At 40.3% G+C, this 144,179-nt stretch overlaps 4 protein-coding genes across 6 annotated transcripts; 3 read left to right on the forward strand and 1 right to left on the reverse strand.

The window, feature by feature from the left end:
- Positions 1 to 3,690: 3,690 nt before the first annotated feature.
- Positions 3,691 to 6,046, reverse strand: si:dkey-11p23.7 (V-set and Ig domain-containing protein). The gene is made up of 3 exons (XM_042489202.1): positions 5,970 to 6,046; positions 4,733 to 5,125; positions 3,691 to 4,182 (listed from the first exon to the last, which is right to left on the reverse strand). The coding sequence occupies exons 1-3, from the start codon at positions 6,022 to 6,024 to the stop codon at positions 3,758 to 3,760; spliced, it is 873 nt and encodes a 290-aa protein (XP_042345136.1). The 5' UTR covers positions 6,025 to 6,046; the 3' UTR covers positions 3,691 to 3,757.
- Positions 6,047 to 7,613: 1,567 nt separating this feature from the next.
- LOC121945935 (sialic acid-binding Ig-like lectin 15) lies at positions 7,614 to 14,872 on the forward strand. 3 transcript variants are annotated; one of them, XM_042490309.1, is made up of 8 exons: positions 7,614 to 7,705; positions 8,244 to 8,615; positions 8,722 to 9,081; positions 10,963 to 11,004; positions 11,147 to 11,245; positions 13,121 to 13,168; positions 13,685 to 13,725; positions 14,116 to 14,872. In XM_042490309.1, the coding sequence occupies exons 1-7, from the start codon at positions 7,657 to 7,659 to the stop codon at positions 13,714 to 13,716; spliced, it is 1,002 nt and encodes a 333-aa protein (XP_042346243.1). In that variant the 5' UTR covers positions 7,614 to 7,656; the 3' UTR covers positions 13,717 to 13,725; positions 14,116 to 14,872. The 3 variants fall into 3 exon arrangements, with proteins under 3 accessions (XP_042346243.1, XP_042346244.1, XP_042346242.1); XM_042490310.1 differs by lacking the exons at positions 10,963 to 11,004; positions 14,116 to 14,872 and adding an exon at positions 10,361 to 10,402 and having other exon boundaries at positions 13,685 to 13,730; XM_042490308.1 differs by lacking the exon at positions 14,116 to 14,872 and having other exon boundaries at positions 13,685 to 13,730.
- Positions 14,873 to 18,999: 4,127 nt separating this feature from the next.
- Positions 19,000 to 28,505, forward strand: cmtm7 (CKLF-like MARVEL transmembrane domain containing 7). Its single transcript, XM_042490125.1, has 5 exons — positions 19,000 to 19,210; positions 21,676 to 21,852; positions 22,877 to 22,975; positions 25,800 to 25,881; positions 27,257 to 28,505. The coding sequence occupies exons 1-5, from the start codon at positions 19,100 to 19,102 to the stop codon at positions 27,268 to 27,270; spliced, it is 483 nt and encodes a 160-aa protein (XP_042346059.1). The 5' UTR covers positions 19,000 to 19,099; the 3' UTR covers positions 27,271 to 28,505.
- Positions 28,506 to 39,779: 11,274 nt separating this feature from the next.
- On the forward strand, positions 39,780 to 109,669 carry nek11 (NIMA-related kinase 11). Its single transcript, XM_042490678.1, is given in 17 exon segments — positions 39,780 to 39,857; positions 45,371 to 45,541; positions 59,599 to 59,764; positions 64,435 to 64,553; positions 64,870 to 64,934; positions 65,580 to 65,706; positions 73,101 to 73,250; positions 74,572 to 74,650; positions 78,256 to 78,326; positions 80,377 to 80,496; positions 84,724 to 84,817; positions 85,009 to 85,132; positions 91,315 to 91,433; positions 96,891 to 96,951; positions 100,749 to 100,791; positions 100,793 to 100,840; positions 109,379 to 109,669. Coding segments are annotated over 16 exon segments (1,773 nt in total). The 5' UTR covers positions 39,780 to 39,857; positions 45,371 to 45,380; the 3' UTR covers positions 109,605 to 109,669.
- The last annotated feature ends 34,510 nt before the right edge of the window (positions 109,670 to 144,179 follow it).

Here is a 144,179-nt window from a genome sequence, read left to right on the forward strand (position 1 = left end):
CGTCCACGCCATCAACCATAAAAAGAACAGCATGCAGACTGCTGTGGTTATTCCCACCGACAGACTGGGCACAGAGTACCTCATCCCGCCGGTGCCCAAGATCGAGGGAACTTCATTCCCCGCTCACGTCGTCACAACAGAGGTCGCTGAAAGACGCCCTTTCAAACTCATCATCGTCAACGCGGACGAACAAAACACGGTAACTGTTAAAGGAAAACAGGACGATGTGGTTACGCTTCAGCCCCACCAGCTCGCTCAGTTCTGGGTAACAGAAGACAACGAATTTCAAAGTGTGAAAGCCACGCAGCCCGTGGCGGTCCTCTTCGGTCACACTTGCGCCATGCGGAACAACTGCACCTGCGGGCAGCTGTACGCCCTGCTGCCGCCGGCCCAGGAGGAAAATCTCAAGTTCTACATCCCTCCCGCTCTGGCCGAGGACGCTGAAAGCGAAACATTTGTTCTTCTGTCGGAGAAACAATCCACAAAAATAGAGGCGTACCACCCGAACTCGCCACTGGTCGAGACTGCTGGCACAGCCATCCTCTTCCGTCCGGGTTTACTCCTCACTCTGATCCCAGAGAAGGACTTCGCCGCCTGTTATGTTGTCAACTCCATCCCTGATACGACAAACTATGCCGTCATCATGGTGCACAAGGATCTCACAGATGGGATTCACGTCAGAGACGTTCCTCTGCAGGGCGCAGACTGGCAGGAGGTGAAGGGAACGGACTACGTCTCGACAGCAACCAAACTGGCGGCGGGCAAAAGCATCATCTGGCATGATTCTTCCAACATGGCGGTCTACTTTGTGGGAACAAAGGAAGGTGCTTTGTTTGGGAACCCGGCGTCCATCATCAGTAGAACCCCAGGTATGGAGCTGAACACCTGCGGGAGGCCGAAACGAGACTTTTAACCCTTTGAAACACGAGCAAACGGCCTTAATTTCTTTGAAAAACATGGGAAGAAAGCACTAAACAGACTTAACAAGAATTGAACCAAAACTTCGTAAGAAATAAGTAAAAAAAAAAAGCCCCAAAAAATGAAGAGACAAGACAATCGCCTGAAAATTAGCAACAACAAAAAAAGGGAAAAAAAAGAAAATAAAACACAAACACACTGGAAAATGATCTGGGGAAAAATTATTAAAAAATATGTAATATGTGATTACAAATGAATTTAAAGCTTAGTTATAATAACCTCCCAAACTCATTTCTATTGACATTTTTCCCTAACTAGTCTTTTTTTCACTATTTCTCAAAATCCACGAATATCTTGCAATTTGTGGAAAATTTCTTGCCAAGTTGCTGATTGCCTCGTCCCTGATGTTTTTGAAAGAAATGCACCAAATAGCACAAGATTTTTTGGTGTGTGTCTTGCATCCTCAAGCTCTGACCAATCATCAGAATGACCTAAAAAAAAATCTAATTATTATTATTGCAAATAACATTTTCCCCTAGCTTTTTAAAAAATAACATTCTAAATCTCCTAATTTCTTGAAATTTACGAAACATTTCTGTTAAAGTTGCATGTTGACCTTTTTCTCCATATTTTTGAAAAAAATGCACGAATTTGCTTTGAAAAGTTTCAATACTCGTGAAAGATGTCTGTAAGAAAAGTGATGCCGCTCAAAGGTTTAACAAGTAAAGGTTTCTCATCAAAAGTGCAAAAGTGCTCTTTAATATCAGTTTTTCTCTGCTGTGTTTCATTCGAACTCCCCCACAGATTTCAGGGGTTGCGTCTTGACTCCAGAGGTCCTGAAAATCGGAGAGGTGGCAGGCGGCTGGCGAGAATCCCTACAGTACTGCGAAGACAACGACCTGGAACTGATCAGCTTCGCCGAGGCCCGACTCCAGACACAAATCTACAAAAAAATTGTCGCGGCGAAGATCGGCAGCCTGCAGCTGGTGTGGATCGGCCTGCGTAGGAGCTCCCAGTCTGGAGAGTGGTACTGGCTGAACGGGGATCCGGTCAGTGACACCAACTGGGACGAGGGGGAGCCCGGCGCGGTGCACGACGGCCAGTGTGCTATCATGAGCGTGGAGGAAGGCGAAGGCTTCAGCTGGAGAGACGAGGTCTGCTGTAAGGCCGCCCATCCCGTCTGCTACAAAGAACCTGTCCTCTTACCGGTAACTTGACGACGGTTACCGAGGAGGAAAACTGGAAACCGTATCCACAACCAAACTGTAATGGCTGTGCTCTGATATTAAAATTAATATTATTAGAATTGCCAGTTAACCCTTTGAAACCTGAACAAACTGGCTCCATTTCTCTCAAAAACATGGGAAGAAGGCGATGAGCAACGAAACAAGAAATTAGCCAAAAATGAGTCAAAAATGAGTTCAAGAAAATTAAATGAAAATTTGTAAAAACAAACCAAACAAACAAACAAAAAAAACTATAATAATTTTGTAACATATTTTTAATTTTTTGTAATTATGATAGATAAATATTATTTCCCCTGGCTCTTTTCCCGAGACATTTTTTCTGGAGCTGTTTAGAAGATAATTTCCCAAATCTATGAACTTCTTACAGTTTATTAGCCCCTTGCTCATAACCTTTTTCCTTGTTTTTAAAGAAATCACACAAACTGCTCACTTTTTCAGGATTTACACAGAAGAACGACAAATTATTTTGGAAATGTCTGGCGATGCTCAGACACCTCGATGCCATGTCACGCCTCAGGAAGTTTCCACAAATAGCTTGCTTGTAACAGTTTTTGTCTGTTTTGTAGCTTTATGACACAATACGGTTACACACAGATATGATGTGATAATATTTAATATGCTAAAATGAACGTCGAATTCTGGTTTGCTTTCTGTTTTTTAGCTCTGAATCTCCATCATTTATGTGTCTTAACCTTTTGAAACCTTGAAGAATTGGCTTGATTTCTTTGAAAAATAAAAAAAAAATTCTACAAAAATAATTTTGAATCTAAAACTATAATAACTTAAAATGCAGATTCTGGAGTGGTTCCCTAGTTTTTTGTTTTTTTTTTTTTTGAATAATAATTTAGAATAAAATAACAGTAATGATTTATTTTTTTTGTTACTTTACTAATCTCTTTTTTTGTTGTTGAAAGAAATCAATTTGCTCAATGTTCAAAGCTTTAAATGCTTATGAAAGGCGTCTGAATGTAGGCCAAGAAAAGTGATGATCCAGGTTTTAAAGGGTTAATAAACTCAATGTAATCTGTTACAGTTTCATTAAATCTATTATAATGTGTTAAGTTGGACTTCTGTTGATTTTTATTTCCCCACAGGATCAACAAATATTTAAATGCTACATTATTAGCAAAAATAAAATAAATAAGTATTCATTTAATTCAATAGAGAATTAATTCAAGACTGTATAATGTCTTAAAGAAACTGTAATATATTCTAATGACATAATTGTTTTTTAATACACAATACATGGGTCGCTCTAAAAGATAACGATTGTTCTCAGTAAACATACCAATAAAAAATTAATCAATTAAAAAATGAAATGTTTTCATCAGAAAGTGTCGTTAGGACGTGTAATAAACACACTGTAGGACGCTGTAAGCAGGTTTTAAGTGTTTATTAATGTACAGTATTTTTCAGTATTTATAACACTTATGAGGACATATTATATAATAACAGCTGTGTTTTATTATATTGTTGGTTATTTGTTCATACAATATTTAACAGTATATTATATTTTATTGAGTGCTCATAAATGCTAAATAAGTTTCTGAAATGTTGTTTAAAGTATATACATTAGTTTATGTGAGAGCAGATTATTTCCACCAGCAGCTGACTCCCTGCAGAGCTCCTCCCTGCACCATCCAGACCCCCATCCCCACCAGCAGGAGGACCTTTGCCCCCAGAGACACCGACAGAACCAGCAGGAGAGGAGGCGAGGCCCCGCTCATGTACAGCGGGGCCCGGGGGACCAGGACGTACAGGGTGGCCTGTTCTTTGCCCAGCGGGTTGGAGGCGCTGCAGGTGTACTGCTGGCCCGGCTCCACGTCCCTCAGCTGGCTGACGGTGTGAAAGTGAGTCTCCGAGCCCTGAGCCAGCGGGCCGACCTGGGAGCCCTCCAGCAGGTCGTCCGGGCCGAGCCACTGGACGTCCGGCAACGGGGATCCCTGGACCCGACACAGGGCCCTGTACCCGGACTGCTCACTGCCCTCCACCGACAGAGCCAGGATCTTTGGAGGCGCTGCAGAGAGGAGGAGGGGAGAGCGCAGGTACACTTTTAATATCAGACAGAGTTTGAGTTCCCAACATGCATGTGGTGCAGGGACACTCGCTTACATGTTTCTAGGATTTTAGGACGTTTACAGGATTTTAGGACGTTTACAGGATTTTAGGACGTTTATAGGATTTTAGGACGTTTACAGGATTTTAGGACATTTCTCAGATTTTAGAACATTCCTTAAGATTTTCTGAGATTTGTAGAATTTCAGCAGATTTCTAGGATTTTAGGAGGTTTCCAGGATTTTAGGACATTAGGGTCTTAGCTAGGACCTCTGTCAGGGGGTGTAGGGGATCCTCCACTGGCACTTTTTGATAAAAAAGCTCTATTTTGATGCTCTTTTATGCACTGTGGTACATTATGTGTACTACAAGTACAAAAACAATTCCCAGTGTGAATGACGGTTGAGGGGCCGCCCGGCACCCTATCAGGGGCCAGATTTGGCCCGTGGGCTTAAGTTGAGTACCACTGATGTAGTGTCTGCAGTACTGCAGTTTTAGGTCTAGAAATGTACCCTCCACTCTCAGTCTGGTCCCCATCTTGTCCTCGAAGCTGATGTGTTCCCGTCCCTGAACCTCCACCCTGCAGAAGTAGCGCCCGCTGTCCTGCAGGTTGGCGCTGCTGATCCGCAGCGACAGGTCGTGCTCCCTCGGGTTGCCCTCCAGCCGGTAGCGCTGGTCCTGCTGGGGCCCCGGCTCACAGGTGGGGGCCCCGGGTCGGCTGGTGCAGCGGTACAGGACGGTGGCGCCCTGACCGTGGCCGAGACGCCACACCACCTGCAGGGAGGAATGCTGGGAGTGCTGCGGGTGGCTGAAGGTGCAGGGCAGGACCACCGGGTAGCCCTCGATGGCTCGGACCTCCGACTGCACGTTCGTGGACCAGCCGTCATCTCCGTTGCCGAGGGCAACTGGAGGATTTCAGGGGAGGAAGAGAATCTATGGTTTAATGTCAAAACTACAATGATAGAAACAGACTGAGAACTCCGGTCCTCACTTTATTAAAACTTCCATCATCCTTTTCACTAAAGTCTAACGTGGAAAAACAGGTCGTGCAGTTATTAGCTGTGCTGATGTGTGATGTGTATGTGTCTGCTTCATTTATGTTGACTATAACTACTTGTTTGATATATTTTCATGGTAAGGCGTAAATCACCATCAGTATTTGAATAGATTGTAAACTCTTGAGGAGAGGTTTTTACTCTTCGCCCCGTCAGGTTTCTTTACCTCTCTTGCACAATTCTAGTCATGCATGCTTGTTATTATCTACTTGCTTTTGTGTAATCTTGTGTGCCAATAAATAAACAAAAAAATAATAAAAAAGAACCTACTAATGATCCCTACCCACACATAAGCTGCATACAGATCATATCAACATTTCTGAAGTGACAGTTTATCGGTACACTTACGACTCATCACATTTTCCACAGATTTTACACCTCTGACCTCTTAACTGGACATTGTCTTTCATTCAGGTTTTCAGGCCTGTACACAGAGACGTAAACACCAGCGGACACCGAAAATATAACACAGACAAAAGAATGATGACCTATTTTCATTATTTCAACAATTTCTTTTACACTATTTTGATATTTTGCAGAGTAGAATACGAATCTGACTTTCTGTATCATTATATGTTTTTTCTATAATTACAGAAAGAACAAAAACATCACAACCTTAAAGATACAGCACTGTGTGTGTGTGTGTGTGTGTGTGTGTGTGTGTGTGTGTGTGTGTGTGTGTGTATCAGCTCACCTCCAACAACAGGTAACAGCAGACTCAAAGTCCTAAAGACCCGTCGGATGTCCATGATGAGACGATGTAGACACGACTCGGAGAGGTATAACACGAACGTGTGTGTGTGTGTGTGTGTCATCCACGTGACTCAGTACCTCCCAGACACAGTGTGTGTGTGTGTTTTTTCCATTCTTGTTTCTACTTCCTTCATTTCTATTTTTTATCAGTTTGTCTTCGTCCAGTTAAAATCAGATGAAACTGAGCCGGACTCCAGTTTCAGTAATTTCATGTGTGATTTTAATTAAGGTGAAAATGGTGAGGTGACTTTAATACTACTTGGTTTAATACATTGTACAAATAAGAAGAAACTAAAGGCATAAACTTTAAATATGAACGGTTAAAGACTTCTTATGTCCATAAATCTATTATTCTTTTGAATAATTCACCTGAAATGTGCATATTAACAAAAACGTTCAGGTCCTTTGAGGTCCTTTCACTTCTTGTCACTCCTTTTCGAATATGTCTTTTGCTTTATGTTTTTTTCATTGTTTGCAATTATTACTATTTAACTAATTATTATTGTTTTTTGTTGTTGCAATTTTCTTTAGTTTCTTTTATTTCCTCTTTATTTATTTGTTTGAAATAAATAAAAATCAAATCAAATAAAGGTGTAGACAAGTTACTTGTGATGTTATTTAGTACAATTACATAACTTAAAAATAAAATTACTTTAAAAATGAATCCATTTTAAGATGTGTGGATTTGCTGTTAAGGGATTTTTATGTGTGGTACGGAGGTGAAGGTCACATGATCGGCTCATTTGTCACCTGCAAAGTCAGCTTCAGTGACCGACTGTGAAATCACTCTATGCAGCTGACGCCCCGACCCCAGCAACAGTCCGGAAAACAATCACAGAAACAAATCGTGGTTTTGACAGAAAATCAATTTGATATGAACTAATATGAACTTTTCCTAATATAACCAAGCAGTTTTTGTGCTTAAACATAATTTTACCACATAAAACATAAATAACAAAGAACGTATATATGTTGTTTGCAGAAACATAGAGATGAGAGGCAGATGAGCAGCACTGGTCGGAGATTCAGATGTATATTGTTTTGGAGGTAAAAACAACTTTCTTTCTTTCTTTCTTTCTTTCTTTCTTTCTTTTTTCTTTCTTTCTTTATTCATTGTTTCTTTTATAAATTGTCGTTTCTGTTTTATTTGTTTTGTATGTTTTTTAAATACTTGTAAAGCGCCTGGTGTCTCCTTTGTGTCTGAATTGTGCGACAAATAAACTTGCTTTTTTTCTCTCTCTCTCACACACACACACACACACACACACGTGTGTTAATGTGTGTGTGTGCGTGTGTGTGTGTGTGTCAGCTAAATTATCATATGCTCTGTCATTCTGCGTGAATCATCATATTTTTTGTACTTTTTTGTACTTTGTACTGAACTTTGTGTTGCAGCAGTGAGACATAAACACACATTCAAACATCAGAGAAGACACAATGAAATGCAGGAAATATCCAGTAAAAGTAAAAAATTGTAAAATGAATGATAAAACCTTATTTAATGTCCTCTGAGTCACCTCTGACTGACAGGAAGTGTTTAGTTTCAGATGTCACAAGACTTCCTGAACAGACCCCTTTTCAGTTTTGAGAGTTTGCGTTCTCTTTTTGTTGAGGTTTTGTGCGGCCTGATGATGTGGCGGCAGACTTTCTGTCTCATTCTGTCGGTGATCTTTACAGGTAAGTTTATTTCTTCTTTGTTCAGGTGGGACGGGGTCGTCCATTTAGAGCTGGACTGTTACGTTTATGAAACAAGAGAGAAAAAGACGCTTCTTTAAAATTAAACAGCAGGTCAGTAAAACAAAAGAGTCACTCCACTTCTTAGACTCACAAGGATCAGAAATAAAACATATATAATTTAGAGATGCAGATAAACTGACTAGTAGGGCTCATTATACTCAGTTTAGGTATAAATAAATGTCCTCTTTCGTACATTAGCGATTTGTCACTTGAGAATTCGGCCAGACGGAAGAGGTCGAAAAATGCCACTTTAACAAATCTACATAAAATCTGACCAGTTTAAGCTTGACTGACAAAACTGGAAATCAACCCGACTCGACTAATCATCAGTCCAACTGATCTTGATGTGTATATTTGGTTTAAAAGTCCTTTTTTAGTAGTTTGGTCCGAGACGTTACGTTCTGGTCCAGATCTGTGAAATGGATCCAGGACATTGTTCCTACAGAACAGTCCATCCTGATGTGGTCCTCCTCTTCAGGGTCTCTTTCAGTCTCTTGGGACATGACGGTTTCTCCGGTGGTCTATGTCCCCAGAGGAGAGGACGCTGTCCTCAGCTGCTCCTTCACTCACCCCAGACAACAGTCCTACTCGGGGAAGATAACAGTTAAATGGCTCGCGAGAGAATCAAACGCTCCCCCGTTCCTCATCTGCTCGATTAAAAATGAGTCCACGGCTGAGCTCTGCTCCATTTCTGAGTTAAAACATTCTGTGGTGGGAGATCCTCGACGGGGGGAGCTGTCCCTCCTCATCAGGAGCGTCCATCTGGGGGACAACGGGACGTACTTCTGCAGGGTGGAGCTGGACAGTTGGATAGCTAAAATTCAAAAAGAGACACAGCTTTATGTGACAGGTGAGGTCGTATGTGGATCACCTCTGCTGCCTGATGCTGTTTTCTCAAAAGTCCAACTGTAACAATTATGTCTTCTTAGCTGATATTTATGACGTTTTGCTCACAGTTGAACCAAAGATCCTGAGCCTCTCCGTGGTCGAGGCGAGCCCCGGCTCGGACAGCGCCCCCCGCAGGCTGCGCTGTGAGGCGGAGGGTCACCCGCTGCCCACCATCACCTGGCTGTCAGCCTCCAGGAGCTTTATGAAAGACCAGATCCAGACCTCCAAGGTGGGCCTGATGCGGCTGGTCAGCTGGGTGCCGTACCTGGAGGAGGATGTGTTCACCTGCAGGGTGGAGAGCAGGGTGGGCGGAGCCGAGCGGCGGTATCCAGCCGTTAATACTCTGATGATCGCAGCTCTGACTGTGTGCGGCCTCATCGTGCTGCTGCTGCTGTCCGCTGGATTCATCCTCCGCAGGAGAAACACAGGTGAGCTCTTCAGGTTATAATCTTAAAAATCTCATTTCATTTTCTTTGGCTCCACCGGTGTCGATTAGCGGTAACTGCAGAGGGAGTCCTTTTGCATGAACATGCTGGCTTGGCTCGACTCGGTTGACTTGGCACATAAACCTAGTGTGGGAGAGTTTTACCTCATTTTTCAGAACATGTCATATTGACACATGCCAGTTTAGCAAATTTAGACAAATTCTGACCAGTTTAGGCTCGTACATCAGGCCGACGAAACTCTAAATCAACCCAACTCTAGTAATCATCAATCAAACTGATCTCGATGTGTAAAACTGGTGGAAAGATCCTTTAAAGTTTGATCCTTGAGGGATACTCTCTCACGTTTTTCTGTTTGCTCTGCAAGTCTGTCTCTCCCGAGGTCAAGTACCAGGGCCGGCTCTACCCAATTTGGTGCCCTAGACGCCCTAACCCTAACCCGCACCTCCGCACCCAATAACGACACATCACGTGCTCACACATAATTTAGGAACATGTTACTGTTTATTTATTTGTAATGTTAATATATATATTTTTTTCTAGACAGAAAACACTAAGTGAGGGCGCCAGTGGGCATAGAAAATTATTATTTTATTATTATTTTCCCTCGAGGCCAAGGGGGACTGGCGGCATGGCTGCACCCCTCCAGCAGGTGCCGCCCTAGACGACCGGCTTTATCGCCTATGCTGCTTTGTCAGTGTTTTCGGCTTGAGATCCCGAAGCTAAAAGTTAACTTTTGTATCTGCTTTATACGCCGCCGGACAATGTCAGGTTGAAAAACTGCCCGTACTGATGTGATATAAGGAGCACAAAGGTCCCTAAAGAGTGGGACGAAGGGAGGGGCGGTGGAAGAGTCCAACAAACGTGGACTTTCATGATGGAGTCCGGTGTTCATGTCTGATGTGATGTTTTTTTCTACACCTTTCCCTAATCCTAACCATCCGTGCCAGCATGAGCATTTGTACTCACTCTGGTGCTGGTTGTCACGTGCTTTCGTCGCCCAAACATCACCGCGTGCAGCGTCATCCCACCATGTGCTTTTGTTAACGTCATGGTAGCGCCATCCCACAACGTCAACAGCAGACGCATAAAGATATCTAAAGCGTAATATGTAGACGCAGAAAAAGCGGCAATATGTGATGAGCTGGGATGAGAAAGAGTTGGAAAAACTCTGAGAAATCTCAATATAACAAACAATGATGACGCAAAAGCATCTCTAATACATTTCATTCATATATCCTTTTTTTCCTTTCACCGTCTGCAGCTCGAGTCCAGTCGCCTCCTCTTAATGAAAACACTGATGCAGGTCAGTGAGGCCAACATGCTTCAGATATTTGAAACAACAACTCTGGTGCCATGTCGGGAGAGTGAAAACAAGAGGAAGTCTGTGATATTTCCACCTGTTGCTGCTGATCTGATTCCTCTTTTACAGTCTAAAACCTTTAAAAAAAAGGAACAGGTGCTTTTGTTTTTCCCTTCGCTGACACAATGAGGAGGATCTGACCACAGTACACATCCCACAATCAGTCAGAATCGGTAGTCACATTGAAAAAATTGATTTGAAATGCTACTTTTCTGCAGAGGAAGGGAGTAACCGTACCGTACTGATGTCTTTAATGCCGTTATCTCAAGGGGAATGTGTCATTATCCAGAGAAAACAAGCTGTATCTCATGATAATGAGATAATCAACCAGATATAATGAGACAAAGGTTGTTTTATCTTGTTATCTCGGGAAAACTCTCCACAGGATTCGGCCGTGTTCGGGTTCTGTACTTTCTGTACTTTTCTCTATAACCTCATTCAAACTTCAAAAACTGTCACACAAAGATCAGATTCATCATGTCTTCTTTCTTCCTCCTCTTCAGCTCGAGCCGACATGTCTCCAGTTTATGAAAATGCTGATGCAGGTACGTGCTTCAACATGGTGGTTTTACAGTTTTCATTTTTCAGATATTTAGATGAATGAACAAATAAACAAACAAACAAACAAACAAACCCCCCGCCCGAATTGTGACCATTTGTATCTGTTGTCATGTGTTTTAACTGAAGTGGAGAATCATCGCCTGCAGGACTCGGACCCTCCTGCTGAGGGCGATGGCGAGCTTCAGCTGGTTTATTCTGCCGTCAGTCTGACCCACTCCACTTCCTGTGAGTCCTGCTTGCTCATAAAATATCAGCACGTTCTCATCTCATCGTCACATGTTGCCGCTTTGCAGTGAACATCTGCGTCTACATATTACGGTCTCTGCATCCTTCTGCTTCCTCTGGGATGCTGCTACCGTGATGTCAACACAAGCACGTGGTGAGATGACGCTGCACGTGGTTATGTTTAGGCAACACAAGCAATGGCAACCAACGCCGGGACGTTAACAAACGCACATGCACAAGATTATGCACAAGATTAGGCGAAAGCGGCACATGGTAAGGTGTCGGAAAAAAAATTACATTCAGATGTTCAGATGGTAAGCGAACACCAGACTGTTGCATGAAAGTCCGGGGTTTGTTGGACCCATCCACCACCCTCCTGCCCTCCTGCCCTCCTGCCCTCCTGCCCTACAGACACCCTCGCTTTCCTAAATATGACGTTACTGGAAGTGTTTCAGTTTGACGCCATCCGGCAGCGTATCTTGTGGATGCGACAAATTAGATTAGATTAACTTTATTGTTTTCGAAGGAAATTGAAGCGCCAATCAGCTCACAGTAAAAAAAAAATACACAAGACAAAAAAGTTAAAAACAATAGAAAAACACAACAAACAGATTTTAAAAAACCCAACAAAACCCACAAGTCAAGAAAACACTAAAAATAAAAATAGTAGAAAAACTCAACAGTAAAAAAAGAGGATAAAGTGCATTATAAGTGAATAATTTCTGTGCAAATTAGCCTAGTTACGTTCAAAAAGTGAGCTTTAAAACTGATTAAACCAAAACACAAAGTACAAATAAAACATGAATCAAAAACTAAACTGGCACCAACCACGGCGAGAAGGAAGTCAGACAACAGAGAGAATCACAGACAAACTGACAAGAAACAAAGAAAACACACATGTATTCATACACACATGTATTTATACGCTCAAGTATTTTTACACTCATGTATTTATACACAAGGGGACGTGGACTGGTGAAAGGAGGGAAACAGGGATTGGTTGGCAGCGAACACAAAAGTGGAGCAAACAAGACTAAAACACAACAGGTGTGCAGGGAAGACAGAACAGGGGAGGACAAACGAGACTGGTAAAGGACAGGTGTGATAGAAAAGAGGAGGGAAACAGACAAAGGGAGGGACAACTGAGGACACAGGACAACCATAAGGGACAGTGAGAACACGTGTGGACTGGACAACTATTGAGGGACAGGTGAAGCTAATCTTAGTTACACTAAGGTGAGAAAACACACAAAAAACAGGATATTAAACCAGACATGACACATGAGGAGTGATCCTACAAAATAAAACAGGAAACCAAAGTAAGAAGACAGAATATAACACAAAACCTAGAATTATGACACTTGCTTATACTTAGAAAAACATCATATTTCATGTTTGGCTGAAATATCCCTAAAATACATTCCCTCTGAAAAAAGAAAAGCTGCTGGAAAAACAGCAAAGACTCATTTTAAAACAATCAGTTTTACTGTTTTTTCGTGTGGTGCATAAGTGTTGCACCATCCTCCACCCCCCCTCCTCCTGATGACTCAGGCCTCTCATATCACTTTAGAAACGCTGATATGAAACGTATGAAACATGCAAATGTAACATATTGGTGGTTTCATGCAAATAAGCTGGACAGATCAAACAAATTCTGACAGCAAATGTGATTAAACTATTTTTTTTGCGAGTCGACATGATGATTCACTGTGGTGAGACGTTCAGTTTTCTGTGAGCTGACTGTAAAGGAAGCAGCAGGTTTTGTCCTCCATCCCTCCTGTAAAACAGATGACGCTCATTTGAATTGCAAAATAAAATAAATAATCTAAACAAAGCAGCTGCCTTCTTCTAATGCCTGCTTTTTTTTCTTCACAGCTCAACATGAGAGTTGCCAGAGCTCCTCGCGACAGCAGGAGCCGTCAGGTGAGTTTGAGCTGAACAGGTGTTCGTCCAGAGTCTCTTCATGTATCCGTGCTTTAGCTTTTTAGCGTGTGATTGCAGGAAGCGTCATCATTTTGTTTTGGGAGGTAAAAATTATCTTCACATATACACCCACGTGAAACAGAGCTCGACACCTGAAGGATTTACTGATCAAAATGAACAAAAATGATCCAAACTAGTTGCAATTTCTCCAGGATCTCAGATTTTCTGCCTTTCTCACGTTACAGTAACGTTCATCTTAAAGTTTCTCCAGATAAATAAAAACTAAAGCTAAATAAGCTGCTCTGTTTTTATAGTTAGCTGAATTTTATACCACCAGTTTGTAGTTTAAAATCTGTGAATCAAAATAATAACCTGATGGCTAATGTGACCCATCTGCTTTTAAATTATTATTTGCTGCTTTATTTTAAATCACTTTTAGTATTTTACTCATACATGTCTCACACAATGCTGCTATTTACTGTGCTTTTCTTTTTCTTTTTCTGTTTTTAATTCCAGGTGTCCTCTACTCTCCCGTGAACATTCAGTAGTGAGTGAGGGTGAGGAAAAATCTCATCTTCTGAACATATTTATTCTTTCTTTTCCGCAGCCAGAAGGTAAATGTGGGGCATAAAGCTTAGGCGAATCTTTTATATTTTACAGATCAAAAAATGGTCACACATTTCATTTTTGTTTCTTTATGGAGTCAGTCTTATTTGTGCCGTATTTCTGGACCTTCACCAAATTATTATTATTCTTTAATCATAAAATATTATTAATCAATTTCAATTAAGTTTATTTTAATAATTATTATTAATTAACAATGCCATTGAAAAAGTTGGTAAAAAAAATAAATAAATAAAATAATATAATAATAAAGTGATGTTATAAAGAGACAGCTGCTTCATGTTTAACTTGTTTTTTATTTTTATTTTTTATTTCAAATTCAGGAACAACAAAAAAAGTTCCTGATTTTAGAGCAGCATCAATAAGACGGCGTTTCATGGGGACACACAAGTCGGCTTTCTGAGTCACACTCGTACGCCGAAAGCACCGACAGAGCCCTGCCATTACTCGAGTTGGGAGTGAGAGCGGGTTGTAACTTTGGTCTTGTTCTTATGTGCATCTCTTATAATTGGCCTTAAATGAATCGATCAGTTGTTGGATTTCCACGACATTTGTGCAGACATTTATTTACCCCGCAGCATGAATCCTGCAGTTTGGGAACAACACGACTCTTTCTGTGGCGCCACAACAGGCTCTTCCTAAAAAATCTGCACAGATATCAGATGGATTGTGATGAAATGTGGTTCATCGTTGATGCATCAGGAGTTTATCTGCTGTGTGTGTTGACGTCCTCCAGCAGGAGGAGCCGCAGGTCGACTCTGGTGTTCACACACTCTCCTTTTGTTCTCGCTCTGTTGTTACTGGTTCAGGACTATTTGCTCAACAAAGGGACATTTTAAAGTAAACAATGATATTTTCATGGATGGATTACTGACCGGGCCAATCGGGCTCAGGCTGTGGGGCCCCGGGGGTCAGGGGGCCCCACAGCTTGAGCCTATCATCAACATTTGTCATTACAAGTTAAAAAAGGGCCACTGACTGAGAGTCGAGTGACATGTTGCTCGTTATTATTTATGTGAATAAAGGGGCCACGACTTTATGTTTCAGAGAGGCTTAAATAAGTTAAATAAATATTTTTGTCACTGAATGCATATTTAATTATTATGGAGTGTATTATATTATATTATTTGACAGAAAATTTATTAAATTTAAAAACTAAACACAAAAACTATATATATATATATATATATATATATATATATATATATATATAACATACATGTGAGGAGGACATGACAGAACTAATTAACTAACTAAATAGATAAAAAGATAAGTGACACTCTTTTATATATTTTTCAAATATATTGAGTATTTTTTTAATTATTACAGAGTGCATTGTTTTTATTAAATGACGGGAAAAAGGACAAAACAAGGTAACAAGGCTGATATTTAAATAGAAGTCAGTACTGAATTGAATTTGTATATCATTTTAAAAAATAGTGATACACTAACAGCATATATTTTTTTGGAAAAATATTTTTTTGTTTTAAAAATCCAATATATGGATACATTTTATGTGTTTAAATACATGACATTAATCTATAATAATATGAATAAAAATAATATAGTATGTAACATGGAGAGAAAGACCAGGTGTCTACATACTTTAGCCCTCCAGTTTGTATTTACCACAGTGGGGGATGTTTATGGACACACTATGTTAAATATTTCTATACATATTTTGGGTCAAGGTCAAAGATCAAGGTCAAATAAGTATGGCAGGGTTTGAGTCTGTGCCTGACAGGCTGAACTCAGGGCTAAAAATTGCTGCCTCAAGCGCGGCGCTGTGAAAGCCCAGAAAGCCTCAGCGGTTTGGTGCGAGCGGCCGCCTGCGGTGCAGCTGAGGCTTTCGCTGCGGCTCGCTCACCTACATCTGACACTGATCAAAAGGATAAACATGTGCTCGGATCATTTACTGCAGTAAAAGTACACAAAATACTCCACCTCAAGCAAAAGTCCTGCATTCAAAACCTTGCTCAGGAAAGAGGGTTTTTACCAGAGAGTTATAGCTAAAGCGCTGAAAGTAAAAGCATGTTGTGCAGTTGGTGTTTTTTGATAATATTAATATTTAATATTCCTGCTGTGTTAATGTGTATGCTGCATTTTACTGCTGTAGATGTTTTAACCCTTTGAAACCTGAGCATAGTGGCTTGATTTCATTTAAAAACAGGATAAAAAAAGGCAATGAGCAATGACAGAAAACAATAAGCAAGAAATAAGAAAGAAAGCACAAAAAATAACCTGAAAATTAGCATCCCCCAACAAACAAACAAGAAAACATAAACTAAAAAAAATTTAATTTAAAATTTAATTTTTTTAAAAATATATTATTATGTTAAGTATAAATACAGTTTAGTTTTAGAATTTTTCAGTAGTTTAAAAATAAATTAATAAAAGTTGTGGGCCATTTCCTGCCAAGTTTTTTTCCTACACGGTTCAAAGGTTTGAATACTTTGGAAAGTAAAAAGTAGTAGTCAAAAGTACAACATTTCCCTTTGAGATGTAGTGGAGGAGGAGAGTATAAAATACTCAGCAAAATACAAATGCTTTGACTTAAATAAACGTAAACGTGCTGCAGAAAAACACGGTTGATTTGAACTCTTCCGATCAGTTTCAGCTCATCTTCAAGTTTTAATTCAGAAGCTGCTGCAGGTTTCAGTTTCACTTCCTGCTGCTGAGTGTGTCGCAGTGTGTGAGTGTGAGTGTGTTTGTCTGCTCGTGTGTGTTTAACCACTTTGTGGCCATAGGATGTGGTTGATGCTGGGAAGCCCCTGTCGATATGTCTCCATGGCGACAAATAAAGCTGCCAAAAAAATCACCTGCGTTGGTAGAAAACAGCCGCTCATTACATCTCTGCTGCTCCATGACGGTTTGGAACTTTTAAAGAAACAGTGTGTAAGATTTCGGGGGGTAAAATCAAGCTTATAGGAGGTGCACCATGCTCTGATGCAAATTTTACCAAAAAAAAACACCAATATGGCGACGGCCACAATATCGAACTCGAGGCCTAAAATGTCCACAAACCAATGTCACAATGGCCTCGTCCATTACTTATACAGACTAATAGTGGGAGGCAAATGGAAATTTATGCTAAATATGAGTATTTTTTATTCATTTTTGTCAGAACTGACAAAACAAAAACATGGCTATCATCCAATAACTACATTTCCCATGAGGCCCTGACTGTGTATCAGCCTCTGAATGGACGGGACGAGGTCGTAACAGTTCGGGTATTTATGCTGCAGTTGCTCATTTTGTCCTCTTCCTCCTCTTCTGTTACGGAGGCTGCACCTTAAATTATTCATGACTCTGAGAGCATTTTAGTCAAAAATTCAGCAGCTCTTCAGCCGCTCGGCTCTGTGACTCACTGTGTTTCTGTGTGATCCCAACAGATCAGCGCTCAGATTTAATCACTCCGTTTGAGCGTAAACACAAAATGCATCCTGTCAAAACTCTTTATAATAACCTAACTTTTTACTAATTTCTTTAAAGTTTTTGGCTATTCCTTGTGAAGTTGTTCATTGCCCTCTTCCCATGCTTTCTAAAGAAATCGAGCCAGGTTTCAAAGGTTAACCTCTTTCAGTCAGTGCACAGTGCTGCCAGATACACGTGCAGCCTCTGTGAGGCTCAACTGAGCTAAATGCTCTATAATTTAATATAACATGTAAGCAGTGAGGAAAGATGTTGGCATTTCACAAATATTTTCATTTCTAAAATAAAATAAAATAAAGAAAGTAATAATAAAATCAAATAAAAAAATAAGGATTTACTCCAACAAAATAATAGTACACTTAAAATAAAACAAATAAATAATAATAATAATAATAATAATAATAATAATAATAATAATAATAATAATAACATTTTAACAATCTGAAACTTCTCTAAAAAAAAAAAAAAAAACCTCCTAAAAATCTCCATGAGAGCTCCATCCCATAATGAAGCCAACAGGACAAGGCTGAAATGTTCAGTTGAACTGTGCTGGAACAGTCCAGCCTCCGTTTACTGTGCTCAGTGTGTGTGTGTGTGTATAGGTGTGTGTGTTCAGTGTGTTCCCTGTTGTGCTCAGTGTGTGTGTGTGTGTGTGTGTGTGTGTGTGTGTGCTCAGTGTGTGTGTGTGTGTGTGTGTTTGTGCAGAGAAAGGTCCTGAAGGCAGCTCTGTGTTTCAGAACAATCGTGTGTTTGGCTGAAGCTCTGGAAGCTTTCAGACTCAGCACTGCTGCAGTGTTTCCAGACAGAGACCCCACCTCTGCCTCCACACCGACCGTCAACACACACACACACACACACACCACACACACACACACACACACACACACACACACACACACACTCCACCACTATCACACAGGATGTTCACTTCAAAATAAAGGCGCGGAGATGCTGAGAAGAGTTTGTCTCTGTGCAGCTGTGGTTTTACTCCTGAATACATTATGTGAAACGACAGATTAATATTCTATGTTAACAATTTACCTTCACCTCTAACTGATAATAGAGGATATTATGCATTATTTTATTTTATGTTTTATATACACATCAAATACTGTCTTTTAAATGATATTGGTTTTGGGCTTCCACAGACCTACCTCAAAATCTGTTTTAAATATAAGATGCCATAATAAAGTGAATCTATCTATCTATCTCTATTATCTATCTATCTATCTATCTATCTTCACTTTATTCACTATATTAAATATATAAGATGCAACAATAATGTTAATCTAAATCTATAATAACATTAACTTTATTGTTGCATCTTATAGTCTATATAAAACATATTTTGAGTTAATATTATTCAATATTGATAGAAAATATTAAGAATAATATTTATGAGTTAATATTATTTAACAATGATAGAAAATAATAATAACAACAACAACAACAATAATAATAATGATAATAATTTCTATCAATATTAAATAATATTACTTAATAATATGTTTCAAATAAGCTATAAGATGCAACAATACAGTTAATCTGAATATATAATAACAACAACAATATTATTACTATTAATATTATTTTATATCAATATTAATAACTTTCTACATATTTTTTTAAATGATACATTTATCTAAATATTTTTGTTGTGAGTCACCTCAGCCGACCCATGTCTTTTATTGTGAAATGTGCGTCCGGAAGTCGTCATGTTTCTCCGGTCTGCCTTGACGGGGTGTATCGTCCCGACAGTCGGTCCGCCCGTTAACGGCTGCAGTCGACGCTGTCTCCCTGCGGCAGTTTAACTTGTGTAAAGATTCACATTTACCGTGTTGTTGTTGTCGTTTACCGGCGCGGTTTACCGTCAACATGTCGCACACCGTCATCACCACGACAACAACGACCAGGACGTCCAGCGACGGCGGACTGAACATGGGCTACACCCGGACCATCCCGGGACTGATGAAGATAGGACAGATCGTAAGAATCCGCGAACCCGGACTTTACCGGGTTATCCCGCACACCTGTGTTAACCACCGTTAGCTGTTAGCTGTTAGCTCGACGGCCAAAATGCAGTTTATATGGAGACATTAGGAAACTACAGTATATACATATATTTGAATATTATATAATACTTCAATTTTTAATTATATTATATATTGAATATATTGAATTCTGATGGACTCTTTTAGTGAATGCTTGTTAGGATTATAACTATTTTTTAAAAAATGTAACACCACCTTGTTTTAGTGTTACTCTGAGCACGTGACACTGACATAAATAATGCTGTGCAGTGTTTTAGGAGCATTCAGGGTCAAACTAACATCAGGACTTCAGCTAAACGGACTAATAAGGTCGATTTATATCTTTTTTAGGGCTGTTATTAGTAGTTAATGAGACTGATAACCGATATTTGGAACTGATACGCATTTACAATAAAAATTAAAATTTTGCTGACTTTAATATAACAAACTCCAACACAAACTTTGTTTAAATGTCTTTAGAAAATCAAAAGTGAAAGTGTTTCAACATCATATACAGCACGTTCCCAGCAACTTTTTCATTTTTTTGTAAAGTCAAGTTAAAATTTAAAAAAAAGAATAAATAAAAACAGCTGCCCGAAGTTGTGCAAAGGAGAAGTTCCTCCCATGCTGACACTTTCTTTGCACTTTTCAACTAATTAATTTTATCGGTGATCATTAAAACACTGATACAGATCATTTGCAAAATTCTAAATATTGGTCTATGATAATCGGTAATAATCTGCCGACCCCTAATAAATAATGCTGTGCAGTGTTTGAAAGTACAATCAGAGTCACACCAGGTAATTACTGAATTAAAAGTTTATTGCAAACTGCGACTCAAAAGAAAATATTGTACTTTTTATTGCACTGCATTCATTGATTACTTTAGTCACTTAAAAAATACAGAACATAATTAACAAATAAATTCTGAGAGTTTAATATGAGTATCAGTGTCCTCCCAGCAGCATGTATGTACTTCAGTGGTTCACAGTGTGAAGAATAAGTGAAATGCATCAGAGATTTGCTGAAATGTGCATTAATGTAACATGCTGAGTTAGCTCTGGAGACAAAAAGGGGACGTAAAATTCATTCATCCATGTGCAACAAAAGCACAGATACCCATTTATGATACTTCCCTGTGAAATCAACACCAGACTGGGACGGACTGAGCGGTGTGACTCACCTTTGAATTATTTGAATTTGTAAAAACTTGGAACAAAATAGTGCAGAAGTTAAAAATAAAGTAATAAAATGCAATATGTATATATATTACAAATTAACAAAATGACCACATGCTGCTTTAAACAATCACCTCGTTCACTATTTTTTCTGTGTTATTGAGCGCCTCTGCTCGTTCTCACTGAATCTTAACAGGATAATATCATACTTAATAAAAATGTCAAAAATTCTTGGGTCGATTCCTGCCCACATTGTGTCGACGGTAAAAACCTGACAAGACAATGCATGATGGTAGTTAGATCATGGTTATTGACCGTCGATGGTTCAGCAGGATTTCCTGCTGCGTTTTGCTTCAGGCGACCCACCGCGGCCTTAAAACTCTGCAGGAAATCCTGCTGTCGATGGTGTGATGGAGCGAAATTATTCAGCCACCCGCTCAGTAAGACGTGAGCGATGTCAGACGCAGCTCTCCTCATCAGTCGGCTGCGCGCTAAACTGTTTCCTGACAGCGAGAACAGTGTGGACCATCAGCAGACTTACAGGCTTCAGAGTACTAAAGCGATGTTTAGCTTTGATGACCAATTTGAATATTAAGCAGCCCTTTAAAACCGGAAACAACATCATTTTTCTTGTGCTGGGTTCAGTTTTAAGTCTTTGAACTCTGAGCAGTGGGTTGGTTTCTTTCGAAAACATCGGAAAAAAGTTGTCAACTAGAAATGAGTAGGTTTGGAATAAAAAAATCTATGCAAAAATGTTCATTCAACTATATTTATAATTATAAGACTTTATTTGAAATTATGTCACATAGTTTTTCTTAAGCACCTTTTTTCTACTTTCCTTTTTTGGGGGCTATTATTTAGGGGTTTTTTTTTTGCCTTTTTTAAGCTCTTTTTTGCCTTTTTTAGGCTACTGTACATTTTTGACTTTTTTTTAGTCACTTGTTAAATCATTTTTCTTAAGTTGCTCATTGCTTTCTTTCCATGTTTTTGAAAGAAATCAAACCATTTTCCCCAGTTTTCAAGGTTAATTTCTCACACTCACCCTAACTTTTATTTTTTTGTTTTAAAACCTGTCTCAGTATTTTAGCTTGTTTTTTTCTATTCTCCAGCTCTTAAAGTTTTTAATCAGTTAATTTTAATTGATTTTTTTGCACTTTGCATCGTTGTTTATGGCGTTTTATGTAAACACTTTAAAATTTCATTGTTGATGAAACGGCTATACGCTGTGATTTGTTTCCTCCAGCTCGCCCTGCTCGTCGCCTTCGTGTGCGTGCGTTGTGTTCGTGGTTGGCCCAACTGGGCGGCCATCCAGTACTTTGAGGTGGTGGCGCTGTGGTTCCTCATCGCCTTCCTCATCTTCTTCCTCATGCACCTGTTCAGGCTGCAGCAGAAGATGCCCTGCATCAACTGGCCGCTGACGGTGAGCAGGAAGAATTTCTCCAGCTGTCTGTGAAATATGAAAACTTTTTCAGGCTGCAGAGATGAAATCCTCCTTCAGCAGGTTTATCAAACACGTCTATCTGCACGTTAGTCTGTTTCACTGTTGCATTTTATTGAGCTTGTGTAACTTATGACCGTCTGATCCCCAGTGTCTCTGACAGGATGTGCTATTATTGAAATAATGCAAAATGCGTCTTTTGGCTTAAAAAAGGAAGGAAGGAAGCTTCTGCAATGACACTGCATGTTTGCTTCATCTCATTTGTTTATGATAAAGATGCACTTTCTGAATTTTATCAGTTTTTTGTAGCACTGAAAGTTTCCTCTCTGCTCACTGTCCACTCAACTGTACACTGAGCTAAGTTTCACATTTTAGTCAGATTGATACCACGGCTAATCTATGAGAGTTTAAAATCAGATAATGCTAGTTTTCTTTGCACAAAGCAGTAGTATGCTGATAATCCACCGTTAGAAGACAGAATAACCTCAGTGAAAGTCAGCCTCACGCACAGATTAGGTCAGCCAGCAGACAGACGGATAATTAAGAGTTTAGAGGCCTGAAAGAAGAGAACTATTGTGTGGTGGGTAATGAAGCAATGAGGAGGAGCAATTAGGACGTTTCCCTCTCAGTGTCCCAGTGTCCCAGTGTCTCAGTCCCAGTGTCTCAGTGTCCCAGTGTCCCAGTGTCTCAGTGTCCCAGTGTCCCAGTGTCCCAGTGTCCCAGTGTCTCAGTGTCCCAGCGTCCCAGCGTCCCAGCGTCTCAGCGTCTCAGCGTCCCAGTGTCCCCAGTGTCAGCTCCCAGTGTCCCAGTGTCCCAGTGTCTCAGTGTCCCAGTGTCCCAGTGTCTCAGTGTCCCAGTGTCCCAGTGTCTCAGTGTCCCAGTGTCTCAGTGTCCCAGTGTCTCAGTGTCTCCGTGTCTCAGTGTCCCAGTGTCTCAGTGTCCCAGTGTCTCCGTGTCTGGGATTAAACCCTCTGTCACACACATTATCTCATTTCTGCTGTTTCAGGAGTTCTTTCATTACTCCGTCGGGACCGTCCTAATCTTCATCGCCTCCATCGCTGCTGCTGTGACGAGTGGAGGAGTTTCAGCGCTGGTGGTCGCATCGGTACGTAACCACACAGACCCCGGGATACCTGGGTAAATCTGCAGAGGACATGGTCACACCTTCCACCTCTGAGGCCACGTTTAGATGAGAATGGCCCGACTAAAAACGTAAAGTCTTTCCTTTAAATAAAAAAACAACAACCTGCATTCATACGAGAAAAACGATCCTTGTGTGCACGAATCTGCAAAAACACTGCAAACGCTGCAGTATGCCTGCCAGGCCAGTAACTGGCGGTCTAACTTTGTGATGACACACCACAGAAGAAGAGCAGGGGCCTGAGCAAAAAGGCGTTCTTACTCAGAGCGTTGAGTATAAACAAACGATGGCGAACGTCTTCGCTGATCACAGCGGTGGTCCGTAGAGTCCGCAGCAAAAACACAGCTCAGTAATTCGCCATTTGTTATTGTTGTCCTCCTACTGCGCGTGGCTTTTTGTCTGACGCGTATGCGTGAAGCGCGGCTATGACGTCACCTTTCACACAGGGTCCGCACATCGCCTGCTAACACGGCGACAGAAGGGGTGGTGTTTTCAAAAATAACATGCTGGAACCCCGTTTCAAAAGTTTGTGTTTTCAGGCTCCCAAAATGCCGTTGTCATGTGAACGAAAGGCCAAACCGCAACAAAAGTGAAGCGTTTCATGCAAGAACGGTTGTTGCGTAAACAGCCCGAGTCTGATAATAAAGGTAACGTCAAGCAGAGCGCCAGTTCATCAGCGGGGAGCGACACGTGTTTTCATAACAACAGAGGTGTTATGAACTCAAACCACTGAAGTGAATTCAAGGAACAGTAGCCTCCTTAAATAACTACATTTTCAAAAAATAAAATAGATAAAACTGAGGCAATAAAAAGATTTCCAAGCAATAATGATTATTCCTTTACTGTAGGCTGATTAGGAGACGGTGATATCGAGGAGTCGTGTTACAGTTTGATGCAGCGTGTTGTGTTTCATGTTCACAGAGTGAAGGACAGACTCAGTGTCAGCCGGCTGCTCTGATCCTCTCACCTCAGACCACTTCTCAGTCCCTCTGGAGTCTGAGCCGGGGTCTGTGAGCACGAGCGCCAAGGCATGTTTGAAAATACTGCACCAGTGGAAAAGATAAAACTGAAGCCAGGGATTATTTTTCTTAAAAGTGCAAATTTGACGCCTTTTATGTGGATATCCAACCAGTGGTGACGGCAAATATAGTCATTTGAAGCAGTTACTTCCTTATTGCAGTATTCATTTATTTGTTGCTGCCCTCTACAATAAAAACATCTGCCACCTATTGATTTTATATTTTTGGACCAGGACTGTTCAGTAGGAGCACTGTTGGAATAATTATAAAGTTTGTTTATACATTGTCTACAGTCTCGGATCGCAGTGTGTACTCTGGGCACAAATGGAGCAGCAGAACGTCATTATTTAGGCCGCGTTTAGACGAGAACGGCCCTACTGAAAATGAAAAAATCGTTCCTTTGCATTTGACAAAAAAAATCCACGTTTACATGACAACATTATGAGTCGATCCTCATGTGCAAGGATCAGCATAAACAACCTAAAGTGCTGTAGTGTGCATGCCAGGCCAGTAGTTGGGGATGTATCTTTGTAATGACACACCGTAGGAGAACAGGACGGGCGTGCATGAAGCGGTGCTGCGACGTCACCGTGCACAGAGGTTGTCATATGATACCGTGTGAACGTGCACTCAGTATGGGCTGAGTTGGTAAAGGTGCTCTCTGAAGCATGCCCTGCCGCGTCCTGCTAAACCATGTCCATCTGGGTAAAATGCTGTGCTTTTAGGGAGTCCCATCAATCCAGAGGCAGCCTTTGGTTCTTCCTGCCTCTAACTGCGGCACCAGCACCTCCAGTGAGAGCAATGCATGCAGAAACTTATTTCGCACCTGCAAACTCTCGTTTTTGGTCAAAAATGAGGAGTTAAGAATTTCCTGCTTCAGTGGACTACATTTACTACTAACTCTGATTGGACTGAATTTCCCCTTTAAGTGGATGGAGTTTGCTCATGATGATGCAGTTGTAAGCATTTGAAATCTTTTAGAAGAGGATCCATGTATGTAGAGTATAAAAGTATGTAGAGTAAATAAAATGTTAAAGGAAAGCAGCTGCACGTAAAGAACGTTTTTTAAGTGTAATTTCCATCCGGAAACTTTGTGCTCTGCACAAAGGATTGTTTTCATTCTTTTATCGAATTATCTGGTTTATGGTTGGGAGAGCAGAGTCAGAGTGAGAGCTCTGTGTGACCGCCCTCCACGCTGAGGCAAAAATATTAAAATTCCTCCGGGACTTCCTCTGTCCTTCCTGCTTCTGTCCGTCTGTCCCCCCTCTCATTTCACAGGAAGTCACATTGACTTCTGCGCTGATAACATCGTTTGTCTGACTAATCACTTTCTTCAAAACCTCATATCGCCCTGAAAAATGTGTTTTATATTTTGTTTTTCGTTATGCCTTTGCGCTGGTGAACATAATATCTCAGGAACTCCTTGAAGGAATTTCCTCAAATTTTGGACTCATGATGGAATTGATTAGATTTTTGTGGTCATAGGTCAAAGGTTAAAGTCAAAGTAACCTCTTCTGTCTCATTCTTGTGAGTGCAATATCTCAAGAACACCTTGGGGGAATTACGTCAAATTTGGCATGAATGTTCAAGTTGACTTAAGGATGAACTGATTAGATTTTGGTGATCAAAGGTCAAGGCCAGAATGACCTTGCATTTGTCTTATTCGTTGCAAATGCAATACCCCAAGAACACCTTGACTGAATTAATTTAAATTTGACACAAATGTTCACTCGGATTCATCGATGAGCTGATTGTGTGTGTGTTTGCAGGTGTTTGGGTTCATAGCGACGTTCCTGATGGCCGTTAGTTTGTGGACGTCTTACAGTGTGACCTGCGGCTCTCATCAGACCGGTAAGTCCGATCTTGCCGATCTTGAATTTCCTAAAATTTGGCACAAACATCCACTTGAACTTAACATTGAACTGATAAGATTTTGATGGCCAAAGGTCAGAGGTCAAGGTCAATGTGACATTGCATCCGTCTCATTCTTGTTCATGTGTTATTTAAAGAAAATGTTGAGAGAATTTCTTCATATTTGGCACAAACGTTCACTTGGTGAAATCCCAGTTAAAATTGTCAGGAAAAGAGCTTAGCTAAATAAACGAGGCTGCAAAAGGTTTCATTGTGATGTGTTTAAGGTCGGCTCAGTAAAATGACTATTAGGCAAAGCTAAGTAAACCTTCATTGTGATGTGTTCAAATGTAACATTAAGAAAAAGAAAATTGTTTTCTCAGCTAAATTAAATGGATAGTAAGAGATGGAATTACAACCTTTTTACATCCTATCATGAGCAACAATCATTTGTTTTGTAATCACTAAAAACATGACTGAAAGTGACAATTAACCCACTTCTGTGAAAAATGTATTGTCGCCCAGTCTTTTCACCAAATTAAGAAAAGTATTGATAACGCCTTTGATCGTTAAGGGGTCTCGATGATGGTATCGGTATCATTAAAAATGAAGGATCCTCATAGTTACATGTGTAAATAAACAGGAGACCGTGTGACACTGACTCACTGTGTCTGCTGGTTTTGGTGAGGAATGCCGTCGATGCTAATGGTGCTAATGAGCCGTTGAAGGGGAACTGAAAGGCAGAATATCAGATTTCTAACAACACTGAACCAACTGTGTGTTTCATGAGAGAAACTTCTGCTGATAATCGGACATGTGAGAGCGATTCACATGATGAGATTATTTTTACTGCAGTCACAGCCTCATCTTTCTGTCTCCTTTCAATCGTTTCATGTCACTTTTATTTGTTAATTGTGGGGATTCCCATTAGTCTTAAAACATAACATCACATTATAACACAGGAAACAGTAGTAAAAATGATTATTATTAATAATAATAATGAATCAAATCAAACAACCAATTCAAATGAAATAAAAAATCCCTTTTTTCCACCTTCTGTCCCTCCTTCCTCCCTTCCATCCGTCCTCCTTGCCATCCTTCCCTCCTTCTCTTCTTCTTTCCTCCTATCCTTCCATCCACCCTTCATTCCTTTTGTCCTTACTTCATTCTGCTTTCCTTCCTTGCATCCATCTTTCCATCATGCTCCCTTCGTTTCCTCCATCCATCCGTTTCTCCTTCTTTCCTTCTGTCCTGTCTTTCATTCTTCCTCCTGTCTTTTCTTCCATCTCTCCATCTTTCTGTTCGTCCTTGCTTCTTGTCTTCCTTCATGGTCCCTTCCTTTCCTCCCTCCTTTCATCCCTCCTCGCTCCCTCAGGTGCAGCGGTGTAAGGAGCGCTCTGTCATGAGTTACCCAGACGGCTGTGACGGCAGTTTGCTGTGTCCTGGTCATTTTTCTGCCTAGCAACCGCCTGGATAATGAACCTGACTGGATTATAATTCACACTGCGGAGGTAACGGAGCAGCTGTTCCAGGACCAGCCGTCGTTTTGAAACGTAAATATCCCCGACCGTCGACTCTGATGGGACCGTAGATACAGTATTACTCAGATATACAGAATACATTTACTTAAGGACACATTTTCATGTTAAAGGTGCTCAGTCACATTTTAACCATCAGTGTATTAGTAAAATCAACGAATGACACTGCAGTGCGAACACTCCCTCAACTACATTTCCCATCATCCCCTGCTGTTTCCCGCCCCGACTTTCCCTCCTGGAAATGGTAGACATGTTTGTTTTTTAGTTTTCCCTCCTTCCACCGTCTGCTACTGAAGATTTAGAGAAGCTTTTTAGAAAAGTTGAAGCTGCTTCAGCTCTTGAAGAACAGCGCCCTCTGCCTGTTGTGCCATAAAACAATCCAGACATTTTCCCGCCAAAATCTCACACGTGTCAGAGTGCAGCCGCAGTCACAAGTCGCCTCTTTGTTTCACTTCCTCGGTGGTTTACAGCTTGATTTGCTCGATTCGTCATCAGATATCTCATCCATTCCAGCTTTTTACATTCTTTCCTCTAGCTCAGAAAAAAACACACTGGACCACGGATGTATTGCGCTCTTTTTTAAAAATCACCTTTCTTAAATGCCCAGCACTGACAATGCACAGTATAGCCCTGTTAGCCAGCGAAGCTAATTTTTGTTAGCACACTTCTATCATGCTACAGTGTGCTAACAAACATTAACACGCTGACATTTTACAGAAAACAACATGCATGCTAATGACTTTGTTAGCATGCTAAAACATAACTCAGGGGCTAATGTGTGCTAAAAAAAAAACAATGGCATGCTCGAATTTATGTGAATTGAAACAAAAGGAAACATTAGCATGCTAACAATGCAAAAACAAACACAAAACTAGGAAAAAGTGCTGCTTTTCTCTGTTATTAAAGATAAATCTGGTGGTAATCAATATTTTTGTTATTGTCAACAAACCAAATCAAAACTGATCTACGAAGAGGTCTGTCAGAAACACTCACTCAGCACCAAAATGTGCATTAATCCGCTGCTGAAAATAGTCCCCACACTGTGAAATCTGACATTTTGATCTTCCCTAAAATAATCTTGGAAACCGATTAAAAAGGAAAGTGAACATGAATATAAACATTAATTTGAAGTTTTTTGTAAGTGTTAGCAGCTTCAGTAAACCAAGTTAGTCTGACTTAACTTTATCATGACAAAGAGGATTTCGGCAATTATGACCTTAAAAGATGTGCAAGTTCGATTTTATTTACATGTTAAAGAAAATACAAATATGACTGACTAGTTTGCAACCAGCGGAATACAAATATATATCGCACGGTAAACTTGGTTTACTGAAACTGCTAAAACCTTAGAAAGATTGATTTAATTAAAGCTTTCAAGCTATTTTTTAATTTCATTATTTATTTTGTAGGCTTGTGTGGCCTTTATTTTATAGAACAGCAAGAAAAATGACAGGAAAGAAAAATTAAAATTACAATTTGTCCTTGATCCTGCAAGATGAGTTGATTAAAAACAACACATAGCCTCTGCATATTAGGCGTGCACTCTACAAGTAAATATAACAACATTTTAAGTAAACTTAACAATTAGATATAAAGTAAACATAAATTAACTGTTATATTTACTTACATTTTTGTTGTTTCCTCAATTTTTTTAAAGTAAAATCAACATGTGAGACTTTATAGTGCGAAGAAAAGCAGGATTTTTGTCATTTGTTGACAAGAACAAAAATATGAAATGACACCAGCTGAATCCTTCAAACAGTAATTTCACTGCTGTGCTGAAAAAAGTGTGCCGTTGATTTGAGATATTAATGGTACCATCACTATCATCTAAATCTCCTTTATGTGGGTGCGGCAGTAACTCCCATGAAGCATCACATTAACATCCCACAGTCAGACTCGCAGTCTGCGGTGGAAATCAATTTGCTGTCAGAAGCCATGAGTTCAGTATCAAAGGACAGCAGTTATTACAGTCCCACCGTGCTGTCCAGTTTTTTCCTCACAGACGGGACCTATACGACTGTCCTCGGTGCTTTTTAAGAAAACAAACTGTTAATCATTGCAATTTAAATCCAATCAGAGTTATCAGAAAGCACATCAGTAACAGTTTAAAATGATGCCAGAAAAAGAGAGAAACATTCACATTAAATGAAAAAGTGATTATGATTTGTATGGAGCCTGTCACGGGGTCATATGGTAGAAAAAATTACTGGAAATCTGCCGCACAGATTAGTAAAGGTTACGCACATATTTTTCAAACACGATCTGCTTTTTAATAAAGCGCTAAAAAAACATAATAAAGAAAATGTACAGATGAATTTGTACACATTAATTTAAAAATGTAACATCAGATTAGAGACATTATGCATACATTAGAAAATGTGCAGATTAATCAAACATAGACATGGATTCAAATAAATTAATACGCAAAGACACTGATAGAAATCACACGGATTAATCAAAGGTACATACAGCTTAATGAACAGATGCACAGATTAAAAAATATTAGAATAGAATTTATGTATTAATGAATGTAACGTTTACACAGATTAATACACATAGGAATTTATTAAAATCACACAGATTAATAAAATTTAAGTGTGCATTAAAAATTGTTCACGCAGATAAAAAAAAGTGCGTATAGATTCATAAAAAGTTGCCACAGATTAATAGTTCGTAAATGCAATAAAAAAACTAATGCATATTAATAAAACATGGATTGACAGAATGTATGCACGAGCAAAAGCATTAACAATTATACAAACTGACTGATACATCAAAAGTGTGGATAAAGATAAAAAAATGCATGGGTCAATACATTTCTGCACATCATAAAACTGACTTGTAGAATTCAGTAGGCATTCAGATTAAAAAGAGGCAAACATAATTGTTTTAAAAAGGCTTTAAAGTGATGCAGCATTTAATTGTCACTCCAGCTGAATTAAAGCACAACACCTGGTGTCAGAAAAATAGTGGAAAAACTACAAATGTGCGGCATGATGCACTCAATAGAAAACAATCAGAGGTCAAAATGCATTTGTACGATTCTCCTTGACTGTTGAAGCACAAAATATCTCAAAATACCTCTCCTGGGCTGAACTTTTTCTTGCATGTTGTAGTATTTTTACTATTCAGCTGATTATTAATATGTGCTTTAATTTAGTGATTGTAAACACTTTATTAGTCTTTGCACGCAGATTTCCATGTCATGTGGCCCCCAGCTCCGTAGTTTTCCGACCAATCAGAGTTTCTGTGCCATTAAACTGAAGTCCACCCAATAGTGCACTAATGGCAAACAGTCTGGGATTAAAATTCATTTTGTTTTTTAGTTCTACAAACATTTCTGATGGTATCGTGCACAAACTGGAGAAGGACATCCTAACCATGAAAAGTTACCCTGTTTGGTAGCCTGAGAAAATGGTTAAAAAGTTTAGATACAAGTCTAGATACGACACAAAGCAACACGATCTCATCCCAACTCGTCACATGATAATTAAGTCTTATTGTAGTTATTAACATAGATGCATTGAGAGAACTGGATACAGCGTTGGAGCGGAGCTCAGCTAATTCTGTGAAAGTTGCTCAGTGGTACATGAAGCCAAAAACGCCTCCGATATAAAATAATCCAGATCTCCTGCATTATGGGGCCCATAAACAAGTGCAGAAGAGACTTAAGTTGCTCATAAAGGCTAAATAAGGATATTTTTTCCTTATCAAAGTTTTTGGATTACGATTTTAAATGCCTAAAAAAGACAAGGAAAAAGATACTAAGAAAAAAAGCGTGAGATGTGATAAGAAACACCAAAGATATAAAACAAAGTACGTAATGGTAAAAATATTCACCAGATTTGTTTCCATGACATTCAAGTCAGAGTCAAGACAGTGAGGTAACTAATGGAAAATTCTGGAAAACTGGAAAGTTTAACTCAACAAATCAAATGATTTCTGAAGCGGCAGCAGTGCTGTTCTTCGAGAAATGTTTGTAGAATTAAAACTCAGTTAAATCAGGTGCTGAAGACAGAGGCTGTGGTCTGTGATTTAGTGGGAAACTTTCCTGCCATTTCTTGTTACAAAACTCTTGATGATGTGAAACTGAACTCCGCTTTCAGTCAGAGACGTCAATCCTCAGATTACTGCCTTACTGTTAATCAGATGCCAAAAATCTTAGTGTGATGCTTCGGATTTTGCACTTGATGTGTCCTTACATTTTTCCTCCGAAGCAGCTCCGAGAACAGAATGAAGGATTTAATCTGATTAAAATCGAATGTTTCACTTTGACTAGAACCATGTGGAAGTTTAGGTTTACTGGACAAATATATAATATAATGGACTTGAATACAGATTACTGTCTTACTTCTGGTGCATCCCTTAAAGCCCCATCACGCTGTGTTACGACAGCGAGCGAGCGGACAGCTTCACCGTAAGTCACACTGTGAGATACATGTGATAAAATGTTGGTTGTAGCAGTTTAGATTGGGCAATGAATGTTAACGCAAATGACAGTTCATACTTAATTCACTGATCAAGAATTGATCAGTTGGTTGTATCAGAGCTGAGAGAAACAGCTGCTAGAAAGGCGAGTGAAAACAAACTTTTCAACACAGTGCAATACACAGTCAGGTTTTGCTTTTCTGCGCCTGGTGTTCTGCTGCTCCGTCTGTCCCAGAGTATGCTCTGCACTCCGAGAGTGTGATGCAGTGTAACAACCACATAACCAAATGGTGTATATGTATCGCCGATTCTGTTCAAAACTTTTATGGACAGAATTTCTAGGCGCAGCCAGGGTGTTGAGGGGGTGTTGAGGGGGTCCGGTTTGGTGACCTCAGGATTAGGTCTCTGCTCTTTGCAGATGATGTGGTCCTGTTGGCTTCATCGGCTGCGAACCGATCCAGTGAGAGGATCGGTTCGCAGCCGAGTGTGAAGCGGCTGGAATGAGAATCAGCACCTCCAAATCCGAGACCATGGTTCTCAGCCGGAAAAGGGTGGCGTGCCCCCTCCGGATCGGGGATGAAGTCCTGCCCCAAGTGGAGGAGTTTAAGTACCTCGGGGTCTTGTTCACGAGTGAGGGAAGGATGGAGCGGGAGATCGACAGACGGATCAGTGCAGCGTCTGCAGTAATGCGGACTCTGCACCGGTCTGTCTTGGTGAAGAGGGAGCTGAGCCGAAAGGCAAAGCTCTCGATTTACCGGTCGATCTTCGTTCCTACCCTCACCTATGGTCATGAGCTTTGGGTAGTGACCGAAAGAACAAGATCGCGGGTTCAAGCGGCCGAAATGAGTTTCCTCCGTAGGGTGGCTGGGCTCTCCCTTAGAGATAGGGTGAGAAGCTCGGTCATCCAGGAGGAGCTCGGAGTAGAGCCGCTGCTCCTCCGCATTGAGAAGAGCCAGATGAGGTGGCTCGGGCATCTAATTAGGATGCCTCCAGGACGCCCCGGGGAAGACCCAGGACACGCTGGAGAGACTATGTCTCACAGCTGGCCTGGGAACGCCTCGGGGTCCCCCGGAAGAGCTGGACAAAGTGGCCGGGGAGAGGGAAGTCTGGGCTTCCCTGCTAAGGCTGCTGCCCCCGCGACCCGACCCCGGATAAGCGGAAGAAAATGGATGGATGGATGGATGGTGTATATGTATATATATATATCCAATAATGCTCCTAATCAATGGTCCAGCTCCAAAAATATAAAACCAAAATTTGGCAACGGATGTTGTTGTCGTGGTGGGCCACCACAAATAAATCAGGTTATTTCTGGACCTCTTGGTCATATCTTCAGTCCTAAACTTCTTAACCAGCGGCTTAAGTTGATAGATGTGTCTCACAGCGTTGATCTACAACCAACATTTTGGATCAATAGCCAAAAAGATTGACCACGTCTCTCTCAGCTGAGTCACACAGCGTGTCGGGGTCTTTCCACTGTAGCTCCCTGTTATAGTCACAACTACTCAAAAGCTTTTTTCTACAAACTTAAACATTGCTGCATTTCACTTTCAGATATTGTTTTTGACTTTCTGTGAAGGTCCAAGATGTTCACATATGCTGTGTATTTGCTGCTTCATCGTACTGTATTTTCTTTTTGGTCTGGTTTTTTTGACATATGAAAGCTTTATTTCATTATAGATGCACTGATAAAACTTCTTAAAATGCTGATACCAATTTAAGCTGACCATAATTAAATGATCAAATCTGATGTAAATGTACACCAGAACCTGAAGCATTTGATTAATTTCACTGTACAAAAATAATTGCGATTTTGCGTGCTTTTGATTTGTTTCAAGATTTTTCTATTTCTATTGTTGAACTTTTGATATACCAAGTTTTTCCATCAGTATCTGCCCAGTATCCAGTTTTGGTATCAATTCGGATATTTTTTATTGGTGCATCCTTTATTTTTTGACCCTAACGCGGGTTTTATATATTGCTGCCTGGACGTTTTGTGTGGAACCAGAATGAATCTGTCCGTCAAACATTTCAACTCTTCTGATGATGCAAACTTTAAGATGTAACTGTTAACATCTTGTCAAGATTTGAAAAACTGGAGATTCTTAAAACACAAACTTTCACACGAGATTCATTCTGGCCCCAGGCTGGACAGAACCAGACTGTTTACATTATTTATTTTGGCACGTATGTATTTTCTGATGCTTAATGATGCTATCTATTCTCACTGATGCAAAGTGACCTGATGTTGGGCTGAACGTCCACTGGGTGACACCGAAGGTTGGTGAATGATCTGTAGTTTGGTGGCTCATAAGCGCTGATCCAGGACCATAATAAGAAATGTTATGATCCTGGATGGACATTTCATGGCAATCTGCTTAGAGACTTTCAGATGGGTCTAAAGTAACAAAAAAAGGGTGAATTACCCTGATAGAAAAAGGTCTCTGTCATTAAAGTTAGTGAAAACCTTATGAAATTGAAGATGGGGTGGGCTTTCTTCCTTAATTTGTGTATAATAGTTATTTTGAAGGGACCTTTTTTGTTTAGGGTAACTTGACGTTTTTTTTGACCTTGGTATCAGCAGTTGTAAAAAAAAAAAAAAAAAAATCTCAAATTAAATATTTGTTGTTTTGGACCTTTTGATTACATTGAATGGTCTTGTGGTGTTGTTATGGTGTTTGGAGGCGAACAATCAAGAGGCATAAATCCAGTCTTGGCACTTTTGGCACTCTTGAATTTCTTGTCCATTATATCATATGGTAGGTGGTATGGAGCAAATAAAGATTGATTTTGTTAAAATCAATTATAATAATCAGTTAAATCAGTCTTTTCTATTGGACACATTTATATTGATTGTATTGACTTAAATGGAAGGGACCTTTCTTGGTCAGAGTGAGTTTTTGTTAGTTTACACTCAGATAGGCCTCATTTTTATCACTAACAGTTCAGAAGATTGTGTAACACCAGGTGTGTAGGCGATGGTGCAGAGAATCGCCAATAACGTGGTGATTTTCAGTATTGTTCCTGTGAGGAATTTTGTGATGGATATGTAAGTGATTCATGAGTTGTCAGTTCTCGGTTCTGGATCAGCACCACCAGCTTATGAGCTAAAACATTAAAAAAAACACCATTGTGGTCGTTAAAAAAACGAACAGACCCCAGTGGACTCAGACGCCCTGATAGTTCAGATTGTCTAGATTTTTCTCCAAAGTGCCTTAATGTTCTGTTGTTGTTGAGATCGATCCATTAACCTGCTATTTGCAAGCTAATGGGCCGCCTTGGTTTCAATGAGGAAAAAAATAATGAAGATAATGGAACCACATTTAAAAAGGATAGGTCTGTGCTGGTGGGGTGGAGAAATGACGTGATTTAATTATGTTTTAGAAGAAAAGATGTCCACAGTATTATAAGTCACATCACAAAGAGCTCACATGACTTGTGTTGTTTTTCTACATTTTTTAAAAGTGTGTTTAAACTACAAGTTGTGATTTGTTGCATGTTGTAAATTAAAGGCTCATTGCACCGTTTTTGTCTCACGGTAGTTTTAAGTTTGTTAAAATTCCAACCACTGCCAACTCAGATTTAAAAAGCACACCTAATCAGGTTAAAATTGAACTAAAATAGATCCAGAGAAGAACTTTGATCAAATAAATTCATTATTTTTTTTAATTTAAATTTTTACAACGACAAATAACCAGATGCAATGTTATGTATAATCCTAATGTGTGTTATATAATGTGTAATGATTAAATAAGCCACCCTAATTTGGTTACTGTGGTTTGGCCTTTTGCCGTAGCTTCACTGCAGATGACATAAAAAAAACCTGGGTCGAACAGTTTTTTCTATTTTCAGCCCTTAAAATCGATTCAGTGCCTACTAAATGTAGTGCATCTAAATGCCAAAGACACATTTTGAACTCACAAACAAATCTTAATCATCAGCATAGAGTAAAAATTTTAAAATTTGTATAACTTACATATTAGAAAGAGCAGAGGTCCTAAGATTGATCCCTGTGGAATGCCATGTGACCGCTCCTGGATCTGATCAGGTAACATTTCTATCTTCACATTAAATAAGAGGTCTTAAAAAAGGAATAAGGAATTTAATTTTTTTTAGAGAGAAGAAAAAGCTTAAAGCTCCACGTTTTTTGTTTGAAATCCAGTTAAACAATGTCTTAAATGTGTAAAATGTAATGACTGTTGGATTTAATGTGATTGCAGAAAGATGAAAGATTATCACTTTTTACATTTTATTTAAGATCACAACAGAGTTTTTAGTGGTTCATCTTTAACACTTTGAAACCTGGATCGAAATGTATTTTCTTGTGCTGTGTTCAGACACCTTTCACAAGCATGTAAACCTTTGACGCCTGAGCAAATTTATTACTTTGATTTCTTTACAAAACATGGCAAAAAGGCAATCAGCATGAACCATCCCACAAAATGGCAAAAAGTTAGTGGAAAAAAAGGAAAGAGAGAGAATCATTAGAAAAAACAAACCAAATCAAATAAGAAGAAAAATATAAAGAAAATTTGTAATATTTTTATGTTAATATATTTAAAGTTAGGTTACTTTAGTGTTCCACTTAATGAACTTAAACAGAAGACCTCTGTGTTATTTTCCGTCTCAGTCATGAGAACGAACCTTGCGGCAGCACGTTCAGGCATCCAGCAGCCGATGGAGGCATGTTATAGGCGTGTTATGGAGCCATGATGGAAAGGCGAGCCCCTCATACGTGGCCGCTCCCACGTAGGAGGGATTTCTGGGAGCTGATAGTTCACGATAACGGCTCTTGTAGCTGCTGCTGCATCATGAGGGAGCCAGTTCATAGGTCATAGTTCATAGCATCATGTGACCAAGAAAAGCTTCTTTGAATCGCCTAAAATATCACCTCATGCGAGCATAAAAACTTTTATGCGATAATTTTTTTAATTGCCCTGTGTTTTTGGACTAAAACGGTTTGAAAAAACACTTTAAACTCTGTTTGTTGTTATCACAGATGTCTTATAGACTGACTGATAACGTAGAAGTATTAAATTAATCAAGTATTAAATGATCATAGCAGGTGAGGCTAAAAAGAAAAAAAGTCCAGTACTGAGGCTCTACACTCTGAACACAGTGGCTCTACACACTGCAGAGAGAAAATGTGTGTTTGTTTGGCTTAGGGAGTGGAGGGCATGATGGGGAGGTATGAGTCACGGCTGCCTCGCGTCCCCCTGGAGGCCGCTGCATTTCCTGGATGCAGCAGCTGCTGCTGATGGATGGCTGCAGCACGGTTTATTATAATGTTGATACAATGTGAATGTGCAGGAGGGAACTCAGCGTGTTCACAGATACAAGACCTTGTGACTAAATAAGGTAAAATTTAGTCCTAAAAACAACTCACATGAATTTCAATGACAGCTGATAAGAGTTTATTTTGAAGTCTGTTCATGAAGGATAATTCTGCTTTATTACAGACTCTTCATTGTGTCGAAGCACAGACTCTTTGAGCTGCTGGCGCGAGTGTAGACGCTCAGAATTAAGCAACTTAAATTAAATTAGTATTACTGAAGAGTCAAATTGTACATCTTCAACCCCTAAGGCCTGCTGTAATATTACCCACACAGGTTTAAAACATTTTAGACATTAATATGATTTTTTTTTTTTACTTTCATTAGGTTATTTTTTTCAACAAACATCAATCCTAATCATTAATTTTCAAAATTTTACTTTGTTAAATGCCAGGTATTTATCATGATTTCTCTATGTTTTTAAGTGAAAAAACACAATAAAAGAATTACTGTGAATATACTGCATGCCAGGTAGATTTTTCTCCTTCTTCTTTTGCTGCTGACAGTCTGGGACAGTGTGTGAGTGTAGCTGCTGACAGTCTGGGATATGTCAGTGTGTGAGTGTAGCTGCTGACAGTCTGGGATATGTCAGTGATCAGCAGCTACATTGACTGTGACAGGTCACCTAGTGGAAATAGCATGTATTTCCTCCATATGCCAAATATGGTCAAAATGACCTCATCAGGTGGAAAATAGTCAAAATGACAAATTCAGAGTCAAAAGCCCAGAATGACACCCAGAAATAATACAAGTCCTGTTTTTCTGCTCTGATGGCTGTGGGATCAAAAATGTCAGTTTGAATGGGTTTCAATGGAGCATTTTTGGACCTGAACAGTCTGAATGTAACTATTTAGTTTCCACAGTGTATTTTAGACTTATTGTAGGAGCTGAGCTGCAAATTCACAGAGTAAAATGAAAAGTGTGTAAAAAGTGCTTTTAAGGGTTTCACTGCTGTTGCTGGTGTTTGGATGTCTGCAGGTTTGCAGGCAGAAGAATCAGAAGAGAGGAAACATCACCGCCTGGTGGAAGAAACCTGAGTGACAACGGCAACAAATGAGACATACATTAAAAACAGAACAATGATAGAAACAAATGCGCCTAAAATAATAACAAAATAAACTATTCAAATATGTAAAAATATGTTAATCTGAAAAAAAAAAAACAGGAAAGTAAATAAAGATGTGATACTCGGTATCCATGGAAACGGGGTCAAACACGGAAGTGGTCCCTGCAGTCTGCTGCAGGTAAACAAACTTCTGATCTCACCTGTTTATTTTACACAAACTGGCTCGTTTAAAACCTTATTATCGCGAGACGACGCGGCGTCTTTCTTCTTTTATTCTTTGTCGCACGCAAACACTTTAATCATTTAAATCAGCGGACACGAGCAGCTGATACATGAGCAGTTAACGGTAAGTTTCCGTGATTTTTTCTCTTCTTTCTGTTTAATGAACGACTGAATTCATTAAAATCATCACTTAGAAAACATAATTGAGCAATATTACAGCTTAGGATCCGGTCACCTCTTCAAAATAAGAGTAATTTTTGCTGAACATGAACATTTTCAAATTAAATCCAGTAGAGTTAACTAGCTATAGAGATGGGATTAACTGTATTAACCCATTTTTATATATGTAATCGCTCATATCTTTGTTTTATCTCATTTGATTATTTTTTATTTGACATGTGGATGCTGTCACTGACTGGTGGAACGTAAATTACTCAATACTGCATAAAGTCCAACTTTGAGGTACTTTTGAGGACTTTCTTCCCTGCTTTATTTATATGACAGTTGAGAGGTCAAGATTTGAATGATGAAACAAATAATAAGCTCATAAGACTCATGTCCTACATAACTTTACTTTTTTTTTTCTTTTCTACACTTAACATTTATTTACAATACCTATATTTACACTGAAAACACATGCAATTACAATACTTTAGCTTTTCTCCCAAAGGTTTAAAGGTCTAGTGTGTAAGATTTAGATTTTGGGGGATTTAGTGGCCGTGAGTTGCAGATTTGTACTGGGAGCTGAATTATCTGCACAAGTATCCGTAAAAAAAAACAGGAATAAAGCAGTTTTACGTTAAAAAAAAAAAAAATCTGTGTTTTTACGACACAGTTTCTAACTACAGTGGCCGATGTGAAAATCTAGAGCCAGTGTTTGGTTTGTCCTTTCTGGGCTTCTGCAGAAACACGATGACCAAACATTGACTTTTGCCCGCCATGTTTATGCATGTATGACGTCAAATCAGCAGCTCCTGTTCTAAAATAAGGTTTTTAATGTTAGTTTTGGTAAAAGTTTGCTTGCTCCAGCTATGAGATGCATTTACTGAAAAAGTAAAAAGCTAAAAGTAAATGAGAGCGACTAAGAGAAAAAATCTTTTAAACTGTCAACTGTTGACATTGTTTCCATGATTTGTGCCATTTCTGCTGCCCTGAAACGTCACACAAACAGCACAACTCAGCAGCGCAGGCGTCATCGCAATCCCCATTTTCCCACTCGTAACTTTGGAGGCCCGTTCGTGCTCGTAACTCGTAAATACGATGACTCTGAGGAGCATGTGAAGGCAGCAAGTCAGTGTCATGTGCAAGGACACTTCAACATGAGGAGTCAGGGATCGACCCGCTGACTCTGACCGATGATGACCTGCCTGCAGTGACGTACCGCGGGTAAGCGTGTTACATCACTTCCGGTGTCTCTCGTCTGTGCCTCTGGTAGCGTCTCTGAGCTGCTCCTACGAGCGATCCTCAGCTGATCTTCTAACTTGTTCCTGACTGCGGCTGCTTTTATCTGTCTGTGACTGAAAACTCACTCAAGTTTTACTGAATCTCTCACAGCTGTCTCCTCTCAGCGGCTTTTCCTGCGTATTCACAGCCGCTCACTGTTAGCCCGTTAGCTTCGTTAGCATTAGCTCTGGTTAGCGAGGGCTCCTCCCTGCTCCTCTCCCTCTGCTCCTCTCCTCCCTGCTCCTCTCCCCCTGCTCCTCTCCCTCTGCTCCTCTCCTCCCTGCTCCTCTCCCTCTGCTGCCTCTCCCTCTGCTCCTCTCCTCCCTGCTCCTCTCCCTCTGCTCCTCTCCTCCCTGCTCCTCTCCTCCCTGCTCCTCTCCCTCTGCTCCTCCCTCTGCTCCTGCTCCTCTCCTCCCTGCTCTCTCCCTCTGCTCCTCTCCTCCCTGCTCCTCTCCTCCCTGCTCCTCTCCCTCCCTCCCTGCTCCTCTCCTCCCTGCTCCTCTCCTCTGCTCCTCTCTCCTCTGCTCCTCTCCTCTCTCTCCTCTCCTCCTCTCCCTCTGCTCCTCTCCTCCCTGCTCCTCTCCTCCCTGCTCCTCTCCCTCTGCTCCTCTCCCTCTGCTCCTCTCCTCCCTGCTCCTCTCCCTCTGCTCCTCTCTCTCTCTCCTCCTCCCTCCTCTCCCTCTGCTCCTCTCCTCCCTGCTCCTCCCCTCTGCTCCTCTCCCTCTGCTCCTCTCCTCCCTGCTCCTCTCCCTCTGCTCCTCTCCCTCTGCTCCTCTCCTCCCTGCTCCTCTCCTCCCTGCTCTCTCCCTCTGCTCCTCTCCCTCTGCTCCTCTCCTCCCTGCTCTCTCCTCCCTGCTCCTCTCCCTCCCTGCTCCCGACTGAGCACACTACTACTAACTTAAATCATTCTCAAACTGACTGTCTCATCGATAATGCTACTGGCTCACTGCGATCAGCTCTCGACACTGTTGCACCCTTCAAGAAGAAAATAATGAAACAAAGAAAATTAGCTCCGTGGTTTAACCTCCAGATTCGCAAATTGAAACAAACATCGCGAAAATTTGAAAGACATTAGCGTTCGACCAAACTGGAAGAGTCCCGTTTAGTCTGGCTGGACAGTGTTAAAGTGTATAAGAAGGCTCTCCGCCATGCCAGAGCGAACTATTATTCATCATTAATCGAGGAAAACAAAAACAATCCCAGGTTTCTTTTCAACACTGTAGCCAGGTTGACTCAGAGTCTCAGCTCCATAGAGCCTGTATTCCTTCGGCCCTCAGCAGTGACGACTTTATGAATTTCTTTAATAATAAAATCATAACTATTCGAGATAAAATCCATCACCTCTTGCCCTCAACTGACCTGACCCCGGACTCAGATAGCCTGGATATGGCAGCAAGGCCTGAAATTTATCTGGACCATTTCTCCCCCATTGACCTTCATCAACTCTATACTTTGATTTCTGCATCTAAGCCATCAACATGCCTGCTAGACCCCATCCCAACTAAGCTCCTTAAGGAAGTTTTGCCTTTATTAGACAACTTTTTATTAGATATAATCAACGCGTCTTTATTAACAGGTTATGTACCCCAGTCTTTTAAAGTAGCTGTCATTAAACCTCTTCTAAAGAAGCCCACTCTCCATCCTGAGATTTTAGCTAACTATAGACCGATATCTAATCTCCCCTTTATTTCTAAAATCCTTGAGAGAGTGGTTGCTCATCAGCTCTGTGACTTTCTCCAAGACAACAGTTTATTCGAGGACTTTCAGTCAGGCTTCAGAGTTCATCATAGCACAGAGACGGCACCAGTAAAAATTAATAACGACTTATTTATCGCTTCTGACACGGGTCTGGTCTCTGTTTTAATCCTATTAGATCTCAGTGCTGCATTTGACACCATTGACCATCAAATCTTACTGCACAGACTTGAAACCTCAATTGGCCTTAAAGGAACGTCACTAGCCTGGTTTAAGTCATACTTATCAGATCGTTCCCAATTTGTTCACATCAATGATCAACCCTCCACACATACAAAGGTCTGCTTTGGAGTGCCACAAGGTTCGGTGCTTGGACCAATCCTTTTCACTTTATATATGCTTCCTCTAGGCAACATAATTAGAAAACATTCCTTAAATTTCCATTGTTATGCTGATGATACGCAATTATATCTATCTATGAAACCAGATGAAACTGATCAGCTATCTAGACTTCAAACATGTCTTAAGGATGTAAAAGCCTGGATGAGCCGTAATTTCCTGATGTTGAATTCAGACAAAACTGAAGTTATTGTTCTTGGCCCAAAACACCTCAGAAGCTCCTTTTCCAACAATGTAATTTCTCTAGATGGCATTACCTTGGCCTCTAGCACAACTGTAAGGAACCTCGGAGTTTTATTTGACCAGGATTTATCCTTTGCCTCCCATATAAAACAAACTTCAAGGACGGCTTTCTTTCACCTGCGTAACATCGCAAAAATTAGACATATCCTATCCCAAACAGATGCTGAAAAATTAGTACATGCATTTGTCACCTCTAGACTGGACTATAATTACTGTAATTCCCTATTATTTGGTTGCCCCAACAAATCTCTTAGGTCTCTCCAGCTGGTGCAGAACGCTGCTGCTCATGTTTTAACGGGAAGCAAGAAAAGGGATCATATTTCTCCTGTTTTAGCTTCTCTGCACTGGCTCCCTGTGAAATCCAGGATTGAATTTAAAATCCTCCTCCTGACTTACAAAGCTCTAAATGTTCAGGCTCCGTCCTATCTGTCACAGCTCATAGTTCCTTACCAACCCTCAAGATCACTGCGCTCTGAAAACGCAGGGTTACTTGTGGTTCCCAAAATTTCCAAAAGTAGGTTAGGAACCAGAGCCTTCAGCTACCACGCTCCTCTCCTATGGACCATCTTCCATTTTCGGTCAGGGAGGCAGACACCGTTTCAACTTTTAAGGGTAGACTTAAGACCTTCCTCTTTGATAAAGCTCATAATTAGGGCTGGCTCAGGCTGCCTGGACCAGCCCATAGTTAGGCTGACATAGGTTTAACCTGCCGGGGGACTTCCCCTGATACGCTGAGCTCCTTTCCTTCTCTCAATGCTGCCATCAGAAATCATGCATGTCTGTTTAACTGCATTGCCATGTGCAAGCTTAGCTTAGCTCTGTGATAGCCATGTGGTACTCTCACTGCCTGGGGCTCGCGATTACAGAGCCTGGGTCTGTTGAACTGCACTACGCTAATCCTGCTGCCTCTCGGGAGCGTTCCTGCTCCTTGTTTCCTAGTTTCCCTGGATCCTGGCCGTAACCTTGACTGTGCCTGACCGTGGTGATAACTGTGCTGATGCTGTGATCCTGCCTTTGGTTGTGCTCGTGCTGTGGCTGTACTGATACTGTGTCCCCCGCTCGCCCTGATCGTGGTCTGGTCCTGGTTGCGCCGATGCTGTGATCTTGCCTTGCTGTTTTCATCATCTGTTATCATCTCTCTCAACATCATCATAGAGAGCAATTACTAATTTCACACCTACCATTATTGTAATATGACATGCATCTGTTTCTATTATTGCTGTGCCCTCTCTCCCCTCTCTCCCCTCTCTCTCTTTTCTCTTTCCTTTTTTGCCATGATTTGTATTTCATTTGTTATTTACGACATCTATTGCTCGTCTGTCCGTCCTGGAAGAGGGATCCCTCATCATCCTCTACCGCTCTTCCTGAGGTTTCTTCCTTTTTTTTCCCCGTTACAGTGGTTCTTTTTCAGGAGTTTTTCCTCAGTGATGTGAGGGTCTAAGGGCAGAGGGATGTCGTACACTGTAAAGCCCTCTGAGGCAAACCATGTTTTGTGATAATGGGCTCTATAGATAAAACTGACTTGACTTGACTCCGCCTCCTGTTGCGTCCCTGAGCCACAGCAGCCTCCCCTCAGCTGCCAGGTGGAGCACATCAGGATACTGATTACACCGCATGATTAGCACACAGGTGTGTCCCGGGATGATCACAGGAATATTCTACTCTAAAAAATGCAGCTTGATGTGGAAGAAACAGACATTTATCAGATTTTAACCGGACGAGTGCTACAGAAATGCATTTTTAGGTCACGAATACTCCAAATCAGGATCTGCTGTGACACCGTTCTCCTTATGCTCCTTCACTTAGAGTTGATCAGGTAGTTGATTGTCGGCTCTTCAGTGGCTGTGTGAAGTTGCTGGATGTTTGCAGAAATGGATCATGATGATCCAGAACAAACAGGCTCAACTGGTGACATGACGGGTGAGTCTGCATGCAGGAACTGGGATGTGTGCACACACCTTTGCGACATGGGGCCGTGCAGCATCACGAGGTCGTGAGGTCATGGTGGCGGATAGTGTTTCTGTGCATGTAAACTGCCATCAGTAAATGTACCTGTGATTGTTTTCTGCAGCTCATGCCAGCGTGTACCCTAACCCCACCACCACCATGGGACTCATTATGTTCATAATGTTGGCATTAGCTCTTGATGGTACAGGGTTCCTCTGGGATTTGAGCAGCTGTCAGCTCGAGTCTGTTACAATGACAAACTTGAGATCCTGCTGAGGACGATGAGCAGATGAGCTTTCTCGAGAGTGTTTCTGACAGTTTTTGCAGAATTTCTTCAGTTGCACAATCTGTTGGATGAGCTGTTAAGTTGCTGCTCTGAGATGATGTTGCAGGTGATGCTTGATGTGGATCCTCTGAGCCGGTTGGGTGTGGTAGTAAAGTTACAGAAACAACATTGAGAGAGACGTCCTTTGGTCGTGAAATGACCGTTAAATTCACGAACAGCTTTGGTGGGCTTTCTTGCAGCCAGTATGACAACGGCACGCTCCCTCAAAGTCTCTGTGGCAAAGTGTCAGGAGCAAAATCTGCACATTTGAGGGTATGTGCAGAAATACTCAGAGTGCTGGAGCGCGCTCTGATCAGACTGGATTGTTTGTAAAATTTATTCAGAAACACAGATCACACTCTCACACCAGAGTGAGAATGACCAAAATATGAGAGATATATATTTATTGAGTTCATGAAAAAGTCTTTAATCTTTAACTTCAACATGTGAAATATGAGAGCAAAAACAAGTGTTGCATTTAAATATATATACTTTTTGTTTTGTGTATATTTACACTACTATACTACATTTTTTGTAAGTTATTGCACCATTTGTTTATACCTTGCCTTTTATTTTATTGTTTGTATCTTATGTTGATCTGTTCTTTCTTTTGCTTTGAATCTGGACCGCAGAAAAACACCTTTGTTCCTCTTTTTTATCTTCTCACTTAAAAATAAAACACATTTTTCTATTCATGCCAACATTTGCCACTGTTTTCAGTCAAACCTGAAGCATTATCATTATTGTTGTTGTTGTTGGTATTATTAGTAGTAGTTGTAGTGTCAGCGTGTCTCTCAGATGATCCACGATGAGTCTGAGCTCACAGTGCACCTGTCCTCGTCCACAGGTGAGCGGACATGATGCCCAGGTTTCAGGAAGTGGACTCAGCCCAGGCCCCGCCCCCTGGCAGCAGTGGCCTGGTTGCTAAGCGATACGGCATCCTGAAGAGTCTGGGCCGGGGAAGTTTTGGTTCAGTTTACCTGGTTCAGGACACCAAAGCTACAGACGGAGAAGAGCTGTGAGTAATATTAAAAAATGTCCGTATATGAGTCGCCATGACGTTGTGGGAGTGAAGATTGTCTGTGAACGCTGAATGTCTGTAGGGACTCCGGTTCTCTTTCTGAAGCTTCAGGGACCAACAGACAGTTCAGCTCAGAGTCACTAGATGGCAGCATCGACCCGTGAAGTCAATTTTACACACACACACACACACACACACACACACACACACACACACACACACACACACAGCTACACTGACCAATCCTCGGTCAGATGATCGAGTTTAGTGAGTCACACTGAGCAGAGAAACCTGCAGCTCTGAAACATTCAGCTTCAGTGACACGCCTGCTGACAGCAGTGCTTCAATGTAACTAAGTACATTTAATGAAGTACTTTTCCTGAGTAAATCAATTTTATGCTACTTTTTACTCATACTCCATTCAACCTCAGAAGTAAACCTTGTCTGACAGCATTTTCCAACGTCAGTTTTCCTAAAACTCCAGATGTGTTGATGTTGAATGTTTGTGATAAAGTGAAGGATAAAGTGTTTTTTATGTGCTGAGAAAATTCTCCTCCTCCATCAGCAAAATAAACTCTTTAAAAACCTACACAGTATAATAATATACATTGGAGTTTCACATTCTTCAATGCTGAAAATGCTTTTGGCCTCTTGCATAAATGTTGAGCCAAACCATGAAGTTTTTCTCTTAAACCAAACGACGTGCTTTTGCTGCACAAGGAAACAAACATAAACACGAGTTGTTTTACCACTTTAAGTTTATTTTGGAACAGATTAACAAGAACAAACTGTAGATTTCTTGCAAAAACAAAAGTGTTACTGCTTAGTCAGTGAACGTCCGCATCTACATTTTATGCTCGGTGCGTCCTCCTGCGTCTGCTGTTGACGTTCCAGGATGCTGCTGCCGTGACGTCAACACAAGCACGTGGTGCGATTACACTGCATGTCATTATGTTGCAGGGGAAAGAGGACATGGTAAGGTGTAGAAAAAACATCACATTCAGGCAGGGAGTGAGAATTGGACCCCTGCATGACAGTCTGAGGGTTGTTGGACCCACACACCACCTGACATGTCATATGTAGACGTGAACGGCATCGACCAAGCGGCCATATTTGACTAATTGGATGAGAACGGATGTCACAAAAGTTTTATTGCGCCCAGTGACGAGCTTGTTGTTGTCAACTGTCCCACTGTTTTGTATTTTCTCATGAATCTTTATCAGCTGAGAATCAACAGCTGCAGGAGGGGGAGATGTTGTGGAATTTAACTTTGCACAGATTGGAGAGTTTAGCAGTTTAGCAGTTTGTTGGTTTTGCAATAAGCAACATGTTGGCTCGGACATGGGGACTGGCTCTGCAGTTTAAACCCAGGGAGACACTGTGATTGGTTGGTGAGGCTGGTTATGTTAATGCAGGTGGTACGTTGGTCAGTGATTGGCTCCCTGTGGGGAAGGGATTGTTTCTAAATCCACCTGTCTGGGTATGAAGGTTTGATCCTGATGGTTTGTTTTTCTGTCTGAAAATGTGTCAACAGCATCAGGTGACTGTAAAACACACACACACACACCCTTTCTCTGTCACGCTCTGTTTCTCACACACACACACACACACACACACACACACACAGACACACACACACACACACACACACACACACACACACACAGACTCGGTGTGTTTTGGCTGTTTGACTCTAAATGAAAGTCGACAGGATTTAAGCTTCAGTTAGAGACAGACAGACTGCTCCCTGTCTCTTTTGTGTGTGTGTGTGTGTGTGTGTGTGTGTGTGTGTGTGTGTGTGTGTGTGTGTGTGTGTGTGTGTGTGTGTGTGTGTGTGTGTGTGTGTGTGTGTGTGTGTGTGTGTGTGTGTGTGTGTGTGTGTCCCTCATGTGTTCACTCGTCCTCTCAGGTGAGAAGTCAGAGACATGATGAACATGGAGGAGGTGAAGACTTCCTCCTGTAAACCTGCAGAAACATGATGTCATCCTCTCTGTCTGGACTGAAGTGTGTGTGTGTGTGTGCGTGTGTGTGCGTGTGTGTGCGTGTGTGTGCGCGTGTTTGTGTGTGTGTTGCAGATACGAGGACATATAAGTGTAATATCGCAGACAGTGTTGGTGTGCACAGAGGAAACTGATCTGCTGTGGGTCGTCTTCAGTTGTTGTCATTATTACTTTTGAAATAAAAAAGGTTACAGATAATTTTTCCTTTTAAAGACTTAATAAGTAATGTAGCTACTTTATTTACCACATTAGCGTAATGTAACTTATGATGACTGATTGCTTTTTGATCAGTTTTCTGATATGACTGATTGGTTACACTAACTCTGGAGAAAGTTGATTGTTGAGTCATCAGTAGATTTATTGGTAATTTTTAAAACAAATTACGATTTGCACTATTTCTTCATGTTGACTTCGGACTCGTTGAGACTTCAGCGAGTTTCCTGTGAACGAGGGTTAGGAGACGAACTTTAACTGAGCAGTTGGAGCTGCAGTTTGTTGCTCAAGGGCACTGAGGCAGGGGAGTGTTCTGTCTCTCTGCAGGACGGCGCACAGAAAGAGTCTTTGTGTTGTCAGAAAACAGATGGCGAGTCGGTGTTCAGAGTCATCGTCTCTGCCCTTTCACCATCTGACAGGTCTCACCCTCCTCCTCCTCCTCTTCCCTCCGTCTCTCCTCCTCCTCCCTCCGTCTCTCCTCCTCTGCCAGATTTAGACACAATGCCCCACTCAATGTGTCAGCGTGTGCTCGTACATCTTTGCGTTTTTGTTCGTGAAAAAGGTTCTTCTGAGACGTGAAGAAAAGATCTTTTACCCTCCAGGTTCTGAAACTCATCATGAAAACAAAAAGTGAAGCTTGAAGGAGCAGAGAGGAAACAATGAGATCCAGATCTGAATTTAGGAGCTTTCTGACCCCGGCTGTCCATCGAGATGCGGTATCCATGACGACAGAGGAGCAGCGTCTGTTATATTTTATCACAACTCGATGAAAGAGGTCCCTTCATCAACCTTTCAACCTGTGAAAGTCCACCAGAGGAAGTTTTATTATGAAAACAGCTGAGATCAGATCAGCTGTTTCCTGTTTGGAAGTTTGTTTGATTTTAATTCAGCTCCGTCAAATCAATCAATCAATCAATCAATCAATCAGTCAATCAGACATTTTTTGTAACACTCTTCACACGTGCCTGGTGCCATCTGGCGGTCGGCTGGCGTATAACTGTTTTTTTCCGAGCGTGTTTTCTCATCTGAAGCCGGTCAGGTGCGTTCCGGTTGGACCCAAAAGGTGACTTTTGGTGTCACGCGTGTACGAAAGCACTGACAGAGCGGACGTATTTGGAATGAGAACAGGCTACATAATCTGTGTATCTGTTTAAAAATTGCCGATCCGGCGGGAGATCAGGGCTGTCCGGTGCCCAGGTACCGAGCTGGATTCATGCTGCAGTGGCAGCTGATTTGGGGTCAGTCGCTGGAGCCCTTCTCCTCCTGGTGAGGCGGTCGGTAGCAGCGAGGGGTGAGGCGGAGGAAACACTGTGAATCGAGGCTCTAATTAATATTAATTACATAAACATGAACTTGAAGCTGCAGCTGTGTTTTTGGCTCCAGTTAGCAGAGGGCTGAACTATTTGCAACATTTTCTCTCCATTTCTGAAACTTCGCTGATACGGACACACGTTTTTTTACGTTTGCCAATGCTGGAGCTTTCTCTGCAGGATTCTCCACCACCGAATCAGACTTTGACCATCTGAAGGGACGTGCACGCTCATCTGTAGAACAGCCAATAGGAACGCCCTCTCTCTGAAATGACCTGTGGTCTAAAGATTTTCTAAAGACTGAAAACAGATCCACGAGGAGGTGCAGAAGTCTAAAGTTTTCTCTCAAACCACTCGATTTACAATATGCCCAAAGTGTATTGTGGGATTTTTGCCCAATAAAGCCAAAATTAAGCTGGCTGCTCCAGCTGTAGGATGAGACTTTATTGATTCTCAGGGAGAAATTTACTCCCCAACAGTATGTGAAGTAATTAAAATCTAAATCAAGTTTCGAGAGCTTCGAACTTCGTGCTGACCATGATGGATATTGCTCATAAAGCTGTGTTTAATCAAATTACCACAAAGTTTCACAGTTGAAGCAGTTTTTCAGTAGAAAAGCACTGGATGCACTGGACTTAATGGGAACTTGGAGGCAACACGATGAACACGTATTAACCCTTTAAAACCTGAGGGACCTATAAAACCTGTTGACTTCTTTCAAAAACATGGGTAGAGTGCAATCAGTAACTTAACTACTAAAGACATGACCCAAAAATTAACAGGAAATATGTTTTAAAAAACCCCAACAACCTGAAAATGAGCGATAAATACATAAATAAAAAAAAATGAAAAAAACAAAAAACAAACGTGCGGTGTTGGAGAATGTGCGCTCAAAAAAAAAAATTGGAAAAAAAATCTTTACATTTTTTTTCTACATAATTTCAAATATTTGGTTATAACAATTATAGATATAGTTTTCTGCACATTTTACCCTAGAATTTATACATTTACCTCTTTAAAAAAAACAACTAATTCTCAGGTCTTTTTCTTTTCAGCTTTTTCTAATTTCATGTAATTTGCGGGACATCTCTTGCTGAGTTTCTCATTGCCTTTCTCTTTGTGCGTTTGAAAGAAATTAAGTCAGTTTTGCTCAGGTTTCAAAGCTTAGATAGCTTGTGAAAGGCAGCTAAACATAGCACAAGGAAACTGCTACGGGTCGATACAGGTTTCAGGGGTTAAGCACCGATCCAGGTGGTCCAACAACAAACAGCCGATGATCTCGATCATGTGTTGATCAGCATTAAAAAGTCTGTTTTTTCTTCTTCTTTTGGTTAAACTTCTGTTCTCTCACTGAGCTTTAATTAATCCTTTTTGCTCATGAATAACGTCGCTGCTTCATTTGTCTGTTAAAGCATTTACAGACTGAGTTAAAATGTTGTGACAGCGAGGAAGAAGAAGTCCTCTCAGCGTCTCTGACGGAGTTGAAACTTATTTTGCTGTTGAAGGTTAATTATTGAGGATCGCTGTGACTCAGACTCCATTATCAAAGAGCTTTGCAGGTGTTAAAAACAGACTCAGTGTGACGGAAAGAACGACGCAGAGAGAAAACCTTTTAGTCGGGTCAGTGACACAGCAGGGAGGATTTCATTCACAGTATGAAGGAAGTCTTGTGTGCTTGTTTTCTGCTCTCGATTATAAAACATTTTGTCCTGTAAAGACACAAATATCTCGCTGTGCGTGAAGACACACGGAGGTGTCTGTGCGAGGTGAGTCCTCCGAGGTCGGAGCAGCTGTGTGACGCAGCTGATGAATCTTCAGGCTGATGGATGACGTCTCTGTCGGCCTGTTTGCACCTGGACTTTCTGTTTTTAGCTGCTGAGTGAACACAGGAGAGCCGGCCGAGGCCGCTGCAAAGCACCCTGGGAACAAGACTGTTGATTGGCTTGAAGTTTTTGCTGCAGTCGATGAAAATGGTCGAGCCTGGATCAACGTCACTTTTCCTGTGCCACGTTCAGACCTCTTGAAAATATGTTTGGAAAATTACAAGAAATTGGTAGGTTTGAAAAATCCTTATTTTTTAAGATGCTATGGAAACTGTCGAAAAAACTAAAAACTTCGGAAACTTCGGATGTGTGTGCCCTCCAAAAAAAAAGCCAATTTGCTCAGGTTTCAAAGGGTTAATGCGATGTTTGTGGGGAAAACTCTTTTTTGTCTCTTGTTAGGAAGGCGAGCTGTGCTGTAGCTGAGTGTGTTCCAGCACCGAATGTGTGAATGTGACCTAAAAATCAGCTGCGGTATCTTTTCCTGACATTCATCGCCCCCCTCTGGCACATTCATCACAAACTAACGTGCGTGATATTGGGATTTTTGCCGATATCTGATATGCTGGTAAAAAACAACCCGTTTGGCCGATTACTGACATCAATATCGATATATCCACTTTTTTCCCACCTAATGGGCTTTGAGCTGCGTTATAAAACCCTCCACAGACGGGTGTTTTCAGCTCTGGTGTCCTGTGAATTCATCATAAACAGTCCGTCGGCGAGCTGCTGTGATCTGCTGCTGAGTGATCGATCGCTGCGCTCAAAGCTCTGAAACTTTGCGGCGTCTCTTCGCCCACCTGCCCCCCGCTGACACCCTCACATCCCTCTTTATGCTGTGTCAAAAGTGTGTGTTTGTGGGGGTGCTGATTTATTCCACTTCCTGTTTGTAATCTTCTGCTCAGCGTGTGGGCGGAGCTTCAAGGCAGATCTCCCCCACCAGTAAACAACAAAAGTTGTACAGAGCCACCGGCACACACAGATCCATCTCCGTCACTGTTTAACACCTGCTAAGACAGAAAACAGACTCCCGCCGGGCCGCCATCGACTCCCAGAGACACACGGGGCCCCGAGGACACACTGAGCCAAACGTCTGCATCTCCCCCTCCATCATCAGCCCCGCCTCCCCGTTATCGTCTAATTGTGATGTTAAAGCCGGAGAGTCAGAGGGAGGAGTGACGCCTCCCGCTGCTGCTGTGATAAAGCAGAGTGACAGCCCACTGAGAGAGGTGCAAACTGTTTCCTCCTTGTGGTTTTATCTGATTTATTTCACTCAGACGTTCACTTTGTGCAGCAGCTTCTGTGCGCTGAACTCTGCAGACTCAAGTTCATCTGAGCAGCAGGTGAGAACGAGTCAAAAGAGTCTGCTGCAAAATGTTCAGCGGTGGAGAAAGAAACATTTAGATCTGTTACTGAAGTGCCAAAACCAAACTGTAAAAACACTCTGTTAGCAGCAAAAGTCCTGCATTCGGCTTAATATTCTCGCTGCATTCATGTGTCTGCATCCTTTTCCTGTTGTAGATGTTTAATTTTGTGCTCATTTTAACTCCTTTATATCCTGCTGGTTGTTTAATATGCAGTTGTGATATTCAGTTTACAGCCAGTTGAGCCAAATCTGACCCCTAACCATTTTCTCATTTGCAATAAAAATAAAATGCATTCACAATGGGAAATGTTTTTGTACTTTCAGTGCTGCATGAATGCATAAACGGCATCAAAACAGAACTTTTTTTTTATCAAAATAAGTGATGGATCCCCAGCATCCTCAACAGAGGTCATAGCTGAGCCCCTGATGTCCTAAAAACTGGAAATGTCCAAAAATCCTAGATTTGTCCTAAAATCTGAGAAATGTCCTGAAATCCTAGAAAAGTCCTGAATTCGTAAAGATTCCCAAAATCTGAGTTACATCCTGTCATTTTTCAAAAGTGGCCCCCAAGCAAAGCAAGCTGAGTTTCCCTGATCTACCGCAGTTTTCAGCTTTGTGACGCTGCATTTTCCAGCTGATCCAAGAGGGATTTTAAAGAGTTTATTTAGTTAAAGAAGGAGGAGAATTTTCTCAACACATAAAGAAACTCTTCAGTTTATCTCGAACATTCAGCATCAACACATCTGGAGTCACACGTGTTTCACTGGACAGGAAGAGCAGGAAAACTGTAGTGCAGTAAAAAAACAATATTTACCTCTAAGATGTAGTGGAGTGGAGTTACATGACATAATAACACTAATGATGACGGAATCAGGGGACGCTGGACATGTCAGGGTTTCTGCAGGTCTTAAAAAGTCAAAAAAGGTCTTAGACAAGATTAAAAACATTTCAAATGTGATAAACAAAAGTGTTGACTCCCCTGGCTGCTGCAGGCTGTTATAATAATAATAATAATAGTAATAGTAATAATAATAGTAATAAATGTTCCTGTCAGGAGACCTTCTTCACCTCTAAACTAACAGAGGTTTTGCAGCAGCGGGCTGCGCTGCAGGATGCTGTTTACGGCTTTTTTTGTGGACTTTCAGTCGGCATCATCAGACCTGCAGAAAACCTCCAAATCATTTCACTGTTTGACAACAACAAGAATTTTCCCATCAACCCCTCTGACGTCTCCAAATTCTTCACTTTGTGTTTCGACACCTTGAGGGAGCAGAAGGTCACAAATCGACACGAGAGAAACTGTCATCTCAACGAGTAGAAACAGGAAGTGTCAGGACCGGAGCGCCCGCTAACAGCTTTGACTCTCGGTGTCGAGTCCAAAATGAATTTCTAATTGTTTCATTCAGTCGCCACTACGATCTGCACCAAGAGGGTTTCTCCTGCTTTCTGGTGTGAAGCTTTTTACGGAGCCGCGAGCACAGACTCTCTGTTGCTATGCAACTAAAGTGAAAGCCCGTTTGAAGTGTGACACTCTGATTAAAGCTGAGATGTTCCTGAGTTTCTCTGAGAAGAAAAACACGAGCCGAGCTGTGAGCGGCTCCGACTCTGAGCCACGAAGAGCCTGAAGAGTTTCAGCCTGCAACCACAGAGAAGCTGCTGCAGGGTTATCAGTCGATATATGAACGAATACATGAACGAATACTTGAGTTCAGTTTGTTTCACACAGTTTTTTCATTCAGTGACCAAAAGGAAAGAAAAACCCAGAATAACAGCAACATTAAAGACATACAATGATTATAAACAGAACCTGTAATACTCTAAACCTTCATGTTTTATTTAACGCACAAATCATTCTTGAATTATTTTACATTATAATTTGTGATAATTTTCCTTTTTAAGGCTTTTTTAAAACTCAAGAGAGCGACAAAATTTCAACTCATCACTGAGTCCGTTCCATGATTTGATCCCCAAACTGAAATATATCTGTACTTTACATTCATTCTTACTTTGTGTCTTTCACAAAAAACATGCAAACAACAAACAAAACAAATCAAAAGACTCTGTGAGGAAACACCAAAGGAAGGATAAAACCTAGAAAAAGAAGGATATAAATAGATAAATAAATACAATTATAATAGCAATAATGAAAGTAAATGAATAAAAGGTAAAATACTCAAACTGTAAATAAATAAAACAAAGTAAAAAAATAAATAAATATGTTAAAAATAATGATGTAGAGAGGAGTAAAACCGTGAAATAGCCAATAGATAAAGTTCAATTGAAAGACAAACTTAAGTTGAATTATTATGTCGTGATTGCGTTACTTTTCGTTGGTGTATAAACGAACAGCCTTGTGTTGCAGAGCCTAAAATGTCAGACTCGATGAGCATTTGTGTGACACATTTATTGCGTCTGAACTTTATACCTGGTGTTTATCTCACTTCTGCCCAAAATGCCTCAGTCGTTCACATTCTGGCCAAAAAGTTAAGAGTCGGGATCCAACTGACTAATGAGCGACCTGCTCCCTCTGATGAGTGTCAGAGTTTACAGCTTTACTCCATGCTAATAACTCACATTTTAATTATGTTAAATTAATGCTGAAGAAAAGCCAATATGCTCTCGCCGTTTCTAATGAGACTAAGATATCTCCGACACGCTCCGCATTAAAGCTGGTCGGCTGTGATCTGAACGGATGTGCTTTGACTGGCTTTGAATATGCTTTTATCTTGAAAGACTTCATTGTTAAAGAGAATAAAACAGCAAAAGTGCTCAATATTGTTCTTGTGAAGGAGCAGCCCACTTTGCTGCTGAATTATCTGCTGGCTGTTATCAGGAGAACAGATTATCTAAAGAGTGACGGCGTTGGAGCTGAAATCTCTTTGATATGATCTGTTTGTTTTGCTCACTTTATCAATCAGAGCTACAATAAGCAATATTTATGGACGCTGTGTGTGTGTGTGTGTGTGTGTGTGTGTGTCTGTCAGTCGTATCTGCGTCAGCTGGACTTATCGGGGTCGACGAGGCCTCCAGCAGCTCCGGGACTGATGACTGATATTTCGTCAGCATCAACCTGCCAGCATCAAACTCCCTAAAAACATCCAAACATGAAAGGAAACACCAAAAAAGCAGCCGTGACTGAGCGGATTTATCAATAAATAATGTTAACCTGAAATAAATCCGTATTAAGATGCTGATAAGCTGCTAGACTGACAGTTTTTTTCACAGCAGCGATGCTGCACACAGCAAACATCATTCTGGTAAATAATACTGCAGTTTCACAAAAGCTTTCACAGCCGACCCGACCACGACAAACAGGGGCGTCTAACGCTGAGCTCATTGTCAAAAGACGCACAAAGTTCGTTAAATATAAACGAAATCCACTCCAAACCTAAAAATACCAAAAGGCATTAACCCTTTAACACCTGGATCAGTTTTCTTGTGTGGTCTTTCTCAAGCATTTAAAACATTTTGCATACTGTTTTTTTTTTTTTTTTTTCAGAAAAATGGGAAGTGGCGAACAGCAACTTGGTATGAAAAATTCAGCAAAATGCAAAGAAAAAAAATTGTGAAAATGAATGAAAAATTAGCTAAAAATAAACTTTCAGAAAATGATCAAATAACTAATGAAAAATACCAAGAAAACTAGATTTATAATTATTGTAATTATCAGAAATGATTATTTATTTTTTTATTTTATTTGAGTTTTTTTCTTCTTTTTTTGAGGTTATTTTCTTTTTTGTTGTTTTACTTTTCTTTTCTGACTTTTTTTGTTTGGCGAATTTCAGGGGATTTTATTTTTGCTCATTTATTTCTGGGTCACTTCTATGTTTTTTTAAGTTGCTCATTGCCTTCTTTCCATATTTTTGAAAAAAAAAAAAATTTGCAATTTGCAAACATCAACTTAGCATGAAATGTCCAGCAAATTGCAAAAAAAAGTGACAAGAAAATGAACTGAAAATTAGCTAAAAAAATGGAGTTGTCAGTAAATTATTGAATAACTAGGAAAAAATAGCAAAAAATATATTTTTATAATTATTGTTATTATCCTAAATTATTATTTATTTTTTTAAATTTCATTTTAGCACTTTTTTTCAGGTTATTTCCTTTTTTGCTCTTTTGGAGGGGCTAATTTCACTTTATTTTATTTCTAGCTCATAGCCTACTTTCCAAGTTTTGTTTTTACTTGTAAAAGGCATCTGAACACAACACAAGAAACTGATGTTGATCAGGTTTCAAAGGATTAACGTGTATTTCACACTTTGGGTTAAAACAGAATGACTTAAGCTCGATGCACTCGCCTCTGCACGCTGAAATAAACGTGATTTAAACGAGTCTCCAGAGCGATGTGGCCGTTTAAAGTGTTTCACCACACTGAAGGTTTGGCTGCTTGTGTTAGCACGATGCTAAACAAAGAGCGATGGAGCCGCGTGGGTATCAAACGTCTGTCCTCTCCACCTCCTCCTGAGGAGGTTAATTGGCTGCTCCTCGGCGAGCGCTGCGTCTCAGTGTTAAACTGGCGAGCGGGTCAGCAGGTGAAGTGGAGGCTCTGCTTTATTAGCACAGAGCTGCTCACAACTGTCGCCCTAACTTCCTGAACAAAGCAGCAGAGTCAAACTGTGTATGCTTCCTGCTGAAATATGACCCGTTTACTGCGCTCACATAATCAAATCATTCGCAGTCCTCTCTGCATCCAACATCCTGCGCCGGCTCCGACTTTCTGCTCAACAAATGATTGAAAGGAGCACAAGCTTTATGCACCTTTCTGTAATTTCTAAATCTTATTAAGGCTCAACACAAAGTTGTTCGGCAAACCTCTGGCGGCTTTAGTTTGGCAGAAAAACCACTTTGGTTCCGGTTAACTAACAGAGCAAATGAGCAGCTCAGAGAAGCATTTTACATTTTATACTAACATGAAACCGAATGCCACATATTTATTCTTTGCTCGTCCAATTAAGCTGTTAGCAAACCTCCATGAAGGTTCAGTTCAGCAGCAATCTTAGCAGATAAACCTCTTTTTATGTTAGTTAACAATTACGTTTAGTGGTTAAACCTCTTTAAGTGCTCGTGTCCACCAAAGTGATTTTGTTTTTGTTTTTTTCCTGCTGAAACACCAGGTGCTCCTCAGGAAACGCCGAGCTGCAGAATTTCAGAGCACTGTGGAGGCATGGCGTTTTTCAGGACAGTAACCGTGTGTGTGTGTGTGTGTGTGTGTGTATATATATATATATATATATATATATATATATATATATATACGGACACACACACACACACACACGCTTACTGTCCTGAAAAACGCCATGCCTCCACAGTGCTCTGAAATTCTGCAGCTCGGCGTTTCCTGAGGAGCACCTGGTGTTTCAGCAGGAAAAAAACAAAAACAAAATCACTTTGGTGGACACGAGCACTTAATGATGATGACAAGTGTGACGTTTTTACCCAAAGCTGAACATTTTTCAGTCAGAAAAAAACACCCAACTGGTGGTGCTCGCTGCAAAATCCATGCAAAGTGCCTCGTCACGCTGCAGGTATGTGCAGCGCAGCGTAAATACACGGCACCAACACTGCAAAGCATTAAATGGGCCTAATTCAGGTAAACTGACAGATTTATGAGCTAAACCTCTTTAACTTTTAGCAAATTGATTTAATTTCTTTTAAATACAGAGAAAAAGGCAATGAGCAACCTGCAATTACAAGAAAAATTAGCAGATTTCGAAAGTATTTAAATAATAAACTAAGTAAAAATGTTTAGAAAACTGTATTATAATAATCATAATCATATATTGAAAATATTGTCATACATTTATTATTTTTTTAAAAAACTTTTCAAGTCATTTCCTGCTTTGCTTTGTTTTTTTTTTACTTTAATGGCTCAGTTTCTTGGTTTTGAACACTTAATTAAGTTTCATTAGGCTTAAAATTGTTTTAATTTACGTTAACTAATAGTTTAGCAGCTGAATCACTCAGTCTCTGTTAGTTAACAGCTCAATTAAGACTTTAGTTTGGCCAGTTTTGTGTCTGCAAAATGCTGTTTTTATTGTTTAATAATTTACTTCATGCTTGCAGGAGATTTCTTGCCGTGTTGCTCTTTTGCTTTTTTCTCAGCTGATGTTGATCCAGGTTTCACTCCGTCAGTATAATTAAGTTTTTAAGCAGTTGTTAGTTTCCAGAATTTCTGCTCCATAAAAACCCACTTCAGTTAGTTTTCTTCTATTACTGAAACTATTTTGTTCTTGAATTAAACGCCTGCCTGTAGATAAATTTCACATTTTTGCATGTTAAGCAGACTGCACTAAGACTCTTAGGCCTAATTGGAATTTTTGCAAATGCACCAGCTGAACTCAGCCGTCCTTTTTCAACTGTTAGCAAATTACAAATTCCTTTCTAGGATCCCTCTTTTGAATTTAGAGTCACAAAACTGCTCGGCACTCTTAAAAAGCACCATTATTGTGTGTCTGTTAGTGTGTCGGCGTGTCAACTTCAAAACAAAAACATCCGAGCTAAAGTACTCTGACTACTTCTTATTGCATGATGAATTATGATTGTAACTTGTTTGTTTTTGTTGACTTTGTTAGAATTATGAGTCAGTATTTTATTTGTTTCTCAGGATCTCGATTATGTCCACTGTGTTTTTATATATAAAGGTTTTGTTATGACAGTCTTATATTAGGAGTTCTTCTTTTACTGTTCTTATACTTTTATACTACTGTTTTAATACTAGATGATACTTGCTTTTATGTATTTTGCTTTAATGTCTTCTAAATCGGTATTGTTTTGGTTTGCTGAATTTACCAAATTTACCCGTGGGTACGCATAAAGAAACCTCGAACCTTGAAAAGGAAAGTTAACCTGCTGGTAGCCGTTCGAGCAAAAGCGGCAGCAACCGTCAGGGTTCAAGTTTATGATGGCAAATTATCCAGTTTCATTTTCAGTGTATCTCTGCCAAAATTGGTGCTTTTATCGAACTGAAGCTGTTATCATACAGTGGGCTATGCTGCTCCGCTGTGCTTACTAACCGTCCCGGAAGAGGGACGTGTCCTCTGTTATTAGTGTTTTTCTTGATCCAGTTTAAGCCTCCGGAGACGCAGGCTGTCGTATGCTGTGAAGATCATAAAGTCTCATGAGGCGACTTTTTTATTGGGTTATATAGATTAACTTCATTTGACTTTTCGGGCGTGTTGACCTTCTCGGTAGGCAGAGCAACAACAGAACAGCACGAATATTTCTACGCTCAGTACTGACAAGACTCGGATATTAATTTGAGTTTACGATATCAAGAATATGAATGCAGCTTAGTTTGAAGTGAATGTAGAAAACTCTGACCTCTGACCTCTGTCTCCTCCAGAAAGGTGTTGAAGCAGATTCCTCTGGGTGACCTTCGACCTGACGAGACGGTCCGAGCGACGCAGGAAGCCCAGCTGCTGTCTCAGCTGCACCACCCGGCCATCCTCACCTTCTACCACAGCTTCCTGGAGAGAGACGCCTTCTGCATCGTCACCGAGTTCTGTCAGGTAACATCGACTCTGCAGCCTGTTCTCACTCCGAAATCATCAAAAACGTGCGCTCGGTGCTTTCGATGTACGAGCGTGACGCCAAAAACCACCTTCTGCATCTAACTGGGGTGTGTCCGATGGCGTTGTTATTATACATGGGTGGATGGCCGGATGGCAGCTCGCATGGGCGGCTTCACTTGAGAATGCGTCAGGTGATCCCGGACTCGGCATGCCTGACTGACGTGTTTAAAGGCATGTTTTCTTTTTTTAAAAAAAAGAATGTGGGTAATTTTTAAAAGCTTTCTGTGTTTTTTTTTATTTAAAAGAAGGTTTTGGTCATTAAAAAAAAATATTTGGTGATTTCTTTTTTGCCATTTTTTTCTCAAAAATGTATTTGTGATTTCTCAAGAAAACATGCTTTCCAAAGCCCAGGCCTGCTGAAGTAAAATAATGATAAAATTATACCATTTATCACAGCCAGAAACTATAAAAAACAGAAATTATCATTGGATTTTTAAAATTTCTGAAGGTCCTTGAGCACAGTTAGTGGGATGAACACGTCATGGGGGGGGGGGTCAAAAAAACAAACACACAAAAAAACAGACATTTTTTCAACTCACCAGTTGGGAACCAGTGGTGTATAGTCGTACATGTTAAAGACACTCCATGGAAAATCAGCACCCTGAATTCACACTGAGTGAATGCAGGGTGCTGAGTGATACTAAGGTAAGGTGAGTGAGATCAAGTCCAGACACTCAGCCAAGTTTGAGATTAAAATAAAAAAAAAGCCAGACCCACCTCATAGAGTGAGCTTCGTTTATGAACTTCACTTACATCCCTCCGTCTATTATCTGCCTCTTATCTGAGCGACCGCAGTGACAGCAGAGTATTCCAGCTCTCAGCTCACCTGAAACATCCTGCAGCTCCTCAGCCAGAGGAGACATATCATCTCTCCAGCGTCCTCTGAGTTGACCCCGGGGGTCTCCTAACAGTCGGACGTGCCCAGAAAACCTCAATTGAAAGGCTCGGCCTTCAGCTCGGCTCCCTCCTCCCCTCAGCGCTGCAGATTACTGCTGACGCCGCACCGATGCACCTGCAGATCTCACGCTCCGTGTTACCCTCGGCCCTCAACAAGCCCCCGGGATACTTGAACTCCTTCACTCTGGGCAGCACCGCCTACGTGCAGATGCACAGACTTGCAAACCTTGCAAGGCTTTTGCACAAGTTAATGACGATGTGATATTAACACAGGAGGAAATTATTTTATGTTACAAATCGCAGCTTGAAAGATGCACGTTTTGTTATACAGAACTTTTTCTCCACCTGCTGTCACTGGGAGGGATTTTATCACAGATTTGTGAAAACTTGAGCGATATTTTCAAAATGTCGATAAAACACAATGTAAAGATGACTGTGTTTCCACTGAGTGATGTTGTGTGACTTCTCCTCTGGTGATAACATCCCAGTAACCATGACGATGGATGTTCAAAACATTAGCAGCTTTATTTCTATTGCAGCCACCAAACTAGCCGTCATTATTTCCAATCCAAGGCCACGTAGGCGTGTTACGGAGCCATGATGGAAAGGCGAGCTCCTTATATGTGGGAAGCCACGTATGAGGGATTTCTGGGAGATGTAGTCCACGATTTCACAGACGAATTTTGGATTTAAGTTATGTGATGCAATAACAGCTATTGTAGCTCCTGCTGCATCATGAGGGAGCCAGTTCCTACTGACAAGCACACAGACACAGCATCATGTGACCTTGTAGCATCATGTGGCCTAGAAAAGACTAAAAAATAAATAAAAAGTCCATTATGGCTTTTTCAGATCACCTGATATACCACCTCATGCAAGCGTAAACACTTGTAAACTCGTGTTAACTGAAGTGTTACCATAAGTAGTATTTTATTTTCGCAGTTTCAATGCATGCAAAAGAAAATCCCACATTTCTGGTTTTAACGTGGTCGGACTGAAACAAATTTTGCCACAAAAGCAAAACTAGGAGCTAAAAGAGGCTAAAAAGCCGCAGAAAATAACAGTCTTTCTGCGTCTCTCTGCTCAGTTTTTCTGCTCATTTTTCCAAAAATCCATCGTCTGTGAGCATGAAAAAAAAGAGAATGAAGCAATGATGTGAAATTGAGCCTCGCCCCTCCCCCTCCATCTTTCTCTCTGTTTTCATCTTTTCATTACATTTCTTTTCATCTGCTTTCTTGATTACAGCAGGTACCCCCCCCCCCCCCCTCTCTCTATCCACCCCTCCCCCCCCCCCCCCCCACCCCTTCCGCCCCCCTTCTCTCCCCCCTTTCTCCCCCCACTAATGAATCTTACACTGCCTTCATCTCCACGCTCTCGTGTTTCTCTCTCCCTCACACAGGCGGTGTTTTCTCCTCGTATACGTCACTCTGTGGTGATCCCCCCCTCGTTATCAGCTGTCCTCTCCCTGCAGCTCAGTGACACTCTGCAGCTCCAGCGTCGCCCGGGGCTGATATTCTCCTCCCGGCTTCACTCGTTTCTCTGCTGCAAACTTGTTTTTATTTTTTTATTGCATGTGTATCTCAGTGCCAATATAAACACAGAAAGGAAGCTGCATCAGCTCTTTGGGTTCATTTGTCCACAAAAACTGACATTTTTTCATAGTTTGATTCTAAAAGAGGATAAAAACAGTACACACACACACACACACACACACACACACACACACACACACACTGAAACATGAACTCTGTCCAATCAAAGCGCTCATGCACTCAGAGACCCTCAGAGCTATTGTTTCTCATCAGACCATTACCCACAATCCCCTGCAGAGCTGTGGAGGACTCAGGGGTTTCACTGAAGCCTATTAGAGAAAAAAGGGATTGAAGAAATGGAGCCCGGTTATGAAACAGAAAACGCAGGCATCACTTTTATCATGTGAAAGATTTTTAATCACGCTTTTCATTCTTCATTTTTTGATAATTTTGGCTGTGCTCATGCATATGGCATACAATTTGGCAAAATTGTGTATTTGAGTGTAATCAGTGAATTTGCAGCTCAGCTCCTACAATAAGTCTAAAATACACTGTGGAAACTAAATAGTTACATTCAGACTGTTCAGGTCCAAAAATGCTCCATTGAAACCCATTCAAACTGACATTTTTGATCCCACAGCCATCAGAGCAGAAAAACAGGACTTGTATTATTTCTGGGTGTCATTCTGGGCTTTTGACTCTGAATTTGTCATTTTGACTATTTTCCACCTGATGAGGTCATTTTGACCATATTTGGCATATGGAGAAAATTTGCTATTTCCACCTGGTGCACTTTCACATTATATGTTGCTGCTCAACACTGACATATCCCAGACTGTCATCATCAGAAAATTTCTACTTTGCATGCAGTATTTCCAAAACAATTCATTTTTTTGTGTTTTTTCCTCATCTAAAAACATAACGGCAAAAAAACATTTAAACGGTTAAAATTCAGAAAATGAATAAATGTTCGATATTTATGATTGGAAATGATGTTGGTTAAAAACAAACTCAATAAAGTAGAAAATAATATTATAAATCTTGAGTTTGAAAAGTGCTCAGAGCGATACGAGTGTGTGTAATATTAAAGCGGGCCCTCGGGGTGAATAGTATTTACAGTAAATTAAAGAACACACTGTATCTGATCCGTCCTCCTGACATTTGGAACAACACAAATAAGTTAAAATGCAGTTTCTCAGCAGTGTGTGGCGTGGCTTATTTCATGTGTTTAGAAAAGGACAGGAAGTTTATGAAAAACAATCTGATATCATTTTTTATTTATTACTTGTGGTCTTTAGCTGCCTTCACTGTGCTACACACAGACGGAAAAAACCTCCTAATGTTCTCAATGCGCCCCGACGGCCTCTTTCAAAGCGAAATTAAAAACAGTTTTTCGTTTTTTGATTTCTCTGCTGCACTTTTATTTCCTTTGTTGCATCTGAGCCAGCTTACAGCTTATATCTGCACTGTAACTGTACTTCTGGTCTGCTCCTTTGCATTTTATTCCAATCAAATATATGTAATCATAAAATGAGAGAAGTGCGCTCATTAGACTGCAGATCTCCAGCGGATGGCTGCACATGCTGATCGCAGCCACTGTGAGCCATTCTTGTGTTTCAGAGGCATCCCAGAAGCCGATAAAAGTAAACGCCTCATCTATTTTGCACAGAACAGACCTAATTTTCCTGTTAAACGGCACTGAACGTGTAATACAGATTTGATGTATAATTATGAGGTTGAATGTATTTTGATAGAAAAATACTCACAACAAATCTTTGATTCAAGTTGTTCATAAGTGGACTTTTAGCAGTTTAACACAACAGAGTAGAAATAACACAATAAACACAATTTAATGACTTAGCCCACTCACTTACTTATGGAGGAAGAAAAAAAAATCAAGGAAAATGACTAAATTAACAAAATCTGCAAGTCTACAAAACCGCTTTGTTGCAGGTGCGGTATGATGCCCTGCAGCGGACAAAACAAATCCAGGTCGCAGATGCTTCTAGTGACATTGACCCTCTCGGCTCCCTTGCAGTCAAAATGATACATATATTTGTCAGCACCAAACACACACAGATTCCTTTTTTATAGTTAAATTGAGCTTCATAAAAATAGACTTTTTAGCAGCAAAAGAAAAAAGATGTTCATATTTGATATGATGTCTGACTCCGTCAGGATCGGGATCTGGACTGTAAGCTGGAGGAGGTGAGACGAGCCCGGCGGAGCCTCCCAGAAATCCAGGTCGTGGACTGGCTCATCCAGCTGCTGCTCGGTCTTCACTACATGCATGACAGGTGGGGATACGGTCGCCATGGCAACATGCATTTCTGTTGCCTCCTTTTTTTTCTTCTTTCTCTTCTTTCTGCACTCGTGCATATTAAACATTTTCAGGATAATTAGAATAATGAGCTTCATTAGTAACCTCACAGCATCACAGTGGCCGCCGCAGGTCAAAGGTCAACCACTCAATAAATGAAGTAAACTGGAACCAGACAGGTTCAACCTGTCAACCTGTCACACGTCCAGTTAATCAATAAAACTGTGGGACTGATTATTGAATCTGATGGTTTCTTTGTATCGTTTCCTCGACTGCTGCGCTGCTCTCTGCAGGCGGATCCTGCACCGAGACCTGAAGGCCAAGAACGTCTTCCTGAAGCGAAATCTTGTCAAAATCGGTGAGTTTCTGCCTGCTGCTGCTGCTGCAAAGGCTCATGGGACTTTCTCCATATTTGTTTGAAATATTACTGAGCATATGTGTGTGTGTGTGTGTGTGTGTGTGTGTGTGTGCACAGTCTCCTGTGCTGCTTTTAAAAACTCTCACAACAAAATCTGTAAATAGAAACCTGCCTCCAGTTAATGATGATATTAAAACAAGAGAAAACCAGTTTATATTCGGAGTGTAAACTCAGCAGATTGTTGCTGCTGTCGGCAGTTTGGGACACAGGACACAGGACACACACAGGACATACACAGACACACACAGGACACACACAAACACACACACAGACACACACAGGACACACACAAACACACACAGACACACACAGGACACACACACAGGACACACACAGACACACACACACACACACAGGACACACACAGACACACACAGACACACACAGACACACACAGACACACACAGACACACACAGGACACACACAAACACACACAGACACACACAGGACACGACACACACAGACACACACAGGACACACACAGACACACACAGACACACATTGTGTAGTGAAGTAAAGATGTGGAGCAGATTTTGTTCCTTTTAATGATTTTACTGAGCGTGTTGTTCCTCGTTTGTTTCCAGGTGATTTCGGAGTTTCCTGCCTGCTGATGGGATCATGTGACCTGGCCACCACCTTCACTGGGACTCCGTACTACATGAGTCCAGAGGTGCTGAACCACCAGGGCTACGACTCCAAGTCTGACATCTGGTAAACTCTACAGGAAGTCTGATGTTTTCTCTTTTCGTCAGAAAATCTCGTGAAGAAAAACAAAACCGACACCATGTCAATGCGTGTGTCGATACCTTCTGACTTCAGGACTTTCTGAAGGAAACTATGTTTTTCTGTGTCGAACCAGTACGGCTTGTTTTCCTCTGATGTGATCGGTTAGGAGCTGGAGGCTGCACAGGTGCATTATGGGAGGGATGGATGGACGGCTGCAGGTGGAGAGCGGGAATTCATTTAGTTTTTGTTGCTGCAGGAAGGAAACAAATATGAGGTGACTGTGGCCTGCAGTTTACAGACGTGTTTGTAAAGGACGCGAGTTTAAATCTGAGATGTGGGTCCGCCTGCAGACGTGTCGGATGATCACTTCCTCCACAGACTGAGGCCGCCGCTGCAGATGTTTGTTCTACTTTAGAGGGAATTTCGGGGCGCAGAGTTAAATGCTGAATTGACTCCTGAAAGGAAGAGATGAGTCTGATCTCTGCTGTATCTGTGAGAGCAGAGGCGTCAGAGTGCTGACGGGCAGGACGACAACTCAAACACGCTTAAAGTGAAAACAGCTGATATCATACTGACGAAGGAAGTTAGAAGACAGAGTGACGCACGTAAGACGAACGGAACTGCTTAGTAAAGCTTAGTGCTTTGTAAAAAAAGTCAAAAATGATGATTTAAGTTTCTTTTTGTTTCATCTGTCAGCTGATCTGTTCCTGCAGACTGTCAGCTGCTGTTTTAGAAACTCTTTAACCTCACTCACACTCTGTTCAAACACACTTTTAATAACCACAAGCTGAAAATGTGTGAATGAATACATGATCCTTACTGGACTCTCAGTGTAACTACGTCAGTACGAGGTCTGTGACCTCATCAGGGTCTTTTCTCTGCAGTCACGACATCTGAAGTTACACATTTAGACGAGAACGGCCTGACTAAAAAAGGAAAAGTCTTTGCGTTTTTAAAAAAATCTGCATAACCGCAATAATCTGCACACCAGGCCAATAGTTCCAGCGCAACTTTGTAGTGACACACCATAGAAGAAGACCACACGCCTGCACAAACTGAGGCCATGATGTCACTGCTCTCACAAGATCCGCACGTTACCAGTTTCCATGGCGACATTTCAAAAGATTGCACTCTGGGACCCGGTTTTAAAAGTTTGGTTTTTTCTGGCCCTGAAAACGCTGTTGTCGTGTTAATGAAAGGCCAAATTGCCAAAACGTTTCGTGCAAGAACTGTTGCATGTAAACGGCCCCTGAATTAACCATGAACAGACGGCTGCATGTGTATGCAGAGTCTGGCATCAGAAAAAGATAGTGGTATCTGCCCTGGTTTTGGTATTTGGTCAGAGTGGTTTGTTTGACCGGGTGCTGGTTGCCTGCAAATGAAAAGTCTGTGCAAAGAGCAAAAAAATACAGTCTCATAACCATCGGCTAATGTCTGGTGACAACTTGACTTTTTATTTGCTTTTTTCTGATTTATCTGCTTTAATATGCAGATATCTGTTTTTAAAGATTATCTGTCTCTTACCGTTAACTTCATTCTCACGTCTTGATTTGCTAATTGGAATCAAATCAATGACTGGCACACTAAAGAGGAAGTTTTGGCCCGGATATCTGCTGACTACACTGGAGACCGGAAATATTGACAGTTTCCTGCAACCAGCCGTCAGACTGATAACCGATGGGTTCTGAGATTGCATTTGCAACATTTGCTGCTGTGTTTATCTCATCAGTTTGACCACTGAATGATCCGTGTGCATGAGGGATCGTCGTGAGTTTGTAGCCACAGTCTACATCCAGCGAGTCGGACGATTCACTAACCTGCAGTGTTCGAGTTATACCATGGCTTTTGGCACTGGGCACTGTGCACATTCACGCACGTGAATGTGCCCGCCAAAGTGCAAAAATCTGCCATGAATATATACAGAATACAAGACAAGATATATGGTTGGACGCGGAAGTTGGCTTTTGCCAAAAAAACATTGACAGAGTTGACGTATTTGACAAGTTTGGAATGAGCGGCGTGTTGTTAATTGCATTATCAGCCTTTTGTTTATTTCAGGAAGTTTATTATGGCAGCAAATACACATTACACAGAAAAAAATCTGATACTTTAGAGCCCCTAAATGTCTCCAACGTCTCTTTCTGTGGCGCTCAGTGCCTTCAGATGGCATGGCTCCGTGTAGCGTCTGTGTTTTCATCCCTGCGCACTAATAAACAGTGATGTGTTGATGTGGTAATAATGGAAACCTCCTGCTCTCTGTGCCGCTCCTGTGGATCTAAAATATCTCATGTTCACATCAATGTTTGACTTTGCTGAAACATTTTGTCGCTGCAGCCTCTGAGAATATTTTTCACGACACAAACTCCTGAATGTGTGTTCGGCTCTGATTTATTTATGAGCTGCTCTCATCACAAAGTGTTTCTCAGAGACGTCGCACACATCTCAGCATCCTCATCTCACCTGACACACACACACACACACACACACGCACACACCGAACATTGACTCCGAACTTTAACCAGAAAACAGAGGCAAGAGGTCAAAGGTTATTTTAATCACGCTTTCTAAAAAGAGTAGAGTCCACCTTCATGAACACACACAGAAACAGAAAAAAACAGAGCGGGGACAGGAGGTCAGCTGTTTTAATTAGTGAAGAACAGATCAGAGAGGAGGAGGATGAAGAGCAGGTAATGAGCAGCAGAAGGTGATGAAGGTTTCTTCACTTTCATTCTCAAACTTTAGATTCACGTGGAGGTCATTTAGTCACAGGAAAACACACTCCAGTACAAATTATTCACACTACACACAGTTATTACTTCTAAGTCTTAGCGATCTTTGACATGCTCCGTCTGCATTATGCAAATCTGTAGGTAGCCAATCAGAGAGCAGGGGGCGGGGCCTGAGGGTAGCACTTGTTTTAAATTAGAAAGCTCATTTTCTCCTGTTGGTCTGATATCTGAGAATAAGAATATGATCACACGACCACCACTCAAAACATCATAAAAACTTTTGCAGGTGTGTTAACGTTCATAAATGAGTCAAACTTTAAGGATGCATTTATTCATGTTTTATTGATTTGGTGGCAGCGGGGCAGTCTGGAATCGGTTCTCCTGTGACCAGATGACCTTCATGTGAGTCTGTTTGAGCAGTTTGAGCAGCAACAGTCTGAGAATTTAAGTGAAGAAACCGTCATCACCTTCTGCTGCTCCTTACCTGCCCACACTGCTACATGCTCGACAATTATTGTATTTGTTCAATAATTTAGCGTTCTGGGCGATCAATAATTCCGAAATTACTGTAATGTATGACAATTTGACATAATTTGACACTGTGAAACTTAAATAAGCAGTTTAGTTTACACATGCTGCTTTAACGAGCCGCTGAGCTGCAGGTGACACAATCAGCCCACTTGAGTCGAGTTGAGACGGTCAGTTCATAATGCTGCATCTTTTTTCTGCAACATTTTAAAGCTTTTTCATCTCATTTTGAGGGCAGCTGTGGTCCTCCTCTAATTATAAGGTCGGTGGTTCGATCCCCGGCTCCTCCAGTCAACATGTCGAGGCGTCCTTGGGCAAGATGCAGAACCACAGATTGCTCCTGAAGCTGCACCATCAGAGTGTGAGTGCGTATAAATAGTTACCGGATGTCAGGTGGCATCATGTACAGTAGCCTCGACCACCAGTGCGTGAATGTGCGTGTGAATGTGTGTGAGAATGTGTGTGAGAATGTGTGTGTAAATGTGTGTGAGAATGTGTGTGTAAATGTGTGTGAGAATGTGTGTGTGAATGGGTGAATATGACATGCAGTATAAAAGCTGTTTTAGTGGTCAGAAGACTAGAAAAAGTGCTATACAAGTGCAGTCCATAAACCATTTCTCCTCTTTCTCTCTTTTTTTCACATTTCTAATTTATGTTATGGTGGATTTAAGCGAATTGTTTGTCTAATTCGGGTGTTTTCACACAGGCGTTGTTTAGGTCGGCTCGATCGAACTTTGGGCAGCAGTGCGGTGTATCTGGGCCGGCAGTTGCACTCTGGTGAGGACCAAAACGGACACCAGCAAACTCGGTGCGGTCTGTTTGTGGTGTGAAAGCGCCAGACCTCGATCCGCCCCAACTCTCTGGTGTACGCCACAAGTTTGAGCTAAAAAGGCTCCCGTAGTGAACTGGGCTGTGCATTGTCAGTTGTGCCGCAAGCACTTCGCAACAAACATGGCCAGTAATCAGGGACAAACGTGGAGTCAGGAGCAGATTCGGCTGGGCGATATGGAATAAAGTCTTATCACAATATTTTTTTTCACATCAGTCGATATCGATATATCACGATATCCATCAAATCACTGTTTCTGTCGAGCTTAAAGGTTCCTTTGACTCCTCAGTGAGATATGAAGATATCATCAGGTTAATTTAGGTTTAAATATTAATTCTCTGTCAGACATTGAACATGACAAATATACTGTAGAACAGCATCACCAGCTGGAGGACCTATTCTACTAAAACTCACAGAGGTCCAGGTACTAAAATTTCCTCCCAGCAAAGGTCCGAGCCTCATACCTAAAATCAACATCACCATTAACTGAACATTTTACTTCAGTTACGAGTAATGAACAATTATTTTATTGTGGTGTGGTGGAGTGTAAAACATGATTTATTATTATTTATTAAACTTGTGTTCTACCAACTACGTCTCATTTTCCGATCAAGGAAAAGTTATATCGCGATTGATATCATTATCGTTTTTATCGCCCAGCCCTACAACTTTCATCAACAGACAAAAACTTACAAACGGTATGTACAAATGATAATGCATGCAACGACCAGCACCAGGAACAAGACCCGTAGTTGTTGTGGCTTTTTATTTATTTCTCTTTACTTCTCAGCACTTCTTTTTCCGATCGGGAATCGGGAGTCATGGAAACATGATGCTCCGCCAGTGGTGCGGCATTTGGACCAGAGTGAAAACAAAGGTGTGTGAAAGAGAGCCGTACTGCCTGAAAAATGAGACAACGTATAATTTTTGAAGGGACTTTACACTTATATATTACTTCCACCAAAAGAACAAACTTTTTTATGCTTCATATTATGGCTGCAATGAAGCTTGTAGACGTGTGTTTCATTTCTTTTCTTTTAGCCAAATGATCTCAGCCCACCCGACCCTGATAATGCGACATGATTTGCAGATATAAGTAATTAGTGTAAATCAGCAATTACTAATAAACTGATGGATGCATGTTAAAGCATTTAATAATGAAAGAGAAAGATGTAGTTAATTAGTAATTATTGAATGATAGATCTGGTGTTTGTTCATGCAGATAATTAGTAAAAAAACAGCTGCAGGTTCTCTAACTGTTACTGAGCTGATGGATGTTGTTCTGCTGCTGTTACCGAGCTAATAAACAGACGGAGGTAATTAGAGAGGAGTCGGCAGAAAGTGAAGCCGGTCGTTAATTAACTGAGCAAACAGACTGAAAACAGAACAGAAACTGAGAAAGAAGGAAGAGAAGGCACAAATAGACTGTTGTCCGTTGTTTTATTGTCTGGACCTCTGACATGTTGCTCATAATCAGTGATTGTTCATTTATTCAAACAGCTGTTTACTCGCTGGGGTCTGTTTACCTGTTGACAATCAACCAATTAGAGGTCTTTAGGAGGGATTAAGACCTGTGGTTACAGCCCAGTCTCCGGGAGAATGTTGGCATCGTCTTTTTCTGCAAACCATTTCATATACATCATTTCAGCATTTCTAAAGTGATGCAGTTTTTGAGCTCTCTCTGTCATCTGGAGGTGGAGGGGATGGTGAATGGCATGTCCCTTAGGTGAGATGTCTGCCAAGCTGCAGATCACTGTTCGAGACCAAGACACAACAAAACGTATTGTCTTTCAGAAAGTTATTGCTCCATTTCCAGCTTTTTAGCCATCAAACGCTGGTGTATTTAGGAACCCATAACTGTGTTTCAGGCCGGGCAGCAGAGCCACAAACAGCAGTTGTTTTTTAAAGAGATGTCACTGTGTTTCCAGCAAACAGCAGTTGTTTTTTAGCGAGGACTGTACCAAATCATAAGTTTTGGTACAGTCCTCGCTGTACCAAGTTTCAGTATATCTGATGCTATGTCTGTGTGCTTGTCAGCAGGAACTGGCTTCCTCATGATGACGGCTAGTTTGGTGGCTGCAATAGAAATAAAGCTGCTAATGTTTTGAACATCCATCGCCATGGTTACTGGGATGTTATCACCACAGGAGAAGCTGCAGAACATCACTCAGTGGAAACACAGTCATCTCGCACGTTTTTATCGACATTTCGAAAATATCGTTTACGTTTTGGGCAAAGTCATATACTAGCTAGCCCCATATACAAAGACCTACCCCCAGACTTGTGTTCTTGAGCTGGGTTTTTGGGACTTTGTGATTTTGACTTGTTGATTCATGTCTCACTTCTTTAAGCGAATACAAATACGTACGGTCGGGTATAAATAGTTTCTGGGTGTAAATGTGCAGAACCGACCATTTTGAAAGTCATAAGTAAGTCTTAAGTCCAGTCCTGAGGTCTAAACTCAAGGTCTAAGTCTCAGTGCTCTCTCTCTAACTGTAGTTTTTGTACATGAATGAAGTCACAAGTGGTATAATATTTTACACCTGGTCCTCACTGATGTAATGTTATCTTCATGATTCTCTCCTGCAACGCGATTTGATGCTGTCGGATTGGTTAAAACAAAGTGGATCTGGGGAATTCAGTGCCAACACTGTGGGCTTTAATGTTTATAGATTCAGGAAATAAACTGATTGTGGGCACAGTTTTTAGATTACATCTTTATTTATCTTTGGGCTTTGGGGGAGTCAGGTGCGATCACGAGTCATTGGTGTTAAAGTCAAGTTGCAAATCTTTTTTTTTCCGTCAAATCGAGTCTAAAATCATCAAATTTATGACTCGTGTTTAAAATACATGAGACACCTGTGCTGTTATCAATGAGCTACAGAAGTTTTCTGTTTTTTTAGAAAAGTTGTGACAGCCTGAAAGAAATCTCTCCTCCATCAGCTGCCATCTTTAATCTTCATGTCATGACAAAGAAAATAGCTTTGACTCAGAGTGTGAACGCTGACTGAGAGGCTTCGCTGCATTTTAATCAGACCTCAGATCAGCCATCTGCTGCTGCCCTCGTTCATCCAGACCACACAGATCCTGATCGTCCAACCAACAATTTAGGTTTCTTTAAAAATGGGTTCACTGAAATGAAGCAGAGGTTTGACACCTGATGGCAGGAAGGAGCGACACACTGCTGGTCATGATTTTAAAAACAAACGGAGACGAGGCGGCAGAACATAAGTGTGTGTGTGTGTGTGTGTGTGTGTGTGTGTGTGTGTGTGTGTGTGTGTGTGTTGGTGCAGGGTTCTCTGCTGCCTCCTCCATGAGATGTGCGCCCTGACTCACGCCTTCCAGGGTCCAAACTTCCTGTCTGTGGTGATGAAGATCGTGGAGGGAGAGGCCCCGACGCTGCCCTGCGGATACTCGGAGGATCTGAACTCTGTCATGAAGAGGTGAAGAGGTCGCAGCAGCAGCTTTACTGAGAGGCCACTGAGGGTTTGTCTCCTTTTAGTCAGACAAACTTATTAAAATGCAAATACAGATAATTACTGAGCTCAGCACAGGAGGAAAGGCAGTGATGATAATTAAGCTCTCCTCAGAGGAGGAAGAGATGGGCCGACTCATAGACTTCAGTCTCGTGTTACTGTGACGAGTTCGCCGTCACATCTGCAGGAGGATATGATGCAGGTTGTTAACCCTTTCATGTGTTTTCCCAAACAGCTGTTAACAGTATGGATGTTAGAAATGAATGTGTGCTGATTTGTTGCTCCATATAAAAGACAAATATAGTGTTTTATATGCAAAGAAAACCTGCCCCGGGGCTGTATGAAATACTTGTGTATTGTCAGTGTATTTCATACAGTAAAAAAACCCCTAAAAATACAGTATAGGTCTAAGTGGACGCAGTATTTGGAGGCCAAAGGGGAAGAAAAGCAGACAACATAAATGACATTGTAATAGTTAATGTTGATTTAAATACTTGCTATTGTCAGTTGAAAGTGATTCATACTGCAGAAAAGTCAACTTAAATACAGATGTGTCTTTCCTGAAAAGGTTTCCCTGTTGTAACAAATGTGAACGCTTTTTCAGATTCAGAATGAAAGCAAGAAACTGTTAACTTTCTTCAGAAAGTTCGATGCAAAAATGGCACAGCCGTTAGCCGTTATACTCCTTTTCCACCAATTAAATGGGTGGCATGTAATATTTCATACCTTCACACCTTCCTGAAATTTCGTTTCAGTCGGGTTGCATAACTGCACTTTCTGACTCAAACAGCTGACCGGTGGATGAGAAATATAGGCTGTGTGAAGCCGGGTAAACACCCTAAATATAGCATCCACTTAGGCTGATACTGATTTTTTTAGGTAGGCCTTTTAAAAAGTAGCTAAAATATATTTTGTACAAACCCCTGTGGGGTGCAAACAGGCAGCATGCCGGGCCACCAGTTACTGCATGTAATACTATGACTGTACATAAGTATCTCATACAGCCCCACTTCAAAAATCCACCATGACTTTAAAACTTTAAAACCTCAACTCAGGATCATCAGAGTGCAGTTGTCAGGCCCGTGTGTATTCTGCATGTCAATAATTAAACATCAGAAATTAAACTGTCTCCAGACACACTGCTCTGAGTCTGCTTTGATTAATATACTTTTTTTTTAAAATATCAATCTGACCATCTGACTCTCAGAGAGAAGGATGATAGGAATATTTTTACTGCATGTTGAACTCTTCCCCCACACTGATCGGCTGTTTTGTGTCTGTGAATCAGGATGCTGCAGAAACAACCAGCATCCAGACCGTCTGCTGCAGAACTCCTCAAGAGCAAGTTCATGGAGGAAAACATGAAGGTTTTTAAACATTTTAAACACATAAATATAGCTCATGACTGCAGTGGTCACGGGTATTTATCACCTCCTGCTCTGACTGGCAGTGATGAAAACACAACACCTGGATGAACGTGCTAATTTTAGCCTGTTAACCAGCTAGAGTGAAACATTCATCCAAATTACTCTGCATCGAGTTAGAAAAAGAGCAGTAATCACTGTAAAGAGTTCACAAGCCTCCATGCTGCTATTTACTTTTTATTTACAAAAAAACACACTCACACAGAAAGGCTTACCCATCTGCTGCAGAGCCATGTACACTGCTCTGGTCTACTGGCAATAGGAAAGGAGTCTTTAGCTTATTTTTAGTATATCTGTGGGCGTGTTTTATTTTGAAATTTAAATTTGAGGGTTGATGGAAACCCATCTTATCAAATTAACAACAGATCCATGATGCATTTCTTGGCAAAATCAATCAACACACACTGCTTTGTTTTCTTACACCTGCTCTCTTGAATCATTGCCATTTTTATTTGGTCGTTAGACAGAGACTGAGTTTAACTCGTGAGGTTTTTTTTACCAGACACTCAGACCATGAACATGTGACCAGGTGTTAATTGATAGCCGGTCACGATGGCGCTTAATTAACACATGACGGCGTATGAAGTGTTTGAAGTGTGTGTTTAGGTACGCCTGGTGGTACTAAGAGCAGGCGGACTGTGAACCGTACAGAGGCAGCACACGCATGTGTGTGTGCATGCATTAATGTAATCACAGGTGCTTGCTGCCTGACCTATTTCACACATCATGCACACACACACACACACACACACACACACACACACACAAAACCTATTTCCCATAACACCACGGTCTAAAATGGCTCATTTCCATGCATTTTCTCTCATTCTTACACACTGTAAAAGATAACATGAGAAGTGTGTGTGTGTGTGTGTGTGTGTGTGTGTGTGTGTGCGTGTGCGCAAGCAGGACATTATTGTCATACAGTTTGTCATAAATCACGGCTGCAGGCTGGTTGCTCCTCTTCCTGTGTGGATGTGCGGGGCACCTGAAGAGAGATAACACACTTACAGACTGGGTTGCCATGGTTTCTGCTGAAATACCATAATGCTGATAGGATTCGTTACTGCACGGCGGCACTATGGGATATCACAGCGGCGAGGGGCTCTTCAGCTGAGGGGAAAAAACATTTACAAACCAGAGTGATCGTCAGTGACACTGCGGAGAGGAAGACAATTGGTCCGTTATCACGTTTAATGTCTCAATCTTATTTTCATGTTATGGTGTTTTTTAAATTGGATTCCGTAAAATGAGGTTTTGTAATTTCATTTTTTTTCATCATATAGAGGACCATATAGCAGGGAGCTAACTCGATCTGATGGAAAACATCTCAACCATGTTTTTTCACACCTTTAATGTTGAGTCTTTATCCATTAAGTCTGAATCCTTACCTGATAATAGTTCAAATGTTTTCTCCTTCAGAGGGACAGCATCTGACTGATCACATGTATCTCTGGAAATAATCATTTCACTAAAGTCACTAAATTCGGACTGGATTCTCAGAGACACCTCAGAATTAGGATCCTTCGTTAACTGAAAATGGGCTTTTGTCTTTTCTTATCTGTGGCCCTTTGTATCATTCTGTGTCCCCTCTCCAAATTTGAAAATTTTGTGTGCCTGTGAACGCAGTGCAGCTTGTGATTAGTTCTTTTTTCCGCAGCAACAGTTTGTAAAGTTTGAGTCATGAAGTAGATCTTTAGATCCAATTTGAAATTAATTAGGTGAGATCAATGGATGAGGACGCAGCTGCTGCAGCAGAAGGTGAACTCAAACTTTTAGACCCGATTCAATTAACCAGCAAGTTTCACTTTCACTGCGCTTGAAATTCTGCTGCTCTGTCTGTGCCCACAGTACACTCTGCACTACAAGTGTGTTGCAATAAATAATTGCACAGTTTATATATTCCAGAAGCGCTCCTTATAAATGGTCCAGATCAAAAAATAGAAAATCAATACATGGTGACAGATTCATTTACAAAGCACATCTTAAAACAACAATAGGTGAGCAAAGTTCTGCACAACCCAAAAATAACAAAAACTCTAAAAACATGAGAAAACACAGACGATAGAAAAGTTTAAAAGACAAAAGGACTATAGCATGTACAGAAAACACGTATAGTGAGTTAAAAGAATAAAAGAATAAAAACACATTTTAAGATAAATACAGCCTTTGGTGATTTCGTTAGTTATTCAGTGTCAGCATACTCTGGGCACACATGGAGCAGCAGTACACCAGGCGCAGTGAAAGTTAAACTTAGCTGATTTTTGTGCTGGGTCTAAAAGTTTGCTTTCACTCCCTCACAGCAGCTGCTCCTCCCAACCAACGATCTGATCTGATCCGATCAGATGAGAAACAAAACATGTCATGAACAGTTGCACATCTGCGCTGCGTTCACAGACTCACTGAAACCTCCGAACTTAGAGAGGCAACACAGAATGACACAAAGGGACAGACACACATGGAAGCCTCAGTTTTTTTATGTAGCAGCATGTTATATTGATATGGCACACTGATAACATTTTTTATTTTAAATGGCACTTCATATGAAAAAGGTTGCCAACTCCTGCAATAACGCACAGATTTCATCAGTAGCTCTGCCCATCTTTAAAATGCATACATTTAAACAAACATGAATTACAGGCGGAAATTAAATAGGAAATTAAATAATCCAAAGCCTATATACCTATAGGCCTATGTGTCTGTCATTATTAAAGAAAAGTGAGTAATCACTACAGAATGTCATTTATATGAACCAAAGGCTGTAATCTGATTTGACTGCTCACTTCACCCTCTGACAGTTATAATAATATCACCGCTGAGAGTGTATCAGATTCACTCTGAAGCTGCAAATGGAAATACATTTTTTTTATCAGCAGAGCTTTCATGTGCTGTTCCTGTTTTGAATGGTGACCGCCATCTGCTGGCACGGAGGGGCATCTCCTCTCACGCAGATGCAGAACCTACGTGCTGGTTGGCCGCCAGTTTGGTGTTTTTCTGTGCAACTTTTTGGTGCGATGCAGCGATGTGAGGTGACGCAGCAGGGGGCTTTCGCCACCGCTAGTTCTCCGATGTCGGCTTTGTTGCCTGTTGTTCATCTCTGCTGCAGGCGACAAGAGACATTAGCTGCTGCTAACAGCTGCACACCCAACAATCAGACAACGTCAGGAAAACCAAAAAGACAATATCTCTGGTTCTGCTGAGTCAGTTTAGAGTCTTGTACTTTTAAACTGCCAGGAACAGGCTGAACCGCCTCATGGACGAGAGTTTAAATAAAACTCAATTCTTTGTGTGTTGCTGTCAGTTTATTCAGTCTAAAGTGGGAGGTGAATCATCGTTAATGATTTAATTACGTTAAAAGACAACATGTCCCTCAGATTCAGCGACATTTATTATAACTTTACAGTTTGTAAGAAATAAGAAACACTAATATGCAGATTTTTTCACAGAAGTTTTTGAAAGATTTAGAGAAAAGCGTTGCTGTTTTTTTGGTTAAATCTTTGTAACAGTTTTGATGATCTGTTATTAAAAATCAGTCTCCTTTTCTCCAGAAAATGAAGGACAGATTTGTGTTTGTGTCGTCAGGAGGAGAGAAAGATGCTGAACTCATCGCCAAGAACATGTAAGACTCCTCTTCCTCATCTATTTCTCCTCCTCCTCCTCAGTTACATTCTCCTGTTTATCGTCCTCTTCTCCACTTCAGTGCTGCTTTTCATCTCCTGTTCCTTTGTTTTATTCTTACATCACCATCTTTTGTCTTCTTCTCACCACTTTTCTCTTTCCCCTCGCTGTTATCTCTTTTTATTTTTACCCCTCCTTCATCCTTCCTGCTCTTCCTCCCACATTACCTCTCAACAACTTTGTTAACATCATTCTCCTCATCCTCTATTCCCCTTTTGTTCATCATCCACTTTCCTCTCTTTTTCATCTTCCTTCCTTCACATCTTGCTGGTCTTTTTTCACCTAATTTTCCTCTTCTTCATCTTCTCCCATCTTCATCACCTCTCTCTGATTTTCCTGTCCTCTTATTCTTAGATCTCCTTTCGCTCCTCCTTTATTTCTCTGTCTCGTTATTCCTCCTCCTCATCTTCCTCTTTCCTCTGTTCCCTCCCCTTGATGTTACTCTCCTACCTCCCCCTCCTATTCTACCACTTCCCGTTCCTCTCATTTTCCTGTATTCCTCTTCATTATTTCCCCTCTTTCAGCTCCGTATGTTATACTTCCTCCTCCTCTTCCTCCTCCTCCCCTTTCTTCTCCTTTTATCTTAATCTTTCTCTTTTCTTGCCTCCTTCCTCCTTATCCCGTTTTTTTCTTCTTTTATTCCTCCTCTTCATTATGCTTCTTGGCCTCAGCAGTCTCACACACACACACACACACACACACACACACACACACACACACACACACACACGTGTGCGCACATACACACACACTTTAGTGAGCATTTGATATAATTAGAGTGGTGAGATGTGTCCAAGTGTTAATCAGCCGTGTGTGTGTGTGTGTGTGTGTGTGTGTGTGTGTGTGTGTGTGTGTGTGTGGACACAAACCACTTGGCAGCTCATCAGCCTTTAATTTGCTCACCAGGTACGCAGGATTACCCCCCCAACGCCTCACGTGACCCAAACCATTCTGAAACTCATGCTCATGGTGCATGCCCTCCACACGTGACACACGACCGTCACACACGTCAGTGACCCCCACCTCTACTCAGGAAGTTTTAGGTATCTCTCTGCGTCTGCCGTTTACGCTCCGGGATGCCGTTACCGTGATGTCAACAAATGCACGTGGTGGGATGAAGCAGCACGATCTTTGTGCTTACACAGCAGCGCAGACCGTCGTGGTTAGGAGTAGAAAAAAACAACACACAAACCTCCACATGGGAAGCAAATTTTGGACTCTTGCATGAAAGTCCAGAACTATGTGGGACCCCCTCCACCTGCCCTATAAACCCGCTTACGCTCCCAATATTACGCGGTTACTGGCAGCGTTATTTCCTGACGCTGTCCATCAGTATTTCATGCGCAGCGACCGGTCCTATCTGTCCGTGTTCTCATGTGAAGCTGCCTATGTGGATGTACCCAGTGCTATCTGGCCATGTGCCAGCATGTGATAAAAACGCCACCGGTTCTGTCCGAGCGCGTTCTCATCTAATGCCGTTCAACCGTGGTCCTGTTAGATGCAGAGGGTAGCCTTTTAGCGACTTGTTGGCCAGAGATAACTCAGTCAGAGGCTCCTCTGACAGCAGCAAAGCGTCTCTCCCTCTTTTCTCTCACACCCAGGCACAAGTCAGTTACCATGGTTACGCCAGGTCATTTTGTCAGGGCATAACCCTGAGTGTTTGGAGTGCACTGCTATGATATAAAAAGTGAAATCAGACATCTGATGTGCTTTATAAGAATATTTATGTTTATTTTACATAAAACTTTATTTTGCTAAGTAACTGGTAATTGTACTGTATCTGTCAGATAAATGTACTGGAGTAAGAAGAGTAAAATAGAGTACAAATACCTCAGATTTGCACTTTGGTAAAGTGGATGGGTAAATGTAGTTGCTTCCTACCTACTGGGAATCCAGTGATGTGACTCGACAGTTTCAGGTGATTGACAAGTGTGTTTGTGTCTTTGTGTGTGTATGTGTGCACACGTGTGTGTGTGTGTGTGCATCTGCAGGCAAACGAAGGTTCACCTGCAGACGCTGATGGAGAGGTCTGAGGTCGACAAGATGACGCCGAGAGAGAGAATGAGGCTCCGCAAACTGGAAGCTGCTGATGAGAAGGCAAAGAGACTCAGGTAACACACACACACACACACACACACACACACACACACACACACACACACACACACACACACACACACACACTTCAGTACAAACTTTTTTCTGTTGTTGATGTATATTTAGTCTGTGACCAGGAAGTGTGAGTGAAGCCACGGTGTGAAAGTGGGCTGATTGACTCTGACGGCCTCTTCTTCTTCTGTCCCTCGGAGCCCTCGTGTTAATTGAGTTTGGTGGCGCTGAGCGGCTGTTAAACCTGTTGCTTTCTGGGTAATAAAGTGTGACTCAGCTGTGACTCATCAGGACTCGTCAGGTCTGAACTCTGAGCTGATTTAATCAGATGGTGATCAGGTTAGAGGACGAGACGACAGCGGGACGCAATCTGTTCTTGCAGGACTTTATATCTGATACACGACCTCAACACAGACTCATTCACGCAGTGGAGACACATTTTAGACCGAAGGAGGGAAAAGCTGATGGCTGACAGAGAACATGAAACTCAGATGGGAGAATTCACAAATAACTGCAAGACTTAAGCAAACACTGTGTGGCACTCAAATATACTTAAAGATTTGCACGTATTCAAAGTAGGTAATATACAGAAATCTGTCGCAAAATTGGCCCTTTTATAGACATTTGAGACACATTAACAAAAAATGTCCAATTGACAAAAAACAGTGCCAACAGCCCCACTCAGTTACACTGAAATTATTAGCGTCTTCAGAGAGTTGGTGGGAAGTGAGGTGCATTTATAACGGGGTGTCACGGCTACACTTTTCAGACTGTTTGAAGTTTAGAGGCACGCCTCTGCTCGTTGCTCAGGATCTGTAGCTCACCATTCGAAAGTTTAACTTTTCTGTTTATCTCTGTCACTCGACGGGCTTCCATTACAGATTCACACAAATTTACGCAATATTATTGAAATTTTGATAAAACACCTGTGGAGCTGACTGTGTTTCCACTGAGTGACATTCTGCGACATCCCAGTAACCATGGCGATAGATGTTCAAAACATTAGCAGCTTTATTTCTATTGCAGCCACCAAACTAGCCGTCATTATTTCCAATCCAAGGCCACGTAGGCGTGTTATGGAGCCATGATGGAAAGGCGAGCCCCTTATACGAGGGAGCGGCCACGTATGAGGGATTTCTGGGAGCTGATAGTCCACGATTTCACAGAGGAATTGTGGATTCAAAACTTCTGGATGATCCCCTTAACTTTTGGAGAGTTATGTGATGCAATAACAGCTCTTGTAGCTCCTGCTGCATCATGAGGGAGCCAGTTCCTACTGACAAACACATAGACACAGCATCATGTGACTTCATAGCATCATGTGACTTCATAGCATCATGTGACCTAGAAATGACTAAAAACGTGTTTCCATTGCAGTTTTGCGAAACATGGCTTTTTTAAAATCAAAATTCCACCTCATGTGTGCATAAATTTTTTTTGCAATAAATGAGAGTTCTTAGAAATTGACATGTTTCCATTAGGTATATTTTATGTTCGCAATTTCAGTTTGTGCAGTTTGAGGGTTAGTGGAAACCCCTCTTCTGACACATCTGCTGGAGTCCTGTGTGTCTCGGTAGAGCAAATTAGGGCTGGATCCGGTTGACCAAAACCATAAGCTGTATGAATGTAGCTACCATAGTGTCAGCCATTAGTTTGCAGCATAACCAAATTCTCCAGGTGCAGAACGTGAAAGTAAAATGTCAAGGATCCTTTTTTCTGCTGAAAATGTGTTATTTTTGTAAAGTAAATCATCAGAGATGTTGAGCTTCTGACCATAAATCAGGCTTTACACTTTGCTGCATGGTATTTACAATCAGAAGCAAAAAATGGTCATCAGCTGCAAAACATTACAGGTTTACACTGTAAAATTATCACATGGCCTTGAGATGCATCAGTTAGCATCTCTTAGTGATGCACAGATCATGATGCTATCAGTGAAAACTCCAGACAAACACACAGGAAGCTCTTCAACCCGCCTCCTGCACTCCATCTTTCTCTGGCATCTTAAAACACGACAACGGAGGAACTTTATTCTCAGAACAGGAACTCCAGCATCGTTTAGAGAAAATTACCACCATTACACATAATTACTCCTGACATACATCATCTCATGATGTGTGGAAATAATTACCAGTTAAAAAGAAACACCTGATGCCTGCTGTGCCAATACTGATTATAGATCTGCTGCAGCGTCAGGGCGTCACAGAAGGTGACAAATAACACCAATTAATGTCATTTGTAGCTGAAGGAACAGAGCAGACATGAGGGAGTGATAAAAACAGATAATCGCGCTCTAAATAAAATTTGGATTTGTTGGTGACACCCTATTTTCACCTGGTTTTAACATGATCTGTATGTGATATAAATACCTGAATAACATCCATTTACACAGGTGTTAATGTGCTGTTCCTGGACCGAAAACAGATCCCAAATTAATATCAGATGGAAACAATGAGTGTGATGACCTCTTTAGGCTGGTATCATAGGTCTCATTTATCTAACATAAAACACACTTTAAAGATAAGGAAAAGAGGAAATTAAAATCTTTTGGCTGACGCAGTGAAGTTTTTCATGATTCCACACATAATTATTTTTTATTTGCTGCATAAACATGAATAGCATTAGTTAGTTTGTATATTCAGTGTTATAATCATGCTTTCATATTACAGTGAAGCTTTTTCAAAAGCAGCAGGCCGCTGCTGCTCTCACTGTCCCACGGGACGAAGACAAATTAGCAGGATGGAAATCACTCACATACATTAACTCTCCTCCGTCAACCTTCAGTTAATTTAATAAAGCTGTAGCCTGACCGAAAATAAACCAGCACAGGACACAGAAATATCTTCAGTTAAGACAAAACAAACAAACCATGTGATCAAACCAGTAAAACAAAAAAAAGCAGTTTCACAATTAAAACACTCTTGTTGTTGAGGGACTGACACATACAGGTGAATGTCCCTCTGCAGAGCCAGTGTTAAGTTTGTCCATTCTGGGCTTCTGTACAAACATGTCGGCGATCTCCGAGGATCTGCTCCCTTTGTAAATATAAGTGTCTTTTTCAAAGGTAACAAAAACACAACAATTCTTATTTTCAGGTGATTATACACTAAATAAAACAGATTAAAACAGATCCCTAAATCCAAAATGTTCTCTGTGACAATTTCTACATGCACAAAAAAAATTCAGTTTTTGCCCTCATTTGGAAAAAGATGACATTTCCCATTAAACTGTTTACATAGCTCATGAAATTAATATTCCACTAATATTCACATGCAGCTGTGCACACTCCAAATAATCTGATTTAACATGTAGTTCATTACATCTAATATACTGTATAAAAAAATGGAACAAGTGGAGCTGCTTGTAATTTTGCTTATTTGCGTCAAAAAAGGATATTTCTTTCTTTTCTGTTTTATTTACTGCTTTGTCAATATCATTTCAGTTAATATGAACAGTCTTTCTTTTATTTTGTGAAAAGTTACCAGCTAAAGCTTTTATGCATCAATATTTAGAATCTGATAAGTAGTAAAATGATTCAGTATCGTATTATGATTTTTACATGGTGATACCTTATCGATGCACCGGATAAATTTTTTTAATTTAATTCTGTTATTTTGTTATCATTTTTTGTTTTTAATATTATACATTCAAATGAAACTTTCAGTTGCCTATTAGAATAATAAAACTAAATGCTTTTTCAGTCCACTAGATACGTTGTGCTGAAGTGAAGTGAGATGAACAGACTGAAAACTTGAAAGTTTTGCATTGAGAATATAATTTGCAGTTAATTTATGGTGAGAAATAGTACTCTATCACCAAATATGTTATCAAATATGTTATTCAGCATATTCCAACACATTTAAATTGTGATATTGTTTATCGTTTTGTGAGGCCTCCGTTATTTCTACCCCTAATAATGAGTTTTTGTACTTAAGTGATGTTTTGAATGCAAGCTGAGTATTTCCACACTTTGGTACTACTACGATTACTGAAGTAAAAGTCATAAATAAAAGTTCCACCACTGGTCCAGGTCCCTCTCTATGCTGTTCCCAACATCCTTCGGGGGTTGTCCCTGATGAACGTCCTTGTTTTGGTCTAAATGTAAATTGCAGTTTTTTCCTCCCGTCTTCAAAGCGTTTATAAAAAGACGGAGACAGACTTGGTGTGCGTCTGTCTGCACGAACACATGTGGATTCTTAAAAGACACATTTTGGTTTCTGTCTCTGCAGGAAACTGGCTGAGGAGAAATACAAGGAGGTCCACAACCGCAGGAGAGAACTGAGGAGCCGGCATTTTGAAAAAGTCAGCCTGGATGTTCTGAATGTGAGAAAAATAATTTACTAACTTCAGCTACAGTTAAAAAGTCTTAATATCATGAGAAAAAAGCCATACTTTAATGAGAAATTTAAAGTCATTTCTCTGTTTGAGTCTGTGGATGTTTTAAGGGAAATGAACTCTGTTGGGTTTTACAAAAAAATGAAAAAAATAAGAAGTACTTTTCCTCCAAACCACAGGAGAGCAGAGAGGGCGGAGCCTGTAACAGTCAGCCAATCAGCATCCAGGACCCCTGTTCACCAGGAGGGACGCAGCCAATCCTGAGGCAAGATGACAGCGAGATGTCTGAGTCAGAGCTGCACGGTAAAAAAAACTGCATGAAATCATGTATATTTACTCAAGTACTATACTGAAGTATAAATTCAAGGTACTTGTACTTGATTTCCATCTTAGGCTTCTTTATACTTCCACTTCGAAACATCTCAGAGGCCAGTATTGTACTTTTTAGTGCTGTGCTTTAATTTTTTTTTAAAAATTAGTTACTTTAGAGATTCAGATCATTAATACAAATATAATCAGCTGATACATGATGATATGTTATAATCGAATAATCTACCCAGCAGTTTATAACGTCATTAAAATGTGCTTCACCTCAATCAGCTGCAACATTAAATTGATGAACATTTTAATTGATCAATAATTACTATATGATATGCATATTCTGAAATGGGCCATTCTGCATTTGTACTTCTGTAACTTTTTGAATGTAGAACTTTTAATCGAATGAAACATGATTCAGAGTCTGTGCAAAGCATTTTATTGTGAAAATTAACCAGATGCACTGCTGTATGACTTCCTGCCTGATACGATCTGATCTGTGCGGCTGCACCGTAGACTCTTTACAAAGATGGACAACATGACAGCTCCCCAAAGTGTGGCCTGTCAATCTCTATCGCCCCCTGGTGTCTGACTGCAGTATAGGTCATAAAGCCCGCCCCTCCATGCTAGTGAATGGGACAAACTAAAAAGTCAAAGTACACGCCAAATAAATAAGACGGTTTCTGTCACTGAGGGTAGTTCTCATCAGACTGATTTTTGTTCAGGTGTTCAGGTGTCAGTCGGTCACCTCTCATGGGTTAAATCCACCCTCTGACATGTAGAAGTGACTCTGGTTCGGTCATCGACTTGCTCCCGTTTTTATCAGCTGACTGATTTCACTAAAGTCAGGTGAATTCAAAGTCATAAACATTCGATCATCGTAAACAGAGCTTCATGACGTCTGAATGAAATCTATCCTGATCCTGAAGCTCCGATCACTTCCTGTCACTGGACAGTTAATTACACTTACTGTACCTCATCAAACTGATTTAATAAACTCTAATAACTTTCCATCAGCTCACAGGTATGATTTGTTTTTGCATTAATATAAAATGTCATGTTCGCTGTATAAACTTAGCAGCCAGCAAGTCGAAACTAATGAAATTTGCAGCTGATCTGAGGCAGAAAAGCTCTCTGGAGGTTTTTGAGTTCAAGCAACTTAATCAGGTGTTTATCTAGAAAATCCTCCAGGAGCTGTCGGGTATTAAAAAGGCCATAAGCCATGAATCTCATTAAAAGTGGTGTCACTTCTGACATATGGCTCAGACTTTTAGAATATAGACTTTATTATCCCCAAAGGGAAATCCTTCCCACAACACAATACACATCAGACAGCAGCACACAGTAACAACACACGATGACTGACACAGTACACACTAACGGCCAAAATTCACCAGACATGGTCGCAACACGTCTGCTGCTGCTACACTGACCTGTGCTAGCCTGAATAGGTATCACACTTCTCTACATTATTTTTACACAACTGGTCAATTTAATATCTCTGCAACAAGTGCAGCCTCATTGTATCGGATTAAATTTGAAACAGCTTTGTTTGTTTTTACATTTTACATTAATATATATCAATCAACTTAAGTCTAAGTCTTAGGTCTAGTGCACTTATAACCAGGCATATTTTACCATTTTGTTTTATCTATGCATTTTGGCTTTTCGTTCGCTGGCCTTTTCAGTGGGTTGACTTGAAATGTATTGACCTGCAGGAACCAATACGTGGCCCTGTCGCTCAGCAGCAGGATGTGGTGACTGATGGGTGTGTCATGTCTGGTCCCTTTGACGTTGAAATGTATGCAGTGGCCTCATTGTTATCCTTAGCAGTACGTGTGAGTTTGGCCTGATTAATAACAGGTGACAAAGAAGCAGGTGGATACAGTCGGACGAGGTGAATGATGCTCTGAAACAACAATAGGAGGAGAAGGAGGTCAACATCGAGTCCTGTAAGGCTGCAGATGACTGTTAATCCTTAGTGACTCCTTTGATGGATGTTATTAGTGTGCTGGTCGAAGCTGACTCTATTGTTCAGTGTCACTGTGTCAGTGTATATATAACCATCAACCATTAAAATCTCCGGTTATTGATGATAATAAGATGTGGAGGTGAGGGGATCCAATTATTATTTCATGCCTTACTAACACTGAGGTGAAGATGGTGGTTTTGCACCACTGGGTGAAGTGTTAAACAGTGTTATGATGGTCCAAAACAGAGTGGATATCTGTGAGTAAGACAGGAGTGACTGTGTCATTTCAGAGTTTGACATAAGCCGTGATGGGAACAGAAGTGGGCCCAGCACACAACCCTGTGGCACTCCGGTATTAGTGGTGATTGCAGATGTGGTTTTGCCCACCAGCACTGCATGCAGTCCATAGACTGTAAATAAAGATGGACAACGTGTTCTCACTTACCCCCACTACGCTTAAGTGAAGCTAAAATATCCAGCTGTGATCTTATGCTGGTGATGTCATTCGGAGCCAGAGTCTGCTCAGTCTATCTCTGCATTGGGGGAGTTCCCGCCAAAACACCTGTCCAACCAATCGCAAGCAGCCCCATTAATGCAAGCACACAGGTTGGCACACACAGCTGTCAATCATGGCAGAAAATCCCCTTTTTGTAGAATTGAATAACTCATTAAAACCAAACTTATCACAAAAACAAACACTTTAACACTTTGTTAATCACTTAAGAAAAGCTTAAGTCCACAGGATCCTGATAAAGGTAACTGAGGTGTCCAGGTGCTGGAGGAGGAGCTGCAGCAGGCAGCGTCCTCTGTGCATAATTCATGCTCTGTTTACACTGAATTTATGTGAATTTTAACCTCACATGACATGCATGAAAGTAGCAGCTGGAGGATTTTTGGAGGATTTTGTAACAGGCTAGAATTCACCCTTAAAGGCTGTGCTAACAGTTGTGCTAACGAACGGGGAAGGCAGCCAACGCTAATGCGGTTTGAAGTAAATGCAGCTGGAATCACATAGAGAATATAGAGGCTCTGCGCTCTGAACCAAACACAACCAAAGCTCTGTTTTGTTGTGTGTGTCCTCTCTAAATTCAGAGGATTTTGCAGGTCCGTGAATGCAGCGCCGCTTTGTCTGTGCTGAAAATGCTCTGCACTGCAAAGAATAACCGACAGTGTACAAATTCAAAGAGCGCTCCTCATGAACGGTGCAGCTCCAAAAATAGAAAATCTGTACATGAGGAAAGGTATTGTTATCATGAACCATCAAAACCGTTTCATGATTTAATTTTCTGTCAGCTGACTAACTGATTAATGGACTGATTGTTCCAGCTGGATTTGTATGAACAGTTGAGGAATTTAACTTGTAACAAAACATCAAATTTTTGCAATATTCATTTGTAAAGAAAGTAAAACTATCAGATAAATGTATTGAGAAATGGCATGAAAAAAAAAATCTCAAAGTACAAATACCTTAAATATATACTTAAGTTCAATACTTGAATAAATGTTTTATAATTATTTTATTTTATTTCAGTTTCCTCTTCAAACCCTTCTTGTCTAAATGCCATGTCTGGTGCAACAAAAACATCAGCAAAATGAAATCAGAGAAGTTCATCAATCATTCGGGATCTCTGGAGTCTCCTGGAATTCCCTGGAGACGTCTTGAAGTCCCCTGACCGCAGTTTGGGAACCACTGATGTGCGATCTAACACGCCTGATTTTCAAATGAGTCCTTTGAAGTTTGTTGAGACGTTAAATGTGTGAAACTCACAGCCGGAGAGCAGAAGTGAGCCCGGCGCTCCTGCAGGGAGGTCTGAAATGAACTCATATTTTGTTCAAAAACACTTGTTTTGGACTGAAAGCAGCCGCTTGTTTTATTATTTCTGTGAATGCGGAGCCTTGAGGGCTTTAAACACAGGAAATATAGATTCATATGAAGAAAACAAAAGTAAATTTATTGTTGTTATATTTTTGAGAATTGAAGTCGGTCTGTTCTCTTCCCTCCAGCAGTCAAACAAACTGTTTCATTTTAAATTCATTTAACTTTCATGTTCAGAGTTCAGAGTTCAGATGCAATCAGCTGTCGGTGTGAGCGAGAGAGTCAGACAGGTGAACAGGTGAGTGCAGACTCTGAGTGAATCAGCAGATGAATTTAAAGTCAGAGGGAAACATTGACGAGGATTTTAGCTCATTAAGAAGTTTGTAGAAGTCTGATTGCATCAAAGTGCTCGGGGACACATGATGAAACCTGAGAACAGAGTTTCTCCTGCTGCTCACAGACAGACGCTGAAACAGAAAGTAACAATCAGTTTGGGAAGAAATTAAAATTTAAAGTGCATGAAATGTGTAACTTTAATTTCATGTTTTTTACACAAAAAATACAATTTGTGCTTCTATCTTTGTGAGGAACCTCGTTAACACATAACAAACCTGCAAAACTCCAACACAGACCTCTGGAGAGGTGTCGCCTGGACAAAACGATCTCACTCTCTGAAAATATCCTCGTTTTTCAAACGTTTCTTCACTTTAAAAAATGTTATACTTGAAAATCACTCAATCATTAGATAACTTTGTTCTTCCACAGAACAAGAACTAGATGTGGAAACAAAAGTTTCTTCACTTTAATAAAAATATCATCATGTTCAAAAATGTCTCCAGTTTGAAAAAATAACTTCCTCACTTGTCAAAAAAGTACTTAAAAATTTATTTATTTATTTTACAAAAATGTCCTCAGGTTACACAAAGCCTCACTTTCTAAAATTCACCTTGAAAAATGTCTTCATGCCCCAAAAGTGTCTTTACATCATCAGAAACTTCATAGGAAAACACACTGAAAATTTCTTCAGTTTTCCACACTTTGAAAAAATGTCTTTGCAAATGGCACACTAAAGTGTTCCCATTTTCCAACAATATCTAGTTTCCCAAAATGATGTCCCTAATCTCCCCCAAAATTTTTTTTAATTTCACTTTTTAAAAATACCCTCTTTCCAAAAAATGCTCTCTTTTCTAAAAATGTCTCATTTTCCAAAATAAGTCCTTGTTCCCCCCAGTATGTCCTAATTTAAAAAAAAGTCCCATTTTTGTTTTACACAAAGGTTTAAAAACTGCTGGTAATTTCCTCAAAATGATCTTAGTTTTATATTTGATTAAATCCTCTTTAGATCATCTTTAGGAGCACGTAAACAGAGAGACAGCCGGTGTAAGAACATTTTCTGACTTTTGTTTTGGTGCCAACGTTTCATCAGAAGAGACGACGGCTTTTCCTCAGACAGCGTTTTATTTAAAACTCCTCTCCAGCTTTCTGCTCCTCCGACTGTTTCCATCGTCCAGGAGCTTCAACACGAGACAGAAAAGTCCTCAGAGACACAAACAGTTTGTGTGATGTTTAACAGCCTTGGCGGTCGCACTCAATGTTTTCAGCTCCGACACAAACAGACACACCACACCTGAGCCTCAGTGTGATGTCACATGGTGCTGCAGCTCAGCCAATCAGCTTCCAGAGGCTTATTTTCACACGTCAAGTCCGATCGATATCACGTGTAGAGCTATTACAACAGTTTACACTATATTCATCCAGGTCTGGATTATTTTATTTTATTTTATATAGAACACCCTGTTGTTGGTCTCTGACTTGTTTTGGGGGATTTCGGGTCTCGTTTTGTTCTTTATTCAGAGTTTTTTTTAGCTCTCCATCACCGTCACATCTGCTCCCAGAGCCCCGCCCGCTGTCTGAGCCCAGCCGTGTGATTGGCTGACGGGGGAGGGAGAGACTCTGTCAGACCCTCAGAGGGCGCCATGAATTAAACATCCTCCGTCCTTAAAACTCTCAGAGCTCGTTAGCAGGAATAATTATCAGCCTGTTAAAAGTGACAAATGAAATCCATCAAGACTGAAGACTTAGGGAGTCGTTTCCGCCCGTCTGCTCGTCATTTTTTACACAGTTTCTTACTTTCTAAGACACATTTAAGAGCTGCCTTCTCTTTATGTTCACGTGCACACGTGCAGATAAAAATCACTGCAGATGAATAAAGTGAAAACTTTTAACCCCAACATCAAAAATGTGGCCGTGTTTGAAATGACAAATTTAAAGTGGTAAAATCGAAAGTAACCTTGTGAACATGTTGTTGTTGTTGTTGTTGTTGTTGTGTGTGTGTGTTTGTGTGTGTGTGTGTGTGTGTGTGTGTGTGTGTGTGTTCAGACATCCCGGAGGACCCTCAGGCTGCAGAAGTTTATTACAACCAAGACGGATTTGATTCGTGTTCAGAGGACGAAGAGACAACAACACCAGCAGAGACGCTTTACCTGTCCGACCCGCAGGTGAGTCTCTCTGTTTTCCTTTACATGCTGAGAAAATTCTCCTTTTCTTAAGTTAAAGAAACTCAGCTGGAAAATGCATCATCACAAAGCTGAAATCAGGGCTGTTTTTCTGACTTTTTAGAGATTTCTGGTTCTCAGAGGACACACGCTTCAGACAGATGATGTTACAGAATATGATCCGTCCCCGTAGATTAAACTACACAACAAAGACCAAATTTCAATGTTTTTTGCAATAACCGCCTGGTAAAAAAAAAAAAAGAAAAAAACATAAAATGAAACAGTGCTGAGCAAACGCTGCCTCAGCTGGTCACCATGACGTCATCCCACCGCGTGCTTTTCTGTTGCGGCATCCCGGCACGTCATAGGTCGACGTGGCAAGGATACCTAAACGTCACAGGTTGATGTTGAAGGTCACTGACCGGCGTCACCATGTGACGGCGAATGTGTTGGAGAATGAATTTGCTGAGAATATGTGGGATTAAAACAAGATGACAAAGGACAGAGTCGGTAAAGACATTAACTGACAGAAAAGAGGATTGAATGAAGTTAAATCTTCAATCTTAAATTTTGTACGATTAATATTACGAGAACTGACGTCTGTCCTCGGGCATCAGATGTCCCTGTGATCCTCGGCTGATTCATCCTCTAATAGTTTCAGCCTTGATTGACTCAGATTGTTATATTTCTGCTTTTATCGTGATTTTATGTAAAATATTAAAAATCTGCAGCCCATTATGCGAGCGGAGAAACTAAACTGGGATCGCTGTTTTTGTTTACACTCTGCTCGTCCTCGTTATTATCCAGTGTTATAAAGGCCAAATATTATTATGTATAGCTCCCTAATTAGGGCGGCAGAGTATAATGTGCGTGGATTAGCATTAGCACGGATTAGCACGAAGCACACAGAGCGGACTTTGTAGGTGGAGGCTGAGAAGGAGCTTTGGTTTCATGTTTTAATGTGACGAGAGTTCAGTTTGTGTTTGGGCTCAAATTATCATAATATGATTCTCACACACAGAGCCGAGCCCCGTAAGTCCTCTAATTAGAGACTTAAACACACACGTGCGCACACACACACACACACACACACACACACACACACACACACACACACACACAACACAACACAAGGACGGGGCGTTCTGACCTGCTGTTAACTAACATGCACATTATTAGCAGCTCATTTGCTGTTAAGGGAAAAAAATAACCTAAAAAGTGCATCTGTGCATTTTATTTTCCAGCTGACTGTTAATGTGAGCTAATTAAAACCGTCCTGGTGTGTTTTTAAAACCAAAGTTCATAAGTCTGCGTCTCAGCAGATAAGATTAAGACGTGAAAAACTAAAAATCTAAGTTTTTAAACGTTAAGAGGGAAAAACAACACATGAAAACAACATACTTAAAGAACGAGGGATTAAGAGCACAAACAGCAGAATTAATAGAGAAAAAGTAAACAGATTATTGTTTACTGCTGAGATTTAAACACACAGCTGTTTTCACATATTGTGGCTGATTGTGTTTAAACTGTGAAGGTTTTAAAAACAGCAGCCACAAACATAAACACAGAAACGTCGATACCGTGGTCCCTTTTTAATGTGCGTCTTCGTGGGCGCCATAAAGAGGAGGTCAAGATCCGCCGGTAAGCGTCTTTGAGTACCTGGAAAAGCACCACATGAGTCCTAGGTATTATTATTATTATTGAACAAATACATGTGTATTGAAAGATGCAGATTTCACTACAAAATCGACGGCAACTCGCTTAATTCTGAACCGATTTTCATGGTGTTTGTTTTCTTATAAACATCGGAGAGTAAACATGATAGTGGTTACTTGTTTAAATTAATTTCAGTTACTGGAGGCAACGTCTGAATAGCAACAACACTGGGACATGCAGGCTCCGACTTATGAATAAGCAACATCTGGTGATGGAGTAAAACAAAGTACTTGAGTACAATTTTGAGTATTTCTGAAATATAGTGGAAGTATGAAGATGAATTAAATGAAGTTGCATGAAATTTAAAGTAGCAGAAAATACAAATACTCAGGGGTCAGTACCTCAAACTTGTATTCGGGAGTTATTTAGTGGAAAAGCCGTAAAGAAAATTAAGCGGCAATCAAATTTTTACTTTTCTTGGCACAATCCAGGCTTTTTTTTGCAGCACAGAAAATTCAGTTGGTCCCTATTCAGCCCACACACACACACACACACACACACACACACACACACACACACACACTGTTCCAAGCCAATGGCAAAAGGACGAGTCAGATCCTATTTTTTCGGTAAATAGCAGCTCTGCATCCTGGGATGATTACAGCAAATTTCTAAGAGCAGACTGAAGGGACGAGCCTAATATACTGTCTGCAGAGAGAGCTTGGTGGTGAGTTTTCGGGTTTAGAGAAAATGGGAGGCTGGAAGAGATTAAACCTATTTGTCACTGCTGATAGTGATGACAGAAAAAAGAGGAGGAAAGAGGAGAAGAAATGGAGCGAAACTGGATAATTAGTGGATCTGAGACAGAAGAGACCAGCAGCTAAAAGCCTCAGACTTTTTCTCCTGATGTAGTGGACGGGAAGTGGGATGCTCTTTTTTCACTGGTTGGATTGAAATCATTTATATCTGGCAAAATTACACCTAAATCTGAGTATCAATAACAAACAGTACTTTTAAAAGTCTATTAGTTTTACCTGTAATTTTTTCAAAAAATATTTGACCCTTCGAAAACTGAGGCGATGACCAACTTGGCAAGAAATGTTCCACAAATTGCAAGAAATTAGTAAAAAGAGGCATTTAAAAATAATTAAAAAAATAGGGAAAATGTCAGAAAACTATAATTAGTATTGTAATAATTTTATATTTAAAATTATGTTACAGAAAAAATATGATAAAATATATAAATACATACATAAAAAGGAGAAGGAAGAGGTACACACTTATTTTCTTCTTTTAAACAGCGGCACCAGCAACACTTGGAAGTGCAAAAAGACAAGAATTAAAAGATTAAAAAGTGAAAAAGAAAAGATCATTTTTATGCAGATGACACCAGCATTTATTTAACTTTGTCACCAATTAACTACAATTTCTTTGATTTTATCTTAAAGTGCATTAAACAAATCAACGATTGGACTGAAGAAAAAAACAAAGTGAAAAAAAGAATGTGTTTGGTTCAAAAAAAGAGACATTAATCATTAACTCTTTCAAACAAAGTCTGAAATCTTGATGTGATCATTAACTCAGAGTTTTAGTCAAATCAAAAAACATTAAAAAGTTGATATACTTAGCGCTGAAATTTGGCCTTAGAGATGCGCAGCCTCGTGGCTTCAGGGCCGAAACACATCTGATCTGTGACTGTGTCGTTAGTGCAGCAGCTATCTTTGGGTTTTATTCACCGTCTCACCTCCTACCGACTGTCTGTCCTCAGACCGCCGCAGCTGATCAGGACACGTCCTCGAGGTCTGACCGGCTCTCACACATGTGGGCAGCAGGAAGTCCACTCAGAGCCGACGTCTGTTGGCATGTCGGTCTCATATTTGAGTCACCGCCGGTTTGTGCAGAAACTCGGTTAAAAAAAAGTCGCACAGGAACATTTTGATAACTTCATCTCTGTCCCCTTAAATGTCAACACTGTCGAGACTGCTTAGTCAATAGTTTGACTTTCACCAGAGTCGGTCGGTGATACACAAACACCAGCTGTAGAGCACATTAACCAGTTACACACCAGCTTCATTTTGGCCTCAAGCAAAAGAAACTTACAGAAATCGTTGAACACGGTGGTGTTGCTACTTTTACTGAAGTACCAGTGAGTACTTTTTCCATCACGAGGAGAAACAAAAAATTCAGTTAGAGATATTTGAGCCCATTCTCACTGCGAACATGTTAAAAAATGTCAGCTTTGTCAGTGCTTTCTGTGTGTGTGTGTGTGTGTGTGTGTGTGTGTGTGTGTATGGTGAGTGTACCAAACAGCAGCCACTCACATACATACATACATACATACATACATACGTACATACATACGTACGTACGTATGTATGTACGTACGTACTGGTGAAAATTTTATGTGTTTACAGTACGCATGGGAATTTGCACAAACGTTCAGGAAGAAAAATGACAAACCAGCACAAAAACACTTGAGTTTCTGCCCTCTGGGCTTGAACTCTTATTAAGAACCATAAAAGTTCCTGAATGATGAACAGAAACACAAACAATGAAGAAGAGCAGGAGAGTTTATTGTCGGAGATAATGAGAAATGATATTTATTGTTGGTTCAGGAGTTGTGTGTGGAGCAGATTGATAAAGAGAGCTGAGGGAGCAGCTTCATCGCTCTCACAGTAATCAGGTGAAGAGAGCGGAGGGTGAAACATCGAACTCCCTGAAGAGTCCAACATGTCAGCTGACGCTCCGCTGCTGCAGCCGCAGCTGCAGAGACTCGATGTGCTCGAGCTTCGGCACAAAGTGAACACAGAATATGTGATGGGAGTTCACACTAATGAATCAGAATCTTGAATGCGTTCATATGGAAGTGTGAATTTAATATTTATATCGATTTATACAAAAGTCTGCCGGTTGATGTACGTGTTATTCTGTCAGTGTCAGCATCGCTGTGAGGCAGGAAAGACCGTTGATGACGGGAGTGATGATTCTCAACAGTCTCTCTGCACGACTGTTTCTGTCCAAACATCCTCTGGAGCCTTTAGTGAAGTATGTTGACTTTATCGCTTTAACTCTTTTAACTATACCAAACTTATCATCAGGCGGGTTTCCATTAACCCTCAAAATGCACAAACTGAAACCGTGAATATGAAATATGCCAAATGGAAACATGTCAGTTTAGAAAAAAATCGTTTTTACACTAAAACAAAAACTCATTTGGATTCCAAACAAGTGCAATGGCATTTCTCAGAAATTTGACCATAAATCAACAAACATTTTCCAAACATTACCCAGTTCAGTGGGTATTTTTGACAAAACCATTGAAGCATGTCCCCAAAATGTAGTTGACCAATAAGAGGCAACAATGTTGCCAAAAAAGAGTGTTTAAATCAGCATGAACTTTTTAACATCTAACAGACATTTTTCTTGAACTTACTTTGACTTTTGGAACAAAACCATGAAAAAGTAAATGTTTAATTCACCAAAAGCAAACAAAAATGGCAAATTGATGTTTTACAGATTTTCTTTGGTCATTGAGAAATAAACCTAATACAGGGAGCTTTAGGTAATTTGCTAGTTTAAATCGATTGTAACATGATTTGCATTTCAAGAACTTGCAAAACTAAGTAAGTTTGATTTGAAACGTGTTTTTGTGTTTCAGACACTCAGTTTGAGTAATATTTGACCGTTAAACGAACCTTCAGTGTTATTCCAGAACACAAACTCAGCAAAGAGATGAAGGAAATTATATTACTGTTATTATAAAAAATAATATCATGAATTATTTTTGATATTTGTCGTCCTCAGATCAGTGAGCTGGAGGCCATGATGAAGCACATGCAGAAAGTTCTGGAAGAGGAACTGAGTGGTGAGTACACAGTACAGACGCACAGCAAATACACACTGTACACAGACACTTGGTACAAACACTCGTACTTTGTACACAAAATTATATAGAACAGCCACGTGTGAAACAAATATTTATTTCTGACTGTTTTTTTCACTGAAACTCATTTTCTTTATTTCTGTCAAAGCAAAAAAAAAAATAAATTATCAACATATTAAACTAACAAACCCAACTGAAGTAATCTAAATGTGACTTTTTTTAAAGTCGGACTGAAGTGAATTAATGTGACTTTTTTTAAAGTCGGACTGAAGTGGGCCAGATTCAGACCTCAGATCACACTCCTCCAGCAGCAGCTCCACTGCTGGTAATAAGTGTGTCCTTCCTGTGGAGACCAAAGTTAATGGCTGGATGTTTATCCCTGCAGTCTTTTACTCTTTTTCCTCCCCGCGTCCTCGTCCTCGTCCTCCTCGCAGTCTTCAGTTCCTGTTGGCTCGGTTCAGTCACAATCTGTCCTCTGCTGTGAAACCTGTTCGTCTCGCTTCAGTGACCCCAGAACTGAAAAAAAAACCTGAGCAGCTCAGGCGTACTTGTCAAAGGAAACGCTGTGTGAGAGCACAGTGACTTTTCTCTGCCGCTTCTTCACACTTTAAACTGCAGTAATATGTGAAAAAAGTACTTCGTAATTATAGACAGATTTAACTGACGTCTCAAACATTTAACATTTGAGGATAACCTATTTTTCTGCATTTCCCCATCATATTTAATCTTTAACCATATTTAAACCATAAATATGCAAATTAAAGTAGTCAATTAAGTTATTTAATTAATTAATTAATTCATCCCACAAGAGGAAATTTAAGGCAAGCAAACAAAAGTACGCAAAAACAAGTCATTTTCACGCATAAAAAAACAATCTAAAAATACAATTATGACAAATACGGTACTAAGACATACATAAGGATTATTGTCATTGTAGTGTGAAATTCATTCCTTTAAAGCTAAGCAAACTGGCTTGATTTCTTTCAAAACATGGAGAGAAGGCAGTGCAACAAAAGAAGAAATGATCCCAAAATTTGTAAGAAAAAGCATAAAAAATGACCTCAAAATCAGTAAAATGTGAGTCACATGAGTCACATTCACTTTTTTTCCATTGACAATGTTTCCTCACTCACAGTCGGAGCTTACAGAGTTTATATCAGACGGACAAAACATTCGCAACTGCATTAAAAGCGAGGAGTGCACACGGAGAGCGCAGACCTCCACCAAGGCCAAATACCAGCCGCACTCACACGAAGGTCACTGATCATGGCGTCCTGACCCCCATTGACGCCATTAGCTCGATCAGCACTTTTAGCACTACAAGCTGCCACCATTTTTGGATCTGCTCCAAAATTGAATAGTTTCTTCCTCAACCAACACGCCGCCTTTACACCAAGTTTAATGAAGATAGGGCCAGTAGTTTTTTTGTAATTCCGCTAAAAAACAAACAAAATGGCACCAAAAACATAAGCTGATCAGTGGAGGTAAATATCAGTCGAAGCGTGAATGCACGAAGATCTCCCGGGACAACCTGAGCTTCAGCTCATCAAGAAATATTCAGTTCAAAATTAAGACGACACTTTTGAAAAATTAACTTAACAAATCTGCAACTGAAATCATTTAACTTTTGATTTCTGGGACGGTTTTGATATAATTCAGCAGCATCGGTGGCAAGTTCTGTAGCCAAAACAGTATTGTAGTACAGTATTACAGTATTACAGTAAGTGTTTTCTTCTGAGTGAACAAAAAACATCAAACATCTTAATACAGGGAGGCTTCTTACCAAAATCTGATTCTATGTAACAAAGGAAATTAAAAATAAAGACTTTGAGTTTTAAGCCGCTATTTCTAATTCTGCTTGACTTGTTAAATCTCTGTGAATAAAATACATAACAGTTCATTTATTCCATTTTAATGGAAATGTGTAATTTACATGCAAATCAGACCGACACATTTGAAGTTTTGCTGACATTTAAATTCATTAAATTAGTTCTGCATCAGTCTTTTTTAAATGTTTAATTAAACTGGAGACTGAAAGTGTAGACATTTAAATTAAGAGTAGATATATGCAGCGTAACATACATATTGTCAGAAAATACCAACACACTCCCACTGTGGATTTTTGAACGTGAATGGCTGCATGTTATGTGTATTTATTCATGAATGCGCTCATGTTCTATGTATGTACATATTTCTACATGCATCTGCTGGTTGTCATGGTTACAACCGTATCATATGAAGAAGCCTCAGCTGTTTGATGGTCTGTCGTAATGATAACTCTGTTTTATTTGTTCTGGTCTTCTGGGTGTATTTTGGACTCTGGTTGGATGATGATGATGATGATGATGATGATGATGATGATGATGATGTCAGAATTTATGTCCAACACTTTGCACTGTGGTTCTGCAGTATTTTGGTGCTGGATCAGGTTCTGCGTGATGTTTGTTGTTGATATTCGGGCTCCAGAGGATGAACCCTCCTCAAACCTCCATCAGGACAAATATCAGACAGTTTGCAGCAAAGCGTGATTCAGTCAGGTCGAGGGTCAGAACCTCCAAAATCGAGGCCTGAAATGGTAGATTGCTTTTTTCAGTCTGGGAATGAGTTCAGTTATGTCAGGATTGGGCTCATGAGTGAGATTAACCCTTTAATACCTGGATCAACATAATTTTTCTTTTTTGTGCTGGGCTCAGACGACTTTCACAAGTATTTAAATATTTAAAAAAAAAAGAAAATGATCTACAAATTGAAAGATGTTAGTAGATTTAGATTTCTTTGTATACATGTAGGGATAATGGCCACAAAACTATATTTAGAATGATCATAAATATATATTTGAAATTGTTTCATACTACTACAACTAAGCATTTTTTTCCAGGTCATTTCCTTGTTTGTTTTTGTTCTTCACTTTTTTTTTCTGTTTTTTAACCGTTTCTTTCTTTCTTTCTTTCTTTGATAGGTCATTTTTTTAACTTTATGCAAAGTTCTTGCTAAATTGTGTGTCATTTCTTCTAAAGTTTCTCATGGCCTGGTTTTACAGGGATAAGTATGACAAAGGGATGATATGTGATCACTATGGATGAGAGCGCGTCGGTGTGCACTAAGATCTAAAATAAGTTGAACTGTCAGTTGAAGAATGAAAATCTGTCGTCAGTTGATGTAAACATGAAAGCAATCAAAGAGAGAAGAGAGAGAAAAAATACATCCGACTCTCAGTTGCACCTGGCAGCCGACTTTAAAGACCCCTGAAGAGCTGTGATGTCTGTGAGGTCATCAGCTCGTTAACAATTAGAGCTCGTTAAGATTCACAGCTCGTTTCTGATAATCAAGTGCTTCGTTAAGAATGAGCTCGTTAAGATTCTAAGCTCATGAAGACGCTCAACCTGTTGAGACTCTGAGAGTCTTAAAGTCACATCACATCAGAAGAAAACCACATCTTTACTTTTCTGTGGTTTTCTGCAGCCTGGTCACAGAGCTCATATAACGGGTTTCACATCAGTAATTTCTCTAATAACTTAAAACATAGTGAGTGTGTGTGTGTTTAGATTCTGCCAGCAGCTGATATCCTGACATTATAATCCCATTAGATCACCTCCACAGACTCTATTGTGCTTTTATTAATGGAGTCAGAGGTGCTCAGAGGGAGAGGAAAAACTGCAGAGATAAGATGAAACCAAATGGAAGAACAGGATTTAGGATTTAGGATACAGGACAAGAAAATGTCAAACGTGTGATGATTTGTAATATTCTTAGTTGTGTTGTTTTTGTGTTTAAACCAGGAGACCCTGCAGAGCCCGAGGCCCCTCTGAGCCCTCGGGGCCCAGACGATCAACAGCAGCCTGCTGGAGACACGGATCCAACACCTGAGAGAGTGAGTCTATCTAAGAAATGCTTTTATTTTGTAGTTCTAACAGAGTGTCGGTGCAGCAGAGCGACTCACAGTCGGTGTAGTTTGAATATTCTGCTCATGATCTTCATCCTTCCTTTGAACACACCAACAAACCTCTGCAGCTCACAGTGCTGCAGCTCACTCCCCAAAACTGTGTCTGCTCCCTGGTCTTCATTCTGCTGAATTTCAACTATAAAAGTTATGGTTTATGCAACCTTGTATTCAAAAACATTTTATACTACTGGATAGTTTTTCCTAATAACATTGTGGTGGCACACACTCTTATAAACCACAGGCATCAACAAAAACTCTCAGCTAAATGTTGGAGAAAAATTGTTAAATAATGACAAACACATTGTATCTCGGTCTTTACGTAACTGTAGAGTTTGTCTGTATAACAGTAGACGAGGGTTTTTCCCTAACCTGAAACAGCAGCTGTGAGAGGCTAAACAACCATAAAAATGTTTAATAATGCTGAAGTCACAGCGCATTCCTCAGAAGAAAAGACTGGCATTGTACGTTTCTGCAAACCAAGAATTTCTTACGTATCATATAACATCAGCATTTTAAAGTCAAACACATTTATCCTGGCCTGTAAGAGCCACTTGATCACACATTTTACACTTTATTTTGGTTTATTTTGGTTCATTACATCAATATAGTATTGTTGGATTTGGATGGACCTGCCGTGCTTTTTGTTTTTTTCCTGCTTTCAAATAAACCTCGTTAAAGTTTTTTCTGCCTCACATGAAAACTGAAACAGGAGCTGAAACATGAGTCAAAACCGATGCACCTTGCAGACTACGTTGCCCAGGAACTATGGGATGTTAAAACGGCCACTGTATGGCCATTGGAGTGTTAGTGTCTACGAGCTGGTATCGTGTTGTAAGATCAGATATTTTGGGGTGAGACAAATATGTCGTCAGTGAAGGTTTTACGGATGTGTTCAGCATCAACACTTGACTTTTCAGGTTAAAAGAATCAGGGCGGCTTTATGTTTCCTGCAGAACGTGACTTTGTGCAGCTCTCCTGTCGCCTCAGAAGACAGCTGCATAATGGAGTGAATGTAATTTCTATTTCAGTTTTTTTTTCTGTTTATGTCTTAATTAAACTAACATTTTCAACATATTTCTACTTGTTCTTTTTCTATAGTTTATAATATAATCAACAAATTGTCGTAATGTAGTATTAAGGGAAGCTATAACTGCACAGTCTTCTGCTTAATGATGATAAATCTGACCTTAACTTTGACTTTGCACATCTTTCCTCTGCTGAGTTTCTTGTTTTGGTTGGAGGAACCAGCTCAGACTTAAGCTCCGTCTCTCAGTGAGCATCTGTGAAAGTCTAATTTAAAATAATCCAATTATTCCAGACAAACATGTTGCCTGGAGCCGCAGCGTGTCGACGGGGTGGATCAGACTGTGATACGAACCAGATTGAGTTTGTTTGTGCAGATTAAAATGAAGGAAAGCTGAGAAACAAACACGCACACAAAGAACGGAGCCAATAATGAAACACAAAGATGCTTTATTAACATCTTCGCTCCAAAAAACAAACAAGTGAAAATTCAACATGACAACAAGATAAATAGGAATTGAGTGTAAAACACAAATACAGTAAATGTTCTGGAAAATCCGTTCGACACATATTTTCCTCTCCTCCTCTCACCTGTAACTGCTGTGGGGAGATTTATCTCATGAATGAGGGTACGCAGGTGTAAATGTTGTGTGGGTGAAAGTGGAAACAGTTCAAAGTAAATAACTGACGACGTACACGAAGCATAAGGAGATAAAAAAGTGAGCAGAGCGATGAGGAGACTAACCTTCCTCACAATAAACACCCTGTGAAATGGAAAATAGATTTTCCCAGATTAAATCCTGTGTTCCTGGGTTAAATAATAGTTTGTCTCTTGTTATACGCCCAATATATGTCCAAAAATCAGCATTTTACAACAAAATCCCTGTCTTATCTCCTCCTGTCAAACTGTTTCAAATATTTGATGACTCATCTTACACTCAGAGGCGTTTACAGGAGTTCATTTGATCATATGAGACTTTTGGGGACCACAGCGGTCGTATAAAATCACGTTTCACTGTCTGTGGGCAGATTAAGCTTCTCTCCCACTGGACAAAAAAACACAACTACTTCTGGCTTTTTATGTAATGGGAAAAAGTTACAATCGGCATTCATCCCAGGGACGAATGACTCTGCAGTCGTCACAGGCAGAGTCTGAAATTAACTTTTTAACCAAAGAGGGCTGATACATGAATAAATTCACCAGCCAAGCATTTCTGTACCCCCTAAAAAGATTTTTGACTCATATGCATATTTTTTGTACATTTCTTGATCATAGAGGAATTTAATGAATAAAAACCTAGAGAAGAAGCCATACTAAAACTATTTAAAAATATTGAATAGCTGATCATCACAAACTTAAAATAAGTTTTAAGATCATAAGTTTCCTCTCATAAGCGGTGATGCAGTCTAAAGCCGAGCTTGTTGCATGTGAGAAAAAATGTGCATAGTTTATGAATAATTTCATAAGGTTTGAACCATAAATCATAGCTCCTTACTTTTTTTTTTCTGCTGGAGGCTAGCACCTGTGCCGTTCCAATACCGCTTTCAGTGCGACCTCAGCCCTTCAGACGGAAGATTTCAGTAAAAAAATAAGAAGTATTCACCCCACAGGGGAGCAGTCGTAAGAGTAGGGGCGACTAAACTTGTTTATCCTCAAAGAGACTTCTGTTAAAGTGGCTGCAGGAGCCTCAAACACACACTTTCTATTACGGGAGCTACCCATCTGTCCACTACCACACGTTTTGTGCGTGGTCAGTTTTGGCCATTTGACGTGCATAAAAATGTAGTGAGGTTGTGTTTTGTGTTTTGAACTCATACTCAAACTGAAATGCAAATATAAAATGTACCGAATGTTAATGCATGTAAATACAATTTGTTGCAAAAAAGTTTTAATGCTCACATGAGGTGGTACATCAGGCGATTAGAAAAGGCAGTTTTTGGCAGAACTGCAATGAAAGCACTTCTTTGGCTTTTCTAGGTCACATGATGCTATGGCTATGTGCCTGTCAGGAGGAAAAGTAGTTTCATGTCAAAATGTATCAAAAACTGTTGCAGAAAAATAGAAATGAAGAAAAACACAAATGCTCTCCAGCTCAAACTCATCTGCATTCACACACTTTTTTTTCTCTGAGTTATTATCTGATGCATCGATTAGAGTTTTTTTTTTTAACTCACAGTTCTAATCAGCTCTTTAAAATTCGGTAAGTAGTAATATGAGATAATTTAAACTCCCTGCCCTGCTCTGACTGGCTGCTAGTGGAAGGTGGGGGTCATCTGATTGGTGGCAGGTTGATGAAACTGCAAACTTGGTGCTCCCTGCTTCGATTAGGGCCAGCTCGTCGCCGTGGTAACAACATCAGCCACACACACACACACACACACACACACACACACACACACACACACACACACAGAGCTGCTCAGTGTGGGAATTAAAGGCTGTCAGCTCCTCATAAAACACACAGGAGGAGGAGGAGGAGGAGGTTTGAAGAAGACTAGAGTCACACAGTTCAGTGTTTAGTTTCGGCTGCTGTTGTGTGTTTGGAGGTCTGAGAGCGGTGAATTTCTCTCCGGTGTTCTGATAAAGAAAATTACGAAAGTCCCAAAAGATGACATTTTTTAATCTTGAGACGGCAACTTATTATCTTGTTGGCACGAGATTAAAATCGATCATCTGTGGGGACGTTTTAGGAGACGAGAGACAGAAGGTGTTGCGAGTCTCAGGAGGCTTCAGAGTTTGAAGCTGCAGGTTTTGTGCAGAAAGACACTGCAGCTTTGATAGTTTTGGTGGGTTAATATGGAAACATTAAGGGGCGGGTCCATCTGTCCTCTTTTCTGGATATTTACAGGGAAACCCCGATCAGCTGTTGGCAAACTTTGCTGTCAGACAGCCCTGTTTTTCTTCTGTTTATCACACTTAAGTTATTTTCATTACAGCAAAATGCATGTAGTTGACCGAAACGATTGTTTTGATCATTCTGGTAAGTTACCAAAAGTCAAATATTTGCAATAAAATATTGCTGCGCAAAATATCACAGCACTATGCTTTGATATGTAACAACATCATGTGGGAAATTTTTTAGAAGGGCCTGAGACAAAAACAACATCTAAAGCATATGTACCTCAACAAAAATGTGAATGTGCTGATTTAAATACATGAATAGAAGTACTGGAAAGCCACAGAATGATATAAAAACTTCAAAATCATAATTATAATAATGGAGCTGTAATATCTGATGCTGCTCTCATGGTGCAAAATACACAACTATTACTACATCAATCTTTATTTACTGAGAAGTAATGAACTTTAATTAAAAGATACACAAGTGTAAACAGAATTATTAGAAACAGAAGCTGAGCATCAGTGTGTGATTACAGTTTGTTAATTTAGTCCGACTGTAGATTAACAAACATAATTGAAAATTAAGCATTCATTTACTCGCTAAAAAGGAAGAATGGGCGGACGTCCTGTTTATCTGTAGGCACTGTAAGACACCGTGCACCTGCCAGAATTTACTCATTTTAAATATATATATAATTATATTTACATATATTTATTTACATGATGTCTGATGCTTTATGCTGTAAAAAACATTCAAAGTTACAGAAAACGTCAAGTCAAATACAATAACTAGAAGCAGGTAAGGCTTTATTAAATAAATCTGTTTCACATTAACATCACCTGCACTTTATGGAATTACCTCAACTTTTCCACTCATTTTAGCTGAATATTTCTTTATGAATTGTACTATTTTTATTTATTTATTTATTTAAATTAACATTTTGTCAAAACCACTTGAAATATTGAGTACAGACTCAGATGTTTTCCAGTCAAAATAAAAAAAGCGAATTGAATGGAAAGACCTCATATATGGAGACTCTCTTCCTGTTGGCTCACAGACTTGAGGTCTGCAGTTGGACCTTTATCGATTTAGCACTCCTTATTTGTATTAAATGTTGAGATGAGTTATTGATTTCAGACAGATTTCCTTTAATTTCTTCTCATGGACAACTGTCACTGGCAGCTTGGATCAGCTACTGAGCTTATAACCGATGACCAGTCCTTAACTAATAACCAATATCTGCCTCATCTAGTTTGTTTTAGACAGGTTGTTAATTATGACTCACAGCTGCAGAAACACACTGAGAATAAAATATAAATGCTCCCTCTCATTTTTACAGGTTTAACCGTTAGGGACGGTTTGGCCTTATGTACTTATCATCTTTTTTTTTTTTGTGATAATTTTGGCTGCGTTAATGCATATGGCATTACATTTTGACAACATTTTGTTTTTTCTTCTCTTGGAATTTTAAGCTCAGCTGTAGAATTCACTGTGTACGCAAAATTGTTACGTTCAATCACAAGTGCAAAAAAAAAAATGCTTCTGGGTGTCATTCTGGGCTTTTGCCTTGGAATTTTTTCCACTCAATCACATAATTTTACCATATTTGGCATATGGAGAAAATACATGCTATTTCCACTAGGTGCACTGTCATAATCAGTGTTGCTGCTAATCACTGACATATACCAGACTGTAATAATTAATAATAATAATAATTTTAAAAAATACTTACAAATCTACAAATCAAAATCTGCGTTGCATGTAGTGGCATCATGGCCAAAAAACTGGCATTTAAAAGCTGAAGATTCTGAAAATGAAAGAATATTTGATCTGTATGATTAGGATTGATGTTGGTTAAAAAATAAAGTAGAAAATCATCTGAATGTATATTAGTTTTTATGGGCAGATTTTGAGAAGCGCATTTTGTGAGTGTTACAACACAACATTCGAGCTCAGCCGCTCTTCTTATACTCAACGAGACTGAGAGAGCAGCTGTGGTCAAGCGAGTGTATGATTAATGAGAGCGGCGTTAATGGGAATGAAGCAGTGGAAACAAACGTTATTTTTTCATTGTTTCTCAGAGGTTATGTTTCAAAGCACAGTAATACACACCCGCACCTCTGCTCAACCCTGCAGGAAGGTGCTGTATTTCTGGATTTCATGTGTTTTGCCGAAGGCATGGAGCTCTTAAGATTACAGTAGCTGTCTTTGGCATTACAAACTGCTGCCATTAGAAACTGATGCGGCCCGGTGCATATTCATACCGCCGTGAAAGGTGCCTCTTCAGGCTGTTGTCCGATGCCGACATCACTGACTAAGCAGCTTTATATGATGATCTGGGAGTGGGAACGGGCTGTTTTGTTCTAAATCAACCATATTCGGCTTCAAACGCAGACAACAGGAGCAGCATTTCTTCCAGTTTCTCGTCCTCCATCTAAAATCCTGCTTCAGTCTCTGGAGGACAGAAAGAAAAGACGATCACAGTGTTTTCATCTGACCTGAGGGCTGCTGTCTGTCACACTGAGAGGAGCAAGAAGAAACACCCGTTTACCTGCTGACAGGAGCTCAAACACAGAGTCAAACACCTGTGACGGCCTGAGATAAACAGGAAGGAAGTCAGCGTCCTGAGCCCCACCCTGTCAGTCACAGCACCTCCCCCAGGAGGAGGAGGAGGAGGAGGAGGTGAAGAAGAAAAGGTGGAGGAGGTGGTGATACAGAGTCAAACTGCCCAGACATCTTCAGAGGACATCCAAAATCAAAATGATTGTAATGATGTAATGATTAGGGTTAGGTTACAGGGAGCAACCTCATACACACTGTCATGTTTCTCTACCCATGTGAGGTCCATGATTATGACCGCACTTGTGAGGACGTTTTTTGTAAGAACATATTTTGAGTGTCAAGTGTTTGAGAAAGTGAGGACATGTTTAACAAATGTTAACAAATGAGAACACACACTTCAAAGAGGGGGCATTTTTACAAAGTAGGCACATTTTTGGAGAGGCAGGACATTTTTGACAAAAGAGGACCTGGAAAATGAGGACAACTCCAAAGTCGGGACATTTTTTCAGAGTAGGGACATTTTTGACAAGTGATGACTTTTAATGGAAAGTGACACCTCTGTTTTGGAAAGTCGGGACATTTTTGACAAAAAAGGACATATCTGGAAACTAAGGACACTTTTACAAAGTGGGGGCATTCTTTACAAAGCAGGGTCTGAATTGGAAAGCGAGAACATTTTTTGACAAATGAGGACTTTTTTGGAAAGTGAGGGCATGTTTGACAAATGTGGACATTTCCAGATAATGATGACATTTTACAAATTAAGGACATTCTTGGAAAATGAAGACATAAGTTATTTGAGTGTTCAGACTGCGTTTTATGGCTACTATTCAAATAAGGTTAAGTTTTAGGTTAATGTTCTGTAAATGTGTTATTCCTGGAGTCAACCTTAGAAGTACACACACAGACACACACACACACACACACACACACACACACACACACACACAGCTATCCTCTGTCCCACTGAGCTGTCACTCAGATGCTTCGTGTACAGAAACAGCAGGTCACATGTTTAAACACATACAAACCAGACAACCTGCTGCTGTGAATCTATTTGAGTTCATCTTAAAATTCAGTCTGTGCTGAAACCCGGCTGAGAGTCTGCAGGTCCGTCTGTCAATCTCACTGAACATTTCTAAAACAATGTGGGACCACTTCAAAAATGTGGCAGATTTTAGTCTCCTTTTTTTTCTTCTTCAAAATACAGGGTCTCATTTTAAACTGCATAAAAAAAATCTAAATACTTTACACATGTTAAAATACCCTCTAGGTGCAGCTTATTTTGTGTTTTTTCTAAAATCACACAATTCTTTTAGGTTTACCAAAAGTTGTGTCTAGAATTTGATAAATATTTTTAAGCAGAAAACACAAAATATTGACATATTAACATGTTACTGTTTTTTTCCCCTTATTTTAAATGTTTGTTCTGCATGAAACCCGTAAAACTACTTGAGTCAACATACAGTTTTACCTACTGTACTGCCGCAGGGAATCAGGTCAGCCGAGTCAGTCATCTCTTTTAAGATATTTAACATACTTTTATTGAGGAGCTTTTCCATATTTTACTTAAGTTCTTTCAGAGCTGCATTTTATCTCCTCTCTTTTTTTTTACACCAGTGTTTTATCTGTTTTCTTTTAAAGCCTGTTGTTCCTCTTGTTTTAGCCTTGCAAAGCACATTGTCACTCTGTTCGTCTCACTGCAGCTGATGTATAAAGAAAACTTGTGGACTCAGTCTAGTCCTCAGGGTCTGGCTGTGATTTGCACATTCCAGGGAAAATACATTTCCTTATTTTTTCATAAAAATGAATCCAAATTTTCTGTAAAAGATCCTGCTTTGGTATGACGATTCTTCAACAGCAAATGACATAAGCATCCGAGTGATGAAATAAAATGTAGAAATGGAAAATTAGGACATTTATAGAAAGTGAGAACATATTTACAAAGTAAGGACATTTTTGGAAAGTGTTGACATTCAGTCCTCCTTGAATCCTTGAAATGGTTTTGAGTGTTCAGACTATGTTTACCTCCCTGCAGGTCCATCCGCAGCCGTCTGGGTTCAGACGTCTTCCAGAAGCTGTACGAGAACCTGAAGGAAGCCAGACGGCGTGACGGCGGGGTCACAGAGGCTTCGAGTCACCTGGAGGACAAACCTGACGACGGCTTCCAGGTGGACCAGCTGCTGTTCTACGAGGACGAGCTGCAGAGAGTGAGACAGCTGCAGGAGGACAGACCACCTGTCGGACAGTCAGTAAAAAACTGAGGTAATCTGCGTGTTTACATCAAAAACATAATCAATACCAATGATTGTGATTTTCTATTATTTCAAAGGACATTCACAAACTAGGCAATAGTTTAGAAATTAAAATAAGCTGCAACATAAATGCATCAATATTATAATCTAAAAACATAAAATATAACTAACATAATGAGTACTTGGAACTTGATATATATATACTTGAATATACTGATGCTATCTTATACTTTTACCTAAGTAAAAAAAAAAAAGAATGCAAAGCTTTTACTCTCTCCTCACTGTAGTACTACTACTGTTATCACAGTAAAAGATCTAAATACTTCCTATTTCACTTTCTGCACAAACTGATCAATAAGTACTCTCTGATTCATGCGCTGTTTGTGTTTGTTGACATCAGTCTGGTGTTACTGTAGCTCCTCGGCTGACTGAACAGAGTAGAAGTAGATCTGGGAGTTGAAGTAGTAGAAAAGTAGGTCAGCCAAAACACAGGGAGCTCAGATCAGCGAGCCTCAGAGAGCTTTAGATTCACTACGAGATAGTCTGAGTCAGCTGGTCACCAAGAGGCTCCACGTGAAACTGCAGCAGGAACGCAAACTGTTACCAAGAGTGTGGAAATAGAAAAACTGCAGATATTAACATCATTTTTGTTAATACACTACTTAAAATCCTGTTAGAAACCTGGTAATTTGAAACAGATCGTGTTGTGTTTTCATCTTAACTGCAGAGGACAATGAGGAAGATCAACCTAAAATTTAACTGATGGAGACGGGCAAAAATAGCTTTAGTTTAAAAGAAAAATGACCTAATTTGTCACTTATGTTCACGCACTGACTCAAAAACGTTTGTCTGTCTTTTAAGTTTTGGGAATAGGTTTTATTTTCTGTGTTTTCTCACATTCGTCAGAAGACTTTACAGAGTTGTTTGACCAAGAAGTAAAGTGGCTGTTTCAACACACCATACTGCAGCAAAAACTTAACAAGGTTTTATATTGGAATGAAGAAAAATACAGAAAGGCAAAGTCTTGCCATAGTCAGATCGTGTCTGGTTCATTATTGACTTGATGTCTTATTCCTATCTCACGTAAAACACATTCCTAAATGATAAAGCACAGTCAAAAATGGCATGTGGGAAGGTGGACGAGTCTCACAAACAACCGGCTTTAGTGTGTCAGAAGTAGCTTCCACTGTGGATGTGTTTTTTTACTCCTTACCACGAACCTTTTTTGCCTAAACCTAATCGATGGTGACTTTGTTGGTTAATCCCAACTATCGTTAAAGTCCACGCTGTTGTGTTAATATAAAAACCACGTTGCTTCATCCCACCGTGTGCATTTGTTGACATCACCGTAACGGCATCCCAGAGCACAAACAGCTGACACTGACAGAGCGGCACCATGTGACGAGCTCGGATAAGCGCTTGTTGTACCGTCATGACTCGACAGTTTATGTGGTGGCTTTCATCTACTTTAATTTTCGTGATCACACCGAGGATACGAGGATACGGGACACGGCTGAAAGAATCATAAATAGGTGAGTAAACCCTGAGTTTATGATTTTTATCAAAGTATCATCCAGGTGTCTTTGACTGAAAATAACTTTTGTTCATCTTGCCATAACTAGAAATTGTTTTTAAGCTGTAGACAATGTGAAAATACAAAAAAATAATTCAGAAAATCTCCCTAAATGAAAGTCAGCTGGGTTTAATCACCACTGAGTTGTTAAATGTTACAGTTTCACTGATAAAGAGCAGATTTTCCTGACAGTTAATGAATGTGAAATGAAGAAATCAGCAGCAGAATCAATCAGTGAGTCAATGAGAAGCACTTTCAAAGAAAAAAAAGAGGTTAAAACTAAAAGTGAAGTTTCTCCATTTTTTATTTTGAGTTGCAGTTTCTTCTGTTTGAATCTGCAACAGTTACAGTTTTTAACAGCCACAGATATTAAGTGTCTGATGTTTTCCTGACAGCGTGCCGGAGCCTCCGGTCGAGATCACAGGTGACAGGAGGTGAGTTTTGCGGTTTGTCTCCAGTAGTTGCTCAGAGCGATCAGGATCTCTATTTCATCTGATCTTCCAGACAAATCTTCTTTTACAACGAAACCTTCAGTCTATTAAATGATAGACGTCAGGGACTCAGCAGCTGACAGAGAGACGGCTTCTCTCTGTGAGCATAATATAGCACCCACCTGTTTTTATTCTCATTTTCAATTTGCATTTACAAGTTTGCATATTTAGATGGAACGTTACAGGTGTTTGCAGTTAAATCTGAGTGATTGAAAAGGTGAAAACAAGTTGAATCATCTGAAATTTCCCAGAATAAAATGTCCGCATGCTTCATCTGTGTGAATAAACAACGGTGTAAATATATTCAAGGGGATGTGATGTGAATATTTATCTGCCTGTCACACGACGGCAGCGTGATTAAGATCTAATGAGACGGAAATCGGTAAATGCTAATGAGAGCGATCTGATGCAATGAGGTTTGTTAGCATTTTAAAGGTGTCAACAAGAAATAACGGCAGAAAAAGAAGATGATCGCTCAGAGAAGGTAACTCTGACCCCGAAACCATCTGGTGTGATTTATAAGACAAGGAAATGATTAAAAGAAAAGAAGACTGAGAGGATTTATTTTAATCAAACACACAAAGAAGGAGGTGGATTAACCAGGAGGGAAGATGAGAGGCTACGCTAAAACAAATGAGGCTTTTTTTTCTTCCATTTTCTCTCTGCAGGCTGTAATTAGCTTCCAGCTGGAGGTCGAGCTTCAGTGCGACCCTTCGACTGAGTCCTGGAGAGACTAAAACCTCCTAACCAGAGAGCAGGTCACAAAACTACAAGAACACCTCATTCGTTTTTGAATAACTCAGGTTAGAGAGAAGAATTCCTTTGTTCTTATTCTGTTATGAAAGGAAACGAGCGCTCTCGCATTTCAGACCTTTTATTGAGTTAAATCAGTTCATTAACATATCGCTTTAATTATTGTGGAAAGGTTACACGCAGTTTATGAGGTTTACCTTATCAACAGAGAAGGTAATAAGTAGGGAGGAAGCATGATAAAGTTAGGATTGTGACATTGGCGATATCAGCACAAAGCATTGTGGGAAATCAGCAGATACCAGGGATGGGATTAAAACCTGGCTCCGTTTTTTCCGAAACCTGAAAATCGATAACATTTGAGCTCATCGATACTGCTGTCGAGACCTGTGGGTCCTATAACGTAACATCACATCTCGAGTCAAGTCACATCATTTAAATCCAATCACTGCTCCGCATACAGCGACTGTCGAATAAAGTTTTTTAATACAATTTAACTGCCAGCCAACAGATATTAAACCAAGTAAAGAAGAAATCTGGTGGTCAGCTGCTTGTGAGGATGGCTGAATCTGCAAAGAGGTCAAAAGTTTGGCTACATTTTACCAAAGCAAAAGATCAGGTGAACACAAAATGCAATTAATGTCGCAAAATAATTTTTTGCAATTATGGGGAACACAAACTCCATGGCCAAACAATCAACGATAAACGGGGCTGCAGAAGGTTTCTTTGTGATGTGTTCAAGGTCGGCTCAGTAAAAAGACTATTAGGCAACGGTAAATGAAGTGTCATTATAAACAAGAAAAAGAAAAAATGTAGTTTTTGGTAAGAAACTCGAATAACACAGTCTTTTGGGGGAGAATTTTTTTCATGACCTTTAATTATCTCATAATACATAATTAAAACTACTGAAGATTTTTCAATGTAAATATTTAAATTGAAATACGATAGTTTATTTCCTAATCCCTAAAAACACAACTGAAAATGACAGTAGACATTAACCAACAATTAAGTGTGAAAATGAAATAATTCAATTTCTGTTAAAAATGTATTGGTGCCTTTTCTTTCCACCAAATAATAGAAAAGAATCCACAGTGGTATTAATAAAGTCTCAATAATGGTATCAATATCATTAAAAATGAATGATCCCCATCCCTAAAAGCTTTTGCAGAGAGCAGTACCAGCGGATGATATCCGGTTATTTAGTTTATCCATTTGGAAAACACACAGGGATGTTGAATGTTTGCTGCATTATCAACTACTATAACAACCGGCGTGGGAGACATATCGCTAATGGAGTGCATTTTTTTTGGTTTTCCAGCCTGGAAGCAAAACAATGGATCTCATGTCACCGACTTAACAAAGAGGCGTTGTATGGCATCATGGGTAGCGGCCGCAAGACGAGCAAACATCACCTTCAGCAATGTTTCCCGACATGTTTGTGTGTTCACGCCATTTTCACACAGGTAAGTTAAGTAATAATAAGTTTGCTCTGCTACACCGCTGTAGCCCGTGTCTTTCTTATCTTTCTTATTTATGATTGCTTGTTTGCCTTTTTGCTCTTTTACTACGTGTGTATAAATGTATGCGGACATTTTCTTTGCACATGAGACTATACAGGTATATTGTTCAGGAGATTCTGTTTGAGCATTTTAACCCCCTCTCCACCATAACCAGAAGTTTAAAACAATATTCTCATCATAAAACCCTTCATGTTTACAGCTAACATTAATGTTGGTGATGAATACTCGAAAAGATGTTGTTGTCCTGAGTTTAAAGTGGCACAGAGCGATGTGTGTGTGATGAGTGGAAATTGTGTGAACAACGCACAACGCTGGGTGTTTACTCTGAAATCTGCAGGTTCTGCACCCGTCCATTTGTACATTGAAGGTGGTCCTCGAGAGGTTTATATCTGAACTGCTCGAAAGTTTATGCGCTCACTCCATAAACATGGTATGAAAACATGGAAAAGTAACATAGGTAGCTCGTTAAAATTGCCCGTTTAATTCCTTTAATTTTTCAGAGAAGTGGTCCTTTACTTTCTTCCTCAGCTTCTTTCAGTAGGGCATGTTGCACTTCAGTTCATCTTTTGGCAGATGGCAGTACCAACGTTTGGGTGCGTACTGTCACTTACCACACAGGATTTCTTTCTGCCTTCAAGAGGTGTTCCCTAAAGTATACCCAGACTGCATTGCACCACGACGTTGTTGCCTGTTCTCCATATAGACACGAATGTGTTTTTAACATTTGAATCCTGGACTAACCCTCTGTTTCTTGTCTGGAGTTTGAAAAAGAGCTTTGCTGAAGTTAATTCCAGTCTGTTATGAACATTATTGTGCACCTGAGAATGAAAGAGGAACCTGTCTCTGTTTGAATCTGCACATTTTGAAAAAGTCGTGACATTCCCACTTAAAAACTGGATTCAGCATATCAATCTGTAAATGCAGACTCACACACTCACTATTGCAATTTAAATGAATCTTTAGCATGGTGTTCTCTGTATCAGAGGATAAAATTGCTCATGTCTATTCATTGCAGAGGCATTGTCAGGTAAACTACTTTCCTATATTTCCAGCCTGTTTTTCTTTTCATACCAGCGACTATTGCAAGAGTTCTTCAAAATGTATTCTTCCTTTAAAAGTCCCCAGGGTGTGCACAGAGCTTGGTATGACTGCTTTCTCTTCTTATGCACCCTGGGCATGGAATGAGCGTCAAAATGTTGTTATTTTAAAAGCACTTCCCTTTCTTGAACCTTTCTAAAGGTCTTAAAAATTGCTAGAAGGAAACATGTTGCTGCTTTATGTAGTTCTTGACCGCGGTGGAATGTGAATTGACGTCACCGGTGTGGCTTATATATCCCCTTTCTCTTATTATTTTCCCTTGTGTCGTTTTTATGTGACATAGTTTATGTTTCTGTTACAGTTGTATGTGATTATGCCTCCGTCTTGACCGGGATTCCCTAAAAGATGAGATCTTGTATCTCAATGGGACCCTCCTGGCTGAACAAAGGATAAATAAAAATGAAATACTGGCTTCAGAGTGGCTTCAGCAGAGAGATGACTGGATTTCCGCCACTATTCAGAGGCAAAGAGACATTCTGGCACATGTAGTTGAGAGACATATTGTGATGAGAGAGCTGTTGATGTAGCTCCTCAAAACAATCACGACAATAAATGTTCACATTGCAGGTTTCTGCAAACCATGGATATGTAAAATCATTACTTTATTATGTAAAAGATATCCTGAAACAATGCTGTGGTTAACATGTGATTAGGTTAAGTCACAAAAAACACTTGGTTATGGTAAGGAAAGGAAAAATACCTGCTTTTGGTGGCACAATCATGTCTACAAAAGCCACCAATGTCTTGCTGAAATAGGGAATCACCTCTGCTGTTTGTTGGTCATGGTCTGCAGCTTGCAGGGGATGAACATTTATTACATGCACATTTATAGTGCACAGTACCCCTCTGCAAAAGTATGATCCCATGTGCACGTTCAAGGGCGGGCGATATATCAAATATACTTGTTCCACATGGGACGTGTAAAATGACTGTATCGCAAAAATATAAATTCTCATGTGACTTCTTAAAGCCACCAGCGTTTTGGTTGTCTTGCTTTCTTCTATGTCAGCCTCTCACAGCACACACACACACACACACACACACACACACACACACACAAAGCAGGGCTTTTGCAGAGCTACAGACTGTGACTATTTAGTCACATTTTATGTCTGTGGAGCACCAGTGCGACTTGCAAACATTAATACATGAACTGGAGAGCTGTTAGTTTGTTTATAGCTTACAGAGGATAAATCACCAGTTTAAATGGTACTGTGTTAACAGTCTGACTTGATGAGTGATAGTGTCGGTAGCATGAACAGGTGAGGTGTGTGTCTGTTTGTATTTGCAGAGCTCAGATCATGACTGTTTATGTGTTGACCACAGAACTGCAAATACTGGTAATATTTGAACTTGAGAGCTGTTAGTTTGTTGTCCGCTCACAGTGAATGAATTCTCTGCCTTGGTATCTGTTTATCTGTCTGCTAACACTAACATCCAACTGTTGACCGTGAGCTTCAAGTCCACAACAAAAACATCAACACTTCCAGCCTAAGGTGAGCCAGGCCCTTCAAAATAAATGCATCATGGTTCACGCCTTAATTTATTTAACTCTATCAATACTTCTTAAAATTTAATTATAAAATACTTAACTTCCTCATAAACATATATTATTCAATCTTATCATAACAGCAGTGTTTTAAACTTTATTTGACAGTAGCTCCTTTATTTAACTTTATTGTAACTGCAGTTCATTCGACATCTCTTTTTAGTAGCTAACCTTGGTTTAAAGCACATTTGAAAATATTTGATATATATTGTGTGTTGCAGCATAGCCTTAAAGTATTGCGATAATGTTTTAAAGCCATATTGCCCCGTCCTAGTCACACTGAAGCTTTGTGGCAGCAGGTTAAATATTTTTCAATGGTTGTGTATAAGCTATTTATTTCATTTTAATCAATCTACCAAAAACAAATTAGAATTAAATGATTTTTCTTTCCATATTCATAGTAGTATGAAAACAGATAATGTATTAATTCTGTCTTTACTACAAAGGGCCCCACTGTCTCAGACTCTCAGTTGTTGGGGTGCATTAGTTTAAAGTGGGTATTAAACTGGACACTGATTGTAAAAGGTATAATGTCGCAGCCATCTGTGTTTTGCTGGTTTACAACACAAACCTCCTGTTAACCATCAGCCGTTTTATCTGAGAGACAATTAAACTCTTTAACTGTCTCTTTCCTTCTGTCAGAGCTCAGCCGGGAATCACAGCAACAACATTTTCATCCAAACTGGTTGTTGCGTTGTTGGGTCTGTGGGGGGGTCGGCCTCTGTCACGGCTCTGTGGAGCTCAGCGGGCTGACAGCAAGGAGCGCTAACCCTGCCAGAGGTTGGGGGTTTAAATCCCACTGAGAGCTGGTTTGGATGAAAGCTTCAACTGAACAACAGATGCTTCTGCTTTTACTGCCACAAAATCCTTCCAGCAGCAGAGCAGCATCCAGGAGTTAAACAGCGCCCTGTATTATCAGCAGCAAACAGGAATTACAGGCTTAAAGGGACAAAAGACATTTTACAGACCAGAGGAATGTGTCTTTAAAGGGTGTTTATTTATTGAATAAGTTTAAACACTGAGTCCAGTGTACTGTGGCGCTCTCTCAGAAACAGGAGGAACATTTCAGGATGATCAGACTCAGAACAAAATGATTCTTTGCACATGTATTTCAAAACAGGTGTGTAGGAGACGGACAAACTAATGAAACTGTCATGAAATTCAGTTTATGTGATCATTGTCCTCAGAGGATAAACCCTCATGATTTTGGCGGTCGTCTTATGTTCCTTTTAGCCGTATTATTAGGTTGACATTTGTGGTTTAGGTTTAGAACATCTCAAGAACTATTGGATCGATTGCGGTAAAATTCGGTTCATCGTTCATGTTCCCCTCAGGATACAACCCAATAAATGTTGGCATTGTACGTTTTTGCAAACTTATGTTGCATTTGTACATTATTATGTAGCAGATACGTTGAAACTTTTTGTTTCGTGCTGTAGTTAATGTGGTTAGGTTTAAATCCAACTCATGGTGTCTGTGATGCTGCTTTGGTCCGTGTGAGGTAAATATCGTTGTCCTTCCATGTCTTCAAGTGTCCACATGGACGCTTATTTGGACGTTAGCATGCAGCTAATGTTCTGTGACTGACTGTGGGTATAGCAAGCGTGCCGACTGCATGCTCAAATCTGTCGCTCCAAACTTCAGTCCACAACAGTCAAGCCAGCCTCTTCTCGGTAAAACTTGATTTAAGCTCGATAGACATTCACTCTAGACTCAGCAGCATTGTTTAGTTTCACTTTCACCTGATGTTGGCAGTAAGAAGACAGTCAGCCTGTGCCTTTGGGCAGAAAAGCCGAAAGGCAAGTTGAGTATCCTCTCTTTAGTGACAAAGTGAGGAATTTCTGGGGCTGAAGATGCCTATGTTTGGCGCTTGTGGGGCAGGTGGATCACATGGAGGGCACTGCCCCCCTGTGCCCACTCCTAGAACCGGCCTTGGCTCCGTCACGTTCATTGTAGCACGCTGACGTTAGCGTTTAGCTCCTCTGTGCTTAAGTGCAGCCTCACAGAGCAGCCAGCATGACTGCAGTCTTAGTGTTCATTTACTGTTAGATCATCACTTCAGCCCAAATTTACAGTCACAGTTTGAAACTGAAACTCTGCAGCTCAGACAGACCTCGTATCACACTGAAGGAAGCAGGTTGAAGTGTTCAATAATATGCAATTAATGTTTTTTTTATCCCAGCCAATTACTGCTCGGCCCTTTAAACTAAACCAAACTCTCCAGCAAAAGTTGGGATCCCTCGGTTAGTCGTTAAAATTTGGGGCAAGAAAGATCCAAAGAACCCAGCGGCTCTGTGTTCAGCGAAAAACAGATAATGAGTCTTTATCACAGGAAGTTTAGAGTTTAAAGTCTCCAGTATCAGCGTGAAACTCAGTTTTTATTAATACAGGCAGACGTTTGAGGTCCATGAAATATATTCAGCATTAAAAAGCAGCTGGAGGTTTGGTTCTTGGAATTTCTGACCGGGGGCGCTTTCAGTGATTTGAAGACCAATGCGAGGTCTTATAGTCCATTTTGCTCAACACAATCAGAGCTCAAGAACAAAATCTATTTTGAAGCAGCTCTTTTCAGTTAACAAAGCAGCAAAAATAAAGGACAGATGTAACTGTTTTATGTGAAGAACTTCAGTCATTCAGACGAGGCAATATGGCAAGAGGATTAGAAGTATTTAATCTTGAATTATTTCCTGACAAAAGTATAGTTCATGCTTTTTAAATAAAGAATTTGGACATCTACTATTCTCCAGGGGTGAAATACTGAGGTCCACAACTGTGTGTGCATGTGTTAGTGTGTTAGTGTGTTAGTGTGTGTGTGTGAACCCTTCTGACTGAGGCTCTGTTGCTTGATTAATTATCTTTTTCAGACTTAGTTTGGCAACCCAGTGCAGATCTCAAAAACAGGGGAAGACAAAAGGCATGCTCAAACATCTAAGGTGAAGTGGAGGACTTTTATATATAACTAAACATTTGTTACAGTTAAATGCTCACTACACAAGTTCACTCAAGGCAGTAACATATCCGCAGCTCACGGTGCAGCTTCTGAGGATGAAAAATGAAGCCAACATGAAATGCCAAAAACTGCACTTCCTCTAATGTCCACTTGAGGCTGGTGAGTCAAATTTCCCCAAAAAATCCTGTACAAAAACACACTGGGGACTTTATGGGCAACATAGACCATAAATCCACAGAGAGACACTCCTCCAAGTTTATGATTGTTATCTCATAGTTAACTTTAGGAGCCTCCTGTGGGTCATGTCTGTGTCAGTATCTTTTTTTGTATGAGGCCTTTTTTTGATGGTTTCAACTGTTTCCATATCTGCCAATTTATCCGGCCACATTGTGGGTTCTCCACTAATTTGCTGATCTCGCCGGTGCTGCTCAGGTCACTCTGGGATGGTGACGGTGCAGTCTTTGGTGTGAGCTGGAGCCATGACTTAACCCCCCCCCTGTGTTTCTGACCCACATGTGAACTCTGAACACTGCGTCGCCACGAAGGCATCGTGCTGGTTCTGCCCCCCTGCTACTGGCCCAGTTATAATCATTTCACGCTTACACACCAGACACACACACACACACACAGACACACACACACACATTGTTCTATTGTTCAGTTTTTGGACGGCAGTAATCTGTCAGACCCAGAAACAGCAGCAGCTCTTCAGTCTCTCCTGGAGAGAGGACCTGAGAATCTCTGACTTCTTGACAAGTGAAGTCAATAATCATCAAAATCATCATCACTCACTAATGTCTACTAATATTTTCTTTATTTCCTCGTCGTCCTTTTTCTTTTCCTTCTTTCTTTCTTTCTTTGTGACTGACCAACCACTATACAACACTCTGTATCCCTGTAGGCAAAGTGCAGTTGAGTATTTTAAGTCTATGTAGTTATTATCACTAAATGTGATTTATAGTCTGTTGATCTATTTTTGTTGATATTGACCCGATGATCAAGGCAAAAAAAGCTGGAGTACTTTGCCCGTTACTGGGGCCCCCTCTTGGAGCTCGACCTCAGAGGTAGCTGGCTGGCGAGCGTCTAGTGGCCAGGTCTTAGGGCGAAAGAGTCGATCAGGCTCAGCCCAAAAAACCAACATGGATCCACCACCCTGCAGACCCACCACCTGCAGGGACAGGCGTGATGGTCTGGTGAATTGTGTGCCAGGGTCAGGAACCTGTGTGGTCTGGTGGCTCAGACTGTCTTCAGGGACATGGATCGTCACCTCTCTTGTGGGGAAAGAAACACAGCTGGTGAGGAAGGAGAAGCTAACTAGATATCGTTGGGCTACCCTCCACGCAAAGCACTGGTTCATGAGTCGGACTTGTGAGGAGGAGCTGGACTCATGGAGTTGCCCAGACTGAGAGGCGCCGAGCAGGTGCCGGGGTACTCACAAGCCCCCAGCTGAGCATTTCTGATGTGGAGTTTGAGAAGGTTGTTTTGATGTGACCGCCAGTCGCTAAGAGGACGCCTCTGACCGCCTTACTCTGCTTCTGATCGGCTTACCCTCACATTCAGCCGGGTTCACTCTGAAACCGATGCACGAGCTGCTGCTGGACGTTTGCAGGCGGTTTGACAGCAACGTGCACAGACAGCGTCACTTGAAAATGCGGCCAGACAGAAGTGTGATGCTTTCCGTTGGTTTTGGACATATGACTCAGGTCATATGTGCAGTGGCAGCAGCGTGTTTACAGTTTTACAGTGTTGCTGATGATATGATTTCATGAAGACAGATAACCAGTTGAGTTTAGATCGAAGATGTGTTGCCATAGAAACTGGTTCTTCCAGATAACCTGGTCCTGATTTTCTTCATTATATATTCATCAATGAATAAGCTCAGTTTTTCTCTGATGTTTTAATAAATTATATTAAATAAACTTTTAAATCTCCCCGATGCAAAACCAAAGAGACAAATTTATCTTTCTGCATTTTACTGAAGCAGCAGTTCCCCCCTCAGAGATACAAATGCTAAGAGCCAAATAAAAACTGATAATGACAATCAAATGAGACAAATAAAAGCCACATTCAGTGTTTCTTACTGAGAGCTTTGTGTTTTTGCTGATAATGGTCACATTGTTCTCTTTAGGCAATTATAACATAAAAATAGAATAAAATAAACCGCACAGTTACAATCATTATTATTGTCACAGAGAAGAAAGAGCATACACACACACACACACACACACACACACACACACACACAAACACACAGTGAAAAATATTTCCAGTAAGTAATTATACTTCAGCTCATATCAGAGGAGTTTCTGCCTGTTCCCTGGTGAGTTATAGGGAGTGCAATTAACACACACTGCTCTCTGTGTGTGTGTGTGTGTGTGTGTGTGTGTGTGTGTGTGTGAGTGTGTGTGATGAATCTCATAGATCTGTGTGTACGTGTGTTTTCCAGTTGTGTTTATGAACAAACAGCAGGAGTTTATTGCTTGAGGCTTTCTGGAGTGAAGACGAGTAAACCAGCCAATAAACGCACTCTGTGTGGACTCTTTCAAAATAAAAGCCCCTGACTGGCTCTTCCCAGAAGGCTTGTGGGAAAAACAAACACTCGCCAGCTTATTAACCAGAAACAGACGAGAGTTTGAGCAGTCGTTGAATTTTTTCCCCTGATTGCTCAGCATGAAGCTCATCTTTGTATCATGCTGCCACGTCAGGTGCCGTCTGAACATTCGCCGTCGACATAACCGGTTCGTCCAACCGCGTCCTCAGCTGATGCTGTCCAGCAGCGCATCATGTGGACGTGGCTTTTGGCATTCGGATCTTTTGGCAGTATTTGAAAAGTTTGGAATGAAAATGGGCTGAAATTTCACAACATAAACCTTTTCAAGGAGGTGGTTGAAGGCATGAAAGCAGGAGGCTGTGTTTACGTGATCCCACACGCCGCCACAGATGGAAAACTTTGAAACAAAAATCTTTTTTTTGACACAATGAAGCAAAGTGACACAAATGGCGTTTTCTTCACTTTTCTATATTTCGACGTGATAAACGGCACGTTCGGACCTGCAGCTCTGCAGCGGCATGTGGCTCTTAAGTTCCTCTCCGGTGGCTTCCTGTGGCTTTGATCAAAAAATTATTAGGTAGTTATTTTTTGACATTTTAATTTCATTCATCATTGTTGTAGTTATGAAAATGGGAAACCTATACAGAAAAAACAAAACAAACTTTTAACAGTGTCACCTGAAAGGTGCAGCAGATGTCATCATCCTGCTGCATTTCCCTCTGAGCGGCTACGTGCTTTCATATAACGTCTTTGTTGTCATAGTGACCATTCAAACAGCTTTACAACACAAGCCAGCATTCACCGTTTCAAACACACACTAATACACTGATGACCGAGGCTGCCGCACGAGGTGTCATCTGTTCAGCATTCACACTCGTCCATCGGGAGCAATTTGTGGTTTAGTATCTTGCCTAAGGACACTTAGACATGTGACTGCTGAGGCCAGGGATCAAACCAGTGGACGACCGCTTTACCCCCTGAGCCACAGCCACCCTATCTCACTGGGTTAGCTTTGGGTTCAAAAAAGAAAAAGTATCGGGCGGGGGAGGAAAGAATTTAATAGTGCCTGGACAGGTTTGTTTGCTTGAAGGGATACTTTGCCAATTTTCAATCAGCTTTGTATAAAAAAAGTGTGAAAATGAAGTGTGGTAACCTTCCCTCCATCTAACCGATCCGTCGATATCCCTCCTCCCCCCACGGATGTCATAAAATAACAAAAACACGTCATCCAGCAGATTTTCACTGGCTCTTGGGCTGTTTTTTCAAAAGTGTAGGCTGCACTGCCACCCATGCTGTTTGTGTATCAGTGTAATTTAAGATTATGTTACTGCACTCCCTTTTTTTTCCTAAAATGTTCTCTGAAACATATTTAAGAATCAGAATCTGGTTTTATTGCCAAGTACATTTATAAATACAAGGAATCTGACTTTGTGTTTTGGTGCAAAACAATTTACTTAAAGGAAGAATAAAATAGAGTAAGACAGAAAAAATGTAAGCAATTTAAAAATATAAAATAGAATATAAAGAACACAAAATGTATATGTACAAAAGGTGCAATTAGCGGGATTTTAGTGAACTGTTTAGCTGTAATGATAAGAGTTTGGAAAAAGAAGTTATAATAGAGGCTAAAAATACTGAGATCAAATGATGAAACTAAGCAACGCTGAAAAAAAACAAAAACACCCCAAAAACAGGATTCTGAAAGCTAGTTGTTTATTTCTCTCCTCAGATGTTTTCAGAAACAAGTTTTAACGAACAGTTTAACTGTAAAAGGATATTGTTTCCTACCAGTTAGTCGCTATTGTTTCAAACAGACGGGGACACGTCACGTCACCCTTCGGAGGGAGCGTTTATTGGTCAGGTGCAGTGCAATGCATTCTGGTAGTTGTATTTTAAAGAGTTAAAAAAGTGATAAATATTTGATGTTTGTTAAAAAACATAAACTCAAAAGAGAAAATAATAATGCAATATATGTTTTAGGGTTGGATAAGAATGTTAGATGTTGGTGGGTTTAAGTGGGTTTCTTGTGTGGAGGTAAAGGGGGTCAAGTACAAAATGTTACAGGTGAGCCTGTAAGCGCAGGGTGTCCACACCAACACGCACAAAATCAAACACTGAATGTGTAAGAAAAAATCTGCTCCGTGCAAGTCCCCATCTTTTCTGTCGATGTCATAACTGTATATTCACTGCGTCATCTGAGAGCGTGTAATCCAGATGGGTTTCTGTTGGTGCTAAAATATGGATAATATTCGCAAGCAACGCATCTGTTATTTCTCTGCAAACATCAGCATGAGCTCGTTTCACTTCTGTCCTGGATAGTTTGGCTAATACTGACAGAATTTATCAAAATGTGGATGTTTCCCCGAGGTTTCTCCGATGCACGAAACATTACGCCCTAAATTCCATTTTTACTTATTTTGTTTTCTTTTTTGAGTCGTGATGGTGAATACGTGATGAATTCGTCAAACCAAAGATAGAGGCGATCTCTCTTTCTCTTTCTCTTTCTCTGGCAGCTCTCTTTGCTTCTTTTGATGCTCTGCCTGTAAATAAATTATATAAACGGTTGTCAGCCTTCGGTCTGTGTGAAGATGAAAACTGATCTGCAGTCAGTCTGAAACTTTATTAGAAATGTGAGCGGAGGAGAAAAATAAATCGCTTTCATAAAGGTGTCAGAGCAGCAGCAGACATTATCACAAATATATCTGCATGCTACACTGGTGAAATATCTATCTATCTATCTATCTATCTATCTATCTATCTGTGTAGTTTCATTTTCTTCATGCTTCACTGAGTCTGTGCTGCAGAATATTTCAGGTTTCTCAGTCCGGCCCGTTTCAGATGAACAGAGATTATTCTCTCCTGTTTCCACATAAAATCTGCTAAAATTATAATAAAAAAGGACGAAAACAAGTCAAAGCTTTAGACGAAGTTGACCTCCTCAGTGTGTGCCGATGGCCCCGTTAGTTTCGGTGTGTTTCTGAGCTGATTGTTGATTATCTTCAGCCGTCAGTCACTTTGTTGTCTCTGACAGTCTCACTCTGTCCTCCGTTTGTCGCTGAAGACGTTTTGTTTTTCTGTCCTGAGTTAAAACACATCAAACTTCTCTCTATCTCTGTTTTTTTCCATAATTCACCTCTGAAGTTTGAGTCATTTCACAAAATCTTTTTGCTGCAAAAAAAAACAAACAAAAAAAACAAGTAAAACAATGAGGGGATTTCTATTTTAATCTTTTATTTATTAGATCAGTCAGATATGAATCTGAGTCACTAAATATTTGATTTTTTGTCACTCTGGGATTATTTAACTGAATGAAATTGAATTTTTCTGTCCAACTGACCTCCTGAAACTAAACTGACGTGACAGCATGAGTATTTCATTGACATTTATTATATTTAAATCACCTTTCCCTCTGCAAAAAAACCCCTAATACCCACTAGCATCTGTCTTTTTTATGAAATGGGAAACAATCCGCATCAATATCAGGTTAAATGACTCGGCAATGATGGGTTTATTATTTGAGCCCCAAATTTGTCTTCACCGAGTTTAAAAGTCAGACTTTTTAAACAGAAAAAATAAAAGAGAAGTAGTCAAAAAAAGCACACAGAGAGACACTCATCTGCTGCTTATTGGATGTGGGAAAGGAGTCTTTTTTTTAAGCTCATATAATTTAATTTTTTTAAACTGCATGTACAAACTGGGGAAAGTTTACAATTTGCTTAATGAAAATCTCTTCATCACTTGTTTTTGTTTAAATATTTAAAGTTTATTAGTGAGAAAAATCCAACCCCATCACCAGAATAACAGAAAGACATTCATCTCTGAAAAACTCTGAATCTCTACCAGAAACTCCTCGAATATCTCGACTGGTAGATATTTTTAAGTCCAGCTGTTCGGTCTTAACAAATGACGTGTTAAGAGGAAACATTTATTTTGCAGTGTCTACAGAATGGTTTTGTTTTGCTCAGTAGATTTTTATAAATTGTTTTGTGCCTCTAAAAATAAACTTAAACTGGCCTCTCACTGTTAAACCTCGATGAGGGTGTTTTCATGTCAGTCCAGAGTCTCGGAGTCGCTCCAGCAGTCAAATATTTACCTCATTATCTTCAGAATCTCTGCAGCTGTTAGAGAGGAAACCCTTCAGGTGTCTCTGAGAGCTCCTCAGAGTTTAAATGTTGAGTTACCTTTCTCCTCAATGTCCAATTTACTCGTGAGAACTTCTTATTTTTATATGAATGATGAACAAGTGTCAGCTCAGACCTGAACTTTGTCTCATCACATTTTCACTGAAACTGTTAATGTACGTGTGCATGTCGGGATGGGAAAGTTCAACATGTTAAGTAGTTTATGATTTTAGGGGAAGTTTAATTGTTAAAAAAACCCAACAAAAACTGTGGTTTTAAGCAGTTGAGGAAGTAACTTTGTTCTTCTACTCTTATTTCTTTGTTTGCACATTAAGAATATTATAAATAATATGGCATGAACACAAACAGACATGTCAAATACAGATAAAACAGCCCGTTTTCATTCTGAAGTCATCAAATACTGCCGCTTTTGCAGTGCGTTAGGCGTAAGATAACAAAGCCAAAAGCCACCTTTTGAGTCTGCATGATACGCTACTGGATGGCGTCAGCTGAGCACGTGACCGGACAGAACTGTTTGCTGTGTTATTATACGGCGTGTGCCTCCTCCCCCTAATCCTAACCGTCCGAGCCAGCGTGTGTGTTTGTTTACCTCCTAACGTTGGTTGCCATGTGCTTTTGTTGCCTAAACATAACAGCGTGTAGCGTCATCTCACCGTGTGCATTCGTGACATCACGATAACGGCATCCCAAACATCAACAGCAGATGCAGATGGATATTTAGAGCGTAACATGCAGCCGTGGAAGTCCACTGTAAAGCAGCAACGACTGTGAGAGTGAGCTGGAATTACACAGATTTGAATTTAATAAACTGGATTTAGGGATGATAGGGACAAAACAAATGACAAAGAAAGAAAAATTTAGAAAATTGTCGACACTGAAGTCAGACAGCCTGTGTTTTTTTAAAAGTATTCCACTAAATAATATTTAACCACATTAGTGGAACATAAAACAAGATTACGATGTTCAGAGTGAGAGACTGGGTTAGTTTGGTAAATAAATTATGAGCCAGTGAATGCTGAAATTACATTTCATTAATAAACCCACAACTCTGCAAGTCTGTTGATAATAAATTCTAATAAATTATTTAAAAAAAAATAAAACATGAGCTGATTGTGACAATGAAGAAAAAAAAACTTCTCATCATGTTTGTCCTCTTCTAATGTCTTTCACTCTCTTTGGGACGATTTCTAATCGTAGGATTCTTTCTCTCAAACCAGCCTCACAAAGTCAGAGTTTCTGTGTTTTATCTTTTTATCATTCATAAATCAGCGACTGCTGCGGGTCACTGCAGTGACACTTTATTCTTCTGAAAACTCAAAGTTTTTGCAGCGCTGCCACCGGCGGCTCCTGATTTGAATAAAGGTTAGCGAGACTGCCTTCAGTTACTCTCAGCTGACACGACTTCATTAGAATTTATGAATGCTGATGTTCTTTAATTGCCGCTGGTTCAAACATGCCCTCTGTTTCCACATTTTAAATACCAACACCATTTTTTAAAACCAGCGGTGTCAGGTCACCTCTCAGCTCCACAGAAACACTAAATACAGTTTCTTCATTAAACAAATCACGACAAGATTAATGAGTTTATTAATTCAAAAACACAAAACTGAACATTTGCTGTTGAAGTCAACAGTGTTTATATAATATGACTATTTTTTTCACAAAATATACAATATATCAACAGTTACTTTTGAAAGGACACGATTTTTTAAAAAATTTAAAATTTTTCCTAAATTACAAAAATTAAAGTTATTTGAGTAAAATTCTGTTAACACTTAAATTGCATGAGTTGCATGAGGTGGTATCTTAGGCGATTCGAAAAAGCAATATTTTTAACTGCAATGGAAACACTTGTTTTGCTTTTATAGGTCATATGATGTACAACAAAGAATCAAAGAGTCGCTACAATATATTATTGCATCACATAGCTTTTCAAAAGCTGATGAGTATTATCAATGAGAGAGTTCAAGTTTTAAATTCCTCTGTGAAATCGTAGACTACATCTCCCAGAAATCCCTCATACGTGGCTGCTCCCACATATAAGGGGCTCACCTTTCCATCACGGCTCCGTAACACGCCTACGTGGCCTTGGATTGGAAATAATGGCGGCTCGTGCGGTGGCTGCAGTAGAAATAAAGCTGCTGATGTTTTGAACATCCATCGCCGTGGTTACTGGGATGTTATCACCAGAGGAGAAGTCATCTCGAAATTGAGTTTTATCTACAATTGGAAAATGTCTTTAATAGTTTTGCTCAAATCTGTAATGAAAACCTGCCTAGTGAACCTGAATGTACAATCCCAGGACGCTATACATGACAGAGCTAACCACAGTAGAATATCCAAAAATATGACCACTTTATCCTCAAAATATTTACCTATTTCTCTCACAATAAATACAAGTTTTCCCAAAGTATAAAACAGATATGGTGCTACCTTTAAGAGGACTTAGACTCTCTTAATTCAATTAAATAACTCCTCACGTCCCCGTTGAATTACAAAGCAAAGCATCAGGATACTTGAATACAACTCTAACTAAAATAAATGAGTGGAAAACAAAATAGACCACTGCACACTGAATGACTTTACTGTGATTTATTCAGAGCGAGCGACGCGTTTCGCCTGTGGCTTCCTGTGGTTACCAGCCAGCACCTGGCGATCGCAGCGGCTGTACACGGGGAGTTTTGCTGATTGAATGAAATGAGTTTTTGAATAGGCCAATTCATCTTTGCTAATGGATGGACTGATGTTAATGTTAATATAAAATAGAAACTTTAAATCAAAGGATCAGAAAATAATTTGACTAACTCTGGGGACCCCCTGTTGAAGAGCCAGGCTGTAGGTAGTTATTTAATTAGCAGGAGATTATAAGAAAATCCTGAAGTCACGCACACACTGTTGAGCAGAGCTTTAATCAGGCATCAAGAGAAAACACCTGTGTGGAGGGAAGAGGGAGGTGTAGTGACCTTCACCTGAGTAATTAAATCCTTAAATCGTAATGTCGCAGAAGACTGTGGAAGATAAGCAACATTTAGAGCTTCACTTTGTTCTCTTTGGATCAAATTTTACTGCATATAAACCAGACAGTAACCTCAGTCTGTGCAGCGTTAACCCCGTGGAGTCTGCTCTCATTGTTCACTGAATGAAAAACCCTGCTGGACGTCGGGTCGTGGATTTCATCTCTCGGCTCATCTGCTCTCTACATGTTGCTGCGAGGTTGCGTCAGCGTTGCCACACAGTCAGACTGAAGCAATCTGCTCTCATGAAATTCGGTGGAGAGAAAAAAAAACTGCCATCAAGATGCTCTTTGCCATTTTTCAAAGCTGTTTCCATCAGCGACGGAGGACGACCGCTCGCCGCTGCTGCTGCTGAGCCCCGAGGCCATCACGTCCAACACCTCCTGTCAGAGCGGACGCAGACCTGCCGCCGTCTTTTTTCCTACAAGAAGCTTCCTGCTGACAGAAAAACTGATGCCATCAGAGCCGCTGACACAGTGAAGAAAGAAGGAAAGGTGATCTGAGTGCGGCCTGCAGGTCGCATCATTACTCTGCACTTTGCCAACTTCCTGTCAGAGCCCGTCAGAAACTGTCCACTCCTGGTGTTGTCAGGAAACTTGGCCGAACTTTGTGAAGCAACATGAAACTGTCAGAATCAAATCTCAAACGTGCAGTTTACCCATCAAAGGTCAGTGAAGTCGTCTGTAATCAAACTTTACACTCACAAAGGAAACTTAAAAAGTCTTTATTTTGACATAAAAAGACAAATCTGAAAATATTTTAGTGGTTTGGAGGATCAGATCATCCACCACCTGGAATACTCTTCAGCGCAGCTCAGGGAACATGACAATTATCTTTCTTTTAAACGAAATTTAAAACTGTGGTTCATAGATGGTCAAGTGTGTGACCATTTTCTCTGAAACATTTGTATTTTATTGCTGTAGTGTATTGTGTTGTAATGTATCTTATAACTAGGCATAGGACAGTTTTTAATGCATTTTAATTATTGTAGTGCTCGTGTCACCTGCCCCAGAGACTACAGCTGAAAATCAGCCAACTTAGCTAAACCGGCATATTTACAGTAATGTTCATTAATGTGCATTGTCTCTGTATTTGAAACCAATAAATACAAATACAAATACAGATTTCAAGACATCTGCGCTGATATTTCTGCCTCCATACAAATGTATTTTTGGAGGTCATGGCAGAAGCATGCATTTACAAACACCATTTTAGAACGCTCAAATTCCTCAAGTAAATTCAACACCTTCTCACTCCAAACTCTTAAAAACGTCCACTAGATCAGCGTTTTTGGCATATGAGAGCGACGCCTAAAACCACAATACGCATCCAACCGAAATGCGATGGCGTCAGATGAGAAAGTGCTCATACAGAACCGGTAACAGGTACTAGTGCTGCGTGGAGTCCGGAGTTCACTTCGTGTGGATGTGTGTGTTGTTTTTCTACACATTACATGCCTACATATGTGCCTCTTTGTTGGCTAATCCTAACCACCACGACATCATCTCATCACGTGCATTTGTTACCTAAAATGTCATAAATAGATGTGGCGGGTCACTGACAGAGCATTTTGGATGAGAACGTGCAGGTTAATCAGTTAGTGAAGATCATTTTTAAAAGCCAACAAAAATTGGTTCAGTATTGTCCGCATACATAAATTATGTCTCTTTGTAGCCATTTGTGTCTCTCTGAGGCAATTCTTTCAGTCGCTTTGTGTGTTTTTTGTCAGTGATTTTATGTCTCAATTTGGTTGTTTTGTAACTTTTTGAGGTAATTTTGTGTTGGTTGTAGTTCTCTTTGTGTCTTTGTAATCATGCTGTATGTCCTTGTGGTCTTTTTTGTCTTTTTTTCATTTTATACCTCCTTTTGGTTGTTTTGTGGTACTTCTGCACATATTGTAGTTATTTTCTGTCTCTTTTCAGTTCCTTTGCTCCTCTTTATAGTCTCTTTCTGGTCATTTTGAGTCTCTTTCTGGTCGATGTGTGTTCATTTGAGTCATGTTTTGAAGGTGAAGGCCAGGGTGGCATCCTCACACTTGATGCTGACGCTTGGTGGGTGCGCGCTGTTGGGCTCATTTCAAACAGGACGAGCATGGCAGCTCATTAGGAGACTTTTATCTTATATCAGGAAAAAAGCTCACTGAAATGTGTTTCTGAAAACATTTGACATCAGTTTCATTCATTTTAGATCAACAACAGTTAGTTTAAAAGTTTTTTGTGAGTTTTCAAAGGGAGCTCAGTCGTGCCAAACGCCTCTGATTTGCAAAATGTCGCCTTAATGCGACTTGATGTAAATCAGGAGTGGATGCTCTGTCTCTTTTGGATCCTTTTGACACAAACTGAGTCTAAATAATTCAAAATAAACTTTTAAAAAGACTCTACACACTGTAAGTTATTGTAAACTGTTTGAATGTAAAACTCCAGACGTCTTTCAACCTCCCAAAAATAGTTTTGCCTAAATCTTCACGCTGAAAAAGCGAGTTTTCTGCTGTTTGAAATACATGAAGTAAATGTGGGAAAACATGGAGGAGAAACATGAAGTAAAACGACGTGCTGCAGAGCATCATGACAGCGCAGCTCGATGTAGCATTCAGAGGGTGAAGATGGAAACATCACAGAAACTTCTCAGCTCGTATTTAACAACATTCAAACCACTTTAAAGGTTATACGAGCTGAGATAACAGAATCTAACAAAGAGACACTAAAGAGAGACTTTGAAGAGCAGAGAGATGCTAACCAGAGTCTCACAGCAGGAAGACCTGCGTCATCTCCGAGAAGTTCAGTCAGAGGTTCAATTTTTTTGTTTCGCTGCAGATTAATCCTCCTGAACAGTGACCTCCTCATCAGACGCTGACTACGGGAGCCTTTTTAGCTTGTAATGAAAATATGAACTTGTGAAAAGGCTTTTAAAGCACAGTACGACGAGAAAGACTCATAACTAATAAGTTGTCAACTTGTCGTTAAAGCCATCGTCAGTATGGTTTGTTCTGCTGTCGCTCAGATGTACAGGATCTTTCTTGTGTATTTCCTGCATCTGCAGGACCATAAATCAGTGCACACAGCTGAGGTGACTCCTTTTATTTCTCTGGAGCTCCTGTCAGCTGCTGTGTCACACCGATCTAATAAGAAGCTCCTCCAGAGTCAGTTTATCCCTTTAAAAGACTCAGTCAGCAGTTTATTGTCCCACATCGAGCAGCAGGAGGTGCAGGAGGGCCGGAGACATTTTCAGGTTAATACTGTATTTCTATGTGACTTCTTTAACAATTTTAGGTGGTCTGGCAGAGCTTGAAAGTCTTATTTATCAATATTCAATGGTTGAATGTTAGTAAGCACATGAATGAATAAACTGTTAAAGGCATTCTTTGCCAAAGAACTGTTTGTGTTATTATAAAACAGCAGACGAGCAGACGCTGAAGCATGAAGGTCGAGCGGTTGGATCCAACAAACTCCGGACCGTCCGGATGCTGGAGTCAGGTGTTTTGGTTTTTTTCCACACTTTACCAAGTGCCTCTTTTGCCTTAACCCAACCATCTGTGCCTTTTATGCCTGATCCTAGGCATGTGCTTTTGTTGACGTCTCGTGTTGGTTGCCATGTGCTTTTGTTGACGTCTCGTGTTGGTTGCCATGTGCTTTTGTTGACGTCTCGTGTTGGTTGCCATGTGCTTTTGTTGACGTCTCGTGTTGGTTGCCATGTGCTTTTGTTGACGTCTCGTGTTGGTTGCCATATGCTTTTGTTGACGTCTCGTGTTGGTTGCCATATGCTTTTGTTGACGTCTCATGTTGGTTGCTATGTGCTTTTGTTGCCTAAATGTAACCACATGCAGCATCATCCCACCATGTGCTTGTGTGTCGCCGCATCCTGGAACGTCAACAGCAGACGCAGAAGGAAACCTATAGTGTAATGTGCAGAAGTCCACAAGACGTCGGTATACGACGACTTAGGACGTCCCGCCTGGTTGTTACTGTCGTTGCCTTGGTAAAGCTTCTGAATGTGCATGTGTGTTTTTTGGAGTTTTGAGTTTGATATCAGCATTTTCTCTCCAGAATTGTGGACTCCACCTTTAACTCTGTAAAGCTCTTAATACTACTTGAGAAACCCTGAGGGGTCTGCTTTAAAAAAAGCAAAAAAACCCTCAGAAACAGCGGGAAAAAAATGATCAAGATGATTATAAGATTGTCGGGTTTGACCGCTGTTCTAATTAATTGCCCCATTTAATGGACACGTCAAGGTTTTTAATTTACTGCAACACCAAAACCTCATTTATCAATGCCTTCAAGGTGTTTTTTAAATAATTTGATCCTGAATATTTTGGTCTTTGGCCCAAAGCTGATCTAATTTTTCTAGGCAGAGAAACATAAGGACACATTTCACCACTGTGAGAATAAGATCAGGCGTTAAAAGAAGCCAACAGGTGACATTCAGCATGAGGAGAAGCTTCAAAATGAGCTGTGACGAAGCTCCGCATGAAAACATGTTCAGGTTAAAATATCCGCTGTTTTCGGATGAATTAAATCTGATGTTTAGGTGGTTGAGCCGCAGTCGCCCACTGAGTGTCTTCACACCAGGTTTACATCCAAAATGATGCATCTGTTAGAAAACAGGATGCTTTTTAAATCACAGCTTCACAGTTTCAGCATCCTGGCGTCAGATATCTGGAACAGAAGCGACTGCAGCTTTACATGCTGTGAATCCTCATTTACGGCTCAAGTTCTATCAAACTGGTGAAGCAGAAAGCTGGTTTCATCAGCTGTCACACAGAAAACATGTAAATATTAAATATGAGAGAGAGACGAGGAAATGAGCAACAGCCACATGAAAGATACGGCAGTCTGCTCAGTTTACATTTTCATAAATGAAACCAGCTGTCTGACGTAAAGTGCTGCTCTCGGTTTGCAGCAGAGCAGAAAGAAAGTCATTGATTTTCAAGTCACCAAAGCAAGTCAAGACCAACAAGTCCTGATTCAAGACGATCAATACCAAAATATCAATACCATGTTTTTGTTTTGAGGATTGATTTTAGTGTCAACCTGACTGATACTAACAGTGGATCCGCTTCTCCGATTAAAACTGTCTGTGTAGATGTTGTCATGGATACATCATGTAGTCTTTGCTTATTTGGTGCTGATGTGTGCAGCTAAACAGCATAAACCAACATGTTCTTATCACAATTCGTCACACGGTGACGTGTTAGGTTTCCGTCTTCATTAACTGTTTACACTCCAGGATGCCGTTAAGGTGATATCAACAAACACATGTGGTGGGATGAAGCAGCACAGTGGTAAAGTTGCAGAAAAAGGATCCATGGTTACCGGCAGCGTTATTACCTGATGCTGTACTTCAGCATTTCATGCACACACGACCGATTCCGTCCGGCCACATGATCAAGTGACACCACTCGTGCATGACGCACGTGGGCGCGCCTGGTGCCGTCCGACCGTCCCGCAGCGTAACGTTGAAACTTTTGTTAGTTAGTTAATTAACTCGTGAGACCTTTATTTTGAACATGCCAAATAAAACAGGAGAACAAATTAAAATACGAGCAAGAAAAACAACACCAGAATTCCCATTGGACATATAAGTATTTTATGTCCTAAAAAGGAGTAGTGAATACTTATTATATCCAACCCCTTTTTTTTAAATTTTATTTTAAAAAAAAGGTAATTTTAACATGAGTATTCCCCATTTCTACCCCAATATTCACTGCACACACACACACACACACACACACACACACACACACACACACACACAGCATAACAACACAAAAGTACAAAAAACAGTCACACTATCCAAAGCAGCCTACCTGACTTGTATCATATCTTACTGTTTGTTTCCCTCTCTGATCTACCATCCCAAATCATTTTAGCATATTAATCTTAATGCAGCAGATTCAAACACTAACATTAAGATCTTTTTTAAATAATCAGATTCATGACTGAGTGGTGATTCTTGATTCAGCGTAAGCTTTAATTTAAAAGGTGATTTTAAAGGTGCATCAGACACCATACGTCACCTGGCTCCTTTTATCTGGTGATTATGCTTTTAATTTTAAGCAGCTGCGGTGCATTCATTTACCTTGTGTTTGTTCAGTTTGAAGTCTGTCAGGAGACACCTGCACAGGTGAAACTCGGATTAAAGATTATTAGGTAATGCTTTCACCGTCTGTAGTCTACTATATCGACAGCAGGAGGAGGAGAGACAGGAAGAGAGAGAGAGAGAGAGAGGAAGGAAGAGGAGGTGGAGGAACAGTTGATAATTCAGAGACCAGTTCCTGACACCTATGCATGTGGATATTTGTCTGGAAAGTGAGGGCATTGCAGACTTTTTAAGACATATCAATATATCAATAAGTATTGCAGTTGTGTGTGTGTGTGTGTGTGTGTGTGTGTGTGTTCTGGTCAATATCCCAGCAGAGTGTTTCTGAGCATCAAAGGTCAGCTGAGTTTATTTTGTTGTCGGAAATGTCTCTGAAAGGTCGAACCGCAGCGACACAAACTGTGTCAAACAGACTCTGAATACAGCAGTTCATCATTTACCAGCTGAGACTCGTAGACTGATGTCTCAGCCTCAAACCAGTGAGGTGACACAACGCAGTTTCCAAACAGACCCAGAAACTACTGCAGCCACCGCACGAGCCGTCATTATTTCCAATCCTAGGTGATGTAGGCGTGTTATGTGAGCGATAATAGAAAGGGAGCGTGGGAGCGGCCATGTATGAGGGATTTCTGGGAGATGATAGTCCGCGATTTCACAGAGGTATTGTGGATTCAAAACTTTCTCAGAGTTATGTGATGCAATAACAGCTCTTGTAGCTCCTGCTGCATCATGAGGGAGCCAGTTCCTACTGACAAGCACACAAACATAGCATCATGTGAGCTAGCAAAGCAAAAATAATATGTTTCTATTTTAGTTTCTCAAAGTATGGCCTTTTTGATTGGCCTGAAATACCACCCAATGCAAGTGTAAAAACTTTTTTGCAATAAATGGGAGGGTTTTATTTTATATTCGCAATTTCAGTTTTTGCATTAAGAGGGTTAATGGAAACCTGTCTAATGGCCCCTAATGATAATAACATAGTTACGGAAAATATATAAGTGCTTTAAGTTAAAACACACAGGACACAAACAGTGGACTCCTGGGTTAAACTCCTAGGTTTGTTTGACCCATCCATCACCATAATCGCCTCTCAACGTGGACTTTATCACCTTATTTGTTGCCTAAAGATGTTCGGGAAATGTGTGTGTCCATCATGACAAAGGATCCTGGTGGATCTTCTATTGGCATCGTTTTTGTGGTACTGAGACCTAATTTTACCACATCTGGCTCCACCACTACGTAATGTGATGTTAAGAGACTGTGGTAATTTCACATTTGAGATCAGGCTGAAAATGCAACATCCACGTTAATGCAGCAGAGACACGAATCCAAAAACAATCGGATGTAACAGTAAAACACAGACAGAGAACATTTTACTGCACAATGAATACTTGAATTTTAAGTACTTTAAGTACATTCTGACAGTATGTACATGCTTTTACTTCAGTAAGGTTTTGAAGACAGGACTTTAACTTGTAGTTCAGTATCTTTACAGTCTAGTTTTAGGCTTTTACTTTAGTAAAGGATATAAATACTTCTTCCACCCCTGTATATAGAATCTGAATCACTCAGGGTCAGGGTGCCTGTTTTCCAAACAAAATCACTTTCCATACATGAACACTTTGCAACCATATGTCCTATTTTTGTCCCTGCAGTTTTGCATCGTAAGTGTGTCCTTCAGTAAAATCTCTGTAAACTGTCCTGTGACTCACCTTCAGGTGTGCCTGTGAGCTCACAACAGTAACTTTAACAAGCACATCGAGCGCTATGTGGACTTTTGTAGCCCTGAGTTTGCCTTTCAGGCAGCTTATTTTTGGAGGCTGTTGAGTCTGTACACAGTGAGAGAGAAACACCTGCAGGAAGAACAATTTCCGCAGCATTACTAATGTGTTTTTGTTTGGTTGAGGAATGTCTGACTTGATTGTCTCTGAAACTGTTATAAATTTACAGCAGCTCGCCTCAGTATGAGAGAAACTTTATACAGTATATTTGAATGAGATTTTGTTCTCTGCAATCAGTCCAACTTCATGTGGGTGTGTTCAATTTGTGCTCGCTTGGTGAATTTAATCAGTGATTTCAAATTAAAATTCCCTTCTCACCTTTGCCGAGATGCAAAAATGCTAACCTAATAGTTATCCTTCATTATACCACACTGTTTTTGATCTGTTTACAAGCTACTGAAGGTGCAGCTTCACCTCATACACCCCCTGACACCCTAAAATAATCTGGGAAATTCACAACTACTTCATCCACATTTGTTGATCAAAACATTAAGATTTGGTTAATGCTCTGTGAAAAAAAATGCAAAGAAGTAGGTGACATTTTCTTGAAGAGAAACATCCATTTTGACCCATTAGTAGTCTAAAACTTATAAAAGAAAATCACTCACTTTAAATAGTTTCTTTGAATTTCAAAATAAAATCTGCACAGCAGGTCAAAGCATCTGTAAACAAATGAGGAAAAAAACACCCCAAACTGTAAAAATCAGACAGCTTATATTTCATGATTCACATTTAGAGTAATGTATTCTCAGCATCATTAATATAAACTGATCTTTAATTGGATTTTTCAAATAGTTTTGATCAGTAATGAAAAGTGAAGTCAGTGTGACGCCTGCAGCTTCTGTCTGACTGATGATGTTCGACACATTCATGAATACACAATCGGTCTCATGTCAGCTTTCATTTCAGATTCATGCACTTCGGTCATTCAGTGGAGAGAAAAACTTCAACACAAAAAGTAATTGGCTTTTTTAATTGAAATATATGTTTGCGTTAGCTGCAGAGTAATTTAGATTGTGAAGTCTTTGTTGCGACTGCTGCTCAGTTATATATTAGTATTTATATCAGAACAGCTAGATACTGCAACGTCTCTGCAGACTCCTTAAGTGATCATTATCTTTCACTTCTTAATGTTGGTTTATTTTTCACTCCTAACAGCTGAAAATGTAACAGTTTAAACACAGTAGTTGTATTAATGCCAGTAATGATGTTGTAAACTCTCTTTAAAATAATAGTTTGTTGGGTTGCCGTCTGTTTTGGTTCAGACATTCATGTTCCCAAGAAGATGAATCCTGTTGACTCCTGAAGTTTTGTCCAGAACCACAAGCAGGTCACATTTTCAACATGTTCTCGTCCCAACTTGTCACATATCACCAGTTTGTCGGTGGACTTTTGCATCTAAATATTACGATTTAGTATCCTGCTGCGTCTGCTGCTTACACTCTGGGATGCTGCAGACATCGGAATATTAATGAAAGCACTTGATAAGTTTTAGGCAACAAACCCTGCAGTTTAGGATGAATGTACATGCTTTATCGGACGCATCCTTATGTTAAGTCATTTTCGGCAGTGTTTGAATTTGACGCCATTCAGTGGTGTATCACACAGCTGGAACAGGTACCATGTTATGAACTGGTGCAATCACAAATCTCTAAAAAGTCAGAACAGCCCTGTTTTCTGCTTTGTTTCCAGCAGATCCAAGAGGGATTTAAAAGACTTTATTTGGTTTAAGAAGATTTTCATCCTTCAGTTCCTCCTTCAGTTTATCACAAACATTAAACATCAACACGTCAGGAGAAACTTGGTTTTTACTGGATAGGAAGAGGAGGAAAAACTGTCATCTGAAAAGTAACCAAAGCTTTCAGACAAGCACAGTGCAGTAAAAAGTACAGTATTTATCCCTGACATGTAGTGGAGTAAAAATGAGTAAAAAGTCTCAGAAATGGAATAAGTAAAGTGAATTTGTACTTGCTAATGTTCTCAGTTACATTCTGGTTATAAATTGACTGTGAGCTCAGATTTCCTCTTCCTCCTCCTCCTCCTCTTAAATTTCTGTTTCATGAGCGATGAATGGTTTATCAGAATATGATAACTGACTGTTTGAGGGTTAAAACTGTTGGTTTGCCTCTTTTTTATTCTCCTTCTGTGTTCTCCGCCTCTGAACATCGATCTCTGCCTTTTTTTTATCTTGTTAGTGAAGCTTCAGTCTTCTGGCTGCAGTTTCATCGCCTCTCTGAGAGGAAAAAATCACAAACTCGCAAACTTTCTGCAGGTTTAATGGGGAAAATGGGACGACACAACTGAGCTGGCAGGCCTGTAAAATTTTTGTGTGTGTGTTGTGTGTGTGTGTGTGTGTGTGTGTGTGTGTGTGTGTGTGTGTGTGTCTTATCCCTGCTGACTGCAGTTACTTGATGTTTCTGTAAATTGGATCAGCGCTGCGGCTCTTCGCTCCCTAACAGCCTCTTTAGCTTTTAAAAAATCGTTGGTGGCGGTGGGTTTGACTGAAGTGGTACCCATAATTCAGTGCTCTCCGCTCTCCTCAGCAGTGTGGACAGTGATGCTGCGGCTCATCGACTGTTGAACTCACAGTGATGTACTTCAGCTCTGCGGACACACTGTGTGTCTCTGCTGCAGACTCATGACCCTGTTGTCTCATTTTGTTCTGAGCTGCACTTTGTTCAAAGAGTTAATTAAGAATTATTAGATTTCATTATATTTATCACATATATCACTTTATAATGTCAACATCATCTAGTGAGGCACTACAGGAAAATAAACTTAAGAACATCACTTAGATGGATGCTAAGTTCGCTGTCTTCGTTATCAGCTGCATGCTCATCATGAAGTTTTTGACATTTTTTTTCTGTTTGTACCCTTATATAATATCATTACCGGCAGCATTTCAACCTGACAGCATCCAGTGGCGTATCATGCAGACGCAACAGGTTATGTCCGGCAGAGTTCTCAAATGATACTGGCTGTCCGAGTATCGTGCTGCTGCAGCAGGTGCTCTCTGGCCCTCCGGTGGCATATCACAACACCCCGAACAGTTCTGTCCAACCACATTCTCACCTGACCTTACCAGATGGTGTATAATGCAGCTGCGAAATATGGCTTTTATGGGTTTTGGGATCTTACGCTGAAATGACTGCGAAATCGAATGAGAACGGGCTGCATTTACACATGTCGAGGCAGCTGTGGCTCCAGAGCTGGAACAGGGCGTCCACCAAACTGGCAAAGTGCAAATCGTTTTAGAACGGTGATGTCAGGGTCGCACTTCGAGCATACGCATTATGTTTTAGACAAATAGCCACGCGCTGGAAGGATGACAACAATGGCGAACCCCTGAGCTGTGTTTGTGCTGCTGACTGTACCGCGGTTATTAACCAGCAAAGTGTAGATTTGCTGCACCGCTGCTGTGATCAGTTGTTGGTTCTCGTGCGTTTGTTCACCATCATCTTGTTTGTTTAAACTCGCCGCTCTGTAGAAGAATGCCTTTATGTGCAGGCGCGTGGTCTTCTTCTATGTTGTTTCATTACAAAGTTACATTGTCAATTACTGGCCTGGCCTGCATACTACGGTGTTTTCAGTTGTTTTTTCAGACCCGTGTACACGAGGATCATTTTCACAATGTTATCATGTGAATGCAAAACTTGTGGCTATAAATGCAAGGGCATACATTATTATAATAAAGAGAATGTATGAAAGCTGCTTAACAGAGAAAGTGTTTTCTCAGCAGAGTGTGATATGGTCGTTACACTAATGTGGAAACAAACATAAAAATGAATAAATTAAGACAAACATGGAGGAAGTGAAGACTGTCCAAGAAGCAGAGGGGCAGTATGATACATAAATAAAAACCCAGGACACAGTTAGAGGATTTAGTGCTTCTGCACGCAGAGATACCACCAGAGGAAGGTGAAACAAATCCGTTGTTTTGTAAGTTGAATGAAGTGACCCTTCATTATACAAACCATCACATAAACAATGTAATGCTGGTCCTCATGGAAACATCATCATGGAAGACTCTGAAACAATGACTGCGGAGAGAAACCTCCATCTGCTCCATTGTTTCACGCGGCGCGGCTCATTACGGCGCTGGATGACTTCTCAACGATCCGTTCGGGGGTGAATAAAGGCTCGACTCTCCCGGCTGTTTATCTGCAGGTGACAGCAGCGAGGCCAGCGCTCGACAGGTGACCTGAACAGAAAAACCAACCGAGCACGTGTAAAGTAAGACGGATGATTTGGTATTTCGGTGTTAATTAGTCAGAGAGAGCGATGTCGTTCGATACGTGTTGACACAAATGCTGATCCTCATCAGGATCATTAACGCCGCCTCAGCCCGCTGCGGCAGCATGATTTATGTCGCCCCTCTGAAGGTGAGGGAAGATGGATGGTGAACATACCTGAGGAGGGGGAGGGGGCGACTGCAGGTCCTCCTCCCATGGGCTTGGGTTGACCTTTGACACCTGGATGAATGTATGCTGGGACATTTCTGCTCAGCTTCATTTTAATGGATATTTAATGGAAAGGAAGCACCGCTGTGTCCTCACAGCAGAAATAATTCAACCTGCAGAGAAAAACACTCACTCCATCCCATAATGTTAATTGACTGTTAATAATTGAACATGTTTTTATAATCAGGCTCATTCAGTCAAACACTTTCAAACTTCATTAGAAAGCAGTGTGTTTTTTTACTTTGTTTAAGCAGAATAAAAAATACAAATGCTCTCTTAAACTTTCCTGTGCTTCAATAATTCACAACTTACCTGTCTGTTAACATCGCAGAGCTCTGAGGACTTTTATAAAACATCAAATATTCAAAACACAGTCTGTATAACACATGATTAGACCAGAAAAACAAGCTGAGAAAATACACATCTTTAATTTTACTCACAGAAAGTCAACAGTCTGGTTAGTTTACAAGCTGATAGTCTCTTAACACAGAGTCAAATAGATGAATCAGATCTGAAGATAAAAAGACTTCATTGATTCCCGGAGGAGACGTTTGGTTGCAGCAGCAGAAAAACAGTGAACAGTTTAAGTAAACCCTTTGAAACCTGAGCAAATTAGATTGATTTCTGTCAAAAACACAGGAACAAGCTACGAGTTAGAAGACAGTTACTTGAAATTTATCATACAAAAAAAGAAAAAAAAGTTAAAAGAAACAAAACTCAACTTGAATAACCGCCATGCAGTTTAATGCCTACCAGTAATGTACCTCTACAATCAGCAAATGTTGCCCCTTCTTTGACTTAGTTTTAGTCCCTTTAACCTAAAATATGACATGAAATGTCAGAATTTCATCATTATATCCTGTTAGACATTTAAGTGAAATTTGAGCTTGTGAATTCTTCGCGAAGAATGGGCCGACCGGACAGACATAAAAACAAACAATACAAAAACATAAAATTAAGAAAACTCACTTTTTCCTAATTTATTGCAATTTGTGGAACTTAACAAGTTGCTCAGTGCCTGTACAGCCACATTTTTTTTATGCACTCGGTAGATTTCACACAAACTTAGTCACAAATTAAAAATCCATGTTAGTGAGCACTTCTCCTTCCCAAGATCATCCATCTACCTGACAGGTGTGCATATCGAGCTGCTGATCAAACAGCATCATTAGTACACCGGTGTGCTGTGTGATGGTCACAATAAAAGGATACTTTTACAATGAGCAGTTTTTTAGGGAGCATGCCGTTGTCTGCGGGTTGCAGGAACGTCCAACAGAGCTGTTGTCCAAATGTTCAATTCCCAATCATAAGTCATCTCTAATTATTTTATTTCAGAACAGAAACAGTTGTAGCTCATGGTGAAAACAGCGACACCTTTCAGCTCGTTTCAGACAGTATTTTCGGAACATGGTGCTGACAAATGACTCGAGGTTTATCATATAAATCATGTTTCATTCATGATTCGATCAGAGATTCACAGCAGTTTGTCCTTTATGTCCTTTTGCTCAGACAACCTGAAGGCAGAACATGAAACTGTCAGTAAAACACGTGATAAGGGTGTGTGTGTGTGTGTGTGTGTGTGTGTGTGTGTGTGTGTGTGTGACACAGAGAGAGAGAGAGAGAGAACCTGTTTTTGCAACAAAGTGGGGACCATAACCCCGCGTTGATTATCAGGGTGAGGACATTTATGGAAAATGAGGACAGTTTGTTGTTCCTTCTTGCTTCTTCAAACTCCTGTTTGAAAGCTAAGACCATAAACTAAAAATAATCTACACAGACATCATGACATCACCCCATCATTCCCATTTTGTTTTTTTGAAGCCAGAGGTGACCATATTTTGGTCGGAGTCAGGCGCTGGGGAGTAATGAGGGTTGGATCTGACTGAGAAGCCGAGGACACAATCAGCAGACACCCCATCTCTCAAGTGACCTACTCTTAAATATGTGTAACTTTAAGTCTTAACAAAATGTAAATGGGTGAATTATATAAACTTTCACCCTTTATGTCATGAATGTTAAATTTATCTTCAGAGACCAAAAGTGCTTTTTGTCCCACGCGGTGATTATTTCTGCTGTCATGTTAGGCATTTTAACATGGAGGTCTATAGGGATTGACTCACTTCTGAAGTCACCCTCAAGTGGACATGAGATGAAATGCAATTGTTGAACTTTTGCAATGGCTTTATTTTTAAGCTCCAGAGGTTGCGGCTTGTTTAAGACTTGATTTTAAGTTTCAAGTTATAGTTACGGTTATGGTTAAATTTAGAGTTTAGTTGTGATGGTTAAGGTAAGGAGATGGGGCCAGGGAATGCATGTTAACGAGGGTCCACACAAAGATAGAAGTACTGGGATGTGTGTGTGTGTGTGTGTGTGTGTGTGTTAATATCTCAGGTGGTTACAGACATGAGCAGCCTGATTTCACTGACACATATGATGGATGTGTTACTGTAGAGATGAAAAATGATGCTGACACGTTCACATTTGATTAAATGTCAGTCTCACTTAGAGATCACCAGAGTTCACCGCTGTAAAATTCCACATAATATCTTTTACCATTCATAATTCAAACATATTCTTGTTTCATCACATTTTGAAAACCACATTAGGAT

This window comes from Plectropomus leopardus, chromosome 7 (genome assembly GCF_008729295.1).
Source record: "Plectropomus leopardus isolate mb chromosome 7, YSFRI_Pleo_2.0, whole genome shotgun sequence".
Taxonomy (NCBI): domain Eukaryota; kingdom Metazoa; phylum Chordata; class Actinopteri; order Perciformes; family Serranidae; genus Plectropomus; species Plectropomus leopardus.

Bases quoted from the DNA above. Each gene is read 5' to 3' on its own strand.
- si:dkey-11p23.7 (XM_042489202.1), bottom strand. From the start codon at position 6,024: ATGGACATCCGACGGGTCTTTAGGACTTTGAGTCTGCTGTTACCTGTT. The intron at 5,126-5,969 runs GTGAGCTGATAC...GAAATCCTCCAG, and splicing joins GCTGTTACCTGTTGTTGGAG to TTGCCCTCGGCAACGGAGAT. The intron at 4,183-4,732 runs GTACATTTCTAG...TCCTCTCTGCAG, and splicing joins GACCAGACTGAGAGTGGAGG to CGCCTCCAAAGATCCTGGCT.
- cmtm7 (XM_042490125.1), top strand. From the start codon at position 19,100: ATGTCGCACACCGTCATCACCACGACAACAACGACCAGGACGTCCAGC. The intron at 19,211-21,675 runs GTAAGAATCCGC...TGTTTCCTCCAG, and splicing joins TGATGAAGATAGGACAGATC to CTCGCCCTGCTCGTCGCCTT. The intron at 22,976-25,799 runs GTACGTAACCAC...GTGTGTTTGCAG, and splicing joins CAGCGCTGGTGGTCGCATCG to GTGTTTGGGTTCATAGCGAC.
- LOC121945935 (XM_042490309.1), top strand. From the start codon at position 7,657: ATGATGTGGCGGCAGACTTTCTGTCTCATTCTGTCGGTGATCTTTACA. The intron at 7,706-8,243 runs GTAAGTTTATTT...CCTCCTCTTCAG, and splicing joins TCTGTCGGTGATCTTTACAG to GGTCTCTTTCAGTCTCTTGG. The intron at 8,616-8,721 runs GTGAGGTCGTAT...TTTTGCTCACAG, and splicing joins GACACAGCTTTATGTGACAG to TTGAACCAAAGATCCTGAGC.